We start from the raw sequence: 109,991 nt of genomic DNA on the forward strand, positions 1-109,991 counted from the left end.
TGCTATAACTATTGTATTGTATTGTATTGGGTTTTTTTGGTGCATAAGCGACTCAGGCTATCATGCCTATATAGAAACAAGTTTTGTTTTTATTTTGTGGATAAGGACTGATTTTTTTTAGGCTTTACGGCTTGTTCAGGAGCTTTACATCTCTAGCGAAATGAAAAACATTGGGAATTGCGACAAGTGCATCTTCTCCCAAAAGTAAGCTAAGATGGAGAGGGAGCTGTTGTGTGTAAAAATAGGCAAATTGTTGTTTTTTTTAATTAAATAGTTTAGCACATGGAAATGAGCTGTGATTAATTGTTAGTTCACATCAGCATCCTTCATTCTGAGGTCTGTCTCGTTTCTGTAGAATGAAGCTACTATGTGTCAGATCCGTATGTCCGATGCGAAGACGATATATAATGGCTGCGATGAAGCGTTTTTGGTGTCTGCATGCTTTTCATTCTTCGATTATAGGTTTGGCAAGGTGTAGTTTCTTATTTATTTTGTTGTTTCATGAAAACAGCCATTTACTCTCAGTTTTCTCTTAACAAGCCTAACATCTTTATGTGGTATGTTGACTAGTTGTTTTTTAGCATGACGGGCTGCCGCGGCAAATGCATCAGCTCTCTTGTTGCCGATAATTCTAACATGGATTGGTACCCAGCAGAGTTCAACTGAACATAATTGATTTTAATTCATGCTATGACAATCTAACAGAACAGAATTTAATTCATGCTATAACTATCTAGCCCACTGTCGGGGCACACAGGTGTACAACCACGCATGTCAAGCTACACAAGAGGTGTGTTCCCAGCGGAAGTGTCCCTGCAAGGTGTAAAGAGGAGACTGAAAACGGCTTCAGCCTCTAGAAAAACAACACGAGTTAGTCGCCTCATTTTCAGAAGCCCAGAAATAGGCGCACGAGCAATGCAACAATCCCAAAAATGGCCTGGTGGAGATTTTATGGCTTCTACCAGTCAGGTTAATTTTCTAATGTAGATGATTGGCCGAGGTGGTGTTCCATTGTTCATGGTACAGCGCGACAGACGGGGACCAGAAGGTGACACTAACAGAACACACATGGGTGCTTCCCGTATGTGTTTTGCCTATGTCCACTTCTCGTCCGCGTCCGTGGCGCTGTATCAAGAACGAGGTTCATTTTAACATGATAGCGTTAAAGGCTCTATTCTCCGGAAGAGCAAACTTCGGTGTTGTCGGCTACAAATCACGCACATGCCTCCGGAATATGATGTTAGCCAGTGCCATGGCCGTGCTCTGACTAGTAGTCGGGTTTAGCGGCCTCATGAGTCACGGGACCACATGACATGTCAGGCACTATCTACTCGAACTTCGTGTTTTAGATTGGAGGGTGAGATCGCTATGCAACCCTCCAGGATCATTGGATCCCGAATTATACACACTAGCCCTAGACCACGCAGGCATATTCCTACTACTTGTTTAAAGAAGGATTTGTCTACCTCTGTTCTTCCATATAATCTGGTAGTTTGCGCATGCGTATGCGTGGATAGATATCAGAGGTTGAAAGTAAAATATAAGCGATCAAGCGAGCAACAAAGTGCATGTAAGTGAATGAGAATCCGCAAGAAGTTCCTGCAGAGGGGAGCCGTTAACACTCACGCGTCCTAATGACGGAGCATCATGTCTTAATTTCTTTTCTCCGGATACGCGACTTTCAAGCATGCAGAAACCTAATGTGGAAAACGAGCTTAAGAGCTAAGATAAAAAAAAATACGGACCGGACCTGAAGGGTCGTATCCTCGTCGTCGGAGACACGAGTCAAGGTGAAGTCTAGGCCGGGGCTCATGATCTCTTGCAGCAGATCGATCGCTCGTGATTGGGTTTCGTACATACGGCGGGCGTGCTCCTTCCCCATCTCCATCCAAGTCTTTATCTGCAGGAAGCAAAATAAAAGAGCACTGTATTAATGTAAACACTTGATGTTACATATGCTTTAATGCACTATTCTTTGCTAGTAAGATGCAACTTAAAAAGTGCCCTTGATCGCCCTCTCGTTGCTAATCGGCAGGTCCAATAAAGAAACTGGCCGACGATTACAATACTTGGTCATTCGAAATTTAAGTGCAGCTCTCCAGGTATCTTAGTATTGCAGTATGCTGGGTTACGAATTCGGGGGTGGTTTTATGTACAATACCTTTTATGCTGCTGTCCTGCACAACCCTCATTCAACTGCCACTCAACCCTTTCCCATTTCTTGATTGTTGTAAACGAGGCACCTTCATGACACCTGCCGGAGCCACTGTAGTACTTCCGCGAGTTCGGCTGGAGCGGCGCATGGTGACGTAGGCGCGTTTTTCTTCTGCATCCTTTCGAATACAGTCATAGGCATTCTTTGACTACCTTCCGGGAAAGGTCATTGGGATCCTGGAATTCTGTAGATTGAAATAAGAGGCAAGTATCGAGGTGCACTGTTCGTCGTTGCTGCCGTGGGCACAGCCATGGGTGCGCCCTCAAGGGAGAAGTCCACATTCCGGGGACAATCCATGGAGCCCACGGCTGACGCGATGAACAGGGGTGCGCTAGGCTTGCTTTCCGGTTCTTTTATTAGGATCGTGCATCAGCCGAGAATACCCCAAACAACCTTCACTATATGTCAGCGACCAAATGAAAGCAGTCACAAACGTACAAGGACCGCAGAGCGGCCGAGATTTAACCGCTAAGCCCAGAGCCAGCTTGAGCGTTCCTACCGCGACCACAACCGCTTCGTCCTCGTCGTGGCTCAGCGTGCAGGTAGCTCAAGTCCAGTGTGGCAATATAAAGCCACGCTTTAACCAAGCCTTCCGAACGTCCCTGTTGCGTAAAGGGTAGAAGTATGACACGAGATATTCCGTTATCAATTCCCATGTCACCTTCACATTTGGCAGGAGCCGAGTTAACGGCCGGAATGTCGGGCAGCAATCTTTACCACTTCCACGCCAGCAATCCATTTCAACTCCAACACGACAAAAAGATGATCGCTCTCTGCACCACAGTAGTGTCATTAACAATACTCGCAATATCCTACAGTGCACTCAATAGGGGCCACTCGAGGCTTCCTATCAAGGGTACACTTAAGCTTTACTTTAATTGCAGGATTTGATAGCACAGAAGGGTCCTTCAGATTCTGCACACTTATATGCTACGGTTTACCGGGCCGGTTTGCGACAGGCCGAGGTAGAATTGCGTGACCCATACTTAACAGTGGCAAAAGCGATGGCATGGCCCCTGTTCCATATTATAGCTACCCACCGATAAAGCCGACGCCGAGGCAGACGCAATTCAAGCCATAAATGGGTGCCTGGCAGCTGCGCTCTGAAAAAAGTGGCCGACGGTTAAGGCGCTAAGTAATTGGGTATTTGACCACAACTCTGCGCGTTTTAACACGATAGCGATAGAGGTCCTGTTCACCGGAAAACCTTGTGCCGGCTTCGGGAGCGAATATCACGGAATGGCTCTAGTAATTGGTTCAGTTATTAGCTAGCATCACCGGACAATGATTGGTCGTAGGGCTGTGCGCTTTCCGCGCCAACATAAGATGGCACATTTGGCTGCAGCTTCGCACTCAATTCAGGTGGGAAGATGAGAGTTGTTGAGATATCCCGGCGTCTTGTACTCCCAGCCATGCATGCTGCCCCTGAAGTGTTTGAAAAAGCAAGGATTTATATCCGTGAAAGGTGGTCAAACAAATTGTCGTAGACTGTATGCCAAAGAGTGCGTTTAGGATAAAAGAGGAGGTTACAGAGCGCACGTGAAAGCGAACGAACGTCAGCAAGGGAAGTCGTGGACGGGTGCCGGTAACGTTGTCGAGTCAGACCTATGAAAGTACAGCAGAACTGTGCCACTGAAGGGATAGCAGTAAAATTATTTCAAATTCTTGCGTTCTTGGCGAAGGAAGAGATCAAGGTGACCGCTAATGAGCGACCTTCTGAAATGAGTGTACACACGAACGAGCCGCGGTTACATATATATCCAGTCGAAAAAAACTACAGAAATTTTTCTGATGTTACGACAGAATTTCTGTGCGGTTTTTGACAGAAAACATGTTGTGACAACGGAACATTCTGTACTAACATCAGAATTTCTGTAGCTACAACAGAAAAGTGCAACAGAACTACAGACGACAGAAATATACTACAGAAAAACTACAGAACTACAGAAAAGTATCACAGAACTACAGAAAACTCTGATGGTTACGACAGAACTACAGGATATTTTGTCGTATTTTTGACACAGTTCTGCTGTTTTTTTTTTGTTTTTTTTTTACTGATACACACACAACAGATTCCTGATAACTTCAATTCTGAAACACCGACTGCGAAAGGTGGTGTATGTACGCTTGTATTGTTCTGATAACTCTTTATTCTGTCAGCTCGTAAATATAGCTTTATATTGTGACGCTAATGTTTAGTTTACAGGAAGACATCTTTTACATTTCAAAAATTCATCCCAGTAAGTGTTATCAAAATAGCATCACAAATAAAATCTTCCATGCAATCATTGTTTTACCGTTTATCTAGGTAATATGTTTGCCAAAAACAGATATCAAAGCCCATTGGTGTTCACGCATACAAGATGTCTCATTTAACTGCCGCGAGATCTACGAAGCGACGCAGAATGATAGCCAGACGTCATAATCAGGTCAACATATTATTAAATGCTCCTAATTTATAAATTAACAAATATACCCTTAGTATTAATTACCTGCTTGAACACACTTGAACATGATCTTCGATGGAAAAAATCTGGAGCGTTGAAAATTAGCGCAAAAAGAAGGCACTGAGTTTACTTTCAAATCGATTTAATAGCATTTATTCTGCCTTAAATAAATATGCTAGATTTTAAAACGGTCATGTCGCTATGCGCTCTCAAGTTGAGCATAGTCCCCCTCCCTTTTCACAAGTGCTGCAACAGAAATAAATCAGTTACACAAAGCCACAATTAATTAGAAGGCAGCAGATAAAAGATATGGTTTTGGGATGAAGAGGGCTTTGCACAAAAATCAGATAAACGTGAGCTAGCGCATTTCTTAGTAAGGAATTCTGACTAGTTAAAGCTACGTTGGCCTGGACAGGCGACTGTTTACTACAATACAGCAGTCGACATTTCGTAGACCTCGCGAAAGAGAGAACGAAAAACTATGAGAGCTGTATCGTAAACGTCGTTTTAGGCAATATCAATGCAAAAAGGGGGTCATCGAAAGCTTTTTTTGTTGTTGTTGTTGCGTTTCCATGCTATTTAGCGCTGCAGTCAGTTGAAATCACATCCGGTAGTCGTTTCCGAAATTTCGTGAAGCAGGGTTGAATAACATATGGAGCATATAAACACACGTATATTCTTGGCACTCTGGGGAAGCCCTTGCAATCTTGATTCTCACCTGCGGTAGAGCCAGGATGTTAGCCTTCTCCAGTCGGTTGATCTCTTTCTTTAACTCGCTGACCTCCTTTCTTGACGCCGCTAGGGCTAGTACCAAATTCTTGTTGTTCACAAGAACATCCCGCTCTCTCTTCTTGTATAAAGCTGTTTGAAAATAGGCGAAACGTTCAACGTGTCAGTTCATTTTTTTTTTTCGAGCAATTATATCACGCATCAACCTATGCATTTAGTGTTAAGTCTACTTTAAGCGTTTAACATACACGAAGAATTTTGCTACGTTTTTCTTGTAACTATTCAATTAAGTACAATAAATCTGGAAACAAGCTACGCACACAGGAGTTCATCGTACTACTCTTTTTGCATGCATCCTGCACCTTTCTTCTTTTAAAGGAAAAAGATACGATTGCACAAAACTATTCACAAAGACAAGAACAGCATCACATATTCACTTAAAGCCATTACGCTTCAATGATCCAAAAAATCCACCATTTAGATGTAGGAACATCCGTGTAAGCAGCAAAGCTGGTTACAATGTACGTCTGTAGTAAATACTGCGTCAGCGTTGTGAGCGAAAAGTCGTGGGCATTGTTCTGACAAGTGGTAGTTGGTGCCTGCCATGGCCGGGCGACTACAGGACATAGGACCGATTTGGGGCGATCTACCGCCTTTCAAATAGGAGGGTGAGATCTAATCAGCTTTCTATGGTCCTTGCATTCCGAATCAAATTTTACCGTGGGTCACGCAGGTACGTTCGAGGGGCTTGGTTCAACGGGTCTTTATATCTACGTCGGATGGCCTTTCACAAAATTCAGTAAGTTTAACAGCATATGTAATATATTATAGGAACTAATTAAGTGATTAGTGAATATACAAGTAGCTTAGATGAACTAATTATTGAGTTAGTATTTAGACGAGTAGCAAAACCCATGTAAGCTAACAAGGATCCACAAAGAATTATGACAAACGGGAGTTACGAATGCTGTCGCTTAATAACCTTAATAGCTGAGCTTAAATGCATCTTTTCTTAAACTCATTGCTTGAAAACACCACACGGTCTCGCCCCGGCTGCTCGCTGGTTAGCGCACGCGATTATTGAGCCTCTCGACCGAGGTGCAACTTCGGCCGCGGCGGCCGCGTTTCCATGGAGGCGAAATGCAAAGTACTTGTGTACCGTGCGATGTCAGTGAGAACCCCAGCCAGTCAGAATTATCCGGAGCCCTCCACTATGGCGTACGCCATTTCCCATGTTGATTTGCGTTGTTAAAACCCCTAAACATAACATCAAATTTTAACGCCTCAACAGAATTGTCCAAGGATCGCTGCGTTAACATCAAAATAAAGCAGCCGCCCGTTCCCGTCGAGTCCTTTAAGTAATGTGGCAGAATATGCGGAGCGCACACAGTTTGGAGACACTTAAGCTCCGCCTTTAAACGTATGGCACATGCAACGGCGATAATGGCTTCCATCTGGGCCTCTCTTTGCGGGCCATCACTTTTCTGCTCGCTTAATCACTAATCCCTTAATTTGTGCCTATATTATCTTACACGTACTAACTAGCGTACGGTGGCAAAGTACCATTTTATGTGCAAGACCTCCAGACGCATATTTAAAGCCCTGCTTTGCGAAAGCCGTACCAACGTGCCTGCATGATTTCCGGCGCCTTCGACTAGGGGATAAAAAGGTCCCATGTTCCATTCTCACCTCGCAGAACCTACCAGAGTTGGCAGCGGCTGCCAACTAGATGATATGTCGTGATCTCGTGACGACGCGCACCTTGCCGACCAATCAGTAGCCGATCAAGTAACATGCAAGCTACTGCTGCAGAACAGGGACCGTAATGCTATCGCGTTAAGTGTCAGCCCTCGGCTCAGCTACAGCGGAAAGATAGCAAATGTCTCCTCATACAGCCATCTCTCACCAGCTCCGGACACCTAGCACCAGCTAGCGGAAACTCCGCGTGCTAAGAGCAAATAGAGAGAGAAGACGGGAAGAAAAGGAAATCGCGAGGCAGACTTAGGTTCCGAGCTCGGCTCCGCCAGCTCGGCGCTGAAGGGTTTAGAGCAGGAAAAGCATTGATTTCGAGTAGACGAGACAGAGAGAAATGCTTCTCCGCTAATACTTGTCATATGTAACCCTAATATAATGCAAGCTAACAATTCCACATTATTATGTTTATTTGTATATAATTTTCAAATGTATATAGCTGTAAACACGCTACTGACTGAAGTCATAGGTTGCAAATCAATTATTAAGGATTCCGGCTACGTAACAACATGGTCCATCATAGCTTCTCTCCTTCCATGCAAGACATTAAGAAATACTTGCAAGCAAGCAGTGAAACCCTGCGAAACAAATAAACTCTCATGTGGATGCTCACCCGTTATATGTGACACCTTGAGAGGGCGTTTGGTTTTCTTGTTGCCCCAGCGGACGTTGTACTTTGCCTGAAATGTACATTGATAGATGAAAATCAGTAAAACCTTGTAAGCTGTCAAGCAAGCGAAGGCGGCTCCGAGTTAAAGACCTTACACGGCTTGGTATATTATAAAGCTGACAATTTGCTGCAAGTGCAGCACGTTTCGGATAAAAAATAAAGATCTATTCAAATTGACCCGCGCGGTAGCAGGATCCAAAGTTAACGAAATGGTGCTGTAGGCACGGAGTTAGATAGAGAGGAACGCTGAATCTGCTGTTGGGAAGGGCGAAATTTGGCTACATCGAAGAACGCTTTCTGGTAGTACCGACAGTTAGCGCTCAGATTTAGCATAGATACTTATACCGAAAGGGCCTTGACTCACAGTGGTGGAAAAGAACCATAAACTAACCAGTAAGTATGTAGGAAGGCCGGACGGAGAAATAAAGAACATTAAACGACAGGTAAAGAGCATAGAGACTAGAGGCAAACAATTCAGTGAAAAAGAAGCCGACCGTAGACATATGCAGAAAATAGAAAACTCGGATTAAGACAAACCTTCTATGACCACTCAAGAGGCAGTGGCCTTCTTTTTGGGGCTAGATCAGGATCTTAGAACCCGAAGCTACAGAAGGATGCTTAAATAAAGAAGACAAAACTTGCGCTATGTACGGTAGATGCCCAGAAACAGTTGAAATCTTATGCTGGAGTGTGGCAGTATCCATCCAGATGTCGATGCGAACATATTCACTCTAGCCGAGGCCCTGTGGTTGACAGGTAACAAAAGAAGCGTGAACGAATCGGCGGTAGAAGCAAGCAGGAGACATTTGGAAGATTAATGGATTAACAGCGGGGCGGGGACGCATGGAAGCTAAATCGAAATTAAACACGGGTATTAAAAGATACCCTGGGACTAAAATTGAAAGTAATAAAAGATGACGGAATATATAAGGTAAAAAAAAAACATAAAAAAGAGAGGTTGAGAATGGTGGTGACTATCCCCGCCCCGTTTCAAAGGGGACGCTCCGAATATTCATCCAACGCTGGTGAAGCGCGCCACCCCCGATCCACCGCTCCGGCGGTTGGTGCCGTCGCGTCTGTCACCTGTTTCGTGTCGCTGCACTTTCGTGTCACCTCCGTCAACGCTGGTATATATACCTGACAATCTCGCTTACCACCTGCATCATCGAACTGCGCAGGCGTGTCGTCCCTTGCCTCGACACCGCTGACGTGTATCCCTCGCAGTCGTTGTTATAGTTTTCGTACAGCTCACCTGCTGCGCTTCGCTGGCTCCTGCCTATATGAGTAGGTCACCATAAACTCGTTTCACGGCTTAGTGTTTTCTCTTACATTCGCTTTGTGCGAATTATGCACAGTAATAAAATTAGAGAAACCGACATTATTTTTCTTCTCCTTTTCGATACCTTGAAGAGCCAGCCACAAAGCACTTCCTTGCCTACCTTGCGATCTTGTACCATCAGCACTGAAATAGCGGTACACGGTATGTGCCTATCAATCAATCAATTATGATTATTTCACATCTTCGATGTGAGGGGCGAGGAAAACAAGCCTATGTGAGGCTTGACGGCGGTCGCCACCCCCAAAAGGTGCCTCACTGTGCATAAAATTCCCAAAATCGCACAACGCTACCAAGATGGTATGCCTGCGACAAATTTATATTTAAACAATGAGCATGCACTGCTTTGAAAAAAAAAATGCATGTTGAAGGAATAAAACATTTATGTTGAGAGAGAAGGCACCGGCTTACTTAGTAAAGTAAATAACTGATGATATTGTTACGAAGCGGCAAGCCGATGAAGACAGGAGACAGAACTTGACCGATGACGATGGTAGATGACGTTTAATGAATGTTCGCGGGCCTAGCGCGAACGCTCCTTCCCGCGCCACTGCCCGCTTCTTCTTCCTTGTCGTCCGTAACATGACCCGGGGCCACCGAGCGATCGTCCCGATCGTGGACGAGGAAGTTTAGCGATGTTAATGATTTTATGGCATGATGATGGGCGTGTCTGGATGCTTGAAGAAGAAGAGGAAGAAGGAAGAATAGAACGGCTTGCCGGTACGATGTCTGATGCGTGGGTGATCCGCCTCCCTTGGAGCTGTCAACCATCCGTCACCAGAGTCCATGGGACCGATGGCTCGAGGTCACGTCGGACAGCTTGGGCGGGGGTTGCGTGTTCGTGTCCATCGGTTCTTTCGGGTCATTCGGGTCTTTCGGGTCCTTCATCTCGGTTCTGATTCGTATGTCTGTTCTCCTTGTCTTCAGGTCCGGGCTGGGGGCTGGGCGGTGGTAGTTGTTCAGGTCTGGGCTTGAAGGGCTGGGGCGAAGCTGCTCGGCGATGTCCCTGAGCCCTCGGTGATGGTCCCGGCTTGAAGATGGCATCGATGCTCCAAGGCGAGGATGCGGATACCGTACGCCGCACCTCCAACCAAATGTTACGAAGCGGCAAGCCGATGAAGACAGGAGACAGAACTTGACCGATGACGATGGTAGATAACGTTTAATGAATGTTCGCGGGCCTAGCGCGAGCGCTCCTTCCCGCGCCACTGCCCGCTTCTTCTTCCTTGTCGTCCGTAACAATATAATGAAGAAAATAACATACAGATGCAAAACTAAATTTTGTCGATAGATATTGCATACACAATAGATTCGGAGTCCCCTAATTACAACTCATCGCAATTGTTTAAAACTGACGGCAAGTTATAGGTCAGCATTTGTCTGTCATCATTCGCCTTCGAAGTAAAGACAAATTATCTTCAATGCGCGTATTGTAGGGGCGTCCTCTACATATTAGTCTAGAGAAATTGGCGCAAAATGCAGTGCCTCGATTCATGTTTGATATTACCTGTATTGCAAAAGGACAGAGTGCAACTGTATGATGGGTACCATGTTTAATGCCTCAAAGACAGATTTGGTGTGCATAATTTGTAAGGTTGTTAACTGCACGAACAGCTTATTGCAGTACTTGGAATTTTATAATATTGAAGACCATGGTTGCACCCAAAACTAAGAAACACATAATTTATAACACTGAAGAAACTTTAGTCGTATAAAATTTCTTATGCATTGAGGAACGTAGCACCGAAACTTTTACAGGATGCCTACGACTCTTGAAACTTTGGCGGCTGTATCATCAATGTGAACGTCCTATGAGAGGTTCTCGTGAAATGTGAGACCAAGGCTTATTTTAACGGCAGAGATGTGTATTTTTAACGAACTGATTGATGACGTTAACTCCGAAAGAGGCTTATTGCGGGCTTTAAAAAGCAAAGTTTTTGCTTTATTTATATTAATATTCATGGAGTTACAAAGGGGCCAGTGGTGTAATGTGTAGGCATCTCGTAGCATCTACCATCAGTCTCGATACACACGGTGCTCTTAAAAATAAACTGGTGTCGTCCGCGTAGATGACAAAAGTTGTGTTGGGGACAATATTTACAGAATCATTATCGTAAAGATTGAAACGTTAAAGTGGCACACGTCTGCCATGCCGTGCACCGCACCATCTGTAAGCCAGAGATCTCGTTGAGTTGTTTCTCGCCTGCATGCTCCCATGGTTTCATTCTAACGTATAACGCAGACGACAACAAAGCGACATGTGTAAACATCTTAAATTTTTTTGTTAAAAAAAAGGTACACGTTGAAGTGCGCGCAACGATGGCTACGATCCCACTTGCAAACGATGCGCAAATGGTCGCCACCAACGCTCAGAGCTATTCAATACTATCAGTTGTGAAACTTCCCGCAGGATCTATGTATCTAAAATACGGCGGTTTTCATTGGTCGAAATTCGGATGTATACAAAGAGCGGCGACGCCCACGGCCAATAAAGGTAACTGCGCTTAGGTTGAGAACTTTCAGATTGTTAATAAATGAGCAAACAACTGGAAAATAAAGTTAGCTGAAGAATTGCAGCAGAAATTATTATTAGATATAACCGCCATAGAGTTAATAAAGATGAAATAGAAGAAAGTAGTAATTTCCAAAAGGCAAAGGCGGCAATAGCAGAAAACGTCTATTGGCCGCTTTTAGATGGCGTGACGATTCATGGGCACCAGAATAATGCATACAAAAGGTAGTCACTTTTTAAAGTGGAATTTCCCAACTGGTATAATTGGAAATCTTGCAAGCTCACACGCTCGCCTGGACGCCTTTATCGAGCGCGGGGGCATTCCTTTTGCAGCAGTGTGGGAAGGTGCAGCGTCGATTAGAATTTATGCAAGAAGGATAAGGAGAGAGTACAGGTCGAAGCTGCGCGCCAAAAGCGGGCTCTGCGTTCGCACAGCAAGATCGGCTTATTCCGAATGCATTGCAGCGTGCCAGAGCCGATGCTCCTTTCATCTTACTCCGTGGTTGCAGGTTTTTCCTCAGAAAAACGAGAGAACAAAATAAAGGTCAGGAGGGAAGGTCACTACTTATGTTAAATTTGTTACGATATGCTCCAGAGAACAATTGCAATTTCAAAATTACAGAATCTCTTAAGACATCTCTTAAGAGGTGGACGGCGAAATCTTACTTTCCGCTGTTATCATTCGCGTCTTTCGCTTGCCTCTTCTCTATTTCTCTTCTCTTTTTTCTCTCGGCCTCTCATTGTAGCCATTAGAGTCATTACTAAGCATTTTAGTCACTTCTAATCAATTGTAGTCGTCACAAGAAATCGTTAGACATATTGGTCGTTTGTAGTCATTAGTTGTAACAAGTCCTTACTACCAATTACTAAGCATTCTTAGTAATTTTTAATCACTTGTCACTAATTGATCATTGCAGGTCATTAGCAGTCATTACAAGTCATTACTATATCATTATAAAGCATTACAATCGTGGTACGAGAGAATGCCACCACGATTTCTGTAAATAAAATTTGACATGCTTCAACAATGGTATGAACATGCAACAAGACCTTCAAGTCGACAAGGAAGAGAACTATGTAAGTAGTTACAATAAAAGTAAGACTAGTGGAAAGTAAAGCCAGGGAAAGCTAATCCGCTTCAAGTTTTGCATCGAATCCCATCATTCAAATCTTCCCATCTAATATGTTCGCCATTTTATGCTCCCTCTCGCGTAATTTCCCAGCCAGGGACCTTTGAGTTACAAGTAAACTGAACGGTGGCTCTTACATTCCTCTGAGCGATCTGCTCCGACAGGTATTTCCAAATTTGTGACTCGCAGTTGGTAAAGGCGCTCGGCTACTGAAACAGAACAGCCGGGTTCAAAATCGATCATTGCGGCCGCATTTTGGTGGGGTGAAGGGCGAAGGTGTGGATGTGCTGTGCGATGTCAGCGCACATAAAAGATCCCTAGGAGGACGAAATTATTCCAAAGCATTCCACTACGGCATCTCTCTGCCTCCCTTTCATTTCACTCCCACTTTCATCCTTTCCCTTATGACATGCATGTTTCAAATGCCCATGGATACGTGTAACAGATACTGGGTCTTTCCTTTTCTATAAACCAACTGACAAGTACCCACGTTCGAACCCGACCACCAGCCACTGCGTTTCGACAGAGGTAAAAAGCTCGCCAGTGTGCTGTGCAATGTCAGTGATAGTGTGCCGACTCGCTACCATCGCGGCCCCCTAGTCTGTGCACGATAAAAATCCCAAGGTGGATTAAATTACTCCGCAGCCCTTAACTATGCCACTTCTTTCTTTTTTTCCGCTTTCACTTCCACCACCCTTTTATTTTTTCTTACGACCCGGTGCAGGCGACCACGAAGAAAATGCTTCGGATACCCATTTCTCTTTCCTGTAAACCAATTCTTATTTACATTACATTTTTATTTTCCACGTTTTGAACGCTTCCAAGAAAAAACGAGCTTACACTGCTGCACGGCGACGGCTTTTCAACCGAACGTGTTGTATACGCTCCCTTTTAAAAATGAAATAGCGTTAGTAGCTGCCCTGAGTGCGCCGTCAATCGCGCAAGGTACTCAAAATAATTACTAACTGAAAATATAGTGACGGGCGCTGGAGCGCAACAGTGTTCTGGTTGCTGCACAGGAGTCGCTTTATGAGGTGCTAAACTGAGGCTGTTGTTTCGTAGCCTGGAACGTTGCTTTATTTTTATCGGCGGCGGATACAACAATACGAACAGGTTGAGAGACCAATTTCAACTTACGGGACTGCAAGTCATGGATGACGACATTTTCTGTTCCTGACTGGTCACACGCAGAGAATGGATGCCAGCACGGTACGCCCAACGAACGACAGCATGAGCCACGCACGAGGCTGCGTGGCTCATGCTGAAAGAACGATGACTTTTTGTTTCTGCCTTCCTTGTTTCGTTTATCTCTTCGCTTTCTTATCTTGCTACGAGTCGCATGGTGAATGTTTTTTTTTTTTTTTTTACAATTTGATATTTCTATTCAGGAATGAAGTTGAGAAGCGTTGCACTCAAACGAATGTTTGGAAGCTCACTTCATTCTTCCAGATCACCGCCACTTGCGGCGCTCCATTTCAGCCACAAGTGAGAGCGCTCGCCTGCGGCGCTGTGAACACTCTCAATGATACCTTACATACACACAACACAAATACTAACTAAACTGGTAGACTAACAGTCCTGTTCTAACTCAGTCGGCAGAGAATCGAACACAGATTTATGCAGTCGTGTGTTCACAACCCACCGGAGGCATGTGGTTATCTAGTCTTCAATCTAATTATTTATTTCTACACATACGCCACTACTTTACAATAATGAACACACGCGAACAAATCTAACTTTCTTTCGTGTCAGCGGCTGTTGGTTCCCTCTTATGTGAATGTACCAAAGAAACACATGCTACAGGGGACGGCAAACAATGAAAGGCTCGGGATAATTTTGACCGCCTGGAGTTTTTTCACGTGCAGTGACATATCACAGAATATGGGCATATAGAGATTGCATATGATGACTTTCAAAAGACCTTACCACTTGTGCTGAGAAAGCACTATGAAACAATCCTCTGGTGGACGAACACGGACAAAACGAAGATGCCCATTCTGCCATCCGTCGCTAAAGCTCAGTGATCAAGGGGCTGCCGACCATATAGGTCGCGAGACCAAGTACCGGCCGTGGCATCTCCGAGAGATGAATTGTAAAATACGCAAAATACACGTCACTACCGAGATTCTCGGCTACACCCTCTTGGGGGCAAACCTCATGCATGCTCGCCTCGATCGCATCTGTCTGCGGTGAGGCGCTCACTCGTATTCGCGTCAACACCGGCGCTGTTTATTCCTCCGATCATCTCTTGCGTCGTATATGTTGAAAGGTATCGTGCAGGGAAGCCTTGGAAAGGCGCTGGATTGTAAACTCGATTATACTTTACAAAGGACAATTTATAAATAAAATAAACTATGAGATTGTTAAGCTTAAGTCTGCACAAGTAAATGCCGTAGAGTGGGAGTGCACCAAAAGTTAAACTTTGCACTGCCACGGAGATCGGTAGGAAAATATTCGCCTCCGATAAAACTAAACTTCAGATTCTCCCTAGTACACTCCAGGGCCTCGTCGCGGCCAGCGGGTAGATGCCAGGAGACTTTCATGGTGATATCTGGAAGGTCAAGGAGCAACTTTGAGCTGAACTCGAACGTCGATATTAGGGCACACTTGCCCACAGTCTAGATAAGACTGCAGTACGAGGCGCCGCTATCAAAACTCATTTATGCCTTTCAGAGGGAGCATGCTGCGCGGGATATTACACGGGAGGTCACTCACGGCGCAAATGTTGCGCGAAGACTTGATGAGGGGGTGGCAGCATTTAACTAATACTATATTAGGCTTTTCCAGGCTGTCAAACCGCCGCAACTAGTACCACCCGAAGTACTAAGCGACATACCCGACGGGGTATTAGGGAGACAGCGAACTTCTGGTTGACTGAGGGGAATTTACAGCGCGTAATTTTACATCTCTATAAGAACAAATCACTTGGACTGGACGCCATAATTGCCTAATTTTACCAATATGTCACGAAAGAACGAGGATGTGAGAAAACGAAAACTTCTTCCCCGTTCCATGTGGCGCAGCAATTTGCTTATAATTCGTAAGAATCCGTCATCTGATTTGACTCCCGATGTAACTGATTTCGGGCCGACAGGTCCTCTTTCCAAGACTATAAAATCGTAGCCAGAGCTCTTGCTAGTTATCTGGGGATCGCCCTATGTGAGAAGATAACCGCGATTTGAAAGACAGTGCCTACATTCTCGTACGAGTGGATCGTGCCCGCCGCTCACTTCAGGCACCCTATACAGGACCCAATCTTGTCGTCACGCGAGACGACAAACCTTTCGCGAAATCGTTGTCTCCCTAGATCGCCTAAAGCCTGCACATATCGACAACTCCGCGCTACCTGCACCAGCTGCCCCCTCGCTTATTTCTCCGTTTGTTCATAAATAGGTATCTCCCTGCCGCTCTTCACCCCAGCTGAAGACAGTTCGCCGGTATGATTCCATCTCCTGAGGGGGAGGCACTATGGTGGCGCGTGCAGCGCCGAGCGCTAGGAGGTGAAGCTGTGGCGCGTTCAGCGTCGCGCGCTAAGAGAAAAAAAGGGGACAGACGCGCAGAGTCTGAAAAAAAAATCAGTTTTGCTTGCGGCTTTTCAGGAAGCAACATCTTCTACAACCCTAAGCACAGTGGTAGGAGACTGCCAAATATGTGGCTTTAAATGTCGCTCTATAAAACCAAACTTACATCGCATAATGACAGCCTGTGAGGCGGCAGATGTAAAGCTGCTCCTGTTAACTGTCCTGCACTATTTAATCAGGTAGATCGAGGCATTTCTCTCCTCCATCAATGCTGCGACGGTGAACACATGATAGTTGGCTCACAATTTGCTACAATGAGATGTTCCTTAATCATAACTGTATTGAACTGTATACACCAAGAGTCCCAATTCAAGTGAGCAGATCAGTACGACTAGGATGTCCGACATCGCATATTCTATTTACCTTGTACTTAGAACCTCTCTGTCTCATATTACTTACTTACAGGACCATCACGGGTTCAGATCTCGGCGGCCAAGAACTGCATGCATCCGCATACGCATTGTACGTCTCAAGAACAAGCAGAGGAGGTTATTCGGCAAGAAACCAGCTCCTTACAATCCTCCGTAATGGAGCTAAATCTAGAAAACTCTCAAGGTGCCTGGCTGGGAGGCCGGAGCGAAAAGACTCTTTGGGGTAGAGAAGTAATAAAGTCGATAAATACGGTGTCAATAGCGATTAGGCTACAGCGATTACAAACTGGTGGCAACCCGAAACCCTTGGCGACCGATAAGTAAAGCCACATTTACGAAAGTCTATGCCTGCAATTCTGTACTGAGCTAAAGTGACCCTTACTGACAGAGTCTCCGTGGTTAGACTGCACAGGTCATGGACAGTTTTCATAATGCCCTCAACGGCCGAGCCTACGCCCCAAAGTAATTCCTTCTGGAGCATGGAGGCAGGCGGACTGGGCTTAGCGAGCACAGAACTCAAGCTTATTATCAAAACATTCATTTTCTTTAGCGACCAAAAGGATGATTTTCTTTCGGCAGCCACTCAGCATCTCATCTCGGCGCACATGTCCCACAACTCAATGTAGTACGATATGAAAGCCACGGCCTTCTACAAACAAGGGGCACTGACTCTAGCACTGCTGCAAGGGCTCTTCTCTTGAAAATACCTCCTTTCTCTAAAAACTTAAAACTGTAAGTTCTTGAACCACCAGTGTATTGTGCCAACACTGACACCGAGGCGGGCAAGACCGATTCTCAAACGCGTAAGAAAACTACACGTTCCAGCGGGCTCTAAGGATTTATTCTTCCCATTCCACACGAGAGGTTTGCTCGTGAAAGCCCATCAGAGAGAGCGGGGTTTCTTCCTACCATGGAGCACAAACTGCTTCATTTGTGGCGAGCGGAAGCACACAAAAAGGCGTCTTCACAGAGTGTAACACTGCACTAATCTTCTGGAACAAATTGCGCACTTTTTTCGGCAAGAAATTGAACCTCTTGTGCCTCGATGCGCAAAGGAGGGACTCGTTATAATAGAATTTAAAGGAGCTGACAGTCTACGAGTCCAAGTGAAACGGTGGGAATATTTTTTCTTTTGTTTTTTCATGTCTTTGTTGTTCGTATTTGACAAGAATTAGCCTTACGGTGATTATCAGAATAGACAATATTGAATGAGGAGTTGCAGGAGAAGCTGAAGAAGAAGAGGAAGCTGGTCTGGTTCGAACTGGGTGTGCTAACGACCAGCGCATCTAACACCCGCCGTGTAAATAAACCACGTGTGTATATATATATATATATATATATATATATATATATATATATATATATATATATATATATATATATATATATATATATATATATATATACAATCGCAGGCCAAGCGCTGCGTTGAACAGAAAAAGAGCGTCGTCCACCTGTCAGACTTGTTTCCATTTACGTGCATACTGTGCTTTTACGTGTGTTTCATTTTTTAAGGATTTTGGTTGCGTCAGTGGCGTAAACTGCTGAGTCTTTTTGGCAGCATACGTGGAGATGATTGCGGCCCCCTATGCTACCCAGGGGTTCCTCTGCAGCAGGTTCGCAAGAGTAGAGCCCACTGCAATTCGTAAATCGCAGATATTAGGCAATAAAGTCATATACAGAAGTAGTATATTTATGAGGGCTAATTGGTTCGTTGCAGATAAAAAGTAAACCTGCGCGAATGAAACAGGACAAGAAAAAATGAAACAAAGACAACACGGTCGCAGACATTTAACTGTTTAATCATGACTGAAAGCGCATGCTATATACGTGAGAAACCGAGGTGCGCAACCACTGCTACCATTCACACAAGACTTGGTAATAGGTATAGAAAATGCTATCGTAATTATCTTTTTACTTATGGAAAAACATCTCTTCATTGCGGAAAGCCAGATAAAAAGCAGAGCACTCAAACGTGAAGTTCCAAGAAGCTTCTCATGAAAAACAAAAATCTGTTATTAGATTGAATAAATATGAATGACAATGCAATGAACGTTCTTAAAATATGAAAAGCTTCAACGACCTCCTTTTTTGTCTTATCTCTTGATATAAACAGAAACGTAGTTTCGCGCCAAATTGGCATGCAAGGTACTTTATTTTTTTCCTTGCCCTTGCATTCGCAGTTCTTACAATGGAGAGTAGTCTGAACGCTGCTTTATTCTTCATTGCCAAGCTATTACCAAGGTAAACACATCAGCTCAAACACGTCGTGCATGAGCTGTACTGTAAACGCCATGCCTCGATCGGTGATGACTTCGGACGGTGATCCATTCCGCCACACAATTTACTGGACCTCTGCGTCAAGCCTTTGAATTAATCCACGGCAACGCAACTGTTCTGTAATTATGTAGCTTATGTCGAGCATAAAAGAACTGGATTATTTTAGGGCTTATTAAAACTAGTTAACTACCATTCAACTTTGTACTTGAGTCACGAGTCATATCGATAGCAGTACTTGCGAGCGGGCTAGTTGGCTATACGACTCCGACGATCTCCGGCGCTGCATGGTTATACACAAACACAACACACACACACGATAATGTGTGAACGTCTTGGTTTAATTCTCTTGTGTGTGTGTTGTGTTTGTGTATAATCATGCAGCGCCAGAAGTCGTCGGAGGGATATATCGATAGGTAGCTTATGTCAAATATAATTGCACAGAACTACCTGCATGTCAAAATTCGCAACTGCTAATTAGTTAAATGGAGTAAAAACTAAAATTATGCTATAGCTTAAACTCGTATATACTCGGATAGCTTATGTGTAGCATAGGTGCACTGGACTACGTGCATGTCATAAGTTTTGCAAATTGGTTAATTTTTATCGAAATTGAAACACCTACTATAATTTTGAGTCTTATATCGTTGCTTAACTTATATCGAGTCCTGCGGCACTAAACTAATGTCACTGCACTACACTAAGGTCCCAGCTTTTGTTGATTACTAATGATTAAAATTAAACATTCTGCAACTTCGTCATATTTCGTGGAAATGGTCTGGACGAATAGAATCCTAAATAAAGCGCTAAACAACGCAAACGTCATGCAAAACCGAGCTACTGAATCGGTTCAACTGATTTACATGGTCATTTTTTCCCTTGAGCTACACCAGTACGCAGCTTCCACGATCGAGATCAGGCCCATGACCTTAATATCAGCCGGGGAATGGCTTCACCTAGGCCCACTGCGGCTGGATTTACAAGCTCCCTGCAAAGCTTAAAATATACCTACCCCAGGCCTAAAGTAGAAAATATTATACACAGCAATTGACTTTTCTTTATATTCATCAATGCACTCTTCAGATGTAGAAATGGCAAGTTTTCTAAATAAAAGTAATTAAAAGCATGAAAAAACACACTGCATGCAAAACAAGGAAGTATTGAATTCAGTGTTTTTCAGAACATCAAGACGAAAAAGGGAGCTTTTGATGCTTCGAAGAAAGAAACACTTACTGGTGCAAATAATAAATCCGACCATCACACTAATACAGACAGCTTTATGTAGCTTAAAAGGTTGCATAACCCGCATAATACAGCTGTAAACTGGCTCTAAAATTATTGAACACACCGATAACTGTGCGCTATTTTACGATGCGTATATAGGCGCGCATTGCGGTCTATGATTCGCTGAAAGTATAGTTTTAAGCTGGAAACGAGCGACGTTTGTTGTCTGCGTTGCGGTCGATTGTCGGCATATTGATGCAATCTACTTTGAATTCTCGTTACTGCGATGTTGCGTAAATTGCAGTTGATCAAACTGCAGCTTCTGACATTAATACAGTAGTGCACCCAGCTATACTGCTGTATTCAACTATAAATATAACTCCTCATGGTCGTACTGATTTGGAGGCATTGATATCAATTTAATTTATTATATACCTGTCTACGGCACTCTCAGGAGGAATTTCGTAGCTCCTCTATTAGGCGAAATGTTCTTGGCTTGCGGCATTTCTTTTTACTGGTAAATAATTGAGAGACCTTTCCACAAATTCCTCCTTCAACTAAATTAATTTGTGAAATATAAAAAAATGCTAAAGATGTCATTGCATCCTAATAGCAACCTATTTCTCCTCTACAATTTCCAGGACTGCACTCAATTTCAGGCGATTCTATTAAATATTCACGTTTTTGCCCCACCATATAGGATTTCAACGTAACATTTGTTGATCTGTCGGTGTACTTACAATTTCCCAAAATACGGAAAAAATAGATGAACAGTTAACAATCTACACTAACGATATACAAAAAAAAAGGTTTAGCGTATCAAGCTAAGGAGCTAGAAGATAGTTTTCCCATTTTTTTCACAGTAGCACCGGAAGTCAGCAAAATATTCCCTTTAGTAAATCCTAAAAAAAAGCATGCCTTTCATTTCAAATAAACAGAAGGAATAAATTTAGCTTCGTAGTTCATTACAGATTATTTCTAGGCTTGTTTGCATGGGAAAAATAACCTGGTAAAACGGCTCGCAAAACACCCGATTTTTAATCATTTTTTCCCAAAGCATTGTTTATTAACTGCTTTTCTATGAGATACCAGATCGTGAAATTTTTTATACAAATTCGAAACAGTTCAGCGCGTCACATATGAGACGTTTTAATATGTAGCGAACCTTCAGCACTGCTCAGTTTCCGCCCCTCCAAAGATAACTGGCGCCACTTCACTCCAGCAGTTTTTATAGCCTCCCTAGGCGGACCAACATGAGACCTTCGCAACGAAAGTTACGAGTGCTTTCGGTCATCCCACCGACATCTTGTAAAATGCGCCCATATTTCCGCGTTGAACGTCGTGAAGAGAGTCAAGTATAGTTCAAAAGTGTGGCTTTTTGGGCTTGTTGCATTATCACAGAGAGATTGTAACGCAGGGTAGGACAGGACACCAAGTTCATGTTAGTTTCTTCATCTGTTTTGTCCTACTCTGCGCTACAAGAGCCAAATGGTTGGTCAACCGTAGTATAGAGGATGCAGTAAATTCCATGACTGACAAGATGATAGCTGTGGTCACTACAGAACAATATACATTCATAACTAGGGCACTATACGTACTCGGCACACAAGTGCTGAAGAAAAAACAGTCATTGTTCTAGGCATTTCGGGATCCTCAGCAGGAACCCGTCAGCGACTCAACTGTTGATATATAACTACGTTGGGAACAATCTGTCCACAAGCAGCACGTTTTCTGAAACATTATCGCCACCCATGGTGCATTCGCCTAATCTGGAGTGCCTCACTTGCCTGTAAAAAGGCGGCTGATACCCTATAGCTCGAGAACTGTCCTGAGCAGGGTCGTGCAGCACACCTCTTATAATGCGGCAAGAACAGGTTGCCTTTTTCGGAGAAATCCTGCAGTACTACAGGCTTGCCAGACTAATTGCTTCATTCAGACAACTCTCTCTCCAAATGCCTACATCAAAATAATATTAATCCAAATCGCTCCTCTGTATCCCTTAGTAAAATCCACCACCACCACCTAGCTGCCACCAGGACGCTGCTCCAGGCTCAGCGTGTGACACGTGCAGGTGTAGGAGGTCGCTTTGGTTCTGTTTCCTCTTATATACCGAACTGAGTTGGTTGGTTTCTTCATCAATGGAATTCATTCCCCCCCTTCAATGAAGTGGGTTATATATTTCATATATTTACGCGTAAATAATACTGAAGACGTCTCACTCTTGCTGCCATCGTTGCTTCTAGGGAACCCTGTGAATAATCCTAAAGGTTTTCCCTCCGCTGTAACTTACCTGAACTACTCGAGTGCATGATGAAGTCATAGACCTCTAATAAAACGCCGGAAACCGTTACGATTGTTGGAATAGACTTACACTCGATTCTTAGTTGAACCTCTACAGTGTTGCAGGGTTAGCTCCATGCCAGCTATTGAAGAAGAAACTTCTCGGCGGTGGAGGTGAGCCACCCTGATGCTGCGTATTCCTGTAGGGACTTTGCGGTCTATTACACAGCATCGTGTTTGTTCTGGTGACCTTGTGACGATCAAATTCACACTTTCGTCCGCGTAAATCGTGAATCGACTGCCCAAGATCACATCCAGGTATTGTATAAAAACGTTTTGAGGCAATGGCTGTTAGGTCCTAGAGGTAGAAAATTTTGAGAACCACTGCTGTGTAATATGGGGGCGACCTTTAAAGTTCAACACTATAGCCAAACGAGCGAGTTGATGGAACATATTGGATGGAAAAACAGCGCAAAAGACGAACACCACAGCGAAGGAACGGAGGACAAATAGAGCCCGAAGTAGAAGAAATGAAGTTCAGCACTATAGCCAAACGGGCGAGTTGGTGGAACATATTGGATGGAAAAACAGCGCAAAAGACAAACACCACAGCAAAGGAACTTTTTTTGCTGTGGTGTTCGTCTTTTGCGCTGTTTTTCCATCCGACCTCTAAAGATTGCCCTTACCACATGATACAAATCCGCATTATGGTATGCTAAGGAGTATGCATAAGACAACACAGGCGAAACTTCAGGAATCATTCATTGAGCAAGTAGCAAAGAGCAGGTAAAGACGGTCCGTGAAGGGAACAGCAGAGTAGAGTCATTATAGCTGCTGCATCATTCCTTTGATACGCCTACCTTCAGTGCCCACAGTACGCTAAGAGGCACAAATCAAATAAACTCGGTTGAAATACGCTAAAACTACCTTTTTTTTCTGTTACTGCCTATTAGAGGCCGTAACATCAGCTCACGTAGCCGTTGTAGGTGCTAACCACTCGTAACGCGTTTGGGAGGGACCTAAAAATATCCAGGTCTCCATTCCTTTATTGTGCGATTAGCCTTAATACACGAGTTAGTCGGAAAGAGGAGTATTCTCCAGTCTCATACAGTATAAGAGCAATCTCTGAATGTTAAGCGTTAAAAGACGCCCAAATTTCGTAAACACTAAGACCATTAAAATAATGACAACACACTAAAACAAGGACTGTCGTAGTAATGAATTATACAAATGAAAAGAACGCTGCTAAAAAATAAATGCTGAAATTATAGACATTTCGAATCAGTCAAATTCGGGAAACAGCGTCGAGTTCTCAGGTAATTCTTCCAGAAATCACGGCCGCCGAAGTTTCCTGCGAAAAAAGAAATAAAAAAGAACCCCATGCACTCATTTCTACCTAACGAGAAATGCAGCAAAACATATGTCGAAGATACAGCCATGAGGTGGACAACAAATACCACCGGTTTATTGTGAAGTGTTGATTCTACAATGCACCTCTGTATCATGCACAATGCAAGTGCCCCATCATGTACAGTACATCACTCTGAACCTACTCACGTACAGAGGAAGCTGCAAGCTCATGGCGACAGCTTTGACGATACTATGATGCTTTAACATGCTCGCGATCCAAGCACTCATGCCGTCGCCTCGGCCTCGTAGATTCTGCTCCAAAGTAGGCGAAAGCAAGTTTCCGGCATGCCTTCACAGTAACTATGCGGACAGGTGTAAATGGTAAATCCAGCGCCTTCTGGACTTCATTTGGATATGAATGGTCGGCAATGGAATATTTTCCTTTTTTTTTCTTTCTTAGGCACGATAATATAAAATTTAGATAAGAGTAGATATGACCCTTTGAACAATTTCAGAATGTGGTCAGTTTTTATCCGTTGTCATTCCGATATAAGGCGGCTTTCAAGCCACGTGCCCAGTCACTTACTTTATAGTGCTTGGCTCCTTGTAGTTCTTGCCCACAGCGCTGCTGCGTACAGGCCGCCCGCTCGCAGACCGCATGACCCCTTCTCCATTCTTCGATGGAGGGGACAAAGCTGAAAATTCGCACACACACATACACATTGCTCGGCTGCTCAATGATACAGAAAGGATAATTATAAAGCATTTTGAAATTTGATATGGTCCCTTATGGATCACCGCTTTTTTTCCTGACATTGGTTCTTAAACACGTACATACGTACGCACACACACACACACACACACACACACACACACACACACACGTACGCGCGCACACACACACGCACGCGCGCACACACACACGCACGTACGCGCACACACACACGTACGTACAGACACAGTTACGCACATGTACGTACGTACAGACACACACACACACACACACATTGTTTTCAAAGCACCGCCACAGCAAAATTGCAGTTTCGTGGCCAATGTAGGTTTCGCTACAATAATCATTCGTTCACAGGAAAGAAAAAGCGCAGTATCTGGCACACTTGTTCTCAGAGAAAGGGATGCCGTAGTGGAGGACTCCGGAAGTTTTAACAACCTAGGGTTCTTTAACATGCACTGACATCGCATACCCCGAGGACGCCTTGCTTTTCGCCTCCATCGAAAAGCGGCCGCCGAGGCCGGGATTCGAACCCGCATCCTCGGGAACAGTAGTCGAGCGCCTTAACCACTGCGCCACACCGACGGAGATGTGTCCAGATGTGTGTGTCGATATGTGTGTGTCGATATGTGTGTGTCGATATGTGTGTGTCAATATGTGTGTGTCGATATGTGTGTGTCGATATGTGTGTGTCGATATGTGTGTGTCGATATGTGTGTGTCGATATGTGTGTGTCGATATGTGTGTGTCGATATGTTTGGTTTATGGTTTGGTTTATGGGGTTTAACGTCCCAAAGCAACTCAGGCTATGAGAGACGCCGTAGTGGAGGACTCCGGCAATTTCGACCACCTGGGGTTCTTTAACGTGCACTGACAACGCACAGCACACGGGCGCCTTGCTTTTCGCCTCCATCGAAAAGCTGCCGCCGAGGCCGGGATTCGATCCCGCGTCCTTGGGAACAGTAGTCGAGCGCCGTAACCACTGCGCCACCCCGGCGGGGTGTGTGTCGATATGTGTGTGTCGATATGTGTGTGTCGATATGTGTGTGTCGATATGTGTGTGTCGATATACGTCTAGAAGATTCCGACCACTCGCGCGTATTTCTGCTATGTTCCAGGTTGTGCTAGTCACCGTTTGCGGCTTTACCTAGATGTTTTTTTCGCCGCCTTTAAATTGAGATTTGACGAATGCGATAGGAATTCTCTGTTCGATGACCAGCGAGCATGTTTGTTGTTATCGCCGCCACCGAATCGCTTAGTTCTTTTGCAGGTACAAGTCCGCCCTATAAAGAGTTTCTTATTGCACTGCCAGACTTCGTTTGTGGCCATTGGATTTTTCACGACCACGTTACTGTGTGAAGATAATGCTAATGACTTTTTTGCATCTACATCGCTTGAAACCCTAAAATGCACAATGAATACTTGAAAAAATTATCGGTCTGGTTGCATTTAAACAAGTTCCAGCAAAATATAAATAAAACCAAATATATAATTCTTGCCCCAGTTAATAATCATGTTGCTAGAGCCTATAATAAATCGTTTAATATTACCAGGATTGTGTGGTTTTATAGCGATTTATCGTAGAACACACATGAAGAAAAATTATGTTCAGAATTAAGTAGAGTGGTGCCTTAAGAGCCTAATAAACTTAATACCTCTCTAGTAGAATAAAACGCTATAACGTCCCAAAGCAACCCAGGCTATGAGAGACGCCGTAGAGGAGGCCTCCGGAAATTTCTGCCACCTAGGGTTCTTTAACGTGCACTGACATAGCACAGCACATGGGCGCCGTAGTTTTCGCCTCCATCGAAAAGCCGCCGCCGAGGCCAGGATATGATCCCGCATCCTTGGGAGCAGTAGTCGAGTGCTGTAACCACTGCGCCACCCCGGTGGGGCAATGTTTGAATGCTACAGGGGTTGACTTCCGCGATTTAAGTTTCTAAAACATCAAAAGCTTAAAACTAGTCAAATATACTATTACAGACTTTCACAGTTCATCAGAAATAATAAGCTTTACAAATATGCCGGGCAGGACAAGTCGACACAGTTTACGTAAAGAAACTCTGTTCGTATGCGTGGTGTTGTCAAAGTATGGCATGCAACACATAAATTACCAAGTCCCCGTTCTTTTAAATAACCTAGGAAACAGTATTCATTTGATAGAAATATTTTCGAAAAGTTCATTAAGAAGATTTTTCTTAGCGAACTGAAATGGGCAATATTTAACACTATAGGTTCCCTGGCCTTGCTTTGGTCAGTGTGGGCAATGTATGAATTCTATATTATGTGCTTAATTTTGTAATATTTACATTCTGTCTGCCGTTACTGCTAAATAGAGCAAGAGCCCTTCTCAGGCTAGGCCTTTAGCTCCTGTTCTACTGAATGTTTTTGTTCTGTATTAAAAAAGTTGATGAATAAACATCGGATTTCAAAAAGCGTGTCCAAATCTTGTGTTATGAACAAAACATTAGAGGGGTTCAACGGTGCTGAACCAAGTTTGGAGCGAAAGCTTTGGGATGCGGGTTACCGAGCGTTACATCAAACACAAACAGCGTTTCGCTGAACGTATCAAGACCGTTCTATGCAGAACTCACGTTCATTCCCCATGCATGCGATGCCGGCAGACACTTTCCTGCTCCACTCGGTAAGTTCTGCGCAGCGGCGCATGCATGCGCACTGCAGAAAACACCCCTCTCTCTGCCGTCGCGCTCATCTGCTGGGATGCCGTCACCTCCCTCCTCTCCTTTATTTCCTAATGATCTGAGCATGCGCAGTGAGGCTAAATAACGAAGCACGTGACGTCATGAGGCGGCGCTGCGGTTTAAAGGGCTTCACTGCGGTGGAGACTGGAGCGACGCAGCGGCGGAAGACCTGTTCGACGGCGCAGCTGGTTGCCATGTTTACAGCCCATGTGCAGGTGCGCTGTGGCCTCGGACAGGCACGGCGAACCTCTTCTACTGGCCTAATGTAGCTTTCGCTACATAAAAAACACGAAATCCTGTTACGCATCATCAGACCTTTTCACCCAGCTTGCACGCAATCATGAAGCGTGTTATAGCCGCTGCATTTATAAGCGCATCTTGATAACCGCTGTCAGACCCACAGACGTCACTATCTCGCGCCTAATTTCTAGCATACTAATGATATGCTGAGATAATGTTCATGCCAAGTCTTAGTAATCAGGAAAGATGTACTCACAAGATGTGGTGCCATCTTCCACTATTTCTAGCCTAGTTCTGCGATGTCTCGTTGTCTTGGCTGCCTGGCGTTTAGTTGGCTGCGAAGAATTAGCTTGGCTCACACCGGTCGGTGATTCAGTGCTGGTAATCGGAGCAGCCGCAGGTCCGACGCCGTATAGTCCAGCCGCACTCACTAACTTATTTTCCTTGGTGCGCACAACGCCTACGTGGCACGTCTTCTCATTGTCCTGCACGATCAAAGCAGTTTATTAACGCGATAGCGTTAAAGGCTCGTCCACCGAAAATCTGACGTCGGTGTCGGCGTTGGAGTTGTGAGCGAAAACTCACTAGCATGGCGCTGGCAAGCGATAGCTGGCAGCTGTCAGACCGCGTACAAACTTGATATAGGATTGCCTGACATTGCATATGACAGGAGCTTGAAACTTTGACGTCTCATTTCAGATCCGAAAATGATATCAGAATCACTCTGCCAGAACCCTTACATTTGCGTTCACACGCCCATGTATGCGGCTTGGTTAAAGCGGGACTTTGTATACATGCGGTCTGGTTCCCTACACTGTTGCGTCATACCCTTCAAGGCGGAGCTTAAGAGCCCCCCATATTTTTTTTATAAAGATGAAGCAGAAGCTATGAAAGCGTGACGAAACGTAGAATTTGACATTTTTAAACGCGAAAAATATATACGGCTCATCAGCATCGAAATCCCGCGGCGCTGTTGTCGAGAAACTTTCAGGTTAATCGAGCAGGACTGTGACGTCACCACCTCTAAAACCAGTCAGGAGGAAACGCCAAGTTCGAAAGTGTCCTTCAGCCCACGCGAGGCATGCGTAGAATCAAGCTAAAATATAACATGCAAGTGGATTGAAGTATTTTGAAGCTTCATTTAAATAAGTATTTTGGGATACAGGCAGAAGTCCACATATAACCTTTGGACTTCAAGCCAGACAATCTAGACTAGGATAATCAACAAACTAGGACACGCAGCGCACACTTGACTTAAGTGGCTCGGAAAAAAACGGCAAGTCATGTGGTCGGTGAAGCTCGCGGATGATGTCATCACATAAAAAAAAATTAAAAACGAAGCTGATATCGCGACAGTAATAATCAGTTTAGATGCCCAACAAATGCAGTGCAATCCAGCACTTTCCCCGTATAATGAGAATGCAGTCATACGCGATGCTCAACTGGAATATATATGCTTATTCTCCCCTTCATTGGATCACTGCCTTGTCGTGGCGGAGGGGCTTGCGAAACTCGATGAAGTAGTGAGCTCTGCTGTGTAGGGCCACCCAAGATAGACAGGCCACGACAGAGAGTTCTGACAAAATGTGATTCACTGGAGAAGGTAATGGCAACCCACTGCAGTATTTCCTGCCAAGAAAACCCTATGGCCAGTCACAATACCATTAATGATATGGCGCCGGAAGATGAGCCCCCCCCAGGTTGGAAGGCGTCCCACATGTTACTGGGGATGAACAAAGGGCGATTCCTAGTAGCTCCAGGACGAATGAAGCGGCTGGGCTAAAGCCAAAAGGACGCTCAGTTGTGGATGTGTCAGGAAGCGACCGGAAAGTCCCATGTTGCAAGGAGATATCTCACATAGCAACATGGAATGTAAGATCTATGACGCAAGGTAAACTAGATGTCGTCAAGCGAGAAATGGACAGATTTAACATTGATATCTTGGGTATCAGCGAGCTCAAGTGGACCGGAGTGGGAGAATTTAACTCCGGCGACCATTATGTCTTTTATTGTGGGCACGAATCCAAGAGAAGGAATGGGGTCGCTCTCATAGTAAACAGAGGAATGGGCAAAGCAGTGCTAGGGTACAACCCCAAAAACGACCGAATGATTTCACTTCGGATCCAAGGTCACCCTTTCAACATAACAGTTATCCAAGTCTATGCACCGACCACTACTGCTGAAATAGCTGACGTTGAGAGATTTTATGCGGACCTACAATGCCTTTTAGACCACACCCCATCATCAGACGTCGTTTTTCTCATAGAAGACTGGAATGCTAAGGTCGGGAGTGAAGAAATGTCCGGAATTATAGGCAAGTTCGGTCTTGGCGAGCCAAATGAAGCTGGGCAGAGGCTAGTAGAGCTTTGTCAAGAAAACAACCTGACCATAGCGAATACTCATTTTCAACAGCACAAGAGGCGCCTGTACACATGGACTTCACCGGACGGTCAGTACAGGGATCAGATCGATTATATTCTTTGCCGGCAGAGATGAAGAAGCGCTACACAAGCAGTAAAAACAAGGCCTGGGGCCGATTGTGGCACCGATCATCAGCTTCTTGTTGCCAAAATTAAGCTTCGATTGAGGAAAACGCAGAAACCTAGAAGGCCTTTCAGGTATGATCTGGATCAAATTCCATTAGAATATGCTGTGGAAGTGAGGAATCGATTTCAAGAATTAGATCTAGAAGACAGAGAGCTCGAAGAGATGTGGACTGATGTTCGTGATATAATACAAGAAGTTGCTACTAAGGTAGTTCCAAAGCAAAAGAAACGCAAGAAAGCAAACTGGTTATCTGAAGAGGCTTTGCAAATAGCTGAGGAAAGGAGGATGGCAAAAGTTATGGGGAAAAGAGAAAGATACAAGGTTCTCAATGCGGATTTTCAGAAAATAGCAAGGAGAGATAAGAATGCCTTCCTGAACATACAGTGCCAAGCAGTTGAGGACAACAGCCAATTAAGGAACACAAGACCTCTGTATAAGACAATCAAAGATATCAAAGGAAGCTTCTGTGCTAAGCTGGGCGTGATAAAGGACAAACGAGGCAAGGACCTCACTGAAGCCTCAGAGATAAAGAAGAGGTGGCAGGAATACACAGAAGAACTGTACAAGAAGGACCCGAATGTGCAAACCCAACATAAGACGGTTGTGATTACTGATCTCGAGCCGGGCATCCTGAAGAGTGAAGTTGAATGGGCCTTAGCCAGCCTTGCTAAGAACAAAGCTAGCGGAATTGATGGCATTCCAGCTGAGTTGCTTCAAAACCTCAACCATGACGCTGTCAACATTCTGCATACATTATGTCAGAAGATTTGGACAACCCTGCAGTGGCCACAGGATTGGAGGAGGTCAGTTTATATCCCCATTCCAAAGAAAGGCAGTGCCAAAGATTGTTCCAACTACCGCCCGATCGCGCTTATTTCGCATGCTAGCAAGGTGATGTTAAAAATCCTGGAAGGTAGGCTGCAGCAGTATGTGGATCGGGAGCTTCCGGACGTGCATGCTGGGTTTCGCAAGGGCAGAGGAACTAGAGACCAAATTGCCAACCTTCGCTGGATCATGTAAAAAGCAAGAGAGTTCAAGAAACCCATCTACTTCTGCTTTATTGATTATGCCAAAGCGTTTGACTGCGTAGATCACAGCAGATTGTGGCAAGCTCTCCAAGAGATGGGAGTTCCAATTCACGTCATCTGTCTACACAGGAACCTGTATGAAGGACAAGAGGCCACAGTCAGAACTGGGCATGGTCTTACTAGTTGGTTTCCGATTGAGAAAGGAGTGAAGCAAGGCTGCATACTGTCGCTTTGCCTATTTAACCTATATGCAGAGTGCATCGTGAGGAAGGCCGGTCTGGGCGAGTCTTCAGCTGGAGTGAAAATTGCTGGAAAACGTATCAACAACCTTAGATATGCGGATGATACCACTTTAATGGCAGAAAGTGAAGTGGAACTCAAGAGACTTCTGATGCGCGTACAAGAAGAGAGTGAGAAGTATAGGCTTAAACTGAACGTTAAAAAGACAAAGATCATGGCGTCTTGCCTTATCAAGTCCTGGAGCATCAATGGACAAGAAGTGGAAGCTGTGACAGATTTTCTCTTCTTGGGCTGCAAGATTACCTCGGAAGGAGACTGCAGCCATGAAATTAGGAGACGCCTGCTTCTGGGAAAGAGAGCAATGGTTAGCCTTGACCGCCTAATAAAGAGCAAAGACATTAGTCTGCCAACCAAGATCCGTATAACTCATGCTATGGTCTTTCCAGTTGTGATGTATGGATGCGAGAGTTGGACTGTGAAAAAGGCTGACCGCCGAAGAATTGACGCGTTTGAATTGTGGTGCTGGCGAAGACTCTTGAGAGTTCCTTGAACTGCCAGAAGATCAAATCAGTCGATATTGTCGACCATAAACCCTAACTGTTCATTGGAGGGTCAAATTCTAACGTTAAAGCTCAGCTACTTTGGTCATCTGATGAGACGAGAGGAGTCGCTGGAGAAAGATTTGATGTTGGGAAAGGTTGAGGGTCGCCGGAGAAGCGGTAGGCAGCGAACGCGATGGTTAGATGGCATCCTCGAGGCAGTGCAGGTGAAGTTATGTGATGTTAGGAAGATAGAGAGAGACCGGAAAGCGTGGCGTGACATGGTCCATAGGGTCACGAAGAGTCGGACACGACTGAACGACTGAACTGAACTGATGCTTATTCTAACTTGTGCAGAAAACACAAAACTCAAATACGAGCGAAACGAAGAGGCGTCCGTGTGCTGTGCGATGTCAGTGCACGTTAAAGATGCCCAGGTGGTCGAAATTGCTCCGGAGCCGTCCACTACGGCACCCCTTTCTCCGTTTCCGCTTTCACTCCCGCCTTCCTCCCTCCCTTTACGGAGCGGATCAGACATCCACAGAACAAGTGACAGCTACTGCGCCTTTCCTTTCCTTTGAACGAGTTAATAATATGAGCGCAGTTATCTCACGAATCAAGAAAAATTATCTAAAAATGACAAAATTAGAGCGTCGTTAGACACAACCATTTATTCACAGTGTCTGCAAGCTCAACTTTGAGCGTGTGAATGAAGCCAATGAAGCAGTATGGTTCACAACCACAGAACCGTACTACTTACTGATAGCACTGCTCACCAGTGTAGGAAGGTTTTCGGGCAATTGCAAGCGCGATGTTGTGACCACTTCCGAATTGTTGTCCTTAGCGTTCGGGCTGGTCGCTTTTTCAGCAGAAGCCAGGTCGACGACCTCAGGAACAGTAGCCGCCGCGAGGATAGGCGACTCCAGGGTGGATAACTCGAAGACTGGCGGATTGAGCCAGGTCCGCCTTCCACGTCCAAGGTTGTTGCCAATCGCCTTAAAAATATCTAATGACAAAGAAAGATGAAGGCAGGAGAACGACAAACACTTAAGAGTAAGTTTTGTTGTTACAACAATTAGCTGTGACAAATACCAAATTCAGGTCGTACTCCTACAATACCGCATTTATTGCCACAATCACACAGTCCAGCCCATTATCTCTCTGTTTCACCACTGAAGACTTTGAAGTTGTAATGCCCTAGTATCTAGCGAGGCCAAGGGTAATTGAGTTAAGAAAACCTGTAGTGTCCGGTGTACCATGTATGTTACGGACTAAATAATTTTTAATTTGTGCTGACAGATGTGTTTCCGTATCTCATACATTTGCACATGAAATTACTTGTGAAAGAAGGGATCAAAGCTTGATCCTAAGTGAGAATAGCATCAAATTTAAGCTGGAGTACTGCTACATAGGTATACAATTATTCTATATGTTGATTGATTGAAAAACTTCACTTTTCGACAGCGGAGGTACATATACGGGCAAATCGACGATGATTGATTATTTCCCCATAATTTAACAACCGTTCCTCCAATCGTCGGAGAGCCCCATGGCTGCCCGAAAGCAGAGTGCTCGAGCTAGCTCACGGGCCCCCTTGTTGTCAGGGGCAGCAGTGTGCGCGGGTGCCCAGATTTTATCTTTCGGCCACAGTTTGAATTTCTATGCCAGATGCGTCCGGGTTACGGATTCCTTCCAAGCTACCAGTCCCCCGCCACCTCCCACCTCATCGTCCTTTCCCTCTTGTCCTTTAAAGCTTAGGAGGTAGATTCTACGATTTATCACCTGCGATGGAAAATAACATAATACACGAAGTAATTAAGTTTTAAGGCAAACCATGCAGATTCCTTGGCAGAATGCAGGGCTGTACGGCTGAAATAACCAGTTAAATGATTTAGCTGCTGTTAAACATTAGGGGACGTACAGACATCTGATGAAAAAGTGCCACGAGAGCAATAAAGGTTGCCCTCAATTCCTTTGACACATTTACTGTAATGAATGCTTTTATTCCAAGCCGACAGACAAATTAGTAGGCTTAGAGTAAGCGACTGCCTGCTCGACTGGGTTGATGGCTTCATTTCAACAGACGTCAGAATTCCAGGCCACTCCTGTAACACTGTTTTCAAAGAAATTTTCATACAAACTTTCGTTCTCCACTTGCAACTAATACATGAACAATATCAGAAAGAACCCGTCAAATCAGGTTTCTTTCCTCACTACCTGATAATGTTTGTTCACTAGCAATATTTACGGTACCTCTAATTTCCAGAAGGTCGGCATTTACCTTGAATCTTAATCAAATCGTATTCCAATATTCAGCGTTACTTGTCTATTAAAAATAGCATCTATACTTTCAAAGCTTCATTCCGCCTTCTGAAAGCTGACACCGAGTTCCTTGTAAAAGATCGCATTCTCTACGACATATTTACCGCTGAAGCGCGTGCCCTGTCCTTGACCAGGAGCCCATAGTGACAATGTTGAGTCGGAACTGCGTCTTTTGTCATTTGCTTTGTCCCCTGCATCAAAAGCCGAAATACTATAATAAGGACAAAACATTTCAACATCTCTTCAGTATCAGATTTGCCGTTAGAGAAGAACAGTCACAAAAGATGTTCATCGAGTTCACAAAACAATCAGCTGACTATAAACTAAGCAGACTGTCTTGCCATGTGTACTTTAAGATAAACAATAAAGTACCCACAGTGCATGAGGTTTGGAGAGCGTGGTATATTGTTGCAAATATTGAGGAAGAATTACCTGTAATTTATGTTTACGTTTATGGGGTTTAATGCCCTAAAGCGACACAGACAGTGGGACACGCCGTAGTGAAGGGCTCCGTAAATTTCGGCTACCTGGTGTTATTTAACGTGCACTGATATGTCGCAGCACACGGGTGGCCTAGCTTTTCGCAGCCATCGAAAAGCGGCCACCACGGCCGGGGTTCGAACCCGCATCCTTAGGTACAGTAGTCGAAACTCTTGAGCGCATAACCACTAAGCCACAGGGGCTCGAGGACACTTTGCAGACTAAAGTGATGAAAGGCGAAAGTCTGAGTGCTGCATTCTGCTGCGCGACTGTTGCGCATGTAGCTATGAATGCTACTACGAGTAAAGCGAGCGACTACTCTTTCACATTCTGCGAGTGCATTTATTCAGTGAATTCTGCTTGGCAGCGACGAGATTGCGCTCCTTGTACCTTAGCAGTTGTTACACGTTTACTGCTGTGTGGTTGATTTTACAAGGTGCGCGGTAATAATTAGTAATTACGCAACTGCAACTAATTCGTAATTATGATTTAACTAGCCCGCAATGAGTAATTAATTAGTAATCAGTATTTTATGAATTATTTACTGATTAATTAGTAACTGATCATTGATTGACATATGGCCATATAAGGCACGTATTCGTGCATACTGTGGCGGTTCTCTGTGATTGGTCGAGACCTCCATGAAGTCATCCCGTCTCGACCAATCAGAGCCGCGGCAAAAGTGTGAGACTTTTGCTGACGACAATGATAAGGCAATAAAGCTTTCGCCTTAATAACTTCATGCTGTTCTAGCCATGTGTTTCATTATTTCCAAATATTTCTAGTTGTTGCGTAAACAAGTACTGAAAACCTCGTTATCTTTTCAGTCATTGATAATTACCGGAAATTTCGCGTCTCTAGTAATGGATAACAGTTCTCCTGCATACTGCATCACGTAGTAGGTACATATGGTACTTACACAACATACGTTTCTAGTTCTTACAGAGAAGAACAGAGCAGTAATTCTGAAATAGGATGATACTTCACCGGCCTATAGTATTTTTCTGAGCACCAAGCACAACCAACAATAAAGCAAGCATCTCCATTAACAGTTACCGCCATTTTTGAGAGCTCGAATTAGGATATTGTTTGTGCGTCTTTGGCGACGAGCTGCAAGCACCGTGCAAAGTAAAAGTTTTTTTTTTTTTTGCACTATCTGTGTCACAAACATAGAAAAATCTCACGAAGACATCATTTAGCGCGTTTAGCGGCAGACTACAACATTTCCAGCAGCAGTACCGTCTTGCGCAGACTTGTACAACCGAGAGTTTGAATTTCGCCACATGCAATAGTGCACACTCATACCCATAACAGAGAGGCCGGTAAGCAAGTGGAATAAAAGCATTACTCACAGCAACCTTCCTGGGACTCTAGACTAGACCTGCGGCGCAGCGTTCTGGAAGCACGGCGGCTAGCTTTTTCGGGGCTCCTCTGGACGACGCTGGGTGACGTCTCGGCGGCACCCGCAATCGGATCCTGTGTAGGCTCCGCACATGCCCGGTCTTGTTCATCTGTCTCATTTTCTTTATCAAGAGCAAAGCTCACGCGGGACGCCTTCTTGTGTTCCTGAACGTACGTGCACACAAACGTTTGGCATTACAATGCTGAACAGCCTTGTTCCTTTGTACTGACGGACGCGGTCATCTCAAAAGTCCTCTCCCGGCATACGTGATGGAAGATGTACGGACGGAAGGGCGAAGTCAGGGCTTTGCTAGCTTGGCAAAATATTCCTCTGATGGTAGAATGGTGGAGAGGACTCGGATTCGATGTATAGCTAAGCGATTCCAATATTGTAATGTTGTTGTGGTTTAAACTAAAGATTCGCTCAATTTGCCCTCACGTCCGGTTTTGTTAGCATTCATCTGTGCAATAACATTATAACACCGTTGCTAAACTAGTGTAAGGTGCGCTGCCTCCTTGAACCTTCCTTCTGGATTTTACCCGTGGCGTCACGCCACTCAAAGCTAATCACTTTTCACTTCCACGATAGGGGTCATGGGGTGGTTTGTGGAGTCTTTCCTTTCCGTTAACTTTAAGTGTGTTTTCCTTTCATTTCTTTTTTAGGGGCACCTTTTGCCAGGAATCAACGAGTGCTCCGCTATTCAGGAAGGATGTACAAATTCTCTACACAGTCTACTTTCCACGCGAGCTTCAACCGGAGCCCTTCTGACCTGCCTTGTTCGCTCTCTTACTCATTTTCTTTTTTAACCTTTTTTTACTTCTATTTGGCGAAAAATTTGTTTATGCATTCCACTCTTAAATTATTCTGAACTAATGTTTGCATGCTGTAACTATGTGTTAGGACATTTTAATGCGATAGCAATACTGCGCCAGGTTTCGAGCCGTCGAGCGGTCCCGGCGGAGGCTACGCTTGACCTTGAACAGCCAAGAAGAAGACGAAGAAGGAGACGAAGAAGGAGGAGAACACGAAGATGAAGAAGGAAGAGGAAACTAAGACGAAGAAAGAGACGAAGACGAAGAAAGAGACGAAGACGAAGAAAGAGACAAAGGAGGAGAAGAATACGAAGGCGAAGAAGAACGAGAAGAAAAAGAAAAAGAAGAAGATGAAGAAGAAAAGAAAGAAGAAGACTGGTAACTTACGCTCTCGCGTTTTGCTCTTAAGGGATGAGCTTATGTGTCCCCAATAATGTAATAATGATAGGGCGTGATAGGGGAACAATGGAATAATGTAACAGGCAAAGGAGCTTCCGCCGTTGCTATCGCAATTCAACTAGGGTTAACCAGAGTTAAACCACAACTAATTTTTGTGTTTTCTTTCCCCTATATGAGTTGCACACAAAGCGTCCGACATCGCATCAAACGTACAAGGGACATGTGAAGAAATAAGTGACTGTGCAATGAATAAGTTTAGTTTATTAGCGGAAAGTGGGTGTTGTCTCTCAAAGCTAGCGCCCTATACACCTTAACCACGAAAGAACGCGGTTAAACAGCAATAAAAGAAGACAGTGGGCTTTACGAAGCACCGAATGTCATGAGATTTATAGATGAATAGAGGGTTTTTCGCGCCTAGGTCCACGTCAGTTTCGCCACTGTGAAAGGAGCCAATGACGCGGAAAGTTAGAGGAAAGTGACCTGTAATAGATTTCCCGCTGATAGGTCTCATTATGTTAACTCAGTCATATCTCATTGGCATTTACGAATGCATTCTCACCTTCTCAACAGCGCTGTGAACATCTTAATTATAATAAAATACATGCGCATTCGATAGTCTTCACTTCTACATCATAGTTCAAGATGGGAAGAAATCGGGAGTTTCACGCTCCGTGCATACGCAGGTTATCAGTAAAGTCGTAGACGAAGGTAACGCACTAATGTCGATTTCTTTGACGTGAGCTGACTATGGAGCACATTTTTGAGGAAGCAGCTCTTAAGCGCGCTTTGCTGGATTTTCCGTCGTAGACACCGGCTGCTTAAGACTGCAGTTTGTAACGCCCCCTGACAGCCATAGAGACAGTAGAAAAGCAAGACGCCACCTGCCTCAACTGGCATGTGTTGGAGTGGGGCGAGGAAGATCTCTCGCATTTAATTAAGGGAAAGGTGATAACTACATGAAAGCGAAAGTAATTACTAAAGTGAAGTGGCTCGCGGCAGCCACTAACGCAGTCGTATCATACCCTCTAAAGATTAAGAAATGGCGCCTAGCTTTTCGCCCCATCGAAAACCGGCCAAGGCTGGGATTCAATCCCGTATCCTTGGGCATAATAGTCTAGCGCCCTGCCCACTGCACCACACTGGTGGGTCAAGTGGAGATTGTCGGAAATCTCTCCGCAGGCCGGACAAGCAGTGGAAGGCGAAGCTGGCTCACGCAGAACTCCCCCTTCAGCGCCAGCTAACCGGTCTGCCCAAGAGGACCATATTCGCCAATAGTTTTCCGGATTTGCGACACCCATCCGTGTCAATACTTTATATAAATAAAGTTTATTCTCTCGGTGATCTGTGCGCACTAATAAAACTTTCTTTAGACGCCATGAACGTAAACCTATGCAGTTACTTACCGCACTGGTGGTCAAAGTAGGAGGCTTTGTCGAAGGAATTTTCTGACGTGGTGTATCATCCACCTCTGGAATGCAGTTCTGAGCACCACCGGTCGCCACCTCTTCAATAGATATGACATTCTTACGTAGCGGAGCTGTTAGGTCAGACGGCTCGAAAAAGGCACAGTCCAGAACGTCCGTACCATTGTCTGTCCAACGAGGGCGCCTGTCCTTGCTGCCCTTGCTGCCCCTAATCCATTGCAGGGAATCTAATGGCAATCACAAGAGAAAAATAGGTGATAAATTTGAAGATACCTTAGTGACGCAGTACTTTAAGAAAAGCTTAATCTGAACGCCACTGAGAAATGCCAAAACTGTACCGGGCTCGGATTGACAGTGTTGATGTATATAGCGCCTATGTCCAACCATACTGAACCAAACAGGACGCATTGGCCGTGCCCAGCTGACCTGTCCGGGTGTATATAACACGGGATATAAAGGCAGCGCCGCAGACCTAACAGTTTGTGCTGCGAAAATAGGTTCGTTATTTTCCTTCCGTGCCCTGCTGTGCGCTCATCGTTGAATAATGAAGTGCTTTTTCTCATGCTCACTAGGGATGAAGGGACAAATCCTGAGCCTCCAACAAGAAGCAAATGGTTAATAAAAAAAACATGCCTCAGGTCTTACAAACCTCAGGTAAAGCGTTCCAGCTTCGCAATTATTTTTAAAAATCTGAATGACAGATTACATCAATTTAAGGAAACGTTCAGTGTCATTGTGGAGCACGTAGAGAAATGTGCTCAGTTACAACATGCCATCTGAAGTTAGTACTCTCAAATCATCCCCATCGAAGACAGCAAACGACCTGGAAGTCCGAACTCAACGAAGTATCCTTATTTGTGATCTTGATGAACAAGTAGGTGAAAATTCTAGTGACTCGAGAAAGAATGCTCTTGATTACCCATTTAGTGTAAGAATTTCGTTACAACCTACACAGTTGAATGGGGACCCAAAATAGAAAGAGTCGATAAGCCCGGGACAGTTATGCTTAATTTCTCTGATTATGAAAAAGTGAATTTTTCGCTGAACTACTTCAAACTTAAGAGAACAGATATATCGACCTGTATCGATTACTGCAACGGCATGCTACGCGATCTAATCATGGGCGGTATGACGAGAAATTTAACGATTGGGGACGATTGGTTGGTTGCTATGTGGGGTGTACCGTCCCAAAGCAACTCAGGCTATGAGAGACGCCGTAGTGGATGACTGCGAAAATTTCGACCACCTCGGGTTCTTTAACGTGCACTGACATCGCACAGCACACGGGCGCCTTGCTTTTCGCCTCCATAGAAAAGTGGCCGCCGAGGCCGGGATTCGATCCTGCGTCCTTGGGAACAGTAGTCGAGCGCCGTAACCACTAATGATTCCACTGGACTATGACCGGCTGCATGAACGGCGACATATACATAAATTAATAGATTTGTTCTCTCTTTATACACGAAGCTTTGCCAGTAAGTCTAGTCGTCCTGAAAAGATATTCGCTTCTTTCAGAATGATTATCTAGTTGCAGCGACAGAACTGTGGCTTACATCTAATAATGAAGTAAATAAAATTATTCCAATCTTCCAAAACTTAGCAAGGCGTGACAGCTGATGGCGAGAGGTGACGTGTCAATAGTAAAAAAAAAAAGGTTTAGCGACGCGTGTGAAATTAAATATATTCCTAAACACAAATTCAGCTGGTACCAACTTGTACACAAGAAAAGGCCTGCTCTATGGCCTGCTCTATTGGCACGCTTTAAAGACCTTCAAAATCCGGGAGGTCGTACATGGAAGCATGGGTGGCTTACCCGGAGTGCATGCTCAAACCGAATTACTTCAAGCTATTCAACATTTTCTCTCGCTTCATGAAAAAATGTCAACAAAAAATTGTAGCAAAAAACAATTCAACAATACATTTCAAGAACAATTTGTTGGAGGCGGTTAAATCTGTTACGTGTGGTAAGGCGAAAGCCTTTCCTGTGATTCTGCACTCATTTACCGCTTTTTCACGCATTTTCTTATCTTTTCGCTCGTATTTCTTTTTTCTTTTTACTCCTACATTTTACCTTTGGTATTTTTTCTGTGTCGAATATTTTTACTGGTCTTTTTTTCTTTAATACTTTTTTCTTTTACTCTTGATTGGCCGTTTTTCATGTAACGCAATGAAGAAGCCTGACATTGAACATTCACAACATTTTTCCGCCTTTTTTTTTTTTTTGCATAATTTTGACTATATTCGCCTTTTTAGTATAAGCGTGAATCGCCTGGCCACGGTCAATGATTTCAGCATGTGATGACTGCATACTCACACATTTCAAGGCACAATACAATACGCTACTGATGACGTTATCATTAATTTCAAGGTACAACGTAATGCACCACTAAAGACGTCATCGTTTATTTCACGGAACGACATACTACACCACTGATGACGTCATTAATTTCAAGGCATGACATACTATACCCCTGATGACATCATCAAACTAAAGCGTTACGGACGGACACGATCGTGGCTGCGAGCATAAGTCATTGAAGTCTTTCGCCCTATAATACATGAATAGCAACGCACCTTCTAGAGTTGACGCCTGAGGCTTCCTAGGAGGACTTGAAGCCGCATCCAAGAAGGTAATGCGCCCGCTGTTGGTCCTGGAGCCACGGCTTTTCTTCAGTGCGGCCTCTAAGAAAGTGCAGGTCATCTTATTCGCATGAGGCCCTTAATCAATAATGGACATGAAAGTAATGCCTTCGCAAGACAATAAATCAATTTAGTTTGCTCTCGGAAATTCGGTGTAAGCGTGGCAATGGATGGAAAGAGTGGAAAAAGATAAACATTTGCTTCCGCGACCCACTGCCTCTCCTCTTACGACTCAACTTCTCAAAAATAAAGCTTTGGGGGAGACTTCACCTCCGGCTTTGAGGCATAATTGTTTATGGCTTCCGTATTTGGCTCCTTTTATGGATCCTCTTTCGCCTGAATTCCCTTTGTTACTTAGTCACTAACCCCTTAACTGCTGCCTCTCTTCTCTCAAATATTCTCATTAGCTGACAACCGTGAGCTAAATTATATGAAGGACCACGCGTTATAGGTACAAAACTCCGCTTTAAAAGAGCCGTACGAATGTACCTCCGTGATGTCTTCACTCGATATCCAAGGGTCCTTCGTTTGATTCCCATCTCAAAGGAGCTGCTCGAGTTGGCACCTGCCATTTTGGTGATGCAATGTCAACGCTTTATGTGACGAAACCTGCCAACCGATTTCTTTCCAGCCATGTCACCTGCCAAATAACACCTGCTAGAGGATTCCTTGTGACGTTCCGCTCACAACAACGAAGATGGGTTTTCCGCTGAATGGTAACGCATTAAAAAAAGGACTCATTTAACCCGCACAATGTCAAAGTCGTCGGCAAAGCAGCACAAGCGAGAGAATTTAGCACTGTCGCTGAGCTTATTACTGATATCCAAATGATGAACCTACGATCCTTGAGCCTTCATATGTGACGCCATAACTGATAGGGATCGAGTTTATGGGGCAGATATGTTTAGTGCAATATCGGTGGTGTGACGTCATCACCTGATCGACCGGCTGCAATCATCTGATTTTCAAGCTGAAGCAACGGCTCCTGATTGTTTTCACCAGTGGGGAATATATAATAAAGCCATATTGAGACGACAACAACATTTAAGAGCAATGGTAAAGGTACTGGTTTAAAAGCAGAAAGTCTGTCATTTCTACAAAGCAGTTCAACGCACTGTCAATCGTCGGCAACGAAGTCTTCGCAGGTGGACAAGGAAGCCCATCCGGGATGCTGACCAGTCCAGTAGGCCTGGAGTCACTCGGTGCCCTCGGCGTGATCCCTAAAAAGAGCACATGGGCATTTTGTTGAATGATTATTATTAGACTATTCGCAATGTTCAAAATACCACACCCCTAATGCTTCAAAAGTTGCTTATAATTTTCGAATAACGTTCTCAGTACCATAAGTAACACACGTCACCCATTGAGCATCCAGAAAGTTGAAATATAGAGAGAGGGTGCCTTTACTTGCTACTTTCACGAACACTTCTGACACACCGCAGCCGCTTTCAGTACCGCCCTCCAGACGATACCCGGCTATCGGTGCGTTATTCATTGGCTTGGTATGGAGTCTCCCACCCAACTTCTTTGCGTGTAGTTCGATGCAGCAGTGCGTGTAGGGAGTAAATGCGTTGCAGGTTGATTTTTGGTTCGCAGCCACAGCAAACTGATAATATAGTTTCCATTTGGATGCGCGGAGCATGCAGAACGGGGTCAGCGCAATGAGTGTTCTCTCTTTTTATCTGTCCGTATTCTAGCGCCGTTTTAAAATAATCTTCAACCACCTCGCCCAACGAGCCACTCAGATTTGCAGGTATGTGGAGCATGCAGAACCAGCAGAACATAAAAGCAGACGAATCTTCTATACTACACGTTATTCTAATTGTGCGGTCTTGGCAGAGTAAGCTTGCACATGTTATCTCTAGATTATATTCACCAGGAAAAAGATAATAAGCAAGTTAATATAGGTAAACGGAATGGGGTTACTCACCGTGAAAAGCAACGTGATAAAACCTGGTCGACAAAGAAACACCCCTTTAACGTCAGCACAAGCGACGTACGTAGCTATTATCTCCGAGTTTTTGCATGGGTCCCGTTTCTCCTCACCGCTTTAACCTCTGAGCGGAACCAACATTCACTTTGAAAATACTGACGAAAGCTATGACGGTTTTCAGTGCGTATTTCCGTTGTGAGAATTTTCAGTGACTTAAGTTGCGAGCCAACCGTGATGGTAACATTTTTGATTGGCGACCACTTCATGGCACACACAAGTTGAGAAATTATGAACGCTTGTTTCCTGTTCGATTCAATGAATACAGTTCTTGCAGTCAGCAGCTGCCAGATGAATGATCAATTCGAAGTTTGTACTGAACGTTACGGGGCATACACACACCCGCGCCCACATGCGGCCATTCATACCAAAGTCCCTATAACACCAGAAATGTATGCAAATGGGCCATGTTAGCGGCGTCTGCAGCAAAGCGAATGTGTGCTGACGTTGTACCGGACGTCATGACGCAGAGTCACATACCGCACAGGTGTCTGAGGTGTTCAAACTGCAACAGTACCCATGACGCCTCGTCTATAGAATGCCCGCGGATAAAACATCAACGGGATGTCCTGAAAAATAAATTGGTCAAACAAATCGATGCACCACGAAACAGCTGCGAGTATTCGCAGAAAACTTGCCTGATGCAAGAGAACTTCCAGAAAGACAGCTGCCAGCGACAGTCGCGCAAGCGCGCACCTGGCACCTACTCTTCACCCTACTCTTGTTCCACCTCGTCCCAGTGTGACCCTTCCGCACACTACGGACAATGAAGACAACATGGCGTCCGGGTCAGATTCTTGGCCAGCGCAGGTGCCGTAAGCCCTCATAATCGAGCACATGCACCACTCCGGGTGGGCTCCCGAAGCAAGATCGTCAAACCCTTCTGACCTCAAGGACGGTGGTCAAAGCCATTCGATCTCTACTACAGGCTCTACAATCCACAACTGCTCGAAGCGTCAACGCTGCCGGAATCCCTCGGCCCAGCACTTCAGGATCGTTAAACTTAGATGGCTGGCCAACTTCCCATGTTTCGTGAGGAAGTCAGAGGCCCCGCACTCTGCAGTGGAACGCAAGAGGCCTGAAGTCGCGAATCTCAAGTTTGCGACAGTACGTTAACTACTTCCCAATATTGCTCATCTGCGGCTCTCCAGGCTCTCTGGGTACGAATTTGTTTTCGTTCCTGCATGCGGAGAGCGCAGCAAAGTTTTTGTGTACATCCGCACTGGCATGACATACATTTGTTAACCAATCCCGCCTCACAATGAAAATCAGTACGCATGTTTCAATGTGAAGACAAGAATGCTAGAATTCACACTGATTTAGGCATATGCGTCTCCCGCCTCTTAAGTGGACATCGAAAGTCTGAAGGCCATCATGGAGGCAATCTGGGCTCGTTAGATGATTACTGACGATTTGTACGCCCGCCACTTACTATAGGGAATTATCAGAATCAACTGCAAAGGAAGGAATTTGGTCTTATTTGCTTCCGATAATAACCTTTTTGAACTGAATGACAGCAGTACGACTTACCTCCGCGGCTGTTTCTACAGCAGTTGCCTGGACCTGACATTAGTTTCTCGGTTCTTGCACCAGTGGGATCACATGGTTTTATGATGTGGAAACCCATGGGAGTGACCATATTCCTACTTACCTCAAACTAAATGAAATGTTGCTACAATGACTGATGCTACAATCACATCTCGTCATCTAAAATACGCAGTGGCTTTGGTATCGAACTAGAACACCTACGTGCTCTTCGGCGGCGAACAGGAAGACTGTACAGACGAGCCAAGTGCTTAATTAATCTGAGGGCGGCTAGACGTATGCAGGAAAAAAAAAACAAGCGAAGAATGGATAGACTGACTTGCCAGTGCTGGAAATCCTTCTGCTAGCACTTGGATCCCCGAAAGCACATGACCCTTATCTGGCGGACTCTGCGGCTCCTTCGTATGCCTTCATAGAAAAGACATTCATTCTGTGCTTTGGCGGTATATCAAGATTGTAAACAGATTGAGGTAGCAACTGTCTTCTGTAAGAAACTTTCGGGTGCAATGACTTCTTCCGGTTTCCAGCGTGTTCCTCCTTCCTCATGGGGATCAGCGATAGATGTCATTTTCTCTCGTGAGGGAATCGACTGCTCTTTCGGGATGTAGGTGTCCGTCTTGACCACGGCCAGAAGGAATCACATACGCTGCGCTGTCTCACCTTGGCCATGACGTGCCAGAACTCCTCAAGCATTATAACCACTCTTGGCTCGGTGTTGTTCCTCAGGAATAAAAATCTAGTCGGCTGATACCCCTACTAAATCCAAGAAAATCTCCGCTCGAGCTCACATCCTACAGGCCAATGGCTTTGCCAGTTATGTGGGAAAGGTCATGAAAATAATGGTTTCGACGCGCCTTGAGTGGTACCTCGAGCACTACAAACTATACCCCAAAGCAATGGCTGGCTTGTTTCCGCGGTTCAACAACAGAAACAAATGAAACGTCTGTCTATGGCACTCTTTCTTGATGTGAAAGGTGACTACGACAACGTGGACCATGAAGCCATCCTTGATGCACTGGGAACTGGGCATCGGTGGTCTGATTTTTCCATGTATAGAGATCAATCTGACCACAAGATCTTTTATTCAGTGTGAAGGTGGCTCGACTTCAGCGAATTATATCCACCGTGGCGTGCCCCAGGACGGGGTTCTCAGCCCTACGTTGTTTAGTCTAACACTGTGCACACGACGCCTTTTGAAAGGAAAGACGTGTATAGAGATCAATCTGATTCGACCTGGCGTCAAAAGACGTCACGTTGAGTCGTGGTTCATTCGGCTGACAGCTGCAGCAGTGAATAGGAAACCGGGAACGCTACTCTCCGCGTATATAATTGGACTCCGCCACGTGTTGGGAAAGGGGAATCAAAAGCCGCTGCTTGCTACTGCAGGCCTCGAACTTTAGTCGCCCCTGAGGAAGGGACCGAGTTGGTCCCGAAACGTCGGGTTCTATATAAATATTTTTGGTTGTTGATAGTTTCTCAAACTTTTGTTAGTCATGTGACCATAACGCTACCTAATGTCAGAGCGAAAGACTAGACCTGTCAGCAAGTAGTCCGGAACTAGTAAATTAAATGTACCCATTAGCAGCAGCCACGTTTTGCGAACGCATTACTTGGCCTGAATGTACGTTTGCGACTTGGCTGCGCTGCTGGCTTTTGAGGGTTTTCGCTTACCTGTCCGAGTTTTACCATGTTCTTTCCAACATTTAGAGAGCATAAACTGCCTTTACCGACCTTTTTTGCTAGGAAAGCACCGGCCGGGCAGAGTTTTGCCGCTCATGCAGATGTAGAATAAGAGCGGGTATTTTTTTTTTTTTTTCATGCAAGTATAATTAAGCAAAAAGAAATGTGAGCTCAACCATCTTTTTTTTTTCCCCGCCGGGGTGGCGCAGTGGTTACGGCGCTCGACTACTGTTCCCAAGGACGCGGGATCGAATCCCGGCCTCGGCGGCAGCTTTTCGATGGAGGCGAAAAGCAAGGCGCCCGTGTGCTGTGCGTTGTCAGTGCACGTGAAAGAACCCCTGGTGGTCGAAATTTCCGGAGTCCTCCACTACGGCGTCTCTCATAGCCTGAGTTGCTTTGGGACGTTAAACCCCACAAACCAAACCAACCAACCATTTTTTTTTGCTCTGTCTTCTTATAACAAACTCAGTAAGTTGCCTGTATTTGTTTCAGGCGACATTGTATTTTTCTATGCCGTAGTATCAATCATTTGTAAAAACCGAGGCACGAAAAGTTTAGTTGCGCCCACTGGCTTCGCGGCCTTCTATTCTACTTTTTACAGGCTTTTCCCAGGCATTTCGATTTGATGCATCGTCCACAGCGACTCCTCAGCAGCAACGGTGTTCACAACAACAGCCCGGGAATGTAAGGATGTAGACATATTTATCTGGTTTAACACTTCAATTAAAAAATGGTTCGTTCGTACTGAACAAAACGCGAATCAGCAAACGACACGAATAAAGTCTTCTGTGCTGATGATTTTTTCCAAGTGATCCAATTGTAAAATCAATAAAATAACACAGGACATAGCGTGCTGACACTATTTCGAGGTATTTGTTTCCGTGCCACGCAGGTCACCTCTAAAAGACTGAGGTGAAATATCGTTCATATACTGACATCTGGGCGGATGCAAACGAAGCTAAATTAAAGCTGAGCGTTTGAAAACAATGCTTAGCATACTCTACTCATGGGAAATGAATACAAATTCTTGTCAAGTGCAAAGGAGGTAGGATAGGTTATCCGAATTTTTACACCAGCGCTGAGCCATCAATGTGTTCAACCTCGAACCTTCCACACCCACTTAAACTGATATGTCGCTTATGGGCGCATGGACAAAGACAAAAAACGTGCATCTGAAAACGTGAGAAACTGATCATTTTATCACTACTTCAGTCTTCAGCAGCACGATCTCTCTGCGCTCAGTGTCGGCCAGTGCGCAGAATTACAACAGCTCTCCTCTATTCAAGGGCTTACATGCTGTGTACGGCTGCACCAAGAGCAATGAACTTCGTTTTATTATAACAAAGCAGAAAATGCGTTCGTGTTCCGGGGCGACGAACGTCCAGGGTCGCCCACTATAAGTGCGAACACAGGAGCAGATGATCACTCTCTTCAAACCGCCATTACGTCCGACCCGGCTGTGCATTGAAACCAAGTGGCAAACACCATGCGAAAAATCACCTCCGGGTACCTCTGTGCATGCGCAATGGCGCTTTAGGGACGACACCATCTGCTCACGTGTTCGCGCTAAAAGTCAACGGCCCTGCACAAGGAAGAGTAGTGACCATAGAATTCAAAAACCTGCATCACGAAGCATAGTCTCTGGTTCCAGCGTATTCATGTCGTGGAGCGTCTGTATCGACGCGTTGACGTCCTCGTCGTCCTCCGGGATTACGGTGAAGTCGGCATACCTGTCCACCCACGATTTTTCCGGTGGACGCAAGGAAGGCCTCCTGAATGGGAAACAGCAAAGAGTCGCTATGTTTAGGCCGTGAGTGACTTTGCTGCCATGTCTCCGCTCGGTTGCATGCGCAGTGACAAAGAAATCCTGTCGATTCAGCGAGGTCCATGTGTTCGGTGCAAGGTCATCGGCGCAGACTGCTTGGCCTGCACAGCCTTTGTTAGTGCAATGGAGTACATCCCGAGTGAATTCCGTTCTTAGTACCGATAGCCCTGCCTCAACCGCTCTTCAGCCTGCTGCGATGTCTTACTCGACGTTGTTAGGTAACAAAGGTTTCTCACAGTGTTTCTTAAATTGAATAAATCTGATGTTCTAGCAAAGAACTATTGCGTCGCTATGCGGCAGCCGTATTTTATATTGGCTGCTAATATTGCTGTTAAAACAGTGTTTTATCTGAAAACTCCACGCATATCGGGCACTCCTTGTGCTATATAATAACAATTGCCTGAATCCATTACACTTAACGTCGTGCAAATTCATGAATAAAGAAATTAAAATTTTCTAGCAACCACATACCTGTAAAAACGATCTCGGCCGCATTTCAGCAGAGATTTTGTTCAAAAGTTCCGAGCCTAAGTGGTAACTACGCGATCCGCGATGTGCACGTTAACGTGATAAGAGACAGCAAACCGACTATATAAGACTATATATGCGAGTTTTCGGCTCCTTTATCCCCAGTAAACTATTATAATATATCAGAGCACTAGTTTTTTTTCTACAGATCGGTAGTGGATTCGTGCCTAGATTATAAGACGAACGCGCTTTCTTTTTGTCAAAGGTTGGTCGAATGCAGTCCTGTGCTCTGCCTACGGGATCCGCAGGGAAGAAGCTTCCTTAGTACTTGTTTACGATATACATTAGTTATATTGTCACGGTATTGGCGATTAGGGCTAGGTTATCAGAGCCGGTGCAGGTGGAATTACACGGTCCAAGCTTTTGGTACGTCCTGCGAGTCCGGAGCCGATTCACTTCGTCCTTTTTTTCTCCGAGGGCCACTTCAACGTCTTTCGCTCCGAGCGCCCCCTGGCATTCCTCCCTCCTTAAGCGTGACGCACACGGCACACGTGCACACAGGTGGACAAAAGCAAACGAAAAAAAAGTTTGCAGATGCAGTCTTTCAGTTACCGCGTAAAATACGGCTTCATGCTTAGGACATGAACTGTCTCTGACGGCCTCTCTGCTCTGGGCCATCTGGGAGGACCTCATAGTTAACGTCGCTGAGGCGCCGCAAGTTTTTATATGGTCCGAAGTAACGGCAAATCAGCTTTTCTGATAGTCCACGGCATCGAACAGGAGTCCACACCCATACCTGGTCCCCGGTGTTGTAGGAAGCTTGTTTGTGGCGGAGGTTGTACCGGCGTGAATCCTTGTCCTGTTGCTGGGCGATGTGGACGCGTGCTAGTTGGCGTGCTTGCTCAGCATCTTGGGCAAAGTGTTCGGCGTCGGTAGAAAGCTCGGTATCTGTTTCGCAAGGGAGCATTGCGTCCAGCATCGTCCGAACCTCCCTGCCGTAAACTAGGCGAAACGGCGTGAAGCGTGTCGTCTCTTGGACTGCCGTATTGTACGCGAATGTCACATATGGTAGGATAGCATCCCAAGTCTTGTGCTGGGCGTCGACATACATCGCCAGCATGTCCGCAATGGTCTTATTAAGCCTTTCCGTCAGCCCGTTGGTTTGCGGATGGTAAGCAGTACCTTTTCGATGCGCCGTACCGCTGAGATGAAAAACTTCGGCCATCATTTGTGAAGTAAAGGCAGTCCCTCTGTCAGTAATAATACAGGTTGGAGCACCGTGCCGCAGCATGATCTGGTGTACAAAGAAATGGGCAACTTCAGATGCTGTACCACTAGGTAACGCTTTGGTCTCGGCATATCGGGTTAGGTAGTCTGTGGCGATGATTATCCAGCGGTTGCCCCCGGAGGATCGAGGGAAAGGACCGAGAAGGTCCATGCAGACTTGATCAAACGGTGCGCGTGGTGGTATTATGGGCACGCGAGGAGGCCTGCAGGCTTTGATTGCGGAACCTTCCGACGCTGACATTGCCGACAGCTCTTAACATAGCGCTTAACGACAGTTGCAAGGTTAGGCCAGTAGAATGTTTTTCGTATTCTAGCAAGTGTGCGAGTATAGCCCAAGTGGCCAGAAGTTGGTTCATCGTGGCACGCGGAAAGGATATCCTCTTGCAGAGCTGCGGGTACCACGAGGAGGTAGGTTCTCGACTTGGATCTAGAGCTGGGCTTATAGAGTACACCACTTCTCAGGCAGAAAGTTGAGAGGCTCCTAGAAAAGCACTTAGGTATTATGGCTGGCTGACCTTCTAAATAATCGATGAGGGCTCGTAAATTTGGATCAGCACGCTGCTGATGAGACATATCTGAAGCATCAACAGCTCCGAGAAAACTGCCAGAGTCACCTGTGTGTGGTGAAGCGAGCTCGATGGGCGCACGAGAGAGCGCGTCAGCATCTTCATGCTTATGTCCGGACTTATAGGCTATAGTGAGTTCAAACTCCTGTAGGCGAAGGCTCCATCGCGCCAGGCGGCCGCATGGGGCACGCAGGTTGGCCAGCCAACACAAGGAATGGTGGTCAGTGACCACTTTAAATGGACGACCATAAAGGTAGGGGCGAAATTTTGCAGCAGCCCAAATAATGGCGAGGCATTCCTTCTCAGTAGTTGAATAGTTCATCTCGGCGCGGGATAAAGTACGGCTGGCATAGGCGACGACTCGTTCCACACCCTCTTGACGTTGCACGAGAACCGCCCCAAGGCCAATGTTACTGGCGTCAGTGTGGATTTCTGTCTCACCGTGCTCATCGAAATGGGCTAGAATAGGCGGCGATTGGAGACGGAGACGCAACTCGGTAAAAGTAGCTTCTTGCTCGTGACTCCAAACAAAAGGGGTGTCTCCCCGGGTGAGCCGAGTCAGCGGTTCAGCAAGATCAGCGAAGTTATCGATAAAACGGCGGTAATAACTGCACAAGCCGAGAAATCTGCGAACAGCTTTCTTGTCACGTGGAATCGGCAATTTTGCAACAGCAGTAAGCTTGTCAGGATCAGGCTTCACGCCGGCAGCGCTTAAGACATGACCGAGGGAATTTAAGCTCTCGGTAGCCAAAGTGACATTTCTGTGGCTTAAGTGTCAATTTAGCAGATCGAAGGGCTTCGAGTACTGACCACAGGCGCTTAAGATGTTGTTCAAACGATTCTGCGAAGACCACCACGTCATCTAGGTAGACTAGGCAACACTGCCATTTAAGCCCGGCGAGGACAGTGTCCCTCATCCGCTGAAATGTGGCCGGCGCGGAACGAAGTCCGAAAGGTAGAACTTTAAATTCGTAAAGTCCGTCGCGTGTGACAAAGACCGTCTTTTTACGATCTCGCTCATCTACCTCAATCTGCCAGTAGCCACTTTTCAGATCGATTGACGAAAAGTACTTCGCACGCCGAAGGCGGTCGAGAGAGTCGTCAATCCGCAGCAAGGGATAAACATCCTTCTTGGTTACGGCGTTCAGCTTGCGGTAATCGACGCAAAAACGTAACGTGCCGTCTTTCTTTTTAACTAAAACGACTGGGGAGAACCATGGGCTATTTGAAGGCTGGATAACATCATCTTCGAGCATTTATTTAACTTGTGACTTAATAACTTCACGCTCGGTCGAAGAGACGCGGTAGGGGTGCTGGTGAATTGGGCGCACATCATCGAACGTCACGATCTGGTGCTTGGCAATGGGAGTCTGATGCACTTTTGACGATGATGCAAAACACTCTCTGAATTCGAGTAACAATGAAAACAGCTGTTCACGCTGGCTCACCGATAGCTCTGAGCTAATATCGAGGTTGTCGAGGGATGTGGGCGGTGGCACGGTTTCTGTGGACAAGCACTCGGAGACTTCAGATATGCGTTCCGCGAAAGCTACGGAAGTATACCGAAAAAGGTGTCGATACTCGTGGGAAAAATTGATAACAAGTACCTCGGACTGACCACAGTTAAGATGGATCAAACTGCGAGCCACGCAGACTCCCTGCGTCAACAGTAACGAGAGGTTAGTTTCGGCTATTGCATCACCATCGTGAAGTGCATTGCACTTGACATTAACGAAGGTGCTGTTTCGGGGTGGCAGCGTGACACTGTTCGCATAAACTCGAAGCACATTGAGTGGTCGCTGTGTAATGCTGAGGGCCACTGCTTTCTCAGTAGAAAACGAGACCTTGAAATCCCGGAGGTCAATAATTGCGCCATATTCACGAAGAAATCTACGCCCAGAATTAGGTCACGTGAGCAGCTTTTCAGAACGAGGCAGCTTACCACAAATGTCGACTCTCGAATTTGAACTCTGGCCGTGCACATGCCTAGGGGAGTAACCAGATGACCACCCGCAGTGCGAACGTGTGTGCCAGCCCACGGAGTCAAAACCTTCTTGAGAATCGCGGCAAACTGGCTGCTCAAAATAGAATAATCAGCGCCAGTATCCAACAAAGCTCGAACATGGCGACCATCCAGTATTACTGGTATGTCCAACGACAGCTTCTCGCGAATATCAGGCTTCTCAGTGTTTGAGTGCTCTGCGTCGGTGTACGCGGTATGCTTCACCTGCAATTCGTCGTTGTTGCAGGCGCGTTGTTGCGGTGTCCGTTCCACCGGCAATTCGTCATCGTTGCGGGTGCGTTGTCGCGTCATCTGTTCCACCGGCAATTCATCGTTGTTGCGGGTGCATTGTTGCGTCGTCTGTTTCACCGGCAATTCGTCGTTCTTGCGGGTGCATTGTTGCGTCGTCTGTTTCACCGGCAATTCGTCGTTGTTGCGGGTGCGTTGGTGCGTCGTCGGTTCCACCGGCAATTCGTCGTCGTTGCGGGTGCGTCGTGGCGGCGTCGAGGTAACGTTATAATCGGCAACCGCGGACTTTTCCAATGTTGATTCGTAGTCTTTCTGTGTCCGCGTCGATGAGGGGGTCTCCCGCGCAGCGATGTCCAGCGAGCCTACCCCCGAAGGTCGCTGGTTTCAGTTTTCCCGCTGGGGGCTGGGCAATCGGCCCTGCGCTGCCCATGAGGACCTCGCAGCAGATGGCGAAGGGCGAGCCCCGGGCGACCGTGATCGAGATTGCCGCAGACGAGACGGAACACCACGGCACTGGTCATTGACGAAATCTTCAACGGCTCGGGGCCGTTCGCCGTAGCGAGGCCGCGGAGAATCGGCTGAAAAACCTTCGAGGCCCAGTCGACGGTAGGGACATCGCCGATAGAGATGACCCGGTTCGCCGCAATGAAAGCATAAAGGCCGTCGGTCGGGGATACGCCACTAGTCTGCTTTCCGTCTAGACGGTCGGGAATCCGTTACGTACTGGATCACGGGGGCCGGTGTTGTTGGTGCAGCTGCGTTAGCAGGAATGAGGGTCGGCGACTGGGGTGGAGAGTATTGTAGCACCTCGGCGTATGTGGGACGCTGACACTCAGGTGGCGTAAGAGGAGGAGCAGGGTGAGTATCACCGCTTGGAAACGGAGGCCGGAGTGCTTGCTGCACTTCGTCGCGGACAACGCTCGCAATGGGGGTAGAAGCTGGTTGAGGTGCGCCATACAGCAGTCTGAGTTCGTCGCGCACAATCGAACGTACGAGCTCCCGTAGCGCCGATGCATCCATGCCATGCGATGATAACTCGGCAGAGACGGAGGTGGCGTGGACGGTACGATTCTGTGCCGAAGCTCGCTGCTGAAGCACTTTTTCTATCGTGGATGTTTCCGCAAAAAATTCTGCGACAGTTTTCGGTGGGCTGCGCACCAGGCCAGCAAAAAGCTGCTCTTTAACACCAAGCATGAGGTAGCGCAGCTTTTTGTCCTCGGACAATGTAGGGTCTGCCCGTTTGAAGAGGCGTGTCATGTCTTCGATATATGCCGTGACGGTTTCGTTAGGCATTTGAACCCGAGATTGGAGAGCGCGTTCGGCCCGTTCGCGGTGATCTGAGCTACCGTAAGTAGCCGCAAGATGACGCTTGAATTCACTCCAGGAAGACAGCTGGTCTTCATGGTTCTCGAACCATGTCCGATCGCCATCTTCAAGGCTGAAGTAGACGTTGCGAAGCCGGGCGGCGTCATCCCAGAGGTTGAAGGTAGCTACCCTTTCGTAGTGCTGAAACCAGTCGTCGACGTCTTCATAGGTGTCCCCGCGAAAGGTCTTTGGGACGCGAGGGTTCTGAAACGTCACGTAAGTAGGGGCCGCTCCAGGCATTGCGACGACGTCGTGGCTGCCGGTAGTCTTAGCCGATGGGGAAAACTCAGGTGGTAGGCCTCGTTTCCTGCGGCTGGTGCTGTGAACAAGCGTTACCTCGAATATATGACCAGCACTCCTGCTTAGCGGAGGGGTACGGGACATCAGACCTGACCTCCACCAGATTTGTCACGGTATTAGCGACTAGGGCTAGGTTATCAGAGCCGGTGCAGGTGGAATTACACAGTCCAAGCTTTTGGTACGTCCTGCGAGTCCGGAGCCGATTCCATTCGTCCTTTTTTTCTCCGAGCGCCACTTCAACGTCTTTCGCTCCGAGCGCCCCCTGGCAATATCATTACTATTATCGGTATGAAGTCTGTTGGCATTAGACTATTCGCGAGTGACTGCCTCCAGCTGAAAATCGTTCAATGTGTCGATGATTAACTATGCTTGTATTCTAACCTCGCCTTCCTTCAGATAACTAAGTATACATCACTCGACTTTTATACAATGTCGAAGTCTTAGTTCTGATTGAAGAATTTAGATATACGACTTACAGTTACTACCAACCTTCACTGTACAAACAACATTAAAAATGTGTTTATTAACTACAAATTATCTTTACAAGTTATGAAAATCACCTGCCCGAGCTCAGTTTCTTGCACACAATTTTATAAGACCCGTACATGCAGGAATGTGCTTTCGTATCCTGCGATTGTTATTTGAAAAGGATGGTAGCAGACTGGTAATTGTTAAAAATAAAAGCTCTTCATGTTATGTTCGGTCTTCATATCGCACTAGATCCACCTTTTTACGCATGGCTGTAGGCAACATCCCGAAGCAAGAGTTATTGCCTGGCTGCTTCTTGTCCTTGCTGTGCAGGAGTCACCTAAATATCAGTTAAGAACTATTCATCAAACCCAGTGCAGTTCGTAAAACATTCACACGCATCTTGAAACTCGCATCCTACTTCGTCTGTAGTGTGCTCGTTTTTCTATACGCACACTATCCCTCGGTGGAATAAACTTGCATTAGGCTTCTTTTTTGGACATATCTTCCCATCCTTGAAAAACGTGTACTTAATGCTCTTTCGCGATATTTTTTTTCTTTTGTTACTCCTCGCCTTTTATAACGCTTTGTTGCTTGGTCTTTGTAGCGCTGCATTGCAACTTCTCTAGTCCTTCATTCCCCTTCTCCTTGCATTAGAAGGACGGTAGAAAAAGGCACTAACGGAAACTGTCAGGTCCCCCAGTGAGTGCAGCACACTTAAATAAACCCCGGGTGGCTCGACAGGGAGCCATAGTCGACACTGGTTACCCGTTGGGCCACCTAACAGAAGCGTAAATTTGGAAACCTACGAGCATCGCTTGTTACGACATTTCCTTCTATTTCCGTTCTTTCGGAACAGTTGGCGCATAATAGCCATAGTTGCTCATCCGCCATAAAACCCAAAATTAGTAATTACCCAAAGTGCGGCCACGCGTAAACGAGGACGCCATCATCGCCGTTGAGGCATTGCGACACTTGAACCAGTTGCGCGGGTTCGGAATGCAAAGCTTGAAGCGTGCAGGTATGCATAAACCACCATGACAATATCGGCATTGAGATGGAAGCAAAGGATTCTTGGCCTGCCATTTTTTTTTTCCTTTCGTATTTCAATATATATTGTACCTCACTGACAATTCTGTACTTAAGTGCTCCTGCACGAAAGTTCCTTACTGGCTTGTACGGTGTCATGATCCAAGAAACCATAGACACAGTTCCTTAACGATGTGGTTACAGGTAAGGTCTTTTCACCAAAGGACGAAAGACGTGAGCATCAAGGACATTGCTGTTCGCTGTATTTGTGGAAATATGAAAGTGGAAAACGTGAAGCATAAGCGATAAAAATAATAAAGACGTACCGATCTAGAATGTTGATATCGCCGTAGTCGTCATCGTCAGAGACACGAGCCAAGGTGAAGTCGACACCGGGGCTCATTATTTCTTGCAGCAAACTAACGGCGCGTGACTGGTACTCATACATAGAGCGTGCGTGCTGCATCCCCATCTCCAGCCATGTCTTAATCTGTAGAAGGTATTGATAAGAAGTACTTTATCAGAGTAAGCACAGGATGGCAAATATTCCACGATGCACAATTCGCAGCCGGTATGATGGACCTTACAAGGTTCTCAGAGTTGAACTTTGATCACCACAGGAGGCTCACGAAAAAAAATTGTCTGGCGAATACGGTACTGCATAATGTAAATTTTGAGCGCAGTTCGTCGGGTATTAAAGCGAAAACCTTTCTTGACTAATGCGCACTGTGCACAGAATGGGTTATCAGAAAGTGATCAAAACATCTATCGCACTGCCATTTCAAGAAAAACTTTCCGATAGCGCTGCAATCTGCAGTAAAGAAATGCTTAAGCCTGAGCGTTGCTGCTTCACGACCTATAACGCGCGCCCCTTGCAGAGGTTTCACACTGCGTAATTTATGGTAGCAGCTGCGTCGTTAACGACATTGTGTAGCAAGCTGTCATGTTCCTCTTTTTTTTCAAGGTGAAAGCCTTCGGGCTTATGGTACAAATTTCGCTTAGCCAAAATTTGTCAGCGAGATGTGTCAGCGAGATTCCGCGAGTGACTGATACGGCGCCTTCCTCTAAGTTTCCTTTCTTGTAAATCAATTATTGAACGCCGGCGAACTTTGATGCGTTCAAAGGAACGCTGAATGTGTTCGACGAGGGGCGCCCAATGCACGGCGTGCAGCAGCAACGCTCAGACTTTCGCATTCCTCCACTACAGATTCTGCAGTGCCTTCGGAAAGTTTTCTTGTTCCTTCAATTAAACGACACTTTACAAACTTTCTGATCACTTTCACTCGTTTATTCGGCTCATTCATGTCGAAACACGTCCACATACGTTTTATTTTATTTCTTTGCAGCTCAGTCATGTCGAAGGGCATCCACTTTCAGTCTTGTAACGTCACACAGTCACGTCAACATAAGTACGTCGCTATTCCGAAGCCCTCAACTCATGTGACCTGAAGTGAAGTACAACTTTATCACTCTTGTTGGTAATCTGGACGTCCGATCGACATAACTGCCTCTAATTCACTAATGCCTCCACATGCACCGAATTTTTTCTTGGAGACTTTTTTTCATCATCTGTCGACTAAACCATTCGCTTTTTTTCTATCGTCCCTCACTTCGACGCAATCCTACCGACAAAGTTCTGGTGGCAAACTCCTCAAACACAGCCACTCAATACTTGCGCATTACAAATTTGTCGCGTGTACCGGCAATCGAACTATTTTCCCTCCGATCCTCAGCGGAGATCCGAGCGCGAAAGCCACTACTCTCCGACGAGATCCAGAGAAACAGATCGTAATTCTCGTCTAGCGAGCCTGCCATCTGCACGGCATATAGTGGGCGCCACGAACGCTGGACCCCGCTACCCGATATATTATTTGGACTCCTGCTCATCTGGGGCTGGCTGGAAACGAGGCTGCCGACGCCGCCGCCCGCGCGCTCTCTCTCCGGGAAGTTTCCTCCTCCTCCCCCTCCGACCAGGACGCTGATCCTAATCCTGCTTATACATTCAAAGATATCGTAAATTACTACCAATCTAGCCACAGCCTTTACCCCCGCCCATGTAAAGGCGTTTCAAAGGCGGATGAGCGGCTCTTACTCAGCCTCTATACAAACACACTGCTGTGCCCGGCAGCTCTAAAACACTTCGATCCTGCTTTTTCTGGCAGCTGCCCGCACTGTGGGGTGGTGTCTTCGGACATCTACCACATGGTGTGGGCCTGTCCCTCAAATCCGGCTATCCCCCCTCACCCCAATCCAACCCGGGAGGGAGGACTGGGAGGCGACCTTGCTCGGCTGCTCCGACCTGCAGGCCCAACGGGCCTTCATCGGGCAAGCCCGAGCGGCGGCAGGCGCCACTGGGGTCCCGAACTAGGGACCTCCACCTAGTGTTTGTGAGGGATGGCCCCTTCAGGGTCAGCTCATGCGTAACCTCTGTATCCTATATAAATGTTTTCCACCACCACCACACCTCGCCGAACGCTTGCATCGCCGCCGAGTATAAAACTACTGACATCGCATCCGCCAGCAAAAAAAGCCGCTCTCCTGCTCAGTGTCCTCTGCAGGGGCGCCTCCGCCACCCGACCTAGTGCCTAGAATATACTAACCGACCGCTGCTATAGCCGCGATTGGAGCTCCTGTTCCAAGCAGGGGGAGCAGCTCCATGACTATAGTGAACTAGAATACTATTTCACTACTATATCTGTGACCGTTACAGTCTTCATGGCGCATCCGGGCGTTGTCCGGGTAGGACCTTCACCCCTAACAGAGAAACTGTGCTCCACCCCCCATCCTGAGAGAATAGGTGGTCTTGGCGGGGTTGTCGGATGGATCACGATAGATTGATGGGTTGTGTGTGACCTTGGGACGTGGCATTTTCTGGTGCTGCTAAGTTCTCTATCTGATGACGCCAAGAAGAGTGAATTAACTGTCTCAAAATGTGTCTGAAAAGAATTCTATTAAATAAACACTACAGTAGAACTAGCTAGAAAGGGTTTTCACACTTCCGCTTTTAAGTAGTCTTAAGTGCCTCCTATATGCTGAGGTGAAAGTTTGGTTTGGTCTGGTTCGATTTGGTTTATGGGGTTTGACGTCCCAAAGTGACTCTGGCTGTCAGACGTCGTAGTGGTAGGCTCCGGAAACTTCGACCACCTGCGGTTGTTTATGTGCACTAACATCGCACAGCACACGGGTGCCTTGCTTTTCGCCTGCATTAAAAAGCGGCCGCCACGACCAAGATTCCATCCAGCACACTTGGAAACGGCAGTCAAGCATCGTACCAACTGCGTCACCACGGCAGGGCTGCTCTGAGGTAAAGAAATCGAGGTATATTTTATATAGATGCAGTTTTAACCAACTTTATATTCTCTCCCACAACCTTCCTTCAACTGGCACTCAATTATTTCCCATACAGTGATACAGGAGGCGCGTTTATTACACCAGATAGCGCCGCTGCTGTGTTTCGACAACCTCACCTCAAACAGCAAGTCGACGACGTGGGTTGCGTTTCTCTTTTGCGCACACATTTCATCGCGGGTAACGAGTATTCCTCGATATATCCACTTTAAGGGCATGATTAGACCGCGTTAATGGCTCCCGTCTATGATTCCACACTAGTTTTAATTCGAGCCCTGATTACATCATATATGTCATTTCAAACTAAGATAGCGTACAGTCACACGTTGACATATAACATGGAATAGCAGCCGACGTCGATATAAGCCGCGCCTTAACCAAGCCGTTCGAGCGCCCCTGCAGCGCATATAAGGGTTACATGCCCGTCTCCAGTTCCCAGAGTCATCCCATGTACGTACGATTCCTCACGTCACCATCACATGTGAAAGCTGCCTATTTAGCAGCTGTAATATCCGGAAGCAATGTATACCACCGCCACGCATGCAAACTTGTGACCTCTTAACTCCCACATGCCCGGGGCATGCTCGTCATTTTAAGCCCACAACGCCTATCGCCATCGCTTACTCTTCTTCCTCTTTCCACCTTAGACTTTTTTTTCTCTTCAGCCACTACCCTACTCACTGTCACTCAACCGTCCCCTAGCCATGGCAGGTGGCATTTCACCCTGGTACTGCTTGCCACAGCTGCATTGTGGCGTTTTACGACGACGATGACTACGGTGCGCAGTCGAGGAACGGGTGCCTAATAGCTGCGCCCTTAAAGATGTTACCTTCAAGCGCTACTTAAGTTAAAAATAATTACAAATCTATTCTTTCTCGCATCTTACCATCAACTGAGCCCCTGTGGACAGGAGACACGGCCCATGGCAATGCACTCACGATATTACATTGAGAAACGCAAATATCTACGAAGCATCAGCTACCGCAGAGTGATAGTCGGCATGATCTGGTCACCGCTTTTTTAAGTGATCCTGATTTGACAAAAGATATAAATTATCTAAACATTACCAGCAAACCTAAACAAAATTTTCAATGGAAGAATAACAGCTTTTGGAAATAGCGTGAGAGGCGAGAACTGAGTTTCCTTCCAATCAATTTATCAACGTAATTTTCTTTCATTTCGCCTTTAAACGCAGCAGACTAGATTTAAAATATGTCGTGCACTATACTCTCACGTTTTGAATAGTCCACCCCCTCAACACAGGCCATGACTGAAGAAACTCAGTTGCATAAAGCCGCAATGAAATAATAGGCAAACAGCTCAAAGCGATGGCTCTGCATCGATAGTTGCTAAGTGACGGCAATGCCCCAGAATAGGCTCGATAACGTTAGACTGCCAGAAATTGTCTGTACTGTCCGCAAAAAAAAAAAAATGAGATGGCATAATCTCTCTCTTTATAGATAACTCGGAAACGAACTACCCAATCTTATTGCAGAACCAGCCCTACCTACCGCAAATTTAGCGCAAAAATAAAAAAATAAAGATAAGAAAGTTAGCTAGCTAATTTACAGTTCTTATTGAGCAAAGGTGAGCTAAAATAAAGTGGACCAGGGACAAAACGACTGCCTAATTATTAGTCTACAACACCCAACCCTTCTAGACCACACTGAACAAATAAGTGACTGTACGTTAACACATTTCAGGGACTTTCAGCGCCAACAAAAAAAAATTAATAAAAGGAGCCCTCAACCGGTTTCTCGCCGTGTTTCCATCTTGTTTAGCGCTGAAGTCATTAAATATGACATCCCGTTGTATCTTTAAACTTGACCCCGGCCAACTGAAACACCATATATTTTGCACGTGAACCATATAAGAATCCCTTCTTCGCACTGTATGCGGGAGTCCTTGGAACGTGATGCCTCACCTGCGGCAAAGCCAGGTTGTAAACCTTCTGCTGCCGGTTGATGTCGTTCTCTAAATCACTGGCCTTCTTCCTGCTGGTCTCCAGAGCTCGTGCCAGATGCTTGTTCTTCCCCAGAACAGCCCGCACTCTTTTCTTGTAAGAGGCTGTTTGTAGAAAGGCGAAACTTCAAACATCTCTGTGTACTTTCTTTTATTATTTCTCGCGTAGATATATAGCGCGCCAAATTAAGCAAGATGTGTTCAAACCGATTTACGCTTTCAAAGTACATGAAGTAGTGGAGCCTTTCATTCGAGTCGGACTGCACTTGATCCAAGTACAGTAAAGCGGCAATTAAACTATGCACACTGTAGCCCATCTTACTTTCCTTTGAAAAGCGATTATTTCGTCCGTTCCTTTATTCTTCGGTGGAAATTTCACACAAAGCTAGACAAGCAGCTGCTAGCAAAAGTGAGAAAATGCATTAGACCGCCGAGTCGGTTGTGGCAAGGGGCTTTTGCATGTATCCAGCACCTTTCTAGGAACCCTTCTAAGGAAAGAGACATGAGTATACAGTACAAAAATGTTTCACAGGATGAGGTCAACTTCGCAGAATCGCCTGAAACCATTAAGTCTCATTGGTCAGGAGAACATGCACATTACGGCTTGCGAACAGCAGTATAAGTGGAAAATGTCACTGCAGCTTCCAAAATATGATGTAGCGTAATATCGTTAAAGGTCCAATAAGCATTAAAATCTGGCGTTGGCAATGTCGGCATAGGCGTTATGAGTGCAGAAGTCACGGGCACGGCAAAGGCATTTGGTAATTGGTGGCTAGCAGAGCCAGGCACCGATTCGTCATAACGTTGCCTGACGTATCGAGACCACATGACACGGTCGATTTGGCAGGAGCTGCTAACCCGGGCCTCTCCTTTCAGACGAGAGGTTGAGATCAGCTTTCCAAGACCCTTGCATTTTGAATCTGACACGCTACCCCTACGCCACATAGGAACATCCGTGCGCTCGGTTACACGGCGCCTTATATCTATATGTCAGGTGGATCTTCCCATAAGAATATGAAGATGACTATGTGCGACCTGTTAGAGGCGGTATTAGAGTAGCAAAGTTCGTCCAGGCGAACGAAGATTTGCAATGGAAGTTAAAAAAACAGGAGCCATCGACGCCGTCGCGTAATAACCTTAAAAGAGAAGCTTAAATGTCCCCCAAAATTATTTGTTCCCCTTGATTCCTCAATCCCCGTGGTAAGTGCGCTAGACTAAAGAGCCGGTAGACACGAATATGTTTCGGTAGCGTCATGACTGGTGATGACGTCATCTGGAGATTATATATAAACCAAAATCAATGAGGTGCAAGCGCGACTTTGTCCACCACCAAAGCGGTGGCGGGTGCAATGACAGCCTACAACAGATAAAAATTCGGTGGCAGGCTAGCCCCCGCCGCAAGCGGCGGTGACCGACCTGTCCCTGCCCCATCAGGGGAGTCTCCACCTCCGCTTCCTCGTGCGGACAGAAGAGAAAATATAGAAGGAAGAAAATTCTTTTTCTTTCTTCTCTATTTTCTCTTCTGTCCGCACGAGGCAGCGGAGGTAAAAATAAAGAAGAGGGAGAGAAAGACGCGCGCCGCAACAACAGCAGTCGTCCACCCCCGAAGCAGTGGTGCAATGACGGCCTACTGCTGCGGACACTAAACCACCACCACCACCACCACCATATCGTCACCGCCACCACCACTGGCAAAAATCGGGGGTACGGCGCCGCCCCTATCGCGCGGCGTTCTCTTAGCCACGCAGCATTTTGGCATAAGCCGGAAGCGCCTGAACGAGTGACTTTCTAGGTTTGTTTGTATTTTGTTTTTCATTGCTCCGCCTTTCCCCATAACGTCACGTTGTTACTAGGATGCGCCATGACGTCAGCGGCGGCCGTCTCCATGGCAACCGCGTTGGCATGACGTCACTACGAGCTCCCCACTTTAGCCATAGCTCAGCTGGAGCGACTTAGCCAATCTGAAACAGGAAGAAAAATACTAGAATGGACAGACATCCAACCGGGATACACTGCTCATAAGACAGTGGATATCCCGGTAGAGATAAGAGCCAGGATACGCGTCCCGCCTATGCCAAAAAATATGCACCCCGAATATAACAGAGAGGCGCGGGCATAGAGCCTACGAGAAAAGAATGGGAGAACAACCAGCAGAACAAGTGGCCTACGTAGATGCTGCATGTGGACGGCAAGGAGCAGCCGTATCCGCAGTAGTCGACGGAACAGGAGCACCTGTAGTATCGGCTTCAAGCCGCACGAGAGACGCCAACGCGGCGGAGGAATTGGCAGTAGCGCTCGCTTGTGTCGGTACCAAGGCTAAATTCATACTATGCGATAACAAAAATGCGGTCAGAAATTTTGGGAAGGGATTAATATCAGAAGAAGCTAAACGAGTCCTCGAATCGAGGCCGCTTGAGCGCAACGTGGAAATTATATGGATACCAGCACATGAATCCATCGCAGGGAATGAGGCTGCTCACGAGTTTGCCCGAGCTCTCTATCACCGGGCGGCTGCCGAGCAGCCCTCTTGCATGGATATAAAAGATAGCCTAATCTCGTATAAAGAGGTTACAGAGCACTTTAAACTAAGCAGAAAGGTCTATCCGCCGCCAGACCGTTCCCTCGGAAACGGGGAGGCAATTACATGGAGGAGACTACAAGGGGGCAATCATATTAGTCCCTTTTGGGTATATGCTGTTGTGTTGGGTTTTATGGCGCATAAGCAACTAAAACTATCATGCGCCAAGAGCAAGGTTAATGTATGTTTTGGTTGCAAAAGAGGAAATGGATATGTTAAATCTATAGTTTATTTAAAAAGTTTCCTTCTAGGAAACTGAGAACAGATGCTAGGTTTACAAGTGCTCTTTCTCCTAAAAGCAAGGTGGGATGGAATGGGATGGTATGATTGTAAAATATAGTAAAATGTTTTCTCCGTAGTGCCTCAAGTTTTGAGCATGTAATTAGAATGTGGTTTACAGTGAGTATCTCGTCGCATTCTTCACAGGTCGGTTTGTTATGTTTCATTAGCAGAAAGTTATGTGTAAGATGTGTATGTCCAATACGAAGACGGCATACTATCACTTCCATAAAACGTTGTTGATGTGTGCTCGATTTCCATTCTCCTAGTACAGGCTTTATGAGACGCAACGCATTATTTTCTTGGTTGTTCCATCTGGACTGCCATTTATTCATCTGTTTTATTAATTTCAAGCAATCACTATGTGGTATGTTTACTTTCTGAATCAATTTGTTGTGGGCAAGTGCAGCACATTTGTCTGTTCTTTCATTGCCGTCAATGCCTACGTGACTAGGGACCCAACAGAACACTATGTTATGTCCTTGTGTCGTGACCATTTTTACATTACGTATTATGTCACCGATTAGAGGCATGGCAGCATTTCTGTGATTTAAAGCCATCAGTACACTCAACGAATCGGTGTAGACGACACTGTTCCCAATGCCTTCATTCACTGTTTTTTTCTACAGCTGTCAGGATAGCATAGGATTCAGCTGTAAAGATTGATGCGCACTGAGGAAGCCTAATTATTTGTTCCCAGTTCTCTTCAACTATGGCACAGTCAACATAAGTAGAAGTTTTTGATCCATCTGTATAAAACTCTGTATAATTACTGTACTTTTCTTTTATTGTGCGAAATTCTTGTATTATATGCTCTTTAGGAGTTTGGCTTTTGTTGAAGTGTGTTAGAGTGAGATCACAGACATTTGGAAGTTTGTACCATGGGGGTAGGGGGCTGTTTTTTGGTGCAGTGTCGGGCAAGGTGTCCAGAATTTCTAGCTCACTGCAAATGTCTTCGAAACGCACTATCAGTGGCCTCGTTGCTTGTGGTTTATTTGTGAAAATTACTCGTGAGCGGCATGTTGGGACTATTGGATAGCAGAGGTGTTTTTTCTGTGACCTTATTCTAAGGACGTAAGCACATGTGAGTGAAGCCCTTCTATCTTTCAGCGGAGGCTCATTAGTCTCTGCATACAGACTATCAACAGGGGATGTTCTGTAAGCGCCACAAGAAAGGCGTAAACCTAAGTTATGTACCGGGTGCAATTTCCTTAGATATGATGGTCTAGCTGACCCGTAGACTATGGACCCGTAGTCCAACCTAGACCGCACAACAAATCGATATATATGTAGAAGACACGCCCTAACAGACCCTCAGTGTTTCCGAGAGAGAACCTTCAGTATGTTTAGAGATTTTATGGCTTTCCTCTTTAGGATGTTTATGTGAGGCAGGAATGTTAGTTTTCTGTCGAACGTTACACCCAAAAATTTATGTTCGCTCTTTACTGGCAACTCAATCCCATTTAGGTGTAGCTTGGGATTGATCTGTATACCTCGTTTCAGCGAGAACATTACTGCCACTGTTTTCTGTGGGGAAAATTTGAACCCATTTTTAAAAGCCCATGAGTCTAGTTTATTTAGTGTTAATTGTACTTGTCTTTCACAAATTGATATGTTTGAGGGTGTGCAGGCTATTTGAAGGTCGTCGACATACAGCGAGAGCATAATGGATTTTGGGATTACCTTGCTAATAGAATTCATTTTTACAATAAACAAAGTTGTACTTAAAATGCACCCCTGAGGTACCCCATTCTCTTGAAAAAAGTTCCTCGAGAAGGTGGTACCGAGACGTACTTGAAATGAACGACCTGATAGAAAGTCCTTCAGAATATTTAGCATCCGGCCTCGGATGCCCAAATCTGCTATATCGCGTAGGATCCCGAACCTCCAAGTCGTGTCGTATGCCTTTTCCATGTCAAAGAAAACGGCCAGGCAATTTTGTTTATGTATGAACGCTTCCCTGACAGTATTTTCAAGACGCACTAAGTGGTCGGTCGTTGCGCACCCTTTTTTAAAACCACACTGATGAACATTAAGAAGTTTATGAGATTCTAAGATGAAAGTTAGTCGGATGTTTAAAACACTTTCAAAACATTTTGCTAAACAGCTGGTCAGAGCTATGGGTCTGTAACTGCTCGCTGAGGTCGGCGGCTTTCCTTGTTTCAGAAACGGAACAATAACGGCTTGTTTCCAAGCCTCTGGGAGTTTACCCAGAGTCCAAATTTTGTTAAAGAATTTCACAAGTGCCTCTACAGAGGATTCGGATAAATGAGCCAGCATTTCGTAATGAATTTCGTCAGGGCCAGGCGCAGTCTGTTTTCCAGCAGCAAGGACGTTCTTTACTTCTTGGAGTGTAATAAAACTATTATATGATTCATTTCTGCCACCACTTGTTGGGAGTTTTTGAAACGTGTGTGAAATGTTCGCCTAGTATATTGGCCTGTTCTTCTATGCTAGTCTGAACACCAGGGGCTGTGAGGATGGGAATTGTAAACGGGGAAAAGTTTCCACTGAGTTTACGAACTTGTTCCCACATTTTCTTAGACGTCATTGAGCTATTTATTGACGGGACATACTTCGGCCAGGATTCTTTTTCAAAGTTGCGACGGATGTCTCGAGCTTTAGCTTTGGCTTTTTTAAAAGCTGTAAGATTTTCGTGTGTAGGGTACCTTCGGAAAACACCTCATGCTTTATTTTGTCGCTTTTTGGCCTCCTTACATTCCAGAGACCACCACGTCTTGTGTTTTTGTCGCACCACACCTAAGGACTGTGGAATGGCGAGGTGAGCGGCAGTGATAATGCAAGTCGTGAACAACTCATTTAGTCTGTCGACACTAAGGGCATCTGAGAAAACTGCTCCTTGATTCGCCTCTACTTTAAAAAGCTCCCAATCTGCTAAGTGAAGTTTCCACCGTTTCGGTTTGGTCGGCATGGCTGATGGTGAGGATGATAAGCTGATTATTGCTGGCAGGTGGTCGCTACTATACGGGTTGCTCAGAACATCCCATTTAAAATCATTAAAAAGGGAAGGTGAACTAAAAGCCAAATCTAAAAAAACTCATTTTTTTTACCTTGGTGAACAGTACGTGGGCTTACAGGAATTCAACAAGCAAATGTTTGAACTAAGAATAAAATCCTCGATAAGCTGTCCACGTGTATCACTTTTTTCACTTCCCCACAAAGGAGAGTGTGCATTAAAATCTACTACTAGGTAGGGCTCTGGTAGTTGGCAAAAAAGGTTTTCTAGATCATGGAGTGTTATTTTAAGATTTGGTTCAAGATAGACAGAACACACAGTAAGAGTTTTAAAGGCAATTATTGTGGCTGCTACAGCTTCTAAGGGAGTGTTTAATTTCAGTTCTTTAGCTGGAACTCTACTTTTCCAATATGATGGCCGCACCGCCCGAAAGCCTGCTTGCTTGCTCTCGATCTCGGCGGAAGACTTTATATTTTTTCAGTATATTCGTGTGCATGCAACCTAAATTTGTTTCCTGTACGCACAGTGCCACTGGCGAGACTGTATCTAGAATGTCTTTTATGTCATTAATATTTTTTAGAAGACCTCTACAGTTCCACTGCACCAGGAATGCCATCTTATTTTGTTGAAAGCTTGGAAATTAAGTTAGGTTTTTTTCAGGGCCCGTGATTCGGGCCTTGTCTGTTTTGGTTCGTTCCAAGGAGCTCCGCCGTCCCTGTGACGAAGACGGCAAAGAGCTGTCCTGGTCTGTGTCCATTACCTCGTCTGAGGTGCTGGACGAACGTGCCAGAGGCACGTGTTCCTTCTTTTTAGACCTTGCCTCGTGGGCGGAGGTCTTGTGGCCCGCCGACCCTGGGGGACGCGTAGCCTGTTTTGGGGGTGGTGGAGGAGCGAGAGCTGCTTCCACCGGGGCAGGTGATGGCACTACCTCAGCCTCGTTTGAGGTCTGGGTAGGTGCCGAAGGCCGTTGTGGTGCCCCGCCCTATCGCACCACATCGGCGAGATTTGGTTTCGCTGTGAACTGAAATGTGTTCTTGGTTTTGTTGTACTGGGCACGTGCCTCTTTGTATGTGATGTTCTTTGTTGTTTTTAGTGTTATGATCTGCTTTTCTTCTTTCCATTTTTGGCAGGATCGAGAGTATGCGGGGTGATCCCCCTCACAGTTTGCACAGTGTGGGTCTGCGGTGCAGTTATCAGAGTTGTGGTCGTTCGCAGCACATTTCGCACAAGCTCTGCGGCCACGGTAACTTTGCGAACCATGGCCGTATTTCTGGCAGCTGAAGCATCTCCTCGGATTTGGGATGTACGGTCGGACGTTTATTTTGGTGTACCCGACTTCAATTTACTCTGGGAGGGTGCAGCTATTGAAAGTCAGAACCAGATGTTTCGTAGGTATCTCCTTGTTATCCTTTCGGATTTTTATTCTGTGAACCGCTATGACGTTTTGGTCTGCTAGTTCTTCTGCCATTTCATCTTCAGTGAGAGCAATGAAGTCTATCTCAGATATTACTCCTTTTACAATGTTCAAGGATCGGTGGGGAGTGATGACGACGAAGATGTCCCCAAGCGACACAATGTTTTTCAGGTTGGAGGACTGGCACTTGGTTTGTACTTATAGCAAGAGGTCACCATTTGCAAGTTTTGATACTTTGTATCCAGGGCCCAGGTCTTTAGTGAGACACTTTGACACTATGAAAGGGGCGATTTTTCGAGCGGGTTTTTCTAGCTCCTCGCTATGTATGACATGGAACTTTGGGAAAGTCTCTTTTGTTTTCACAAAGAAATGGCTTGTAGCATCGGTCCGCCCTCGTTTGTTTGGAGGGCGATCATTTGTTTGGGAGAAAGAATCCATGAAAGGGTTTGTGTTTTCGGTAGTTGTGCCTGCCACCCACCATGGATCCCAACGAGGGGACGGGGCAGGAACTTGCAAGAAGTCCTGCCAACGCCAGCAGTACACCGCTACTATAACCAAATATGGGCAACTCAGGGTAGCTACTCCACACAAGGTTAACCCTCGCCGCCAAGAAAAAAAGAAAAACAAGAAATGAGGAGGAGACAGGACAGTGCTGAGAAAAGAGATAGGAAAGTGAAAGATGAAGTGGAGGACAGGAAAAGGCGACTGCCGATTTCCCCCGGGTGGGTCAGCCCGGGGGTACCGTCTATGGGAAGCGTGGGCCAAAGTGGTGTGTTGCCTCCGCCGAGGGGCCATAAAGGTCCAAACACTTGGCATCGGCTCAACCACCAGGATCCCCTTTTCCCCAGACACGGCGATGCCACGCACGGCTAAGCGTGGGTGCTGGGGTCCGTGGTGTCGCACAGTACACGCAAACACCTGCTTTAACAGGTGCCCCTTGCGGGGCCGGGATTCGATCCCGCATCCTTGGGCACAGTAGTCGAGTGCCCTAACCACTGCGCCACCCCGACGGGATTCCCGGTGGAGGACAATTTTTTTTTCCTAACGGTTAAGCACCCACGCCGTCATTTGACCGACAGGTTGACCAACTTTCTGCGGACGGACTGAGACACACTCAGGAGCCTATAAAGGCTTCATCTTAAAATTTTGGTAGACACTCAAGCGTTAACCCCATAAAGCAACAATCATTGGCGATGCAACGCCCTACAACGACGCCAACGCCAATTGTCGCGCTGCTTCACACCGCACTAAGCGACGGAACTGTGACCGCGAGGCGAGTTTTCAGTGTCGCTCTGTTATCGTCGCGTCGTCGTTAGATCACGGTAACGCAGTTACGCTAGTATCCAGTTTCTGACACTAAACAGAATGAATTACGATAAAACAGTGACGAAAACTCTGTCAAGGACACAGAGTAGTGGTGCGCTACTAACATGGGATGCAGGCAAAGCAAAAAATTACTTTTCCCGCTCCTTTAGAAAGTGAGTACCTAGCCACAATAGCCTTTCTTTTCCTTTATTACCCTACCAGGCTACTACTTAACTGTCCCGGTGCGCTCATATATGCGCGGATCAGACGAAGTGAGCGTCTGCAAGTTCTTCCGTTCTTCACTACTCAAACCGGACTAGGAAAACAAACTTCACTTCGAAAAAACCGAAATTAAGCTGCGTACCCAAAGCCTTCTGCAATTGGTCGCCTCCCAAGCTGCTTCTGGGAGAGATTGCCGGTGGCTTAGTTCGGCTAGGACATACATTGCGAAAGCTACGGTTAGGCCTAGTTTTGCTTGGGTATGTAATGTGTGTGTATGTGTATATTGACGCAGCATCTAATCGGTACTGACCGGAACGTTATCCACTGGACCCTTAATGCCAAAATGGCCGTAGCGGTAATTCATTAAACACTGAATCTGTACGAACGGAGTTCAAGGAGAAAACAATTCGGCGACATCGTTCTGAAATCTCAGATCTGGCAGTAACGGCGGATACCGATACACAAGTCTGGCAATCTATATATAATATGGAGACCTTCTCCTTAGCCAATGAAGCCTTACATGACGCGTGGCATCTAAAGTTTTAACCCTATAACGTTAACCCTATACGTTATAGGGTTTAGCTCTCGGGGCAGGTAGAGCAGAAAAGTAGCAGAGCTAACGGTTCCAGCTCACGTATTGTGAAAACTGGATGCTTAATGGCATGCATAGTCTGACAGTTTTTCTTCTTCCATGGAAGACAAGAAATATTACAAGCGAACAGTGGAAACATTCCAAACAAATAAATGGCCAATTGAGCACTCACCCATTATATCCGACACATTGATAGAACTGTGGTTGCTCTTGTTGCCCCAGCGGACATTGTACTTCGCCTGCATTGAGGGAATAAAAAGTTGGTTAGGACATGGAACCTGCCAAGCAAGTGGAAGAGCCAAGTTGAACTCCTTACGGGGCTTTCAAATAGAAAGTAAAGATCTATGCAAATTCACCAGTAGATTAGCAGAACGCGAAATTAACAAAATGGCTTTGTAAGTTTCGCTTCCAAGAAAGATCATGGTTATCTGCAAAATTGAGAAAGTAATATAAGGTCAGCATGGAAGCCAACTTATGTTAGATACCTTACGATGTGCTCCAGCGAACATCTGCTAATCTGAAGACTCTGTGCACATCCGTGTTCCCGTTCCGTTATGGCCGTCATTTGCCATTACTACCGTCAGAAATATTTGATATTTTGTGAGTTGTGTAAATAAAAATTGGTGGGCCTTGCACTTAGCTTTTCAGACTAGGAAAGACGAAACAAATGACAAATGTGGATCAACTGTATACGACCCATGTGGGAGACACGGCGCAAAATGGCTAACAATGCATGCATGGCTAACAAATGCGTGTTCACCGAGGAAATGTGCCGATGATTTCTGTGAATATAATGAAACGTCTCTACAGCGTATAACATTCAACAATATGTCTTCAAGTTTAAAGGTGAGGGAACTATATAAGTAGTAAGAATTTAGCAAGCCCGGCTTTGCAGCATGGCGCCGCGCTGGTTGGGGTCAAGAGGTGAAAATCAACGCGGGAAGCTGATCTGACAAAAAGCTGGCCCTTACACTCTTCTGTGCGATCTGCCTCAACTGGTGATTTCGCGTTTGTCTTGCGCAGATGACAACGGTATACAGAGGCCTCGAAACATACAAACTTATGAAGGACCGAGACACGGGGCGCAAATAGGTAGGGCATCATTCAACAAGCCTGAAGCTCACCGTGCTAAGCTGTGCGGGTAACCAGTATTATGTATAAATGTAATCCACGTGCTAGGGCATACCTGTACTTACAGTACCTTATCTGGGCTTTTGGAGCACTATTCACACGACCCGTCACCAGTCAGGAAACAAGTTTGATATTCAGGGTGTGCGATTCCCTAGAGTGAGGAACCACTTGGTGTGACACGAGTTTATTTCCAAAGAGACGTGAGTGTGCATGTGGAAGACTTCTTCCTGTGCTGACTAAGCCGTGGTCGCGCACACGGGCCGAGAAATGAGTCTCCGTTGACGACATCGCAGAACAAAGGTCTCAAGCTCACACATCGCTTGTAGGAGACAACCGTATAGGTCCCTCTGAAGCGGCCACGGAGCAAAAAAATTTGTGGAAGCGGCCAGTTTATAAGCGAGGAATAGGTACGGCCACTGGATCTGCCATGCCGTTTAAGGGGAAAGCCTTAATAAAGTCATTAGTGCCAGTCCGCGAAAAGTGTCACACTTCTTCGCGAGATTCCGCGGGATACCGCGGGATTGTGACGTCATCGGCTATGGCCAGATGTGACTTCATGACGTCACATCCGGCCACATATGATAACCGAAACTGACGTCCATAAGATATGGCCATGACGTCAAGTCCGGTCATGACCGATGACATCGCCGGGTGGTGGTGAAAACCTTATTTAGTGAAGGCCAAAAGAAAAATAGGTTGCCGCCGTTCCATGGGTGGCCTTCCGGCTGCTAGTTGAGCGCAGGAGAGATTCGACCCTGAGGAAGTTGCAGACTGCATTCTTAAAGTTGCTAAATATGAGAAGGGCCGGGGTGCTGGCAATGGCGAGGGCGAAGGCTGCTTCCTCTGCGGCAGTGGAAGTGGAAGTGCGAGCCGGGATAGTGGCGACGGAGGGGGATGGTTCGTGTATGGAAAACAGTGGCCAGGACATAGGCGGGGAGTGATCACGCATATACGAAGCTGACATTGCCGGGCGTGCGATCCAGGACTCCGTGTTGGGCCTTTCATTTGGCACCTCCTAGAACGCCACAGCACACAAACGTAGACGTAGTAAAGCAGAAATTAGTCGCCGCATCGCACAGAGGCTAGCATGGGAGGGGGCAGTTCCTGGCCCTATGGGACTGGGACGGTAGATTAACGCCGCTTGCGGCGGGGGCTAGCCAGCCACCGAATTTTATCTGTTGTAGGCCGTCATTGCACCCGCCACTGCTTCTGTGGTGGACGACGGCTGTTGTTGCGGCGCGCGTCTTTCTCTCCCTCTTCTTTCTCCTTCTGCTCTATTTTCTCTTCTGTCCGCACGAAGCAGCGGAGAGTCTAGGCGGTGTTGAGCAGGCCCGTGCATTTTCTTTTCCTTCTTCCTACAGCTAAAACAACAACAGAGGCTAGCAACGAAGTGCTCCCTTCCCTCGGGGTCGGAGGGTGGCTTCCTATCCCTGATGAGGCTGGGACAGGTAGGTCTCCGCCGCTATCGGCGGGGCTAGCCGCCACCTAAATTTTATCTGTTGGTAGGCCATCATTGCACCCTCCACCGCTTCAGTGGTGGACGACGACTGTTGCGGCACGCATCTTTCTCTCCCTCTTTTTCTTTCTCCTGTTTTCTCTTCTGTCCGCACGAGGCAGCAGAGGTGGCTCAGCTACAGAGCCAGTAGCAGGTCCTTGCATTTTCTTTTCCTTCTTCCTACAGCCACAACAACAGAGGCTAGCCTGCGGGTGGAGGGTGGCTGTTCCTGGCCCTACGGGGCTGGGACTAATAGGTCAACGCCGCTTGTGGCGGGGGCTAGCCTGCCACCGAATATTTATCTGTTGTAGGCCGTCATTGCACCCGCCACCGCTTAGGTGGTGGACGACGGCTGTTGCGGCGCGTCTTTCTCTCCAACTTCTTTTTCTTTATTTTTTTCTATCCGCACGAGGCAGCGGAGGTGGCTCGGCTACAGAGTCAGTAGCAGACCCATGCATTCTCGCGCAAGCGGCCGCCGCGCAAGCGGGTGGGCTTGCTGAAACGTACAATGCCCCACACCCCAACTCCATGCCTACACCGACAGACTTAAATCCTTACCAAACAATGCTCACTAAAGGCTCCTCTGGCAGATCGATGATGCACTATGTACGCACAAAAATAAAACACGACAGTAAGCTTAGATTACATGAAGCGACACCAACGCCGGTGTTTGAGGACACGAAAGGGCTCACTCGACCACAAGAAATATTTCTCAACAAAGTAATAACAAACGCTGCTTACACACCGCACATACTTGACAAGTGGTTGCTCCGAAGACACGAAACACTCAAACACAACATATGCACGCACTGTCAGGAACAGTGTACAGCAGACCTAGAACATCTTATATGGCAATGTCCATCGTTTTCACAAGGAAGAAACAAAATTACGCATATTCCACACGACGACATGCCCACATTAGCAGGTCAGGTTATATCAAGCACCGAAATACAACACTCCATTGCTACATACGGCAGTGAGAGCGGCCTGCTTCGAGTAGTGTGAGAGAGGTCGACTCACAGCGCGAAGATCGGCCGCATGGCAAGCAACAAGCAACAGCTTGAAGAACCGTTAAGACGAAGAAGTTACACTCCCATCCCTCCTAACTCCCCAAGAACCCAAACAGCGGCCGAGAGCCATCCCTTCCTTTCAATAAAGGCTTCATTCATTCATTCATTCATTCATTCATTCTTTCAGTCGCAAAAACAATGGCGCACAAGACTGGTGAAAAAATAACTTCCGATCCCGAGGTAGCCACTGCTTTTCGCTACGTATCCAGGCATAGCAGAGCTAAGCCATCTTTCATTTGTATTATTATATTGCTATCGCGCATCACGTAGTGCGACGTCTTTCATCAGCTTATGCACTGCACTGCGAGAAGAAATTTTTATTGAGGCTTCGTTTTTCTGTGTTTGCTTTCGAGAAAAACCAATAAATTTACTTCTGGTAAAGCACTGCCAGGGCACCTGCCCTGTTCTTTTGCATGGTGGAAGCTTCAAATCAGCAGGCTCTGCAAATACTACAGACATATCGCAGCGCGGAGCGATCGGACGCGTGGCGTACTGGCTCCGTCGATTTTCGGCTGGAACCGCAGAAATCTGGATCTGACTCCTGCGAAACTTGCGCATCTGCATCCGTGAAGGCAGCGCGATCCTGGAGACACCGATCATATCCAGGTACGCTCAATTTTCGGCCATTTAGAGCAAATCTGCGCATAACCACGTAGCGGATGAGCTAAGCCTAACGGCTGCGGCTCCCCCGCCGCTGGTTGCGAAGACGCCCGCTGGCCACCCAATCAACATGGCTCAGCACGAACAACGCGGCTACGACCCCACGACTCTGTCGTGGTCGTCTGTCCCTATAAGCCAGCCAGAGGACGGCCAATCCCCCATTTCGGCGGAACAAGCTGCCCTTTTTCAAGTCGTCGAGAACCGGCGACTTCGCCGGCAAAACGCACGAGGAGCGGCCAAGTCAAAGACTCCTCTGAACAATGCAGACACGGGAGACGCTCGCGCTCCGTCTTCGAAAACTCAACAAAATTCATCCCCACTCTCCAAGTGGACGCCGAAACCAACCGTCAGGATGAATTCTGACGACTACGTGATCGTGATCAAGCCAAGTACTACGGTCGACCTCAAGACAGCGTTTCAACAGGGGGAGCTCGGCGCTGCCATTTCTCAATACATTGGTAGGCAGCACATGAACGCCATCACAATTTCTCCCAATTGGGAACAAAACATCATCGTCTGTGGCACGCAGAACGCAGAGGTAGTTCAGAAGCTGCTCACGGACTTCAAAGTTAACACCAGCAAAGGACCGCTTCCGCTTCACGGACACCTCAAGCTCACCGGTGATGTGTGTCGCGGAGTGATTACTGTGCACAACCTAGAAACCAGTGACTCTTTGAAACATAGTGTGCAGTGGCGTGGTGGAGAACTCGTCCATGTGCGCAAGCTGGGGAACTCCAACGTTGCTGTGCTCACTTTCGCGGGACGTAACGTTCCGCGGCACGTACACTACAACGCAGAACTGACTCCCGTAAGGGGTTACAAGAAGACTGTGCCAGCGTGCTACCGTTGTGGCACCCTGGGTCACCGGGCGGACAATTGTCCCACTCCAGTGAATGAAAGATGCGGACTTTGTGGCCAAAACGTTGGGGCTGGTACTGAGGGGATGGCCCCCCACGAATGCAATCCAGTGTGTATAATCTGCGGGGGGCCGCACCTCACCAGCTCCCGCGAATGCACGGGGAAATTCATCAGGCCTCAACAGCCAAGGCCCAAGACATCGGGCCCCCCCGCCAAACAGAAACGCCAACAGGAGACGCAAAACCGCGGCGGAACGCCACCAAATACCAAGACAGCGGGATCAACTGGATCAACGCCACCACCCGGAGACGCGGAGTTCCCAGCTCTAAAGCCTCCTCCTGGCGGCGCCGCCTGCAAACAATCCAAGGTAGGCAGCTGGGCAAGGGTCGCCTCCTCTTCTTCTTCTTCCCCTCCCCCCCTCACCAGCACCGCCGAGACGCAGGAACTTAAACGCGAGCTCGCCCTTTTGCGAGCTCAAAACGAAATACTAGCCAGTGAGCTTAACTCGCTGAAAAATCAAATCACTACGCAACCCTCTTCTAGCGACGAGGAAGAAAACATAACAGACAGGGAGATTCCTAATAATATGGAGAGTCGCTTCGGAACCCTGGAGACTCGGGTCACCGCGACTGAAACGCAGTTGGCTGATCTTCCCAAAATTATCCATGACACAATCGCGCGTCAGCTGGACAATGTCATCACACAGGTGACACAAGCTGTAACTCACATTATCCAAAAATGGATACAGGAAAATCCTCGCGTTCTTAAACGCATGGGTGCAATGAGGGACGTTAACCGACCTTCAAAATTTAACAGAGTCATTCCCGATGAGTCTGACCTTTCTGAAGACTCCTGCATGTCTGCGCCGGGCACTAGCGGACTGGGAGGTCTTAACAACGTAATCCCGCCCTCCGTATCCGAACATGGCCCCCAGCCCTAAGTCGAGAGCCAGAACAACTCAGCCGCTTACACTAACGCAGTGGAATTGCAGAGGTCTCAAGAACAGCAAGAAGCGGGATGAACTCCGCCTCTATCTTGAGACCTCTGAATTCCTCGTTGCCGCGGTTGCCCTTCAGGAACCCGGCGCAGGCGTCAAGCTCACAAACTACACTACATTTCAACACAACCCGCAGACATGTATACTTGTTCACAAGCAATATACTGCACAGGAAGTCACACTCCCCACAACACCACCGTTCGCGTACACGATGGTGTCAGTACTGCCCCTAAGGCGGTCTGACCCACCTGTACACATTCTAAACATTTATTGTCCCCCGAAACTTAAAAATGTTACGTTAAGCGAAATTTTCACGCAAGCTATGCAGGTAGCGGGAAAGGACCCACTTCTGATTGTCGGTGATTTTAATGCTCACAGCAGGCTCTGGGGGTATCCCCGGGAGAACACACGTGGGAGGAAGCTTGCGGAACTTCTCTCTACACTCGGACTCACCCTCCACACCGACCCCACCAACCCAACACGTGTAGGAAATTCGATTCAACGCGACACTTGCCCGGACCTCACATTTACACGCAACATACGCCATGCCGACTGGCTGAACACAGAGGAAACTCTTGGTAGTGATCACTGTATAATCTACACAACCATCTACACGCGTCCACTGAAACGCCCACAAACACAAGCTTGTGTCCCGAACTGGACAAAATTCCGCACCTCTCTGTCTATCGTAGACCCCCTCCAGTCGGGATATGACACCTGGTACAAATCACTCACGTCTGCACTGAAACAACACGAAAGGCAGATACAGCTCACGGAAACGCAAACGGACGTAGACAACCACCTCCTACATCTTTGGGAGGCCCGCCGCAGCCTCACCAAAAGATGGAAAAAACAGAAACATAACAAACGCCTTAAAAAACGCATCCTCGAACTCACACATCAAGCCGCGGAATATGCTGCTCAGCTAGCCGACACTAACTGGGTAGACAGGTGCAACACGGCTGCGCGCCAGATGTCTGGTCGTAATACGTGGCGCCTATTCCGCGCGCTCATCGATCCAACACAAACACGCACGGAAACCCAACGCCACTTACATAAAGTCATGCACAACTTTACAGGAACGACAACACAGCTAGCGCACACACTCAGGGATCGATACCTGTGCACCACCAAGGACCCCCGGGCGGTCGCCTACTCGTATGCAGGCAAAGAGAACACGGAGCTGGACACTCCGTTCCAGCTCCACGACCTCCGGGCGGCCTTAAGCAAAATGAAACGCGGCACTGCACCCGGGCGCGACAAGGTTACGGTCAAGCTTTTGGCCAACCTTTCCGATGCAGCATATGTTGTGCTTCTAAAATACATCAATAGTATTTGGGACGGAGACACTCCTCTCCCTCTCGATTGGAAGTCGGCTCTCGTCACCTTTATCCCGAAAACCGGCAAACCTATTGATGTGGAGAACCTTCGCCCCATCTCTCTCACGTCTTGTGTCGGCAAGCTGATGGAGACAATGGTGCGCGACAGACTCTCCGAATTTCTTGAAACACAGCACATTTTCGCGGACACCATGTTCGGTTTCCGCCCTCAAAAATCAGCACAGGATATACTCCTTCAGCTCCACCACGACATATTAGATCCTGTCGAATGCCCTCATAATGACAAGGTGGTCCTGGCCTTGGACCTTAAAGGCGCATTTGACAATGTGAAGCACGAAGTAATCCTCGATCACCTCAGTCACACCAACTGTGGTAACAAAACTTTCAATTACATAAAACAATTTCTTACAGACCGCCAAGCCTACATACGCATACAAGATGCGGAACACGGGCCATACACCATCGGCTCGAGGGGAACACCTCAAGGCGCTGTCTTGTCTCCCCTCCTCTTCAATTTAGCCATGCTTCATCTTCCCTCCAAATTGGCTTCTCTTCCCGGGATACATCACGCACTTTACGCGGATGATATCACAATCTGGGCCACGCAAGGTAACCTGGGCCACATGGAGTCCTGCCTGCAGGCAGCGGCGACCGTAGTCGACGACTACGCGACCTACTGCGGACTCCAGTGCGCCCCAGCTAAATCTGAATTTGTGCACGTACGTCCATCCCCTCGAGACACAACTCAGCTTCGCATCAGTCTCCCCTCGGGACCGATCCGGGAGGCCAAAGAGATCCGCGTCCTTGGCCTCTTCATACACCATCAACGCAGAGTTGACACCACTCTGGCCAAACTTCGCATGGTGGGAGACCAGGTGGGTCGTATGGTCCGCCGGGTCTCCAACAAGCGGGGCGGATTACGAAGCAAGGATGCACTGCGGCTTGCCCATGCTTTTGTAACGAGCAGAATACTCTACTCGACACCCTACTTGTACCTGCGTAAACACGATGAGGATCAATTGGAGGCCATCCACCGGAAAGTCATCAAGCGGGCTCTCGACCTTCCGGTCAGCACGTCCAACCAGAGACTTCTGGCTCTGGGCGTGGTGAACACGTTCCGGGAGCTACGAGAAGCCCACTTACTAAGCCAATACACGCGTCTTACACAGACCACGTCCGGTCGCCGCCTCTTGGACCGGCTACACATCAAACACGATTACCACATTGAGGAAAGGGTGAGAGTGCCAGAACTCTGGAGACGCGCCCTCCGGGTCCGACCCCTTCCCCGCAACATGTCCAAAGAAGACCATAACGGTCGTCGCCAGGCGCGCGCGGAAGCGTTGGAGCGATACTATGGTCACCAGCAACACGTGTATTATGTGGATGTTGCCGGCCCTTACCATGGGGGGTGGTATACGGCTGCAGTCGTACACAACACAAACACGGTTAACGGGCTAACTTTCAAAGCCTACAGCACAACTCACGCGGAGGAGATTGCTATCGCTCTGGCTCTCAGTATTCCCAATTCGAAACACATCATCACCGACTCGCGAGGGGCCTGTCGGAATTATAGGCTGGGATGGGCTCCCCCGCTTGCCCGGCGTATATTGCAATCTAGCTGCCGATACATAGACCCAACTCCGCATAATCTTATTTGGGCACCCGGTCACCAGGGGCTCAGGGGAAACGAACAGGCCGATCAGGCCGCCCGCGCACTCTCTCCCCGGGCTATCTCCTTGTCCTTGGAAGCCTACTCCCAATCAGACAATCTGGCCCTTACATTCAAAGACATCACCGATTACTACAAGGAGGAGCACAGGCGCTACCCGGCCCCTTGTAAGGGACTGGATCGCGCTGACGAGCGCCTCCTCATCAAAATTTTTACCAATACAGTACTGTGCCCGGCGGTGCTTAAACATTTCAACCCGTCCTTTGATGGTGCGTGCCAGTACTGTGGGAAGGTGGCCGACACCTTTCACATGGTCTGGGCGTGCCAGTCAAACCCATCCATTCCCCCCAACCCCAATCCAACTAGAGAGGACTGGGAGGCGGCCCTGCTCGGCTGTCAAGAACTCAAGGCTCAAAAGGCCTTGGTTCAACGGACGCGGGCGGCGTTGCTGGCCAATGGGGCCCCGGAATAGGGGCTCCACCTAGTATTGTGAGGGGGAGACCGATACGTCTCTAACCCAAACACCTCTGTAATCATTTAATTGTTATTTATAAATGTTTTAACCACCACCACCACCAAATACTACAGTCAGGCACTTCCTAATGGACCCCTCGAGAGTAGACTACCCGGCGCAGCTGCGCTGGAAGATGAACGAGAGGAGAAAGCAAGCGAGGGTAAGGGGCTGTATACTGCTATAGTGAGCAACGTCTGCTTGGCTGTTATTATTGCGAGTCAATGCCTGCCCATTATTGGCTGCTATGCATCTCAGACCCAAGAAGCTGTGCGCACATTTTCGATGAACTGTTCCAGCATGCCCAAGAAACCAGTTACATTGAAGACGCTCGATGTCGGCGCATTCATTTATTGAAAGAAACGTCTTCCAGCCCCGCCGCGATGGTGCAGCGCCGGAGTTCCCGGGTTTGATCCTGACAGCCGGCGGCTGCGTTTCGATGGAGGCGATACGAAGTGGCGTCCGTGGGCTGTGCGGTGTCAGCTCACGTTAAAGATCCCCACGTGGTCGAAATTACTTTCCACTGCGACACCTCTCTCTCCACCCATTTTCACTCATCTCCCTTCCCTTGCGTCGCGGTTCAGGTGTCCACAGAAACAAGTGCGACAGATACTGTGCCTTCCCTTCCTGGAAACCAATTATTATTATTAACGTCCTCGAGACGCTACCCGCAAATATGGCCGGAGCCTAGCGTCGTTACGCGTTTGCAACCAGTAACAATTACGAGCAGACTGAACCATGAAAAATTGGTGAACGCTTAAGCTTCGCCTTAAAGAGTAATGCGATATATAGCATTGTCAGGCTTCGTTCGCTGTGCTTAACCCCCAAACAATGAAGGCGATGGATGAATTTATAAGTATAAGGCTTTGAACCGGGTAAAGAGCCTACAGTGCCGGCAGCCGCGGCGCTACATGTAGGCTCCCTAGAATCGGGTAAGTACCAGGGGCTTTAAAATCTGGCGGCGCTTCGAGCCATCTGTCGCGGCAGCGCCGTAGATCGAAGGCATTTTTCATCGCAGGTATGCAAAGCGAAAATGCTATTTGCTATTCACTTAACTATTACTCCCGTAATTAGTTTCTTTCTAATGACGCACCTAACATTAGCTGACAGTCATGAGGCAATGCATACATTACGTCCACTTTTATTCGGGGAGAAGCAATGCGGTTCGGCGACAGAGTGGTTGCGGGCTCGCCTCGCAGCACGAAGAAACCGTGTTCGACTGCGCGGGTTACCATTATAGGCTCATGGAACGAAATCCCGTGCGCGAGATTTGTGCGCGAGATCTGTCATATTCCACGAGATTTGTTCTTGTCTAGCGTTCCTGCCATCTGCAATGCCGTGACGTCAGAGCCAAGGCCAACTGCGCAGACCCATCGCCAAGCTCTGCCGGGGTTACGTAGCAACGCTTACGAGGTGTGCGACTCATTAAAAAAAAATATGGTCTCCATCCGGAAATCGAACCTCCATTCCTTGGATCCCCAGCCGAGCGCTTCACCGCTGCGCCACGCCCCGGTGGGATTCCGCGAGTGACAGATACTGCGACTAGCGCGCAATTTGAAAGTACCAAAGACTAAAATAGTTAATTCACTAAATTAGGGTGACGTCACCCATCTGCCATCAGCTATGAGGACCAAGTGGGAACGAGTGCGCTCCAACGCCGCCGGGCGGCGCTTCTTGCCTTCCGCGAGTGACAGACGCTGCGCCTTTCCTTTCCTGTGAACTTAGACATGCTCGACATGGAAGCCAATGAGAGTTTAGCTGCTGGCGAACGGCGCGGAAGACTGCAAAACCTAACTTCTGGCCCCGAGGTAGTAACTGCTTTTCGCTACGCATAGCAAAGCGCTAACCCATCTTTAATTTGTTTTCATCGCGCCACCACTCTCTCCTCATGACGTCATACCACCGCCGCCCTCCCCCATGACGTCATTATGTCGCTAGAATTCAAATGACGCCAGCGGCGATGATCACCATGGCAACTACGTTGGCATAATTTCACCATAATTGCAGCCTTTTTTATGATTTGGGGAAATCGTCTTAATTATCATTTATTAATTAATTCAATGCAACCCTTTATCAGTCTTGTTTACTGTTTTCAGCTGAGTACTACCACTTGGCCCTTTGTAACAACGTTCCAATGTTTTGCCTGGATACCACTACCACTTCCGGTTCCGGCGTTTCTACAATCAGATTATTCGAAGTCGGAAAGATAGCGACACTTTAAATAACGACGCAAACTGGGAATACCGGCCCTGCTCTCTTCCTACCATCTGCAATGGTTCTTATCACCAAGCAGTCTTGTCTGCTGCCCGTGAATGCCGAGGAGCGACTGACGCTAGGAGACTGTGTCCGAATTAGAAAATGGGCGGGCGACACGCGGCTACTCAGTCCGGAGTAATAGACGCTTCTACAGCATCACCCGGTGACGACTGCGACAGCCACATATGTGATACGCGCCACTCTCTCATTAGGTGAAGCTATGAGGCTGCTCCAACTTTTCATTTGTTAAGACGCGCGACGCGATGCAACACCACCTAGGCTCGCGGCGTCACTTCACGCCTCAAGCTCACGGAAAAAGAGAAAAGAACGAGCAGGCGTCGGACCGCCACCAGCAAAATTCGCGACGGTCAGAATTGCTACGCATTAAAAACTAGAAGGGTGCGCATACATCATCTGTACGGATTCCTATTGCAAACCCGCATCCAATTTTACTAGAAGACGGATTCCGAATGATAATTGAAATAGCGTGATCACTCCCAACGCTGCACAACGCTTTTCGGCGCAACAAACCCATGGCAGTACGCTCTCGTGTAATACGCACGAGTCAGTCGGGTTCGTGGTTGCCGCCGTGTGTGGAATCACGCTATCTTGCCATCAGAAAATGTAGGACTCATCCGTAAAAGATAGTGATGCGGTATATTCGTGATAGCACCTATTTTGTTACGTGGGAGCCAGTGTCCGCAGGCGGTTGCGATGAAAAGGCGGCATGACCTACTCCGCCGAGGTATTCAATTAAAGCAGAAACCTTACATGTCCCGGCAGCAAAAAAGCATGCGTTAATAATCACTCATGGCGCAAAATCCTAAAACTGTTCCAATCAAGACGCGACGTCATTACTCCAGACACCAATCGGCGACCACCGCGAGCGAAACTTCTAAAAGGAGCCTATCAGCTCACGTAAGGTTACATCTCGAAAACAAGTATACAATGTTCGGACTGACGCCAAATTTACCTGGTGCCTACCTGTAAAAGAGAATAAATGAGTTGGAACGACAGTTCGGTTAATTTGGATACGGTTAGAATGAAACCGCGGATTTCGAATGGAGACAGGCGCGCTGCCCACTGACCACTAAGCTTGGGCCAACGAGCCATTGTGGTAAAATTTGCGCCGCAATATGCTACCGTCAAGGCGTGCCATCAACGGTGGTGCTGCATGAGCTAACGCTCTACATCCATGTTCGTAAGCATCGATCATCGATAAGGCTTGAATTTTTTGTCTTCCACGTTCCGAACGCTTCCGGCAAAACCCGATCCGAGCTAAAATAACGTTACGTAGCTGCCTTGAATGCTATACTCCAGAAGCGGAAATAACTATGGACAATTACGAGTACTGAAAACACGGCGACCTGTGCCAAAGCACAGTAGCGCCCTGAGTGCTACATAAGAATGACTTTATGAACTGCTAAACTAATGTTGTTGCACAGCCCGAAACGCCGCTTTCTCGTAATCGGTGGCGGATACGGCAAGCAAAAGCAAGCTGAGAAACCAATTTCAACTTACGAGGCGGGGAGTCATGATTGATGCCATCTTCTTCTTGACTGGTCACACGATAAAAAAAAAAAAAAAGAAAAATGAATGCACGCAGGGTACGCCCACTGAACGACGGCATGAGCCACGCGCCTTCACGCGTCGATCTCGAAAAACATGATGGCATTGTATGTCTTCTGTTTTTCATCGATATGCTCACTTCCTTGTCTCGCTACGACGAGTGGGACGGTCAATATATTTTCTATGCTTTAATATTTCTATTCAAGAATGGAGTTGAAAATTATTACGCTAAATTAAACAAAAGTTTGGAAGTTCCTGGCACAGTTCATTCTTCCAGAACGTTAGCACATGCGGCGCTGCACTTCAGCCACAAGCGAAAGTGAACGTCTGCGGCGCTGACGAACGCTTACAATTATAGATTACGTACACGCAGCATAAATACCTAAGTACTGAATATTGAACGTCCATTGCCACAGCATAGTTGGTAAAGCACCAGACGCGATTGGATTGGATTGGAAAACATTTATTCTCAGCACTGAGCCCTATGTGGGTATTATACTATAGATGGCTTCCAGCCTGTGGCTCTCAGCGAAACTGAGCCCAGACTTCCGTCAACAGGTCTGAACTAGCTACTGTTGCCTCCCATTGCTGAGAGAACAGACTTAGTAGGTAAGCAGGTGGCGGCGCCTTTTTTCAGCGCCGTAAATAGTGATCATGTCCAGCTAACTCACCGCATTATTTGCCAGTTGGACTGCATTGCGTTGAGCTAATGCGTGCTTGTTTCTACGGGCTTAAGAAGGCTCGCGTCTGAAGCCGACACCACGTTACCTCCTGCCTTTTGCCGAGCTCCTTGTCAGGTGGTGGATATAACCGCCCTAATAGCTTAAAGGAATTAGCATAGTCGCAAAACAAGATGAATGCATATCATAAAATTGGCTGACCTAACATGGCTCATTGCGCGACTCACATAGCCTGGAGCTAACTGTGTGCAAATTCGTTTACCATGTTCCCCGAGTGTACCGGCACTCATATTGCTTTCACCTCTCTTTAATTCCATTTTTCAGGTCTTAGAATTCGTTGTCTTCTTGGGGGTCATTCCCCTCATGAAATATTTATAGCGAATTTGGAGTCGCTAATTATGTTGTCTGCTTTGGTGCTAACCATTGCCAAGACGACCACCGCCTCCTCCGCTTTACCTGAGCTCTTTGTTTTTATCGAGCCTGCCTTTAACGTTTGACTCGAGTCTTCCACGCCCCCGATCATAAGAGTTGCCTCCTTTGTATTCCGCAGCGTCTAAAAAAGCAACGTATTCTGAGCCAACTTGGCTTCAAAGGCGTTTATTTTTGCTCTCCTCCTGCCTTCGTGAAAAGCAGGGTGCATGTTTTCGGCAGCGACTTAATAGTGATTCCTCACTTCGAATAGCAGTTTTACTTGTGCGTTTCTTTCCGGGATTATATTGCGTAGTCCTAGGCTACCAGGGTCTTCCATCCCGGTGATATGGTGGCGGGTCTCTTTAACTGTGTGATCATATTTTCGATAAAACAAAGACCGTCGCAGGCAGAACCCACATAGTCGGGACGGCGTGGTTCAGTGAAAACGCTCGAGCTCCGTCTTTGAGATGGAGCGCTTTTTTTACACCTCTGGTCGACACCGTCTTCGTTGCTTGCTCCATTATCGCCCCCTCCCCTCCCCCCCTCCAAACACACACACACACACACACACACACACACACACACACACACACACACACACACACACACACACACACACACACACACACACACACACACACACACACACACACACACACACACACACACACACACACACACACACACACACACTTCGTTCGGGAAGAATAAGTGGCCACGGTTGTGCGGACCACGTGAGGCACTTCGTAACGATTGGAACGTCAGGGTTCTGGTTCTTAATGAGGAAAAACTGCAAAGTCCAGGTCATCAACGCGTCACAGAAAGCAGTAGAAACCGAAATAACGGCGCAAAGTTTTTCGCTGAGACTACTTCGTCGAATGGGGTACCAAGCTCAGACAAGGTAACCTGGAAGACATACAGCCGTTTGCCGCCGCAAAGTGTAGCGTAGTGCATCCCGGCCATGCTGGCGTGCTATTCGAGCCTGCGCAAATTGGGAGACATCTTCGGCGAGTTGTAGAAAAGAGGCGACATCGTCGTTTGGACTTTCTTCTACATGGGGTAGCATGGCGTTGAGCGTGGTCGTCCCCTCTCGTCCGTAAACTAGGCTTAACGGAGTCATGTTGGTCGTTTGTTGAACGCGGGCATTGTATATAAATGTTGCGCAAGATAAGACTGCCCCACTTCTTGTGATCGACATCCACATACACCGACATGTCTGCAAGGGTCTTGTTTTGACGTTCAGTCATGCTGTTTGTTTGGGGATGGTATGCTATCTACCAGCGATGATTGGTGCGCCTAAAAAAAAGGACACGCTGGATGAGAACTACAGAAAATGCAGCTCCTCTGTCTATAATCCGAACCACTGGCGAGCCATGTCGTAGGACAATTCGAAGAACAAAAAATTTTGCAACTTCAAAAACGGTGACACTAGGAAGAGCGCCAGTGTCTACGTAGCGGGTGATGTAGTCAGTAGCTATTATTATCCAACTGTTCCCACAAGTGGAAGTAGAGAGCTGTCCGAACAAGCCCTTCCTGATTTTTTGGAATGATCTGGACGGTGGGGCAATGGGCTTTAGGAGACCGGCTAGCTTGGCAGGCGGAACCTTTCGGCGCTGGAAATCACAGCAAGCTCGAATATAATGCGTCAAATCGGTTGTCAACCAAGTCCAGCAGTACCTTTCTTCAATTCTGGCGAGCCTCCTAGTGACTTGCAGGTGGCAGGAAGTTGGTTCGTCGCGGCAGGTTTGAGACATTTCGTCCCGTAAGCTTGCTACTACAAGTAAGTATTGGCGACTGTTGGCAGTAAAATTCTTCTTGACGAGAACACCGCCTCGTAGGCAGAGAGAACATAAAGTACGGCGAAAATATTTAGGTATCGTGCCGCAGGCACCTTGAAGAAAGTTAGTTGAGTAGCGAGCGTCTAGGTTGTTGCATTGGTTATCGGTAAAGTTGGCTGTACTGATCGCATTCATAAATTCGTCGTCGTCAACAGTGGCTTATGGAGTTGGCTGCACAGGAGCAGGGGACAGACAATCGGCGTCTAGATGCTTACGACCTGATTTGTACGTGACAACGATATCATACTCTTGAAGACATTGACTCCATCAAGAGTACTTGAAGGTTGCCAGCCAACAGAGCGCGTGATGGCCGATCACCAATCTGAAAGGTCTGCCGTATAGGTATGATCGAAACTGAAACAGACCACACGATGACGAAGCATTCTTTTCCTAGTGGCAGACTTAGTTTATCTCGGCCTTGGACAAAGTACGACTAGCGTAGGCGATTACACGTTGTCTGTTCTGTATTTGTACTAGGACAGCGCCCAAACCGACAATCGGTGTGCACATTGGTATCGGCGGTTTCGTCCAAATGCGCCAGAACTGGCGATGACTGGAGGCGACATTGAAGCTCCTAAGAAGCTTGCTTTTGCGGTGCTCCCCACGTGAAAAGCATATCCGCCTTATGAGAAGAGTAGGAGGGGAGGGGGGGGGGGGGGGGGGGGGGGCTATTTTCGAGATGTTTTTCACGGATGCTGGCAACATGCACAGAATCCGAGTAAGCGACGAACTTCTTTCTGGCTCCGCGGTGTCGAGACATTGGCTCTAGAAAATTCGGCTGTCACAGCTAGGCCAGATGAGTGGATGGCTTCTGCCGCGTCTAGGCGATCTTTTTCAGCTGTACCTGTGTTGCCATCTTAGTATTTCCTGGGTCCATCAAGTGGCGAAGAAGTTGCCACATATTGTTACATCCTAGCTTCCCATTTATTTCATCGCAAATCTGTCCTGCTGACTCTGAAGTTGGTTCCCGTACTGTACCTTTTGTAGAGAGTCGATTTTCTCTTCTCAGCCTTCTATTGTGCATCTGCTTTTCCCCCTGCTTCATGAGGCCCTCTTGGGCTTCCCACATGTGGGCCAGCTCGATTGTCGGGTCTCTCACGTGTGTGTGTTTACATCACTTTTTAGTATTTCAACCCATTAATTTCGATCTGAGATCTCCCTCGGAGCTTTCCTAAGAGTATCCCATTCTGTCAGCTTCATTTTGTGCAGCGTCCCCTTCAGCGGCTTGGCTTGTGTTTCCGTCTTTATGGTATAATGATCGCTACTCAATGTATGTGTGTTGGACCATTGTAGCGACTCTCAATAGACCCGACATCACGTGTTGAAATGTCGCCCCGAAACAAGCGCCTGGTGGACGAAAATGCCCATTCTGGCACCTGTCGTGAAGGATCGTCATGGCGCTTATGACCATATAGGTCGCTGGACCAAGTTCCGCGTATGGTACTTGGTATGATACGAAGCGAAATGCAAAATAAGAAGGCGCACTGTGAGATTACCGTGGATAAATCCTAGCTTTTAAAAAACATCGGCAAGTGTTATGTCTGTTAAACCGATTACAGAGCAAAAGCGCGAAATTCTGTTTTTTTTTCGTGTTGTTTTAGTTTGGTGTAAATATTGTTTTTACGCAAAAGTTACCTGATACAAACTTACACGTGGCTATGGACCTGACGTACTGTAGTTTCAGCTGTACATAAATGACGCCATCTGGGAGTCACCGCTTCGAATAGCGGAGGTTTCGTGACATCCACGATCAGCTCTATTGCAACTGAGCGCTTGATCTCGGAGGCCATGGGTTTAAACAATTGTTTAACACTACTTGTGGCGCTATCTGGGAGCCACCCCGTCAAATAGCGATTTTTTCCTCTCAAGGTAGTTATATACTAATACTGCGGGACGGGAGGTCCCGCATACCCGTCTGCACAACCAGGTGAAGCCTGGTAGAGCGGCCGGCGGCCATCTTGCTCACAGCAAAAATCTTTTGCGCGGCTTGGGGAACTGAGGTGGCTGAAGCTTGGAAGCATTCGCTACCGCTCGCTGCGGCAATAGAAGCATTACTTTGCTCATGTGTAGCGCGTTCAGAGTACTAGGCATTATTACGTATTTATTAAATAATTATTAATTATTATCACGTGCGTACGGAATATGTCATCGACAGAGACGCTAGGGCTCTTACGATCACGTACCGCGGGCCTCTCTCGCCACGATACCCTCCCGATTGGGGGAACCTTGCGCCGCTCCCAAGCTACTCGGGCGCTCCGGGCCTCCGGAACCTCCGTATCCTGTCGGAGAGAGTATAGTAAAACGTGCAGTCAAGTGAAATTTGCCCACGGATAGACGGGCTTCTTGTGCACTGTGCTTCGTACACCATGAGGACGCACGGCCGGTCTCGAGGGGACAGCGCGCGCTCTCCCTCGAGTCTGGCCGTGGTGGAGGCAGCTCTCATGTAAGAATGGAAATAAACCAGCATTTTTATTTATGTAACGCATACCGTGTCAACTAAAATATGTGTACAGAATGTGTCTGCAATGGCTGTGCAGCTTATGCCGAGTGTATAACCACAAGCTTATATTGCCGGATATCTTATGTCCAACATAATGGCACTGGACTAATTTTAGGTCTTAATCACCGTTTATTAGTCAATTGTGAGCTAATTAACCTCTAGGCAGTAATAATAAGTCATACATCGTTTGATATAATATGTCGAGTATAACTACAGAACGAACTTAGGTCCTAATTAATTATTCTCAATTGTGTAATTGCTATCCTACATTCAATATAACGCTACATCATCAAGTCATATATCGTAGAGTAGCGTGTCGAGTACGATCGCACTAAACCAATTTCAGATCTGCCTTAGCAGCCATTAATTAAGATTAGCAATGAAACTTTAAGCTATAGAAGGAAAAGTCATGTGTCACTGAAAAGCTCTCGACGATTAGAATCCAAAATCGAATGCCTAACCCCACTACAGCCCTGTAAGACATGGCTTTACTGGGGTTATCTATGTCACGCTCGTCAGCTGAGTTTAAGAAAACACGCAACACAAGCAAAACAGTGGCACTTTATGCTGACGTCAGGAGACTGTCAGCAAGCCAGGAGACTGCCCATAGTTTTTTACATCAATGCGACTCTTAAGCTTTTGCTTTTTCTCAGCTACTTTGTCACGCTTCAGTATTTCGAGCAGGTCTGTCTGACAGGTCGCTCATGTATTTAAACCTTTGCTCGCATGCCACAACCAAAGACCCGGCTGTTCAGTTTAGTACTATTTCATCACAGTTAGCAAATTAAAAGCATATAAGATCTGCATTTAGTCTAGTGCAATCGTAAACGATATATGTTTTCCAATATCTGTCTTGATGCTATAGCATAAAGTTTAATTTTTGATCAAATTCACTACTTAAATCAGTCTAGCGCATTTTTTTTTTTTATTCCATGAGTTTGCCATCAGGCATAGTGAAAAGGGAGTGGGCAGTAGGAGGAAACTAAAAGAAAGAGTGCAAACAGGTCTGTCTTTGCATTTATACTCGACATAAGCTATCCAGCAATATATAGTTTGATGCTCCAGCATAAGGTATATTCTTAATCGCAATTACTAATTAATAACATTTAGTCAGAGCCTTTAATCCAGTGCAGTTATACCCGGGATAAGTTATTATAATACACGAATTGATAATGCACAACAAAGTTATATTTTTGTTCAAAATTATAGCTAATCAACTGCAATCAATTTGTAAGCGTAATCAATTAAGCGGTCAGTTAGTCATGTGATCATAAACGGTCAGTATTTCGTCTGGTGATGCTCACCGCGTGATAGCTAACCATAGTTCATCATTACGTACACGAGACTAGTCCGACTGTGACCATGGCTGAGCTTGAAGGTCATTCGGAGATACCGAAGCGGTCGCGGAGTTTGTACGTGGAGTATCTGAGCTACAGCTCTAAAAATTAAGGGCGCCAATTAAGCTTAGCCTTCAGATATGACATAATAACGTTATTGGCTCAAGTATGTTGCGCCTATTGCAGTTTCTGGTTCAAATACATATAGTTTCTGCTCGAAAAATCACCATGCCCTTAAACCATCGCCCTAATACCTCACAGATTTTTATTAGCATACATAAATAACCACGTTATAGTTGGCGACCATCAACATCAATATAAAATTCCACCTCAACCTAGCCGCACGAAACTGTATGAATATCGTAAGAGGACCTGGCATACATGAAAGGTTCATTCCTATGAAAGGTTCATTCCTGAAAGGTTCAGCAAGTCTTTTGTCCCGTCATTGGTTTCGGCAAACTGCAGAAACAGCTAAACAGCATCCACAACTTCACGTGCCAACTGGTAGGTTGGTTTGTTGGGTTTAACGTCCCAAAGCGACTCAGGCTATGAGAGCCGCCGTAGTGGAGGACTCCGGAAATTTCGACCACCTGGGGTTCTTTAACGTGCACTGACATCGCACAGCACTCGGACGCCACGCCGTTTCGCCTCCACCGAAACACAGCCGCCGAGGCCGGGATTCGATCCCGCTTTCTTGGGCACAGTAGTCGAGCGCCTTAACCGCTGCGCCACCCCGGCGGGGCTACTGTAAATTAATTAAAAATTGCAAATTTACTTTTTCACGTCGCATATTGGTAAAAGCTCGACTCTGCTGTTGCCATTGACTCGCAATCAATAAAATTTGGACCTTTTTGACAAAACAGACCAAACATTAATTATTTTATTGCGATAGCAATACTGCGCAAGGTTTCGGTCCGTCGCGTCTTCCCGGGAAGGGCCAGAAGAAGAAGAAGAAGAAGAAGAAGAAGAAGAAGAAATAAAAAGGATACGAAGAAGAAAAAGGAGAAGGAGAAGAACGCTCGGTCACCGGCAGCTATTTTGTCAGAGGTCATCATCATCAGCTAACGCTTGTGCTCCACACTCGGTATGTGTGCTGGTAGCTTACGCTCTCGTGTCATATTCTTAAAGGATGAGCTTAAGTGTCGTCAATAATGTAGCACCTTACATTGATAGGGCGTGATAGGAGAATAATGTAGCAGGCAAAAGAAGCATCCGCCGTTGCGATCGCAATTCAACTATGGTTAACCAGGGTTAAACCGCAACTAATTTTTTTAACCTTCATTAAGAAAAGGGTTTGCTAAATCTGGACCCATCGCGAAATTGGTTTCATTATTTCGAGTTCATGAAAGTATTGGCCCTATGGCCGTCGGATTGGGAATCGGGATATCGTCGTTAAATTGGGAATTTCTTATATAGGTTTTGGTTGAATCTGGTTTTGACTTTAATGAAATACTGCAATGCTGAGAACCTTATTTTAGACGATATTAAAATGGCATATGATGACGTTCAACGCAGATCACCAGCAACTAATGCTTTGTTCGAGAGGGTAAGTTCATTCATCGGTAAAGCAAGGGTGTCTCATGTCTCCTTTGCTACCATATGCCACGAACCATTTTGATGGAAGTCATCCGAAATACCAACATGCATGGTTTCAATCTGCATGCCGTAGAAGTTAAAATTCTGGCTTATGCAGACGACGTTGTGATCGTCTGAGATGACAGGGAAAGCGTGCTCGATGCTGTTCGTCTAGCTAAAACTTACTATAACTGCCCGGGAGTTCAGATAAACTGAAAATATTGGTTTGCCCGTGGAGCTCTGTTCGATTCCGCGGGCAGACTTGATTCACATACATTGTAATTGCCCCCAAAAAAACCCATTCTGGGCCCTTTAAGACTGCTGAGTGAAAGGAGCGATGGTAGGCTGGTCTGCGCATCTCGCAGCCGAAAGAACAACCACGGTTCGTGCAGTGAGCAATGGAGGTCGCTGGGCCATGGACATTTTAGGCCCTCTAGAGTGCCTCGAGGTCCCACAGTCTTCCTTTCCCTCTAACCCCGACCCAGTTCCCATCATCTGACCCAGTTCTTCTTGTCAATAAACGTGTTTACTCCTACTGAAAAACCTGTCGGAATTACTCGCGCGAGGCTGCGTGGTCGTGACGTCGCGATACGAATCAGCCAATCAACGCAATAGCACAAACAAACAAGACCGGACAATTTCCTCGGTCACTGGTGGCGACCATATCAGTGCTTTCGCACTATAAAACCCTTAGCTCCTCATTACATGGAATCCATCACAGCGCATGCACTAGCACCCTCGAAACGTTGCTGCACGAACTACACTTCACTCTCCACTGCTTACGTGATGATTTCCACCGTTGCGAGTCCAATCACAGTAGTTACAAAATACTCCAAAGGTCACCAATCTGTCTCGAAACATGTTGCCTCACCGCGGACGTTCAATGGTTAAGGCACGTTAAAGAACCCAGGTGGTTGAAATTTCTGGTGTCCTCCACTACACCATCCCTCATAGCCTGAGTCGCTTTAGCAGATCCGGCATCTTTAACTAGACAAACCAACTTGTTTGTGATCAGCAGCATGTAGTTAAATTAGAACGTTGTACAGGGCTTGTTGCTGGATCTCTTCCTCTGGTACCTTTAATCGGCTCTCACGTGTTGCAGGCCACTTGCAGGACCCTCAAATTCTGCCTTAGTGAGATAGCAGCCTGTGGCACACACTCATTCGCATACAAGTACACCACAGCGGGGCAAAACCACAACTCTCAAAAATTAAAGACGCTAGTTAACTGTGTGTGGAGTTCACCTCCGAGCGGAGACCGCGGAAGCCAAAAATTACCGACGATTACGTTACTTCCTAATGCGAAATTTGAGCGCAGCAAATAAGCTGTTTCACCTTTTCGATAGATTGAGGCAAAGAAATCGAGCAACACATGTATGCGCTATCACAGAATTTCTTTTTTATTTTTCACACGTATTCCTTTAACAAAGACTCCCTTCTCGGCGGCGGCGATGAGCTTCTGCTTCAGCCTCGCTTACACCTGGTTGCTCTCGACGGTGGCGATGAGCCTCCGCTTCGGCGGTGCGAACGGCAGGGTCTTCTCGACGGCGGCGATGAGCTTCTGCTTCAGCCTCGCTTAAGTTAAGTTAAATTGGTTCACAGGAAGGGAAAGGCGCAGTAACTGTCACACTTACTCTGTGGACACCCGAACCGCGCCGTAAGGGAAGGGAGGAGGGTGGGAATGAAAGTGGAAAGAGAGAAAGAGGAGCCGTAGTGGAGGGCTACGGAGTAATTTCGACCACCTGGGGATCTTTAACGTGCGCTGACATCGCACAGCACACGACGCCTCTTCGTTTCGCCTCCATCGAAACGCAGCCGCCGCGGTCGGGTTCGAACCCGGGAACTCCGGCACAGTAGTCGGGCGTCTTACCACTGCACCACCTGCTCTGGATTCTGGGGGCGACGGCGCTGGGCCTCTGCTCTGGCAGCTCCTTTAGCAGCAGCAGCAGCAGCAGCAGACGGAGGACTTCCACCGGTCGTCTCGCTCATGACTCAGAAAGAACTGGCAGATAATTTCGCAGTGGCGAACGGCAGCGGCAATTTCGGCTCGGGCGGTGCACATATACAGATCCGCCGCCACCGATCTGGCTCTCTGATTGCCACCGCACAAGGGTTGCATTGGAGGAGGAGCGAAGAAAGGAATTAAGTTCGAGCCGGCGCTTTGACAACCGGAGACTCGCAGGAAGAGGGGGGAAGGGGGCGGCGTGTACACCCAGCGGTAAACGATGGGGGCAGAAGCGCGCGCAGCAAGCGGACAACGCGATAAAGGGAGGAGGGAAGAGATAGCAGCGACTGACTGATGCTGCTGACGCCGATAGTGAGTCAACCCCAGCTGCGGAGATGCGCCGCCGATGCCGACGCAAACAATATGATACCCTCGCTTCCGCATGCGCCAAGAACCAGGTCTAGCCGTGGGAAGGTGGTCACTTATTCGTCGACGTGCCGCGGCCTACGTGAAATAACCGGCGCGTCGGCAACTGAAGAGCACCCTATCCGCCACACAGGAACAGGGGGGGGGGGGAGGGGAGGGGACCCTCCCCTTCTCTTTCTGCATGGCGGCGACGGTATTCTATGCAGTCACGTTATCTTGACTCTCTAGCGGCGTCAGCGGCATCCAGCGGTATCAGTCGGTCGCTGCTAGCGCTGGGGGGATGAAAGGGGGGCGGAGCTGGTTACGAGGCCGACGACGACGCCGACGCGAAACCCAGGAACGGACGCCAAAGAGCTGCGCTCTAAAAGCTGCGTTGCAACGGGACGCAGGTTCAGCACTCGCCCCGGATGGTTTAGCACCAGTATATCAGGTGGTCGTTCCTGGCCCTACGGGGCTGGGACGGTAGGTCAACGCCGCTTGCGGCGGGGGCTAGCCAGCCACCGATTTTTATTTCTTGTAGGCCGTCATTGCACCCGCCACTGCTTCGGTGGTGGACAATGGCTGTTGTTGCGGCTCGCGTCTTTCTCTCCCTCTTCTCTTTCTTTCTTCTCTATTTTCTCTTCTGTCCGCACGAGGGAGCGGAGGTGGCTCAGCTACAGAGCCAGTAGCAGGCCCGTACTTTTTCTTTTCCTTCTTCCTACAGCCACAGCTGCAACAACACAGCACCAGTATATGCCACGTCGACCGAAGATGGTTGGTTGGTTGGTTCATCGGAAGGGAAAGGCGTAGTATCTGTCACACTTGCTCCGTGGACACCTGAACCGCGCCGTAAGGGAAGGGATGAAGGTGGGAGTGAAAGTGGATAGAGAGAAAGGGGAGCCATAGTGGAAGGCTGCGGAGTAATTTGGACCACCTGGTGATCTTTAACGTGCGCTGACATCGCACAGCACACGGACGCCACTTCGTTTCCCTCCATCGAAACGCAACCACCGTGGTCGGGTTCGAACCCGGGAACTCCGGCACAGTAGTCGGGCGTCTTATCACTGCACCACCCCGGCGGGGCCACGTCGACCGAAAACGATATAAAATGCCACCATGCACTTTACTACTATTTTAATTACTAATTAGGTAATTGTTACCCGATTGTACTCATTAGCATACAGCCATATCATACAACTTTACGTGTAAATACAAGACAATAAACGTCCAGTTGTTCCCGAGCCATGCAAGTCCCTTGCTTTGCCTTTTGATATATGTACAGTACCAGCCGACTTAATTGGGGCTTTCAGGTAGTTGTCGGAACAGGCAATAAAGCTCATAGCTGCCGCGGTGGCTCAGTGGTGAAAACGCTCTGCTGCTGGACTGGAAGGAGTACCCGGCGTCAAGCCCGGGCATGGCGGCCATGTTTCTGTGGAGGCAAAACAGTGCGATGTTATTGTACGTTGAGAAGTACCGGGTGGTCGAATTTATTCTACAGTTCTCCACTCCATCCCCTCTTCTCCCTCGCCATTAACTCTTCGTTTACAACGCAGGTCGGGTGTTCATCAAAAAAAAACTCAGCCCCGCAGTGGTGGTGCAGTGGTAAGACACCCGACTACTGTGCCGGAGTAGTCGGGTTCGACCCGGACCTCGGCGGCTGCGTTTCGATGGAGGCGAAACGAAGAGGCGTCCGTGTGCTGTGCGATGTCATCGCACGGTAAAGATCCCTAGGTGGTCGAAATTACTCCGCAGCCCTCCACTACGGCTTCTCTTTCTCTCTTTCCACTTTCACTCCCACCTTCCTCCCTTCCCTTACGGCGCGATTGAGGTGTCCACAGAAGACAAGTGAGACAGTTACTGCGCCTTTCCCTTTCTATAAATCAATCAATCAATCGGGTATTCATCAAGTGTGACAGATGCCGCTTATTTCGTTTTCTATATACATTGACATTTTCCATACTCAATACCGAAGGTTCGCGAAATGAAAAGGTGGTGTAAAGGTTGCGCAACGGCCCCGGTGGCGCAGGGGAGAAATACGAAGGCGCCCTACCATGTGGTAGCGTTTTACGATGCTCTCCGCTACAAAGGTTTAATCGGCCTCTGGCCAAGGTACTGCTCAGGTTAATGCCAGCAGTAATGATTACCGTGTTGTCCTTCCCCGTTTCCCAACTGGTAAGCTTGTCGTCGACTCGGTTTTTCTGCATGCTGACCTCGCCGGCCGCCCCTACCGTGTCCAGGACTTCAGAGGCGCTCTTCGGAACGTGGTTGTTTTGGAATAAACAAGCTCTATCGGATAATTTCAAATGCCGCATGTCTGGATGGTTACATGTAAATCAACGCACTCTATAGAGGAAAACTAGTCTCGTGTAGAGATTTATTGGTTAAGAACCGTCGCTGTGTCGTTGTGGATCCGGAACCGAAGGATATAAAGGTGAAACTTCCCTGGCTCCCTGAACGCTTGGATGACTCCGTTATACGTGAGGAGGAGGAAGAAAAACATTTATTATGTAAACTTCCTTTTCTTCCTGAGTGGAGCCCTCAGTCCAGGGCTCCATGTGCCTACATGTGACGTGAGGTTCTACAAGCTTATGGCAGTCACCTCGATTTCGAGGGAAAACTGGAAAGTTGCCGACATGGAACAGATGAAGATCAGGCGGGATGTGACTTTGACTCTTCTCTTGCCGAAGGAGTTAGCGTTGGTGACGCTCCACATCAGCTAATTGTGTGTGGAGTACAGAGCCTCATTCTGATGCCTAGCCGACCACCTCTCTGCCTCCGCTGCAACCGAGTAGGACACATTCGTCGGCACTGCCGTACGAACAGCTCTGGCTGTAGGCAGCCTAGCGTTGCATCAAACTATAGAACACAGCCAGCATGTGTCACGTGAGCGTTGCAAGAGAATTTCACGCGGCCGGCTGAGAACGCTATACGTGACAGCAGCGACGCCATGCCATCAATCCCACACCTGCAAGATCACTGCAATGAACGAGAGCCGAGGAAAGAAAATTTCTACTGTACGGCATGAACCTTGGCGCTGCTAGCAAAACCTATAGAAGAGGCGTGCGATGTACCGTATACAGAAGCAACGCTCAGGTTCCGCCGAAAACATTTGTTGTGGCCCCGCCGGGGTGGCGCAGTGGTTACGGCGCTCGACTACTGTTTCCAAGGGTGCGGGATCGAATCCCGGCCTCGGCGGCCGCTTTTCGATGGAGGCGAAAAGCAAGGCGCCCGTGTTCTGTGCGATGTCAGTGCACGTTAAAGAACCCCAGGTGGTCGAAATTTCCGGAGTCCTCCACTACGGCGTATCTCATAGCCTGAGTCGCTTTGGGACGTTAAACCCCGCAAACCAACCAACCATTTGTTGTGGTTTAGCTCCGGTTAAACCTGGAAGGAAGCGGAAGCTTCATTTGCACGGCTACGCATGTGGTCGAGTTTGTGAACACACAGTTAAGCACTGGTTCAAATGGTAGTTTCGTCTTTTATTTGCCAGTACGCTGCGATGATCCGTGAAGTATGAGACTTAGATTGTTTATAAGCATTGTAGAGTCGATGGTCTTGCGTTGGAGAACCGAATATAACTAAACTGGCTCCCTATTGGGTTGTCGTCTTTGGTTGCCATTGGCGCAACTCCAAACCAAACCTGTCTTCTTCCATTAGCACGAAATATGTTTCACGTATTACCTTTGTTGTAGTCACTCACGATAACCACGAGCTGAACTTTTTGGAGAAATTAAGGAAGGCGCAGTATGCTTCGGGTGGACACCGCGGAATCGTGCATGGACACCCACACTGCATAGGGCAAGGTCGCTTGAAGGTCAAATTTAGTGCCACGTGAAGACCGGCTATACCTAGCCTAGTGAACATTTAGCTTTAACTGTAAATTAGTTTATGGGGGAAGGGGACAGAGGGTGGCTGCTCCTGGTCCTGATGGGGCTGAAACAGGTAGGCCACCGCTGCGAATCCTGAATAGCGCAGAAGAAAGGCGATATGAATCTTCGGCGGCAATTAGCGGCGCTGAATAAAGAAATTGAGACTACACAGAACTGAGGCAGTATTTGTGACCAGATGAACAAGAACAGGCAAGGCTAGCACGTGGCACTTACTTTAGGCAACTTGCTGGATCCGGATAAATCGAAATTTGGCTAAACAATACTTGCAAAAGTTGGCATGCTGATATGAAGAAACTACGGACGAGTACCTAGCCGAGGTCATGGGTCGGTACCTCAGCAACGTGGAGTTCGGCACACCCTTTCTGCCCATAATTCGGGAGAGGCCAACTCGGATCTCGACGTCCCGATCTCGGTGAGCGAGGTCACAGCCGAACTTAACCGCTTCAGAACAAAGACGGCCCTGGGTCCCGATCGGATTAGTAACAGAATGTTGAGAATTCTTGACGATCGATGAATCGATAAGGCACATGACTGCATGCATAAAAATTGTTTGGAAAATGGCAGACTTCCCGCAGCTTGGAAGGCGCGCCAACTTAGTTTTCCTTCCAAGCCGGCGAAAAAAAACTGGAGGTTGAAAACCTACGGCCCATCTCGCTCCCTTAGGTGCGTGGGCAAGCAAATGGAACACGTGTAGAGATTTGATTCAATGGATATTTAGAGGGTATCGTACCCGCGGACGCATCTGTCAGCCTGTTATGGCATATATGCTTCAACTTCAGGACAAAATCATTGATAATCGCAGTGGCGTCGCGAGGGGGGTGTGGGGGGGTCCGCACCGGGTGCAGCGCTCAGGAGAGTGCAGATGGGCAGTGAGAGGGAGGAAAGGGCGGGGTGAAATTATTTTATGCGGAAAGACGCGAATAGGCGCGCATTGTGCCGCTGAAACACTGACTGGCAAGTGTGATCTTCTCGTAGAACTATTTTCTTCTGAAGAGTGCTTGAAAACGCATGCCTTAGTTTATGCTAGAGGCTTAACGCCAATTTAACGTTGGACCGAGCCTGCATGTGCACGTGCATGTACCCTGGAAACACGATACCCATCGGAAACACCTGCACGGGAGCGTGACAACCGACTGCGGCCAAATCGTCTCTTTTTGTGTATGTGCAGTTCACTTTCCTTTCCTAAGCGCGGACCGCTAGGGTCACCCGCAACGGGTGCGGGTGACCCTAGACATCAAAATGGTGGTAGACCTCCACAACCTTTTACAACGTGAGGGACTTTCTTACGGTTATAACCGCTACAATAACGTTGAAAGTAACAATAAGCATGAAGGGCCAGTCATTGAACGCCTCGAGTCGGTGCTATTCCGAACCTATATATGTGGGCTGTGGCTAAAGGTACGTCGGACGGACCCGATCAGTGGTCTTAAAGGTACGTCCGACGGACCCGGTGCGTTTTTCTTCGGGATACGACGGACGGATTCGGGAAATATTTTTCAGAGGTACGGCGGACGGACCCGATCGATAGGGTTCTTCCGACGGACCCAACGCATTTTTCTCCGATATGGGCCTTGGGATCCGTCGGGAAAGCCGGGCGGATCCGAGTTCCCCAGATGTGGTTGTAGCAACAACTTGGTAGCCATATGTAGCCAAATCGAAGTTGGTATGAGGTGTATGTACGTGCGAGGTGCAAGAAGTATGTCATCCTGCATGCGTGAAATGTGAAATTACAAAGAATAGTACGGTGGCAAGAATAGTGCCTAGAATGGGTGATATACTACGTGATGGCATGATGATAGGTTTACGTGAGGAACCGCGGCAGGGTGGCAAGCACGCAAGCGCATGTAATCGCGGTGTTGACGGCCAGCCCGCGGCCCGGACGCCCGCTCGTTTGGTCCTCGTTATCATGTGGATTAACGTCTACGGCGGTCGTTATGTAGTTTTGATTCTTCAAAGTTTCCTCACTTTCATCTGTGATGAGATGCGTCACGTAACGCATCGCTTTCTGCTCGCATTGAGGTTTGGTGCTGCAAGTTCTATGTAGTCGCTGAAAAAGCTGGGTGCCGCCGACGTGTCTCTAGCCCAAGCATCGCGTCATTCGTGTTTGTTGGAGGTGTTGTTTGTGCTTACCGTGAGATGCTGTGATGTACGGATTACGTCCTACTAGAGTGCTGTGTGAGACTACGAAGAGTGCTGTGATGAGTGCGCCGATGTCCGGACGGACATCAGTGTGTCCGTTTATGATCGGCAATGTTGCACGTGCATGTCAGTGTTTATTAAGTGCAGTGGTAATTTATTTACGCGCGCTGTGCAACAATCAGACGAAAATAAGTCATCGACAATTTGTTAGCCTGCACTACAGAGCTCAAAACTCGGAAAATGGGAATGCACATGATGCAGTTTTCGCATGTTGGAGCTAGTGGACCGAAAAATAAGTGCCCAGCCAACACCGCCGGGATGCGCATTACTACACGTGAAATGGTTCAGGTTTCTGTAAAATAGCTGCCTGGCACAGCACCTTCCTCAACGTTCAGGCTTTGTACTATTGTTGAAGGCCACTTTATCATTAATAAAGAAACGAATATGCTTTATGTGTTAATGACTAGTGCTTTTTCAACATATGTTCATTTATTTTTTTCGTTTTTCCTTAGTTTCCTTTGTTTTTCATGCTAGACAAACACAAATAGTACACTTTTAAACTTGTCAGTCCAAAGCTGAACATAAATATCTGCCATGCATGTGACAGCTTTAATGCTAGATAGGTTGACGTGTATAGCATGTACGTAGACGCTGCGGCGTCTTAGTGGCACATTCAGCTACTTGCCCCAAGGTCGTGATGCTTAATGCCAGTGATGGCAGTCGCACTTTGGTGCAGGTGAAATGCAAATGCTTCTGTTTCCTGCAAGATGTCAATGCAAAGTACAAAGCCCAGGCAGTTAAATTAGTCTGGAGCTCTCCACTACGGTATTTTTCATAGCTACATATGTCACTTTAGGATGTGAAACCCTACATGTCACAGGTAGGCTGCATTGTTTTTTAGATTTTGTAACCTCTCATCTATGTTTTGAAACATTTGGCTAATTTTAGTTCTCAAACAGTTGTTAAAGATGAAACCGAAGCAGTTCTTGGCATGGTTTCCTGCTTGCATTAATTTGCTAATTGCAGTTCTTTGAAACTTGCATCAATGCTGGACAGTTCAAATAGCAGGCAGTTGAATTACAGAAATGATGTGGATCGTGCATTTCAGTTCTGACAAATGGAAAGTAACGGTCCCCTCCTTGCATGCATAGGTGCCCTTAGACTCGGGTGTGTGATTGTGACACATATCAAGGGTCAACAGAAGGCCATGTGGAGCCAGTGTGATACTCTTCATGAAGGCTAAAGTAAAATTGTACAACAGCTGCATGCAGAAAAAAATTGATCATTTAGTGTATGATTAACTGACCATGAATAGCATCTTACTCAGAGTATGATGTGATATATATCTGGTTTAGCATCCCAAAATAACTATGGCTATGAGGAACACGATAGTTGAGGGCTCCGGTATAATTTCGACCACCTGGGGTTCTTTTACATGCACTGACACCGCACGGTGCACGACGGCCTATTGTTTCGCCTCTATTGAAATGCTCCTGCTCTGGCTGGAACCAAATCTGCATCTTTGGGTTCAGCAGCCAAGCACTCTAACTACTGAGCCAGCACAATGGGGCCAAGTATCAAAATGCATGCCATTACATTTCCTTCTAGCCTGTGGTTTTCTTCACAGAACTAATGTATACAAGGAAAGTAAATAGCAAGAAAACACTAGTTTTATTGCACATTATATTCACATTTCAGCAAACATTCTCTAGGAAAAAAATTATAATGTTTGCATGGAAACCATGAACATCTTACAAAAACAAAACAATGAACTTACTCCACTCCAATTATTAATGGGCAAGGTTGCATCTATGCTACTACACTGCACTTATCACAAAACCACAAGCCCCATCTGCTTTGGCCAATCACTTGATAAAACTAACGGAGACAGATGTCGCACACCACAGACTGGTCGTCTCGCAACATATCTCTGCATATGTTGCATTTCAATTTCATGCCTTTCCACTTAGCTTCAACTGTTGCCAGCATTACTAGTCACCCATCTTTTCTGAAATTCCTTTTTATGCTGTTGGGATCAGCATCCTTGTTAACAATGGTCTCTGGAATTTTTGATGCTATCATTTTCACGTCTTCCTCATCTGGAAGAACGAAGGAAATGACAAGCTTTGAGCAGAAAAAAAAATTGGGGAGACTCCTAATCTCCACCTGTAAGGGTATGGTGTGCCAGCGTTAATGGTTCTTGTCTGCAGATCCCACTGTGGATTCCCGTTAATTTACATGCCCTTTGCTACAAACATAATTACTAATTCATTAATTCATGTCTCTGTTATCTCAGATATACTCATTAGCATATGGTCGTAGGCTGCCCTGTAAGGTGATAGACAACCTGGCATAGACCTCTGTAAGCCTCAACCTTTCTTAATTGGAGCTGAAACGTTCCAGAACATATTTCAAATATAACTTTGTAAGCTTGACTTAGCTCCTGCCATGTCGTGTGGCCTCGTGACATTTGGCTCGTGGCACTTTTGGCTTGTGCACAGGGGTCATCTGTTAAATACTGGTTAACATGCATGAAAAATACATTTTCACGCAAACTGGTGGCAAATGGTCAAGTGGTGCACTGCAGATTCTGAAATGTATACCTATATGCATGCAAGGAATGCATCATCACATAACATGATCAAGAGTTCTATCAGTACCTGTAGTTACATAGCATTTCAATGCCCATTAAAGGACCACCTCAGACAATGGTTGTTGTTACCACAAGACCTGTTCTAACAGCGTATTGACACCATTCCACTGAGCGATGGACATGTATATGCATACCCTAGATAGCTCATGATTGTGGATCTCATTTATTTCTCTGACTTCCAAGGAGTTCCTGTCGTCAAAACCCTACACTTTATGAAATCGGGACAGTTGTCTTGAAAGGTGATGAAAAGAAATAACCAGGTTACCTTGACGCACTGCTAAATTACAGAGGGTGAATATGCTGCATGAAGATACCAAGAAGCTTGTAAAAAAAAAAAGTGAGAGTGAAATGGCAGGATTTTTGAAACATTGAAATAAACTACAAACTATACTTGTCAAACCTGTCATTAAGGAATGGAAATCATGCAGTAATCAAAAACACAACATGGAGGCCATTTTAGGTCATCTTCACAAAACACATACCCACACCTCACACACTGCTTCATACTTACGAAAGAGGACAAACCAATATGCAAGGAGTGTGGAGATGAACTAACAATAAACCATATCTTACACGTGCGCCAGAGTCGAGAAAATAAGAGGAAACATTTTGTACAATTTTGCAACAGATCCCTTTCCATCCCAGCGTGATCCTAGGAGATAAATAAGAGAATAAGTGTCCGGTTTAAGTTGTTGCGAATTTCTCTTGTATACTATGCAGAACCAACTAGCCCGACAACACGCTCTTCTGAACTGTAATCCTAGGAGAGAAGTGCAAATTTCCTGCATTTTTGGTTTCCTAAAATGTTGCTAAACGAGCTACATCTTAAAGAACATTTCAGTCATTACACACAAAATAAATACATTAAACCTTGTTCTTGGTGCATGGCAGCATTAGTCGCTTATGCACTATAAAAATCAACACAATGCTGTAAGGTATACCTTGGTTAGCTATGTTATATGAGACAAGCTTTCGGTCTGGTGTGGTCCTTATTCACGTGAAAGCGCTGTCATGAGGGTCTATGCCCCAGCGATCGGAAAGCGACCTATTCCAATAATTTTGCAAACTGAAGGCGATTCTACAGATTTCTAAAGACTGGAGTGTTCAACTGTTTTATCAACGTCCGCCTGCTTTGACAGCCTGGAGTGAAACTGTTGAAGAGAATACATTTTTGAACATTTAACGCGTTTCTGAAGGCGTTGCTTTCAATTACGGGGCCCACAAAAAGCAGCTGAATGTCAAACGCCGCCTAGGTAGGCTTTCTAGCAAGACAGCGGTGTAGCGTGGAAAATCGCTCCGCCGGTCCATCGCTGGCGCCGCTGACTTGACAGGCGAACTGTTCAAACTTATAGCTACTGACCATACCTGAAACACTGAATTGCGCATGATCAAGGCAGAATTTCTCTATTACTGAGCACTGGTAGCTATCGATTTCGCGCCCAATACTGTGAAAATCTGTTCTCTCTTCGATCATTGATACGTCCACGGTTGAACATTTATGCGCCTCGGGGTAGGAGAGCCGTGGGAACATGGATGCGTGGTTGTAGCAACGATCACTTGCATGGCACAGTCTGCAAAATTCCAAGAGTCAGCTTCTTCAACGAAATGTGCAGCGCACATTTTCTACCGCGTACCTAAGTCCGGCGATGCATGCATATCGATCCCGATCGTTTCAAAGCTGCGCGGCCGTTCAGTCGGGTCACGCTAACCTCGAGCATGCGGGGGTTTAAACTACATGTACGCAAAATTCAACGACAAGAAAAAGATGCAGGCTAAGCACTTTAGTCTAGTCTTCCCTTAAACACCAAAGAACATTGCTGTTCACAGGGAATTCGGATCATTCGCGCTTCCGGCTTTCCGGTTGTGCACTCTTGCGGTGCGGTGCAGTAGGTCTTCGCCTCGACGAGTCGATGTGCAGCTCGCCGCACTAGCAGGGCAGGCCTCTAGTAGATTCGGCATGTCTTCTGCCACGGCTCTGAGGTAGAATTTAAACGAAGAATTTAGCTAGAAACATCCTGTTTCCTCGGTCTGCATGTGAAGAACGAGCATATAATGCCATTTCACATACATACTTTGGACTGCCGAATGTTCTGCACGGCGAGGTGTGTGTGTGTTGTGCCGGCACTAGATCTTCGGACGTCGATGCAGGACCTAAGACAGCGTAAATGCCAGGAATAGCTCGCTCGCATTACGGGCAGATCGAGGTGATAGTTTAGTGCGAAGCTGCTCGTGAATGTGCGTATATATCCCGATGCCAGCTGGTGGAGCTGGTGTAGCATCGCCTGCAGCTATGTGCGTGACAGCGATGCTTGCCGTACACAACCCTAAGTGAAGACCGTGATCTATGTTAGAACGGATGCACTCTTCGTAGCACCTCATCGAGAGTCGCGGCTAGCTGATATCATAGAGGATAAAATTCATTCACGCGTAGCAAGCGGAATGTGGCCGCGTTCGACGTGCCATGCCTGTATATCGACGTCCGCCGTATCTTTACGAGAATCGAATGGATACGTCGGACGTACCTTTAGACACTTCGATATAGGTATGACGTCGCCATGCTGGGTCTGCTAGTAAAATTGACTGATCGAGATCGCGGTTCTGCACCACGCACTCTATGTGGACGACTTAATGTGGATGTGTAGGGGTAGCTACGGGCAGATTGAGAACAGGCTTTTCAAATGGCTATATGAGTCGATGAGGCATATCTCGAACCAATTGGGCTCCGGTGTAATGCTGAAAAGTCGAAAGCTTCCTCTTCCTGTAGGTGATATCATGGCGCAATTAATAGTAGACATCCGGATCATATGATTATTCTGAGGATTAAATGGCAATGTCATTACCAGTAAGGAGAATATACGTATTCTGGGACTGAAAACTGATTCAGGCTCGAAGCCAGCACGAGCCTAACATGCAGGCTTCTCAAAAGAACAGCCAACAATTAAGCACATTGGCATTTGGGAGGCCAATCTTTCGTGATTAGTGGAATTGTATATGTCACCCCATACCTAATTCTTCGTGGGCAGAGAAGCTGGACATCATTATTAGGAAGGGTAACAGTCCTTCGCCTTCCCTGAAAAACGTCCAGAACAATTTCTTTACACTTACTGTTGAGTTCGTCGTGTTACCAATTAAGTTGCTCCGCACGCAGTTATCTTAAGCTGGCATTTCCGGTCAGGCCGCTATTCGATTGTGCTCACGCTGAATTCGGGTTTTCTGCGCTGTCAGAGCCCATGCCAGACAACGCTCCTTCTAATCTATGCATGCGTTAAAGCCCTCGTCGCCGGAGACATCGACGCACCGATTCCTTCTCTTCCGTGCTTGTAAATACCGCTTGCGAGTCTACATACGCGATTAAACATGTCCTCTTCACGTCGGCACATTTCTGCGCCGAAAGTGTCTTCCGCTGCCCTACGCATTACTCTCTATCTCTGCGCTTTGTTATCGGTTTCTAACCCGTTCCCCTACCCCACTGCTTTGCGCCACGATGAATGTCTCGGAAGCCTACAACCCATCGCTTCTCTTCTCCGTGAAGAGACTGACGACGCGCCGCACTTCGCAATTATTGCACTCAGCCCTGAATTTTCTGCACCCGCTCCTCGCAGATATGTTCCATTACTCCGTCGACGCCGATCTTCCTACGTCGCAGTGAATGAATCTTCGATTTTTGACCTACTTGTTCAGCTCCTCCTTCGAGTTCCCCTGGACCAAAGTTCAACTGTCACGCATCGACACCAGAGCCCACGTACCACTGAGACAGCGCCCCTACCCTGTCTGCAACTGAGCGTCAGGTTATAGAAGAGCAAGTAGACCAGACGGTCCAAAGCGGCGTTATTCTCCCCAGTAAAAAAAAATAAATCATTAGAACCAATTGGACTCGATGGGTTCCTGTTGGAATTTTCTTTCCAAATGGGCAGTCCAATTTCGCTCTCCAATGGGTTCCAATTGGGATTCCCATTCTATCTAGAACCTATTAGAATATCCATTTGGAAGCCACATTCCAAACGGATAGTTCAGTGGTTCTATTTGGAATTCAAGCATTTCGATTGGTTCCAGTCGGATAGGCCAATTGAATGAATCTTTTCCAACTGCATAGCCCAATTTGTCAAACCCATTGCATCCAATGGGTCTTCCCAATTGAGTCCGATAGGTCTGTCCAACTGCAGAGTTGATCCATGGGAACATTTTCATATTTCAGAAAGAAAGCAAACACAATATTCTGATCATAACAACGATGAGCAGCTTAACCTGTTAAACGAAATTCATTATCTGCACTATCACTTCAGACAAAATTAAATAAAACAACTGCACTCAAATGGCAAGAGTCACTGGGCCTAGCATGAGAGTAGGATGAGTGGTTTATACAAGCAGGAGCAGAAGTGTGTTTGCTGGGTGTATGTAGTGATCTTGTTATATGTTACTGTGCAACTGATATTGCTTTTGTGCGAGATGCGTGCTTGCCTGTACTCTTCATTTCCATCAAGCATGCAAATCGTCAGTCAGTCTTCCTTTTGTCCCAATTGGTATGTCCAATTGGACCCATTGCATGCAATGGGTGTGGCCCATTGGATTGCTTTTGTATCTCTCTTTGGACCCATTGCACGCAGGTGGTGCGACCAATTGGATCCAATTGTGTGCACTTGGTCCCACCCATTGGCTGCAATGAGTTAAGTGTCCAAAAACATAATTGGTTCCAGTTGGGAAACCAAATGGCTCCAATTGAAAATTTCCAATTTTTTTACTGGGTTGGGCTTTGCCCGATCATTAAAAAGAACTCTTCCACGCATCGGCGAAGCGTTGGACTGTTTGCAAGAGGCCGAATCCTTTTCTTCCTTGAATTTACATTCCGGGTACTGGCAGGTACTGATGGAAGTAGCCAGCCGTTTTAAGCCGCCCTTGTTACTCCCGACGACCTTTATGAATTTACTCTCATGCTGGATCGGCCTTTGCAATGCTTCTGTGACATTTTAGAGAATGATGGACACCATATTTTGCTCCGTTATCTCGACATTGTCATCTTTTCTGCCGACTTTCACACTAACCTATTCCGCCTGAAGCACGTCTTGGCCTGCCTTCTCATGTTGGCTTGCAGCTGAAGCTTAAAAAAAAAACCTGTCGTTTTGCCGCTCAACTGACAGGGTATGTCACCCGTATCCAGCCAAACAACGACCCGCGGACTGTGCTCCTACTTTTGTCGGTTCATTCTAAACTTTTCCACTGCGGCTCCTTTGACCCAACTTCTGGCGGGCAGTTCCGATTTTTTTTGCTCGTCACAGACATGCGATGACACCTTCAATACGTGGCGCTACATTCTCACGACACCACCCATCCTGCGTCACTTTGACCAGACGACCTTTACCGATGGCCACACTGACGCCATGCGGTAGTGTCGGTCTCTGGCTGTACTCGCTTAGTGAGAATCTGGCTTTTGAATATGTCGTCGCCTATGCAAGCCGCATGCTTGTAAAGGCGGAGTTCAAATATTCAGTCTCTAAAAAAGCGTTCCGCTACAGCTCTAACCAAATTCCACCCTTACCTCCATGGGCCGCCCTTGTGAAGTCATAATGGACCACCGTGCGCTTGCCTGGCTTTCATCCCCGAATGCCAGATGAGCTCTTTGCAGGAATTTGATGTCCATGTAGTTTACTGCTCTGGCTGCAAGCATCACGACACCAATGATTTTCTCTGACCCCCTTCCAGCTGACATCGCCAGCCTTCCACCTTGGACGCCTCCCCACCGTCGCATCAGTAACATGCCTTCTGCGTAGCGCAGGGATCCCTGGGTAGCCTCTCTTCTCAATTTCCTAATTTAACAGCTGCTACTCCATCACGTGTGCTTTGCCACCAAGATCCCACTTCGGTATTTGTGACAACCTCCTTTATCGCCGCTACAGCGCCGATGACCACAAATTATTGTTAGTCATTCCCTCGTTGCTTACGCTTGCAAGTCCGAGACTATTTCTACGCTGACCAATGACGCAGCCATGCGGCAGTGTTAAAGACATATCAATCGCTTCGCTTGCGATACTAAAGGCGGGGCATGCCCAACTTTGTCCTCAAATGCCTCGCCTGTCAACATCGCAAGTCTCCTACACTGTTCTGAAGAGTTACAGCCATTTTCATGCCCACCACACCCCTTTAATTGACCCCATCAGTATTGATTTATATGGACAGCTCCCTTACATTGTCGCTGGCAACTGTTGAGCCATCATCGCGGTTGATCACCTGACGAGTTATTC

General features: G+C 46.9%; 1 protein-coding gene across 6 annotated transcripts; it reads right to left on the reverse strand.

Annotated features, from left to right (window-relative positions):
- Positions 1-23,332: 23,332 nt before the first annotated feature.
- LOC146197885 (uncharacterized) lies at positions 23,333-84,496 on the reverse strand. Of its 6 annotated transcripts, XM_084593161.1 has the most exons (15): positions 84,336-84,492; positions 71,000-71,066; positions 61,423-61,565; positions 56,477-56,640; positions 48,212-48,363; positions 42,492-42,596; positions 41,311-41,418; positions 38,901-38,966; positions 38,719-38,819; positions 36,055-36,268; positions 34,327-34,413; positions 32,677-32,906; positions 27,803-28,031; positions 24,461-24,569; positions 23,335-23,875 (listed from the first exon to the last, which is right to left on the reverse strand). In XM_084593161.1, exons 1-15 carry the CDS (start codon positions 84,360-84,362, stop codon positions 23,857-23,859), a joined length of 1,821 nt encoding a protein of 606 aa, XP_084449287.1. In that variant the 5' UTR covers positions 84,363-84,492; the 3' UTR covers positions 23,335-23,856. The 6 variants fall into 6 exon arrangements, with proteins under 6 accessions (XP_084449290.1, XP_084449292.1, XP_084449289.1 ...); XM_084593164.1 differs by having other exon boundaries at positions 23,333-23,875; positions 36,055-36,178; positions 38,719-38,966; positions 84,336-84,496; XM_084593160.1 differs by having other exon boundaries at positions 23,336-23,875; positions 38,719-38,966; positions 84,336-84,491.
- Positions 84,497-109,991: the final 25,495 nt, after the last annotated feature.

This window comes from Amblyomma maculatum, chromosome 2 (genome assembly GCF_055883805.1).
Source record: "Amblyomma maculatum isolate TAMU_Amacu chromosome 2, ASM5588380v1, whole genome shotgun sequence".
Lineage (NCBI taxonomy): Eukaryota > Metazoa > Arthropoda > Arachnida > Ixodida > Ixodidae > Amblyomma > Amblyomma maculatum.

Bases quoted from the DNA above. Each gene is read 5' to 3' on its own strand.
- LOC146197885 (XM_084593160.1), bottom strand. From the start codon at position 84,362: ATGGCATCAATCATGACTCCCCGCCTC. The intron at 38,967-41,310 runs GTGCGTTGCTAT...GATTGCCATTAG, and splicing joins TCAGGCGTCAACTCTAGAAG to ATTCCCTGCAATGGATTAGG. The intron at 24,570-27,802 runs GTGAGTACATCT...GCGAATTTTCAG, and splicing joins GGAAGATGGCACCACATCTT to CTTTGTCCCCTCCATCGAAG.